General features: G+C 45.6%; 4 protein-coding genes across 6 annotated transcripts in view; 2 read left to right on the forward strand and 2 right to left on the reverse strand.

Annotated features, from left to right (window-relative positions):
- The first annotated feature begins 22,004 nt into the window (after nt 1-22,004).
- On the forward strand, nt 22,005-84,664 carry PRRX2 (paired related homeobox 2). Its single transcript, XM_035113054.2, has 4 exons — nt 22,005-22,353; nt 79,198-79,382; nt 79,950-80,128; nt 81,465-84,664. The coding sequence occupies exons 1-4, from the start codon at nt 22,101-22,103 to the stop codon at nt 81,601-81,603; spliced, it is 756 nt and encodes a 251-aa protein (XP_034968945.1). The 5' UTR covers nt 22,005-22,100; the 3' UTR covers nt 81,604-84,664.
- Nucleotides 84,665-86,686: 2,022 nt separating this feature from the next.
- PTGES (prostaglandin E synthase) lies at nt 86,687-115,890 on the reverse strand. Of its 3 annotated transcripts, none has more exons than XM_060270583.1 (4): nt 115,872-115,890; nt 109,837-109,979; nt 97,874-97,956; nt 86,687-87,226 (listed from the first exon to the last, which is right to left on the reverse strand). In XM_060270583.1, the coding sequence occupies exons 2-4, from the start codon at nt 109,951-109,953 to the stop codon at nt 86,977-86,979; spliced, it is 450 nt and encodes a 149-aa protein (XP_060126566.1). In that variant the 5' UTR covers nt 109,954-109,979; nt 115,872-115,890; the 3' UTR covers nt 86,687-86,976. The 3 variants fall into 3 exon arrangements, with proteins under 3 accessions (XP_060126566.1, XP_034968947.2, XP_034968948.1); XM_035113056.2 differs by lacking the exon at nt 115,872-115,890 and adding an exon at nt 114,606-115,852; XM_035113057.2 differs by lacking the exon at nt 115,872-115,890 and adding an exon at nt 110,326-110,393.
- A 10,075-nt stretch (nt 115,891-125,965) lies between these two features.
- Nucleotides 125,966-133,858, forward strand: LOC118083946 (torsin-1B). The gene is made up of 5 exons (XM_035113058.2): nt 125,966-126,344; nt 127,451-127,716; nt 130,002-130,177; nt 131,757-131,884; nt 132,878-133,858. The coding sequence occupies exons 1-5, from the start codon at nt 126,116-126,118 to the stop codon at nt 133,123-133,125; spliced, it is 1,047 nt and encodes a 348-aa protein (XP_034968949.1). The 5' UTR covers nt 125,966-126,115; the 3' UTR covers nt 133,126-133,858.
- A 3,106-nt stretch (nt 133,859-136,964) lies between these two features.
- The window catches only part of LOC118083947 (torsin-1A), a 6,919-nt gene continuing 775 nt past the window's right edge, over nt 136,965-143,108 (reverse strand). The window contains exons 2-5 of the mRNA XM_035113059.2: nt 142,009-142,274; nt 141,353-141,528; nt 140,066-140,187; nt 136,965-139,225 (exon numbers count right to left, since the gene is read on the reverse strand). Coding sequence (XP_034968950.1) covers nt 138,981-139,225; nt 140,066-140,187; nt 141,353-141,528; nt 142,009-142,274 — 809 coding nt within the window. The 3' untranslated portion in view covers nt 136,965-138,980. The remainder of the gene's footprint in view (nt 139,226-140,065; nt 140,188-141,352; nt 141,529-142,008; nt 142,275-143,108) is intronic.

The raw sequence follows: 143,108 nt of genomic DNA on the forward strand, positions 1-143,108 counted from the left end.
TGCTGAGCTAGATGGAGCGATTTAATTCAGTCCTTAGTGGAGACTAGACATTTGCTTAATTTATTGGCAGAATGTAGCTTAGTGGGCAGAGCATCTACTTTGCTTGCAGAAGGTTCCAGTTTCAATTTCCAACCCTATAGGCTGAGAGAGACCCCTTGTCTGCAACTCTGGAGAGCAGCTGTCAGTCTGTGTAGGCAGTATTGAGCTAGATGGGCCAGCAGACTGCCTTGGTACAAGACAGTTTTTTTGCTTCCCATTTATTCAAAACCATGAGAACTAGAATCGTGTATGCGTTATTGGCAGCCAGGGTATCTCCAGGGTAGTCTGCTGGCTTCCAGGGAGTATGTCCTAAATCTTTCCCTCTTCCCATGGAAGTGAACCTGTTGGTTTAGATCTGACCCTCTGGAAAAAAAAACAGAAATCCAGTCTGTTTCATTATCTATGTGACACTCTTTATAATACAGTGCTGCCTCTGGTTATGAACTTAATTTGCTCTGAAACCGTTCGTAACCTGAGGCACCACTTTAGCTAATGGGGCCTCCCGCTGCTGCCGCTGCACAATTTCTGTTCTCATCCTGAAGCAAAGTTCTTAACCCGAGGTACTACTTCCGGGTTAGCAGAGTCTGTAACCCGAAGTGTTTGTAACCCAAGGTGTTTGTAACCACAGGTACCACTGTATTTGTAGATGGGTACATAATTGTCTTGGGTTGCTCTACTTTGAGCAGGGCCAGGATTGGTGTTGTATGCTCAAAGCGTCTTGTCCTGGTGAGCAACCGAGCCACTGAGTTCTGCACCAGTGAAAACTCCAAACCATCTTCAGAGTTTCAGTAATCTAACCTCGAGGTCACCAGAGCATAGGCAGCAGATGTTAGGCTATCCCTGTCCAGTAAGGGGCACAGCTGGGCCAAGTGACAGCAATGGATCCTGGAGTATCCCCAAGCTGCATGCCGGCCAAGGGCGTACCCACCGCGGGGCAGGGAGGGGCCGCTGCCCTACTCTAGAGGCAGGGCCGGTCGGGCAGCTGCGGGCAAGAGTGGCGCTGCCGGCGGGGCTGGTGGGCAGAGGCGGAGGACAGCCCAGCGGAGCGCGAGTTCGGCGCCCGCAGCAGTCTCTTGCGCCCGAGCCGTGCGGAGTCCACACAGCCGCGCTGTGTGGGAGGGGGCAAGGGCTGACGCTCCCGACGTTCGGGAGACCTTTGCGCATGCGCAAAGCGGGGCGCATGCGCACAGCGCGGCTGTGGACTCCGGCGGCCGCCGTGCAGGGCGCATGCGCACAGCGCGGCTGTGCTCAAAGGTCTCCCGAACGTCGGGAGTCGTTCAGCGCCTGAGACCGCTGCAGCAACGGAGCCTCGGATAGCTTCGCGGAGGCCGGGGCTTTGCTCCAGACCTCCGCGGAGGCCCCGATCCAAGCCTGGTTCCCTTCTCTCCCCCCCCCGCCCACCCCCAGACTTCCCTCTTCTCCTCTAGGCGGCCGCTGGTTTTCTCCCCTTCGCCGCCGTCGCTTCAGGTTTATTTTGATTTCACCTGGGCTCTGTAGCCCCGCCCACATTCCCACTTTGTGGCCCCTCCCCTCCCGTGCCTTGGCCCCGCCCCTTGCCCCCCCCTAGTTTTGATCCTGGGTACGCCCCTGATGCCGGCTCCTTCAATGTAATCCCATCAAGAGCAGGCAGCCTCCCAACCATCCGGTCTAGTGCCTCCGTCTTATCAGGATTGAGCTCCAGCTTGTTGGCTCTCATCCAATCCATTATCGAGACAAGACAACTATGCAAACATTTAGTATTGCAATTCTGTTTTTCAGTTGCATTATTGTGTATTTTTATTAATGTTATTAATTGCCAACAGTTATAAAATTCTTATCAAATATTTGAAGGGCCTGTTGTCTGCAATGAAGCCATGATAATACTCAGCATTGCTGCTGCCTTCTGCCTTGGGGTTAGTTTTCAGGGCCTGGAGGAAATAGGTCGAGGGGCTTTTGAGTAATTTGAACCCATACCCCTAAGGCTGCCCAGAGAGGCAAACAGAACTTCAGGAAGGCATCAATCACACCCCAACTGCGTTTCCCAGCCTCTCCCCCCCCCAACCCCATATTTATCTTTCTACTACATTCCTGACAACCGGATAGCTTTTCAGAGAAGTTTACTTAAGTCCTGGTCAGAAAAGTGCTGAGGGCACCATGGCAGGGCCTTTGCGCTCTCTCTCTCTCTCTCTCTCTGCTGAATGCAAAGAAAGTGAACTGCGAGGCAGCCACAGTTTAGAGAATGGCCATAGCTCAGTGGCAGAGCATCTGCTTTGTGTGCAGAAGTTTGTAGGTTTAGTCCCAAATGGCATCTCCAGGTAGGGTTAGGAATATCCCCTGCCTGAAACCCTGGAGAGCCGCTGCCAGTTGGTGTGGACAATGCTGAACTAGATGGACCAATAGTCTGGCTCAGTATATGGAACTTTCCAGTGCTCCTGTTTTATTCAGCCCTTTATTCAGAATGATGAAGACTGTAATCTTGCTTTCTGTTTAGCGGAAGGGCCATAGGTCCGTGGCCGAGCATCTGCTTTGCGTGCAGAAGGTCCCAGGCTCAACCTCCAATGGCATCTCCAGGTAGGGCTTAGGAAAGATTTCTGTATGAAACAGTGGAGAGCCACTGCCAGTCAGTGTAGACAGCACTGAGCTAGATGGGCCAAGGGCCCGACCTGGTGTAAGGCAGGTTCCTATGCTTTTATTTAATTCATTCTCTTCTTCAGACCTATGAGGGCTAGTATCTTACTTTTTAGAAGAGAAATCTCAATGGCAGTACACATGCTTTGCATACAGAAGGTCTTAGATTCAATCCCTGGCATCTCCAGGTGGGGTTTAAGAGCTTGTTGGATCAGGCCAATGGCCTATCTAGTCCACCATCCTGTTCTCACAGTGGCCAACCAGATGCCCCAAAGGGAAGCCCACAAGCAGAACCTGAGCACAAGAGCCCTCTTCCCTCCTGTAGATTCCAGCAACTGGTATCCAGAAACATTACTGCCACTGACCATGGAGGCGGAACGTGACCACTGTGTCTAGTAGCCTTTTCCTCCGTGGATTTCTTAAATCCTCTTCTAAAGCTGCTTAAGCTGATGCCCATCACTGCATCCCAACATCCCTTGCCTGAAACCCCAGAGAGTTTCTGCCAGTCAGTGCAGGCAGCACTGAGCTAGATAGACCTAATGCTCTGACTATGTTCTCTCAAGCCTCTTCCCCTTGATGTGTGGACAGATTCAGAATCCCAGAAGAGGTGGGCTTGCTTGATCCTCCACAGCCTGGCCACTTGAGCTGATTCACCAACAGTGGGCTAGTTGCTGGGGGGGGGGGCGATGCATTTGGCCCTCAGACCAGACGTTCCTCCCTCCTGGTAAAGGACCGATAATTTAAGTGCTCCTCCATGGCACCAAATGGGGATTCAGACACTGCATTTAACTGCAGGGTGAGTGAAACAGCCAGAAAATAAATGGGGCCATGTAGAAGAATTTGAGCCTATTTCATTCACAGGTATATTTTTGAAAAGCCATTTCTGCACAGCTGTTAGAAAGATACAAGAGGGAGGCCTGTCATCCCTCTGGCTTTTCCACGGGCCCATTGAAGCGTTCGGAGGGGGGGGGGAATTGTTGGACCTATTCTCTACTGCTCAGAGGCTGTTAAGAGCACAGGAGCCCTGCCAGGAGGAAAGCTGGCAACAACACTGACTAATGGAGTTGGAGTCTCACTGGCTTCGTCTTTTTCTTTCCATCACAGACTTGGAATTTCCAGGCACTCCTATGTTTTGGACAGTGAAGCCAAGGGAGGGAACTTGATTGCCTCTTATTTCATTTGCTTCTTTTCTGCAATCAAACGGGTTGGCTTTATTCTTTAGACTCAGGCAAATTCCCAGTGGGCAAGAGGGCAGAAATGGAAGAGTTCTGAGTGATTCAGCATTATTCTGAAAATGCTGTTGTGAAATCTTTCCTTCCGTGTCCAAGGCAGGCGGAAAAGAGAAGGACCAATAGCTCAGTGGCTAGAGCATTTGCTTCCTTCCTTTGGGTTTAATCCCCAATGGCACCCCCAGTTAGCAGAGCCGTTCCTAGGGGTTGGTGAAACTGGACCCTGCAGGGGGCACAGGCCCACCACCACCACCTGCAAAAATCACCTGTCCTATCAGTCTATACGAATGGCAATGTGCCACTGCTATTGCAGCTTCTCAGTGTTCCAGCACACACTAGCACAAAGGTGTGCCCCCTTTTTTTGGTCTTTCCTCCTCACCTTGCCCTCACACTGGATGCTTCAAGTACTTAAGTCACGTAAAATGTAGTAATTTCTAATGTGGCTATTGCAGTAAAGCAGTTTTTGGTGTGTTTGTGTGTGTGTGTGTGTGTGTGTGTGTGTGTGTGTGATACAGTTCCTTGCCAAGGGCAAAAGGAACCCTGGATACACCTCTGCCAGGTAGAGCCAGGAAAGATTCCTTATCTGAAATCCTGAAGAGCAGCTGCCAGTCAGTGTTGATAATGTTGAACTGGAGGGACCAAGTGCTCTCGCTCAGTATAAGGCAACTTCTTGTTTAGGCCATCTCTTTATTTAGAGCCATGAGGACTGGAACCTTATTTTATTTGGGAGGAAGGGCCATAGCCAGTTGCTGGGAATCACAAATGGGGAGAGTATTGCTGTAGCAGCATTTAGGTCGTGCTTGGGGGCTTCCCATAGGGCATTGTGAGAAAGTTCAATTGACTAATAGATTGACACCCGAGTGCATGGATTCTTTTCTAGAAGGGATGAGAATTGGGGGGTTATGCCAAAGAAGTGATGTGTATGTTTTTTTAAGGGAGAGGGATTCAGCTAGATAGGGTTGGCTCTATATAGATGTTCCAGAATGGACAGGAAAAGTTTGCGGCTTTTTTCCGGTATAACATTCTCGCGAACAAGTAGCGCGGGAGAGGATCAGAATTTTTTCTTCTTCCTTTTTTTCCACAACGAACAGGATGACCTCACAAACTTAAGTAACAGCAATGGAATGAAATTCAACAGTCCAATGTGAAAGGTCAGGCGTTTAAGGGCCAGCAATGAAAGCATTTTTATTAACGGCTGGGGACTCAGCGTATGGGAAAGGGGGGAGGGGCCCCCCCTGATCATCAGGAAGATTGCAGCTGATCCCAGGAAGACATGTGAACTTCCTGCCAAGAAGGCAAATGCAATTGTTGGATGCAGTCAGTGGTGGGGGTACTTCTCAGAGAGACAGGTTGGTGTTGAGAGAATCTGAACATGCCATGGTGGCCTAATCTCTGTCCCAGAGAGTGTTCTAGTATGAATTTGTGTAAGCGAGCTCATCATACTCGCCAACATTTCTTCAATGAAAATAGGCACATCCAACTCCCAAGAGACTGTGATCTACTCCCATTATAAAAATACTGGCTATGATCTACCCATTGTTAGTGGCAGGCAAAATTGTTGAGCTTTTTTTGCGGGGGAGCCAAAGCTTTTTCTGGGGGCAGGGGAGAGAGATATACCATGATCTACCACAGATGTCCAGTGATCTACCGGTAGTTCATGATCTACCTGTTGGACATGCCTGTATTCAATAGTAGTAGAAGTAGTAGTAGTTATTTTATTTATACCCTGTCCATTTGACTGGGTTGCCCAAGCCACTCTGAGCTTCTGTAAATCTGGGACTGTCCCTGGAAAATAGGGATAATTGGCAGCTGTGGGGCCTCCCCTGTCTCTGGTGTCATGGTGGAGCCATTTGGGTGCTAAGATGCAGAATGAGAGCTAAGATGAAAGAAAATTAGGGGAAGCAATGGCTTAATAGGCTTTCTTCACGATAATACCTAGGGTGGTAGCTGGGGTACAACTGCCCTGTGTTAGTATTAATAATGAAACAAGTCTTGGTAGACTTGGTAGGGTGAAAGTCAACAATCCCAACAGCCGGTGGTGCAACCCCCCCCCCCCCAAGTGCTCCTATTTTCCAGGGATGTCCCTGATTTAGAGAAGCCGTCTCGGTTTCTGATTTGATCCCGAAAAGTCCCAGTTTTCCTTAGGATGTCCCTTATTTTCACTGGAGAAATGTTGGATGGTATGGAGTTATCTGATCTCTGAGCCGTCTGAAGGCAATCCTGTATAGCAGGCACGTCCAACAGGTAGATCGTGATCTACCGGTAGATCACTGGATGTCTGTGGTAGATCACTGGTAGATCACTGGCTTCCCCCCCAAAGAAGCTCAACAACTTTGGCTCCCCTAAAAAATGCTCAACATTTTAGCCATTCACCCCCCCCCCAAAGACAGGGCTTTCCTCTCGCCTCAGAAAAGCTCAACAACTCTGAAACCCCTAAAAATGGTCCTTCCTCCTTCCTAAAAAAACTCAACAACTTTGACCTGAACCCCCGAAGAGGGGGTAGATCACTGCCAGTTTTTAACTCTGTGAGTAGATCACAGTCTCTTCAGAGTTGGCCACCCCTGCTGTATAGGGAAGGTTTTTTTTTATAATGTTTAATGTTTTATTGTGCTTTTATATATGTTAGAAGCAGCCCAGAGTGGCTGGGGCAACCCAGTAAGATGTGTGGAGTATAAATAGTAGAATTATCATTCTGGAATGGGGCATCCCTATTTTCATCGGAGAAATGTTGGAGGGTATGGTGGCGCAAGAGCCAATGACAGGGAGAGCTGACTCATTCTAGCTTTGTCATTGTTGACATCCCTGAAGGAATAAAAAAATTAATTTTGGAAACATGCTGATTTGTCACCTCGATTGTGATTACAGTATCAGGACCATACCATAAGAAATGGGGTTTGGGGAGGAGAGGGAGTCAGGTTGGCATCTTTTGTTATCGAAAGCATTGGTTTAAAGTGTAGAGATCTTTTCTATTCTATGATTTCAAGAAGGTTCTGGAAGCTTCTCTGTGTGAAAAAAGCTGCTGCAAGCTGGTAGTTTCAGGCTAACCAGCAAGCTTGTATTCCGCCTGGAAACAGGCAGAAGGTTCCTGATGTTTGGGTTATAACTTCAAAGAAGCTGAACAGCTGGTTCAAACGGGTTCTGTTATCTTTTTCTGTCCAGGTCATGCTGACTATAATAATAGGCCAGAAGGAGCCTGGGTTTCACTTTCTGTCTCTCTTCTGGTGTGGTGTTTTGTACATAATATGCTTAAGTGTTAAGGTTTTAGTCTTAGTGCAAGTTTAAGTATGCTGCAACTGGATTTCTTATGGACTGTGCCAATCCTGAAGAATATGGATTTGTGACCAATATGCTTGTTTGCCTACTGGATGAGGTGGATTGCCTCCCAAGTTATTTTTCAGGAACCCTGCATTGTGTTTAAGTTTTTACTCTGCTAACTATACTTTGGGGTTTGCTCTGGATCAATATGGGTTAACCCTTTCCTCCCAGGCTGGGAAGGGCTTCCTTACAAAGCCGTTTTTAACTTTCCAGGAGGGAAATCTTCCGTTGGTTATCAGTGCAAAAGTCAATTTAGGTTTCCCTCCATTTTTCAGTTTTCCAATCTTAAATTCAGCTCTCCACATTCCCACAGTGCTTGCTCTTTTTGTTGTTGCCAGCATTTCAGCACAAATTTCTCCTCACATGCACATACTTGCATCTAATTTTTCGCCTGACAGACACTATTTTTGCAAATAATTCCCCCATAGCTGCCAAGTTATCCCTTTTTTAAAGGGATTTTCCCTTATGCTGAATAGGCTTCCTCGCAAGAAAAGGGAAAACTTGGCAGCTATGAATTCCCCCCCTAATGTAATGCATTTTGGGTGTGTTGTTTTCACTCATATATATGCATGTTTAGGCATACCTTTCTCCTAACATATACATTTTTATAGAGTTGGCTGGTGAACTGCCTTGAAAAATGTGAGCATTCAAAGGAGGTGGGTTCAGGAAGCACAAATCAGTTTAGTTCCTTTAAATGTGAGCAGAATTGAACTTCTCCCCCACCCCACCCCTAGTCATCAGATATATCATTTGATTAGTGGGGAGAGGTGGCAACACCTCCCCCACCCTCTACATGGAGGAGTTGATGAGCAAAGGATTTGTGCACCTGTGTCTGTGTGAAAATTGGCCTGAGTGAAGTGTAGGCCACACCCACACCCATTTAGGCCAAAACTGCTTCTGAACGCCACTGTTGGGAACCACAGAAGGGGAGAGGGGTAATGTGCTCAATTCCTGCTTGTAGGTTTCCCATAATTCACATCTTTTTGGCCACTGAGAGAGCAGGATGCTGCACTTATGTGGGCACCTGTTGCCCTGATTCTGCAGGGTCTCCTGATGTTCTTTTCTATGTGATATGTATGTACATTGTATTTCTGAAACAAGCATCATTTTCATGCAATGCCCCCCCTTTTTTTAAAAAGGAAATGAAAACGATGCATGTCTGTCTTTAGGGACCCGTGTCCTTCCATGCCATGCCCCCCCCCCCAGGAAATATACTCTGAATTCCAGAGTGAAACAAGAAGAGCATTATCATGCAAAATAACCCAGCTCACCTTACAAATGCAGAAAAAGGAGGCAGAAAGGGCTGGGCAGGAGGTTACTATCCTCATCCTATCAGCTTTCTATGGCCCCAGGCAGGAATTGCAGACCTGAAGAAGTATGGGCCTGAGTAAAAAGCATTTTGGCGATCCATCAGGGAGGCAGAGAGAGAGAGAAAAAACGAAAAGAGAGGGCATTTTAGGAAGAGAGCCAGGGAAATTTGATCATTAAGAAACCCCTCCTGGCTGTCTGGGGAAATTTAATTAAATCACTAGAAGGCTCGCACACAAGAGCACACATCTGGATCCAATATGTCCTGCTTTGATACACTCACTCTCTCCCCCCCCTATCTCGTTGTTGAAGGGGGAATCGAGGAGGGACAGAGGACGTGGTGGGGTGAGGAAAACAGCAGAACCACAGAACCATGGCAAAGGAAGAGAAAAAAGAATTGCGAGTGGGGAGGGGAGGCTACAAGGAATGTGTGTGCAGAGAAGGCAGTGGAGCCATTTTTTTTTTTTTTGCAAAGAACACACAGTATGGGAGACGAGGAGCTCATCCAAGGTAGAAACCATAGGAATCTGTCCTGCCCTGAGTCCAACTATTGAGCCATCTAGCTCAGTATTGTCTACACTGGTTGGCAGCAATGTCTCGCCAGGGTTTGAGGCAGGGGTTATTCCCAGCTGTACCTGGAATGCAATGTGGGTCCTTCTGTGCTCTGCAACTAAGCTATGACTCTCCCCCTAGCAGTAAAGCAAGATTCTAGACCTAATGGTTCTTAATAATAAAAATAAAAGTAATTTATTTAATTTATATACCACTCTTTATCAGAAGTTCCCAGGGCAGTGTACAACAATAGAAACACATTACGAAACATCAATGATAAAAACGTAAGAAAAACATAGTAAGACGTGTACTGACAGGCAGCCTCTCCCCCACACTTTCACAGGCCATAGATTATTTAATAGCCATAGGCCTGGCTAAGGAGGAATTATTTTTGCCTGGCATCTAAAGACATGTAATGATGGAGCCAGGTGAGCCTCTCTGGGGAGAGCATTGCACAATCAGGGAGCCACCACAGAAAAGGCATTGTTCTCTTGTTGCCACCCTCAGAACCTCTTGGGGAGGTGGGACACAGAGAAGGGCCCCAGGTGACATCACCAGGCACAGCCCCAGGGTCTCACTCAGGTTGCTTCTGACCTGGCAACCTGAAATCCTGGCCCTGAAATCTCAGGGTCTGGGGTGCTTCTGGCCTGACAACCTTAGCCTGGATATATAAATATTGTGATGCAAAAACAAGCCCCAAGTACTGTGATGCAAAAATATTATGGTTTGTGTTCACTGCTTCCTCCTGCCCTCTTTTGGACAGAAATGCAATTCGTCTGACATTCAGAATCACAAGCGAACCTTCCTTCCAAATATAGGATTCCGTGACCAGATTTTTCCTTTCATCATTGGCTCCACGGGCACTCCACCCATCAGGAAGCCCTCCTCTCATTCCCTGGAAGAAAACATCCAGAGATGGGTGAGGCTAGCCTAAGCCTCTCTTGCAGCAACACACACACACACACACACACACACACACACACACCCTCCAAAACAGAACTGTCTTAGAACACCTTGAAAGGCAATCAGATTGAGATCCTGCCACATGAAGTCTGATGTATGTCACATGTAGACTTGCTCTTATTTTCAGAAGAAAACAGAGCATTCTTCTGTCCTCTGCCTTCCCATCAATCTTGCGGCTTCCACATTTCCTGCAAATATCTGTGTTTTCTCACTTAAGTTGCCCCATTTCAAAAAAAAAAAAACAACCACAATTCTCTCCCTCCCTGGCAGATATAGTGCTAGGGAAAGATAAGGCATGAGCAAATGTGTCCATTTTAGTTCCAAAGAAGGTGTCAGATAGGAATGGGCAATTCTGACAATTTTGGCTTCACTCAGCTTCTCATTTTCCCCATCTTAAGATCAGGTCTCCACCTGAACTCCAAATCAATTTGTGCATTATCTTCATGGAAATTGATCAGCATTTTAATGCTAATGTTTCTCACTATTCACATTTTTATATGCAATTTTGCAAGTGGTTCTCTCTAATATAATGTACTTTTGTATGTTATTCTACCCTAATCATATGCATTTTATGTTCACTTTGCCTAGAGTGGATTGCAGTTCAGCAGCATATGAATTGTTTCTTTTTTAAAATAAATAAATAAATAAATACTTTTTGGGGGGGATAAATATTACATGGTTGCAGAACTGCATTGTAAAATTCAGAAAAACACAAATTCTGAAGGATCATCCGTGTTTTGGTTTGCAGTAGATCCATTTGGTTTGCAGTAGACCCATTGAAATTATTGGCCTAAATGAGTCGTGCCCATTGATTTCAATGGGTGTGACCAGAGTAGCATTGGCTACAATCCATGTTTTCTTAGGAAGCACATATTATTTAAATCAAACCCCTGAAAGGTGCAATTAAAAACAGCCCCAATCAGACAAGGTGATGGGGGGGGGCTTTTAGGGTTGTTGTTTTTTAAGTGGGGGACTGGAAAAGAAGGGAGGGAGGGAGGAGTGTCTGGTGCCTATGCCACATTTTGCAAGCAGGATTCAAGAGCATGCTAGGAACTTAGTTTGCTTTTGACATCTATTGCAACAGATCTACTTGGAAAAGCAGAGCTAAGGAAGGTGATGGGCAGAGATGAGCAGAAAAGTGAGGGGTGATTAACAGGAAGACATACTACTATATATACACAATGCATAAGCAAATCAAGATGCATGATACTTTTCATATAACCTCAGGACAAACAAATAAGGATGCTCCACAGGCACATACCTCCACATGTGGTGGGAATGTACCCAAATCCAACTCTTCTGGATATCAATCATACAAGAAATATGCAAAATAACTAAGCAAGTACTGTATTAGAAGTCAACCCCAGAACTGGCCCTACTGAACACCTTCCAAGATAATAATGCCCATTCACATCATAAAGAGCTCATCACCCACCTACTCTCAGCAGCCAGAAGCCTCATAGCCAGACACTCATAGCCAGACCTGTCAAGAGTAAACATGGACCAATGGTATCAAATCGTATGGGAAACAGCCTTATTAGGGGGGGGGAAACTAACCAATAAACGGAAACCGACATGGGGACAAACAGAAAAAGACACCTTCACCCTGGTGTGGTTCCCCTTTATCACATACACAGCCAAACAAGACAACAACAAGAATCCGCTGACAGCATACAAATCAATCTGGCTAAATCAGCCCTGAGTGCTACCTGGAAGGACAGATTGTGAAGCTGAGGCTCCAATACTTTGGCCACCTCATGAGAAGAGAAGAATCCTTGGAAAAGACCCTGATGTTGAGGGCACTAGGAGAAGGGGACGTCAGAGGACAAGATGGTTGGACAGTGTTCTCGAAGCTACGAACATGAGTTTGACCAAACTGCGGGAGGCAGTGCAAGACAGGAGTGCCTGGCGTGCTATGGTCCATGGGGTCACGAAGAGTCGGACACGACTAAACGACTAAACAACAACAACCTGATCCAAACACACACAGACCCACACACCACTCTCACACAAAAACAAATCTCACTACAGCCAGCCATAGACAACCAACAACACCCTAGACCACCCCCAACCTCTTTCACCACCAAGGAAACACAACAAGTGAATAGTAAGAGAACCCACACAAGTGGCGCTGACACAAAACACCACACATGCACTAAGTAGAAGAACAGAAGCATTGCCACCCCACCCCACCCCACTCACCATTTTTCTTTCCCCCTCTTTTCTTCCTAACACAACACTGTATGCAACACTGATAACTCACAACAAATGGAACGGATCTGTAGAAAGCACAACTTGAAAAAAGAGACAGTGCACGTATTTTGGTAAACTAAGAAATCTTTAATAAAAACATATATTTTTTTAAAAAAGAAGGATGCTCAATAAAGACCAGGTGGGAATCTAACCACCACTTATCAATGGCTAATAGCCATGATAGCTATGTTCCTGCCTCCATGGTCAAAGGCAGTAAATGTTTCTGAATACCAGTTGCTGGAAACCACTGGAGGGGAGACGGCTGTTGTGCTCAAATCCTGTTTGTGGGATTCCCATCTGGTTGGCCCCTGTGAGGATAGCAGGCTGGGCTGGATGGGCCCCCTTTGGCTGATCCAGCAGCCAGGCTCTTCTGGTGTATTTAATGACTAAATGGATATTTTGGTTTGGTCCAGCAGAAGAATAAGAGCCTGGACCAATGCCCTCCATATAATCAGTGCGTTCCTTGGGATTTGAGATGTGAATCCCTGTTTGAAAGGGCTGACCCACCTCCTCTGGTTCCAGTGCTCCAAAGCAACAGGATAAAGTAATTCAGCCAGAGCAGGAGATCAAAACGAGGCATGAGGCAAAAACTATGCCCTGCTGAGAAAATGTAACATTTCCCTTTTTGATGTTTGGGCTACTGTAGTGCTCTGGGGTGCCGTCAGCAGAAATGGGGTTCAAGGAGGTTTGCCGCTTTTGATTTCTTTAAAAGCGGAAGGAAGGAACAATTATCTACTTCTGTTGGAAGAAGAGAGAGAGGGAAATATGTTAATAAATCAAAACAAAGCCTCAACTAGTGATAGATTAATGCTAGCAGAATATTATGGGTCTTTGACCTGTTGGGCTGTACCCAACTAGATTGCACTCAGAGCAGACCCAGTTCAATTAACACACCTAAATGAGTCATGCCCATGAATTTCACTGGATCTATTCTGGGTAGGAGGGACGCGGGTGGCGCTGTGGGTTAAACCACTGAACCTAGAGCTTGCCGATCAGAAGGTCAGCAGTTCGAATCCCCGCGACGGGGTGAGCTCCCATTGCTCAGTCGCAGCTGCTGCCAACCCAGCAGTTCGAAAGCATGTCAAAGTGCAAGTAGATAAATAGGTACCGCTACAGCGGGAAGGTAAACGGTGTTTCCATATGTTGCTCTGGTTCGCCAGAAGCAGCTTTGTCATGCTGGCCACATGACCTGGAAGCTGTGTGCAGGCTCCCTCGGCCAATAACGCAAGATGAGCGCTGCAACGCCAGAGTCGGTCATGACTGGACCTAATGGTCAGGGGTCCCTTTACCTTTATTCTGGGTAGGACTAACATTGGAGGCAGCTCATTGAAAGCAGTGGAGATAACTCACTTACTCTCAGTAGAACTAACTTTCAATGCATCCTGTTGTTGTTGTCGCTGCTGCTGCTGTTGTTTTATTTCTTTTTCTCTCCATTTAATCAAGGATTTAGTAAAATCCATGCAAGGTCACAGTGTGGCCCCAAGTTCTGGATTTCAAAGAAGTCAGCCCAGGACAGGAACAAAATCTATTTTATTTTTTCCTCTCCAGAAGTGTATGATATTATGGTTTCACACGAGGGCAGTGATCTCTAGCCTTCTTCACATCCTCATTGTTCTCAAAACAGTTGGAAAAGGAAAAGGAGCCACCCGTTTTATAAATGGCTTCACTTTACTCCTAGTGTAAATAAAGCAAATTTATTGGTTTGACCTCCTGGATCATTGCCCGTAAAGGGAGAACCTCCAGAAAATGAAACAGAAAAGGTCAAAAGTTCAACTGGCTCAAGACTGATGGAGTGGGAGGGGGGAGACACCAAGTGGGAGAGACAAAGTCAAAGAAAGGAAACCAAGGTTACACTTCTTGAGAGAAGAAAAAGGCAGTGGCCCCACCAGGAGAACAGAACGGAAGTGTTCATGAAAATGCAGAGAAGATAATAAAAATCATAGAATCATTGAACTGTAGAGTTGGAAGGGACACCAAGAATCATCCACCCCAACTGCAGGTCTCTCAACTGCACCACCTGTGACAGATATCTATCCAACCTCTGCTTAAGAACCTCCAAGGAAGGAGAGTCCATCACCTCCCGTGGGAGTCTGTTCCACTGTTGAACAGCTCTTACTCTCTGAAGGTTCTTAATGCTGTAGAAGACAGAATTGGGATTCAATATGACCTTTCCAGATTGGAGAACTGGGCCCAAACTAACAAAAGGAATAACCAATAGGGATAAATGTAAGGTTATGCACTTAGGCAGGAAGAACTAGCTGCACAAATATGAGATGGGGGATACGTGGCTTGCCAGTAATATATGTGAAAAGGATCAAGGGGTCTTAGTAGACCAAAAGCTTAACATGTGATGCAGCAGCAATTTAGGCTGCATTTTTTTAAGGCTGCATTAAGAAAAGTATAGTGTCCAGATTAAGGGAAGTAGTAGTACCACTCTTTTCCGACTTCATCAAACTGCAGCTAGAGTCCTGTGTCCAGTTCTAGGTACCACAATTTAAGTAGGATATTGACAAGCTGGAACGTGTGTAGAAGAGGGTAACCAAGATGATCAGGGGCCTGGAAAACAAGCCTCCTGAGGAATGGTTGAAGGAGCTGAGTATGTTAGCCTGGATAAGAGGAGACAGAGAAGAGATAGGATAGCCAAATATCCAAAAGGCTGTCACATGAAAGATGGAGCAAGCTTGTTTTCTCCTGCACCGGAGGGTAGGAAGTAAACCAATGGCTTCAATTTACAAGAAAGGCATTTCCAACTAAACATCAAGACGAACTTTCTGACAGTGAGAGCTGTTTAACAGGGGGTGGACTCTTCTTGCTTGGAGGTTGTTAAGCAGAGGTTGGATGGCCATCTGCCATGGATGCTTTAGTTGAGTTTCCTGCATTGTAGGGGGTTGGACTAGATTACGTTTGGAGTCCCTTCCAATGCCACAATTCTATGATTCTATGAAGCTGAATCCATTGGTCTGGGTCCTACCCTCCAGAGCAGGAGAAAACAAGCTTGCTCCATCTTCCATGGGACAGCCCTTTAGATATTTGAAGATGACTATCATATCTACTCTTAGTCTCCTCTTCTCCAGGCTAAGCATACCCAGCTCCTTCAACCATTCCTCATCAGGCTTGGCTTCCAGACCCTGTGTTATCTTGGTTGCCTTCCCCTGCACACATTCTGCCTTGTCAATATCCTTCTTAAATTGTGGTTCCCCAGAATGGCAAAGGCTACCTTGTCTTAGGGTTCTGCCAAACTAGAACAAAAACTCAAGAATAGACCTGTTGAAATTGATGGACATTGACGGACTGACTTCTCTTGAGTGGGCAAATGCTACGCCCCCTCCAAGACTAGTGTTTCTTTGCAGGCATATTCTGCAAGAGGTCATAGATGCAATCAAAGCGCACTATTTATTATATGGAGAGAATAGTCAGTGCTGAATCCGCCACAGGATCTCGCTTCCTCTGCTCTGGTGATTGCTGGTATTTATGGATTGCTCACACATCATTTTGCTTGGGCCTCATCTGTACTATACATTTAAAGCAGTATCATGCCACTTTAAACAGTCCTGGCTCCCCCCAAAGAATTGTGGGAATTGTAGTTTGTTTGAAGTGCTGAGCGATGTTAGGAGACCCCCTTTTCCTACTCTCAGAACTATGATTCCCAGAGTTCCCTGGGAAGAGGGATTGATTGTTGAACCACTCTGGGTATTGTAGCTCTGAGAGGGGAAAGGGTGGGGGTGTCTTCTGGGTTAGAGTCTTGGGCCAGGACTATGGTGACCTAGTGCAGATCATTGAACTCCTTTGGAAGGAAGGACAGGATACCATTTTAATAAATAAAATGTAATAAATAAACTCCTCCCTCTGCCATGAACCTTACCGGGTGAGCTCGGGCCAGTTACTCTCTCAGCCTACCCAACTTTTCAGGATCATTTTGTGAGAATAAAATGGCAGGGAATTGCATGTGCAACCTTGAGGGAAGGTGGAATATGATCCAAGAAAAATTAAGAAATATCACATTTAGGCTTGTCGTTAACCCCACATTCATTCTCTTTCTCTGTGTGTGATAAATCTGTACATTCTACTTTTAATCAATTAATCATCCTGATGATTGATTAAATCTAAGCATTCTAGTTTAAAAAAGGAGGATATCACTTTCCGTAATTGAAAACAAACAGCTGCTAAAATCAACAGGCCTGGCAACTGGGATCTCTTAAAATGGCAATATGTGTGTCCTTTAAAATAAATGTTTTTAATCCTATATAAATTGTGTAATCCTCTAGGTCTCTCTTAAGTACTAGAATGAATATATATATATATATATATATATATATATATATATATATATATATATGGGAGAGAGCACGCAACATGGGACGTTATTGAAAAGCCTGTTAATTTCTCAGTGACTAACTGTTCTGATTCCCCTTTCTGAAATGTGCAAAGCGTTGCAGGGTAATTTGAAGGACCCCTGCTGAACTCACTATAAATCTTGGCGTGTCTAAAGAAACTTTATCAGACCGCTAGGACTGTGGAGAAAGAAAACTCCCCCCCCCAGCAACCTTCATTCTCTCACCCCCCCCTTTTCCTTCACATCCTTTCGAACGCTGATTCTCTTTGATCATAAAAAGGTCATATTTCACCTTAGAAATACCAGCAATCACCAGAGTGGAGGGGATCCTGAGGGGGTTAAGGGGGTTTCACCATTGATTATTCTCTCTGTATAATTATTTCACACCCTGAGAGGCAAGCCCCACACTCCCTCCCCAACTTTCCTGGAAGAGAAACAGATTGAAGTGGGTTCAAGAATGGGTTATAATAAAGGATAACTGTAGGGTCGTCCCAACCCCAGTTAAATGAGCAGGAAGACAGCCTTGAATCATTAAAGGCACCCCCCTTTCCCCCCAGATCCCTTCTCCACCCCTCTAACCCTGTCTGATGCAGCTTGACGATGCCCCCAGGCTCTCAAAAGCAGTAATCATAGCAAGATGTTACCCCCAGTTAAGAGGCGGCCTCTAGGGCCAGACTCAGCCAATTAAAAAGATGACGGGGAGGTAAAAGGTCAGCCATGGAGTCTTTGGTACCCGTGTCCTGTGGCCATATGTCCTTACCCCATCAGTAGGGATGGGATGAAGGAGGAATTTGGGACTGTCATATTTAAAGGTGAACCTACCTTGTTTACAACTCCCAAGCATGGATCGAAACTCAGCCACATTCAAAAATCCACACTTTTCCGAAATATGCAGCACTCTTCTCTAGTTGAGTAAGGGTGTGTGTGTGTGTGTGAGAGAGAGAGAGAGATTCATATACTCAGGTAAAGTGTGTATAAAACTGCACGTGTTCATTTAAATAACATGCAAAAATGCATGCAAAATTGTGCATATTGGAATAAATGTACATGAAAATGCAGGCGGGTTTTCATTAGGGTTTTTCTTTAAAATCAATCCATCAATCAATCAATCAATCAATCACAAAGTGATACAGTATGGAGATTGTGGAGACCCAAATTTAAGCTTGAAAACCCTCTGCAAAAATCCAAAATGGGATATTCACTCATCCCTTACCCTCCAGGTAGATGTTCAGAATCCACACACTTTCAGAACTGTTTAGTACAGGGATAGAGGAATCTCAGGCCTGGGGTACATATGTGGCCCGCAGGTCCTCTCTCTATGGCCCTCAGATTCTCCCTAGGGTATTCTACCTCCCCAAGCCCCATCCCTCAGTGGTTCCCTTCAGGATGAAGACATGTGTATATAGAGAAATTCTGGAATGAACCCTGCTGTTGCTCCCTTCACTTTTGATGGCCCAATCTACCACAGGCATGGGTCCCTCCTCCAGAAGGGAATGTGGCTATCAGGTTGGAAAATGTTCCTTCTCCAGCTTTTAATTACAGGAATCAACAATCAGGACAGAGCTCTATATTATTATTATTATTATTATTATTATTATTATTATTATTATTATGTATTGCTATTATTACTTACTCTTCATCAGCAGCTCCCAGAGCAGGTTACAACGATTTCAAGTTCAGAATTAAAAGCAGTTAAAGCAGATTACAGTCACAGGAATATTTTATTATTATTATTTATTATTTATCTACTGCATTTAAATCCCGCCTTTTTCTCCTAGGAGGTCAAGGTGGCGTCCATAGTTCTCCTCCCTCATTTAATTCCCAGAAACACCCTGTAAGTTAGATCAGGCTGAGAGGCAGTGACTGGGCCCCAAGGTGAGATTCATGGCCAAGTGTGTGTGTGTGGAGACTTGAACATGGGATATCTCTCCCATGTTCTAGTCCAACGCATAGCTGCCAAGTTATCCCTTTTTTAAAGGGATTTTCCCTTATGCTGAATAGGCTTCCTCGCGAGAAAAGGGAAAACTTGGCAGCTATGGTCCAACGGTTCAACCACTACACCACACTGTGGGGGCCCTAAACACATACACCTCCATTTTCAAAAGCCGGGATAAAGAGCATTCAGTGGAAGTTGTGTAATGAAGGGGCCAGGCACACCTCTGTGGGAAGGGAGTTCCACAGTTCAGGGGCGGCCACAGAGAAGACCCTCTCCTGGGCTACCCCACCCATAGCTGCCAAGTTATCCCTTTTTTACAGGGATTTTCCCTTATGCTGAATAGGCTTCCTCGCGAGAAAAGGGAAAACTTGGCAGCTATGACCCCACCCGCCAGGCTTCTGAGAGTGGGGGAACTACCAGAGTACTGAGTACAGTTAAACAGTGCAGTCGCAGGAATATTTATTATTATTTATTACTTTAAAACAAACATTTAAAATAAGTAAACAAGTGTATGACTAGTGAGAAGACTTCCATCTTGCCTCAGCCTACTTCCTTGAAAATAATGCTCAACATGGCAAAATTTCAGGCTGTGATCCTTAAGCTCTCTTATTTACTGTGTTTATATCCCACCCCCCACCCCCCGGGAAGCTAATGGTGACAGGCATGATTCTCCCTCGCCTCATTTAATCCCCACAACAACAACCCTTAGAGGTAGGTTAGGCTGAGAGTGAGTAACTAGCTGAAGGACACCTAGTGAGGTTCATGGCTGAGTGAAAATTTGAACCCTGGACTCCCAGGTCCTGGTCCAATGCTCTAACTAGCATGCGATGCTGACTCTCAAATAGGGTGGGGCATGGTTAATCAGGAAAGGGATTATCACTTCTCTGACATCACAAACATAGGACTCAGCTATACAGCTGCAAATATAACCTTTTAAGCGCTTTATAAGTGCATTATACAATTGTGACACTAGATGGCGATGGCGGGCTTATGGCAAATTCAATATTTTTTTCAAAACGCTTTTTCAAAAAGCATTTTCACAGCGTTTTTTTAAATATATGTGTCTGTATTCCACCATAGACAGTAGGGAGTTGGGCTACGCCCATGCACTGAAAATGCAACAGTTGCCATGAATATCCAGAGCTTTGATGCAGAGCAAACCTTTTGGTTTCAGCCCTTCCAAATCCACTCACGGTAGCCGGATAAGAGGAGTGTTTCACCCAGGAAGCAAATTGGGAGCCAGGCCAGCCATCACTAATTGATCAACTTCCCCTACAGTTTCTGATGTCGGCTGGTTCCATAGATTCCTGTCAAAACAGATTGTTTGTGAAGCCTGTCACTGAAATAAGCAAACATGATCAAAGCAGATCTTAGCTTTTTTCAACAGTTCTGGGTTCTTCGAGTCTTTTCAAGGGGTAACCGGGAAAAAGGAGAAGAGGGTGCAATTCTCGTAAGTTTTTAAAATATAGCATTGTAGGAAAATTGACATCACGGGGCAAATCCGTTGTCATTTTTGTTATGGACAGGAGCCTTTTATTTAACATTTTGGATCCAATTCATGTGTTCCAGAAACTGCCAATGAAAATATAATATGTTGGTTCTGTAGTTGGAAAGAATCCCAGCCAGTAAGTCTGGAAGTCAGAGGCTGAACAAATCCCTCTCGTCACTGCAATCCTGGGCTGTGGGTTTGGTTACTTGCTTCCTTTAAAAAACCCCAACCCACTGGGTTTAAAAAACAGCAACAAAGTCATGGGACAAAGTGAAATTCAAGGCTTGGACCAACCAATCAGGCCCTGATGGAAAACACTTCTTAGAGGAGCTTCCAAGGATCCACTATAATGTTTATGTTTGTGACTTAACCGCTTCTTTCCTTTCATCTGTTCTGCAGATCTGTTGCATGGAACTCTAGGTAGCAAGCAAGAGAAGTTCTGACCAGGAATGGGCAACCTCACTTCTGTTCAGAAGAACAGAAGAAGAGCCTGCCAATGGCCCATCTAGTCCAGCATCCTGTTCTCATGGCAGGCAGCCAGATGCTCCAAGGGGAAGCTTCCGAGCAGGATAAGAGGGGACACAAACCCACAGAAGCAGGGAGAATGCAGTGGGTTTCTTTGTTCAGCACAAAAACATGCTTCGGACAGAAAACCCTGCCGTGATCCCCGAAAGTTATAAGCCAGGCTGCCCAGCAACTGGATGGAAGACCTTCCCCACAAAAGCAATAATTAATTTCTTTCCATAGGGGTGAATGGTGACAGTTTAGATGGGGAATGGTGACAGTTTAGATGGGGAATAAATAAATAAAGCGCTCCCCACCTGTCACTGATAACTGAACCTAGTCATAGGAACCCAGGAAGCTGCCTTCTTCTGACTCAGACCATTGGTCCACCAAGCCCAGTATTGTCTACAGTGACTGGCAAGAGTTCTCCAGGGTTTCAGGTATGGAATGTATCCCAGTCCTACCTGAAGTTGCCATTGAGGATTGAACACGGAAACTTCTACAAGCGAATCAGATGCTCTCTACCATTGACCCACCGCTCTTCCCCCAATTAAGAGTTAAGAATCTTCCAGCCTGGATAGCTCGGTTGATTTGAGCATGGTGTTGATCAGGCATAGGCAACCTTGGCTCTCCAGATGTTTTGGAACTACAACTCCCATGATCCCTAGCTAACAGGGCCAGTGGTCAGGGATTATGGGAGTGGTAGTTCCAAAACATCTGGAGAGCCAAGGTTGCCTATGCCTGGTGTTGATAATGCCAGTCTCTGTAAGGGACAGCTGCCTATTCCTGCACTGCAGGACATTGGATTACAGTACATGATCTTCAGGGCTCCTTCCAACTTTATGATTCTATTTGGGGTGGAGGTGGGGACTTCAGGTAGGCAAATTATTTTCCCGTTTAAAGCTGTCCTTTTCCCAAACACGTCCCCCAAACAGAACTTGTAGGGGAAAAGGGGAGCGGGGGGGGGAATGACTAACCGATAAACAGAAAATTAAGGAGCAGGAGGGGTGTGTGGCTGTCTGTCTGTTAAAAAGCAAACTTTTTTGTCGATTTCAGAAGAGGGAGGGGAGGGGGCAGCTCCTCTTGAGTCAGTTTCAGGAGAAGGGAGGGGAGGAAGGCTTCGTCAGTTTCAGCAAAGGAGGGCCAACCTCTTGTCAATTTCAGAGCCAGGGGAGTCGTGCGAAAGAAAGAAAGAAAGAAAGAAAGAAAAAGAAACCAACAACTTTGGTCTCTGAGCGGCTCGAGAAGAAGCCAGAGAGAGTTTTGTGGGCTAAGCTGAGCAAGGGGAAATTTGGGGCGCGCTCCCTCGCCCAGTTTCCCCTCTCCCAGACGTCGACACGAGGCAGACCGAGATCTTCCCATCTCTTTTCCCTGGGAAACCACAGCCAGGAAGAGCAATTCGGGGAGTGTAGCGGGGGTCATCAGAACTTTTTTTGTGGGGGGTTGGGTAAGGGAGGGAAAGGCAAGAGAGAGCCGGATCGCTCGCAGTCTTCTGGGTTTGTGGGTGCTGGGTGCTGGTGAGCCAGGGTGGGTGGGGGGTCAGCAGGCGCTCTGGAGCCCCCCACCTCCGCGATGGACGCTGTGGCAGCCTTCGGCATGGATAAACAATTTGCCCCGAACCCGGTGCGGATTTTGGACCCTCCGGACAACCCCCAGGCTCGGAAAAACTTCAGCGTCAGCCACCTCCTGGATTTGGAGGAAGTTGCCGCCGGCATGAATGGGGCAGCCAAGGAATCCGGCGCAGAGGCGAGGGAGAGCGGCAAGGGCGGGCCGGACCCCTCTGGGGGCAGCAGCGGGAGCGAAGGAGGAGGCGCCCTTCGGGAAGGTGAGCGCTTTTTAGATGAAGGGGGGCGAGGAAAGAAGAGGAGATGTCCTCAGACTTTCTTTTTGAGGGGGTGTCCTAAAGAATCTGTGACGATAGGATGTCCGGACTCATCCAACATCTGTGAAATGGGTAGGAAATGCAATGCCAGCCGGGCCTGGAGGAATCCACAAGCTTTCACACCCTGGCAGCTTTGCTCGCAGCTCCTCATAAAGTCCACCTACCTGGGAGTCAGCCCCACTGAATTCAAGAGGACTTGATTTATGAGTAGATATGGTCCAAATGGTGCCGTTTATGGCAGATTTGGGGCCTGATCCTGCCCGCTGTAAAGCATTTCACAGTGATCACACGAAGCCATTCGCATCAAAACACCATCCTTTATATCCCCCCTTTCTTATTTCATCTAAATTTCCCATAGTTTAATTGTTTATAATTTATTGGGTTTTCCACAAAAATGGCAAATCTAGATTGAATGGTGAAATGATAACAGGTGGTGTTTTGATTAGAACAGCATCGTGCAACAGCCACCCCAAATCCACTACAGTAAAAAGTGAGGTGTGTGAAGGTTCCTTCCGCATCTTCCTTAGTGGAAGCAAAAGCGCTATTGAAATGGGTATCCAATTGGGCCCTGTTCCTTCCATTGGGCCTTGCACTTTGTTTTTTCCCCTGCAGGATTGTGCTCCTCTCTCTCTCTCTCTCTCTCTGTCTTTCTTCTATCTTTTCATAATCACACACTCTGAGTTTGGATTGATAGGACCAGCATCCTTTCCTGCACAGTGCCTAGCATGTAGTCCCTTTGCATTAATCTGGCCACTGTGAGAGCAGGATGCTGGACTAGATGGCCCCCTTTGGCCTGATCCAGCAGGACCATTTTTAGGTGCTTAGGTTCTATATGTTAGCTCCAGGGTCAGAGGCAGCAATGCTTCTGAATACCAGTTGCAGGAAACTGTAGAAGGGGAGAGTTGTTGTTTCCAAGGGCACCTGGTTGGCCATTGTGAGAACAGGGTGCTGGACTAGATGGGACATTGGCCTGATCTTAAATCTCTGCTATTTCAATGACCAGCAGTTCCAGTGGTTAGCAATAGATTCCCCTCCTCCCCCCAGGCCTTGGAAACTGGGGAAAGAGGTGGGGTTTTTGTTTGGCAAACAGACATCTTAAAGCCACGGAGAGGAGTTTTTGCAGTTCATCTTTTGCAGTTCATCTATTGCAGTTCATCTATGCGTTTCCATGTGCTGCTCTGGTTTGCCAGAAGCAGCTTTGTCATGCTGGCCACATGACCTGGAAGCTATACGCCGGCTCCCTCGGCCAATAATGCGAGATGAGCGCGCAACCCCAGAGTCGGTCACGACTGGACCTAATGGTCAGGGGTCCCTTTACCTTTACACCTTTACCTATGCTCTGAAATATGTTTGTGCATGAGCAAATGCCATGGAGACTATTATAAGCATCGTGAAATGTGACATCACAACAACAGCCACACATCCAAGAAGATTCCCAGGCATTAAAGGTGACTCCTTCTCCCTTCTTTCAGGATACAAATTCTTCAAAAGGAGCCCTTCAAAAAAATAAAATTTATATGCTGCTTTTTAGCCAAAAAGACTCCCAAGGCAAGAATAAACAGATGTACACAAATACAACATAGGGCAAATACAACATAATGCAGAAACAAATGATGTAAATTCAACACATTTCAACAGTATTAGAAACCAAACACATCTCTGCTCCTACCAAAAAAAGGCAAATGACATTCCCTACAAAAATGTTAAGGGTGAGAATACTTAAGCATATATAAAATGTCATCAGAAAGCTTCCCACAAGGCAGACGGGGTAGATTAGCACAGGAGTGGTGGTGGTGGTGGTGGTAGAAAAGCTGCTTAGTTTTGCCATGAATACCAATGGGAGGTTGAGTTGGCTTGCTTGACCATAGTTTATTGATGAGTTCTCAAGGGCCTTGGGGCTGAAATCATCACCATCTACATAGGCACAACCTTGGTCCTGAACGCAACACTCTGCCGCTAATGGTTCACGGGTGAGGGTCCAAGTCCCAACAACTTGAGTCTAAAGGTCTTTGTTCTAATACTGGTGGTTCCCGAGGCCTCCCAGAAAGTGAAGCTTCCTCCTGGAGAACATGCTCACAGTCACCTTTGCAAGTATACCCAGGCATAGGAAGGATGAGTCTGAACTGTCCTTAATTTTAGCTGCCTAAAATATTATTGTTGCCATTCGTAATAAAGGTAAGAATTTTAAGGGCCTTAGCTGGAAGAGCTAGACGTGGGTTATGACTAGTTATAAGATACTATCATCATTATTGTGAGCCTGCTGGATCAGGCCAAAGGCAATACAGCATCCTGTTCTCACAGGTGCCAGTCATGGGAAACCTGCAAGCAGGATTCTACAACAAGAGCAACTCTCCACTCCTGCGGTTCTCGGCAACTGGAATTCAGAAGCATCACTGCCTCCGACCATGGAGACAGAACATAGCCATCCATTGATTGCCCTCTACATCCTATAGAACATAAGCATGCAAGCAGAGCCCTGTTGGATCAGGCTAAAGTGGGCCCATCCAGTGTAACATCTTGTTCTGACAGTGGCCAACCAGATGCTTCTATTATTATTATTATTATTATTATTATTATTATTATTATTATTATTTGAATTTATATACCACCCTATACCTGGAGGTCTCAGGGTGGTTCACAGAATAAGAAATTTGCAAGCAGGACATGAGCACAAAAGCATTTGTCTGCTACCAGGGTAATTTCAGAGGCACCTTAGCATGCTTGCACACACTTGTGTGCTCCCCCCACTACACCATAAACTGCATGTGTTGCAAGGACGCACTGGTTAGACTGGCCGTTTTTACGGCAATCTGGTTCTGCTTCTTCCTGACTTGTGCTTAGCAATACTCATGCATGTGCATCGACAACACCCAGAAGGCTAAAAGTTCTCTCTTTGTTTTCCATTTTCAATGTCATATATGAAAAAAATAATGCAACAGCCATCCCTGGGAATCAATCTGCATATAAAAATATTCTGTGGAGAGCCCCATAAAAATGAAAAGGATATGGAACAACCCCCATTCATTTCAATGGGGTTTGAACCGGAAAACATCCCATTAGATTTGGGATACATAAGACTTAAGCGCCCAGCTATGTGCTTCAGATCTCAAGAAGTTTTCTCTGGGATACATTGTGCTCTCAAGGACCTCCTGAAAGCTCTGACAGAAGTATAAATTTGTTGTGCATAATCTATCTTAAGTATACACATTTGAATGAATAGGAACTGCCACAACTGCTAGTATGGGGTCAAAATGACTCTTGTGGGTGTCCCCATCCACTTGAATGATGACCCTGTGAAGTAATGAGAAGGTTGCAGCTTTGTGTTAGTGAATGTGCTTTGCATGCAGAACGTCCCAAGCTCAATCCTCAATGGCATCTCCTAGTGGGGCTGTGAAAGACCCCTTGCTTAAAAATCTGCAGAGCTGCTGCCTGTCAGTGTTGACAGTTCTGAGCTGCATGGACTCTTGGTCTAACGGTATAATGTGTTCTCATTAAACCAAACTTTAATTCAGAACTGTGAGGACTGGAATCTTCATTTTTAGGGAAAGGGTCAGAACTCAGAAGTAGAGCATCTGTTTAGCATGCAAGAGGTTTGAGATTCAATTCCCAACATCTCCAGATTCGGCTGGGAAAGACTCCCTGGCCGAAGCTCTGGAGAGCTGCTGCCAGTCAGTGTTGACAATTCTGAGCTAGATGGAATGAAGGCTCCACCCAGAATAAGGCAGCTTCCTATGTAGGTCACTCTTCTAACCATTTCATAAAGGAGACAACTGAGACTGAGCTAGTGGCCTTCATTGGGAGAGATGTGATCCGAATGTCCAACTCTTACTCATTTATTATAATTTATTACGGTTACACACAGCCCTAAAATCCTAAAATAGGCTGGAGAGTGTTGCATAGATGCTTTTTAAGACCGATTATTTTATTGATTAATTGTATTTATTTTTGGTGGGTTTTATACCGTGTTTCCCCTTTTTTAAGACACCGTCTTACAACTTTTTTTCCTCAAAAAAACACACGGTGGCTTATTTTCAGGGGGTGTCTTTTTTTTTTTTAGTGCTGGCACAACTGGGTCCCACTGGCTCAGGACGCTCGGAGCTCTCTTCCATGCACATTTTCTGCCTCTTCTATTCTCTCCCTTTCCCCTCCTCCCCATCCTGAGTCAAGGGTTCTCCTTCCTTGGAGGCTTCTAAGCAGAGGAGACAGACGTGCACAGGGGGGGGGGACTTCACTCTGTGAGGTGGATTTAAACCTCGTAGGATGCCGGAGCAGGAGGTATACACAAAGCTGCCCATCGTCATGTCGGTGTAGGTGGGACTGCTTCTCCTCCTGCTTCGGCTTGGCGCTCGCCGCCATGGCTTCAGAGGAGGCGGCCGGGTGTGTGCGTACGCGGAGGTATAGAGGCTGCTCCCTGGGCTCTCTCACACCGGCCGGGGAATGAGGAGGGAGGCCGGGACCCATCCCGCTCCGAGAAACTCGTGAGGGAAGCGCGAGGGGGACGAGGCTTGGGTCTGCGCCTCTGGCGCGCGCAACCCCAACTGACGGACCGACGGAAGGAAGGGAAGGGAGGGGGGAAAGGGAAGGAGGGTGAGGGGAGCGGCGTCAGCTCTCGGCAAGGAGGCCGGGGTGGCTGAATGACGAGCCGAAGAGGAACCTGTGTGGCACCTTTTTTCTGTCCTGGGGGGGGGGGGAGAGACGCGATCGCAAACATACAGAGAGAGACAGACGCGCACACAGGGGGAGAGAGAGAGAGACACGCACACACACAGAGAAAGAGAAACGGACACGCACACACAGAGAGTGTGCGGCGCTGCTTCGCGCTTTGTCCGAGCGCCAACCCGAGAGAGAGAGAGAGAGAGAGAGAGAGACGCGCGCGCACACAGAAAGAGAAACGGACACGCACACACAGAGAGAGCGCCAACCCGAGAGAGAGAGACGCGCACGCACACACAGAAAGAGAAACGGACACGCACACACAGAGTGCGGCGCTGCTTCGCGCTTTGTCAGCGCTGCAGCCGCTGCCGCTTCCGAGCGCCAACCCGACCTGGCAGGCTTCCTCCTCCTGCCAGGGCCGGCATTGCAGGAGCTGGGTCCTGCTGGCTTGTGCCCTCCGTGCTCCGTGCGGCACTGCTGCACGCTTTATCGGCGCTGCAGCAGGAGCCGCCGCTTCCGGGCACTGACCCAACCCGGCAGGCTTCCTTCTCCTGTTGCAGCCGGCATGCTGGGTCCCGCTAGCTGGCTGGGGCGCTTGTTGGTCTTGCTCTGCATGTCACGGAAGTATGTCTTATTTTCGGGGTATGTCTTACATTTCTCAAATGATTAAAAACCCTGCCATGGCTTACTTTTTGACTACGTATTAAAAAGGGGGAAACACGGTAGTCTGCCCTTCAGTCAAATGCTCTGTTGCTCCTGTGCCTTTAAGAGATTGACTTGCAAATGACAGCAGGTCTCCTGGTTGTGAACAACAGATGCTCTCTTGATGGAACTCCTCTTTCATAGGCAAAGGAAGCCAACTTGACCTCCCCACGCGCCTCGTCTTTTGGAAATTTTTAATTTCTAACCTAGTTTCAGTTCAAATAGCATTGGGATGAAAACAGAAGTGACCTGCCAAGCATGGCAACTCATAATGATCATGAGAGCATGGTGCATTTTCACTTGATGACATATTTAGTGATCTAGACCCGAATCCCAGCTTTTCCTACACAAATGTGGGCACCCTATTGCAACTCAGTTTGGCTTCCCTCTTCCCAGTCTGTGAAACCAGAATAATACGGTAATGTTGATCTGCTAAATGGTGTCATGGTGAGGATTGGTGAATTTGTAGCCTATAGACTTAAATATAAAGGAAAAGAACAAATGTTAAGTGAAATTTGCAGTGCTTGGGTGACCTCAGAATTAGGAACAGAAATCCAGAAAGACTCCTTCAGATATTTATTTCATATTTATTTATCATGTATCATAATAAATAAATGGGCACTAAATGGTTGGGCCACCCCTGAGCCTTTAGGCATCATTAGCTCCTTTTACCAGGCTCCCCCCTTTTTTTGCAATGGATGCTTTGTATGAGAATGATTTCATTTCATTTCACAAAATGTATATACCGCTTGATTGTAAGCAAGCAAGCAAGCAAATCCTCAAAGCAGTTTAAAACAAAAAACAAAGAAACCAAACAACCCCACACAAATTATCGGTAAGAACTGTTAAAAAACAAAACAACTATTTAAAACATTTGAAAATAATTAAAATAAAAACCTGATTAAAATAATTGCCAACAATAGTTGGGTAGGTTTTGCCTAAAACAAAAATGTTTTTTTAGTAGGCACCAAGAACAGAACAGTGAAGGTACATGCCTGATGTCAACGGGCAGGGAGTTCCAAAGTGTGTGTGCTCCCACACCAAAATACAGTGGAACCTCGGTTTATGCCTACCTCTGTTTACGAAAACCTCCGTTTACGAAAGCTGCAGACCTTGAAGTGTTTATATCTGGGTTCCGTGGCGTCAGATGCACAGATGTGATCTGCGCAGTGTGTGTGTGTGCAGAAGCGCTCTATCGGCGCTTCACGCACGTGCAGAAGCGTGCCTTCGGCGAGCGAATGCCTCGGTGAGCGAACGCCTCCGTGGAACAGATTGCGTTTGCAAACCGAGGTACCACTGTATCAGTTTCATTCATATGCAGAATTGGTATTGTGTGGCACCTGCAACAGTGCCAATTCCAGTGACTGAAGCAGTCGAGTGGGCACTTGTCAGGTAAACTGGTCCCATGTTGCTGAGGGCTTTATATACTAATAGGGACACCTTGAACTTGATCCCCAACCTCGACCCTCCAGATGTTTGGGATTACAACTTCCATCTTCCCTAGTTAGCAGCACCAGTGGTCAGGGATGATGGGAACTGTAGTCCCAAAACATCTGGAGGGCTGAGTTTGGGGGTGCCTGGTCTAGGGTGATGTCCACTATTTCCAGGAACTCTTCTCATTGTGAAATGTTTGTAGGTGATCTCAGAGTTTGTTTGGACCCTGGGTGAGAACCTGGAGCCTGAGAGGGAGGGTGTGTCAGAAGAAAAATGAATTGGTATTGATTTATATATTAGTAACTTTTGTATTAATGTAATATTTTCATATGTCAGTGTGTATTTTTGTAATACTTTGTTTAAGTTGCTTGTTGTTGCTTCAGTTTTCTGCAAATTGAGAAGACCTGAGCAAAGTGTTACAGGGCCTCTCTGTCAGCTGATGGTAACATCAAGTGACTGAGATTCCATATAGGGAACAGGCAGAAGCAGAGATAACGGCAACACTATATCCAAACAGATAGGCTATTCTCCCCATTAACCTCCAATTGGAAACCATTTTCTGGGGTAGGGGGGGCAGTTTTGATGTTCAGGTGTATGTTCAGGCACTGTGTGAGAAGGCCTTTAGCCAGACCATGGTCTTGATGGCAGGCACATGCAACCGTGAGTGGGATCAGGGATGGGGTTATGGAAATATACCCTATTTTTGGCACGGGGTCGTGGTGGCCACCATTGTTCTTTCCTGCTTGCATGGAAGCTTATCCCTTATGTGCCCACTTAACAGCTTTGATCAGTGGAACTGGCCCTATAAGAACTTTATATTTTAGTGTAGCAGCATCTTTACTTTGGAACTCCCTGCCTCTTGATACTAGGCAGTTGCCTTCACTGTAGTCTTTTTGGTGCCCACTAAAAACATTTTTTGTTTAGACAAGCCTACCTAGATGTTTAGAAAGCTGATGTGTGTTTTAATTTGCTTTCAGTCTATAGTTAACATTAACAACTTGATTCAGGTAGGTAGCCGTGTTGGTCTGAGTCGAAGCAAAATAAAAAAATTCCTTCAGTAGCACCTTAAAGACCAACTAAGTTTATATTTTGGTATGAGCTTTCGTGTGCATGCACACTTCTTCAGATACACTAGAAACAGAAGTGTCAGATACACTAGAAACAGAAGTGTCAGTGTATATATATAGGGTCTGACACTTCTGTTTCTAGTGTATCTGAAGAAGTGTGCATGCACACGAAAGCTCATACCAAAATATAAACTTAGTTGGTCTTTAAGGTGCTACTGAAGGAATTAACAACTTGAGACTTTCAAAAAAGATTATAATTAACGTTCATTTTCCTTATTGATAATTTCATTGTTTAATCTTTTTCATATTAATTTTTAGGAAATAATTAAATAAATAAAATTTATTCTCGAGCCAGAACGGTGTTCATGTAGTATTATATACTTGCACTGTGCCCTGTTTTGCTTCAGGGGATAAAGGACAAGCTTAACAATCCTCTTCCTTCTGTTAGTAATGGGAGAAAAACATGTATGGATTCCTTTCTCATACAGAAGAAAAGGCACAGTTCTTTTAATGGCGCAGTTCTGTGTCAATTACGTGGGAGTACGTTAGCATTGAATTTAGGAAGCTGTACTTCCCAGCAGAAATAAGCCTTTCACATTTCAAAGAATGCAGCAGAATAATGATAAGGGCTCTGGCAAAGGTGGACTAGCAAAAAGGCCAGGCCGGCATTCAATACAGTATATGGAAACTTATCTTCTATTACTAAGTAGAATTGTCTTACTGTTGATTATACAACCAATCTTGCTTGGTTTGGTCTGGGGTATGTTTCAACCAGGTAATAGGAAGAATTCATGTGTTGGATAATAATTGGTTGTTTTTTTTAATAAAAAGAAGTTTGTTGCAAAATCCAAACTAAAATAATCAAAGTGGGTGAATTAGTGTCTTCCTTAATTTCTTACCCCAACTGTGCCCTAAATCAGCTCCCCCCCTTCACACCAGCCCCACCCAAGGTAGTTTGTGAAAAGTGTGTCAGTTACGGTAACTCAGAACTGGTTTATGAGAAAGGAGCTAGCCTGGGGAGCTTAACAGATGCATATCTGAATTCTGATCAGAAGAAGCTAGTTGTGTCTTTGGAAATTTAACACGACCAGTGCCTCCTGTTCCCCAATGTTCAAAACTGTGTGATGAGGACCATTGTTTTTTCTTTCCTAATGGAACGGTATAATAATAATATATTATTATTATTATTATTATTATTATTATTATTATTATTATTATTATTTATACCCCGCTCACCTGGCTGAGTTTCCCAAGCCACTCCGGGCGGCTTCCAACAGAAAAATAAAACACAGTGATCTATTAAACATTGAAAGCCTCCCTTCTATGATGACTTCCAAGGCCAGCAACTGTCTTTTCATTTGGGAATGAGGGTCCGGGGATTCCTATAATGTGAGAGGACAAGGTTCAGAAGCACCAAAATATATTGATTGCATATGTCCCGTAAACTTCATGCCTACCTACTGCCATCAGCATCAGTTGACGTACATTATAAGGATGTCTTTTTTCATCTTCGCTTTTAAAATCAGTTGGCCTGAATCTACTAATGCGTATTTGCAATCAATTTGCCAGAACCTACCGTAGCATCGGTCTAAGTTTCAAAGTGAAGTAGAATGGAAATTGGTGGCTTGGAGCACCTTTTGTTTTGGGAGAATTCGACAACTGCATTTATTCTCAGAAGGATCTGTATTCTTCTAACAAATGCAGCAATGGTTGGAAAAGAATTTTTGATTTTGTTGTTTTGTTTTATTAAAAATGAAACACATGAATATAGCTCACCTGGCATAAAGCACTATTATCAGTGGGAGTATTAAGCATTTTGCCTCCATCAAAGTGCTTGGCTCCTGCTCAGGAGTGTCCCCAGATTTATTTGTGATGATTCAGAGCAAGTGCATCAGAAGTCTGGAAAGAGGTCGTAATGGAACCTGTGGAGTGAGAGAGTCAATTTCGGTATAATAAAATGTATGATGTGATCGAGGAGAAATTTCTGGACTGTTTTCATGGTAATTAGATTGTGGGGTAATTAGAGAATGTCTTCTTCTTATTAAAGCCCCCTTTCTTTTCTTTTTGGGAAGAGTGCTTTAAAGAGTGGCACACGTTGTGGGTCTACCACAATTGACTCTGAATCCTCTTGAGTCTAATGAAATGCAGCTTTTGTCTTTCTGTTGTTAGACTGAAGGATGGAGGAGAAAGGAAAAGCCGTTGACTCTAGGAATCAGTCACTGAAAGACTAAAAATGCATTCTTTAGAAAACTTTTTAATGCATGTATGTCTCTCTGTGTTTGTTATGGATGTAGTATTATATATATTTTAAAATAAAATAATTAATCTCCACTCAAAGCAATTGTTGGATCAGTGTTCTGATTTTAAGGACATTTATTCAGAAGGAAAGTTCCACTGATGGCAACAACATGGTTCTGGAACACTAATCAAGAGAGGGCCGCTGTATTAAGGACATTAGTGGCATGGCAGAGTACGTACAAATTTGGATAGGACTTTTAACGTGAACCTACCGATTAACACTTTCTGAAATGGTACACCAGAAAGCTACCTTACAAAAGCCATACTTCTTCAAATTTCCAACCAAATAAGGTGTACCCCCCACAAATTGTATATATTAAGGAAAGTGTGTGCAAAAATGCGTATATTAGGTGTGTTTTTTTCAAATGCAAGATGCATTTTGTCATGGGAAAGTGGTTTGCAAAATTGTGAACATTAGGCAAAAGCGCATACAAAATTGTGTACGTCAGGAGAAAGTCAAGCAAAAATGTTGACGTATTCTCATAAGGATTTTTTAAAATCATAGACTGATGTAAGGCAACGTGTAAAACTGAACTGAAGGCCAAGGAAAATGAAAAACGGGAATGAACCAACACTCTCAGATTTCCCATAAGCTTCCAATTCATTTTATTAGATGGCAACACAATGAGGGTGACTATCTGGAATATATTGGTCATAATCCTGCACATTTGCCACAATGAACCCCCCTATGGGGTTGCATTAGTCATATTCAGGGTAAACCTGTTGAAGCAAGTATGCATAAGACTAACTATGGCTTCAGTGGGTCTCCTCTAAGTAGGACATGGTTGGAGCCAGCTGACAGAAATCAATAGGATGATGTTTCCTATGGCAAAACTCTATTCTGTTGGTTGAAGAAGGATTTGCGATGCAATTCCATGCATGTTTACTCAGAAGGAAGACCCACGGTATAAACTGAGATTTACAATCTGATACATGTATTGAATGTTTTAATGTTTTATTATGTTTCTGTATATGCTGGAAGCCGCCAAGAGTGGCTGGGGCAAACCCTGTCAGATGGGTTAAAATTTAATTAAAATTAATGCGGGGTTAGAAACTAATCCTAATATATACCCACTGAGAAACAGGCCCCATTAAATTCGATGGGACTTGCTCCCAGATAAGTGCATATACTGTATAGGATTACTGCCTGTATTATGACTAACTTTAGCTAGATTGTTCTCTTATTTTTGTGTGGGGTGTGTGCGAAAAGAATTACAGGGGACGGCAACTTATCTACCATGTCCCCACTGTAGCCTTGGGAGCTGAATGTCTAGTCCAGTGGTTCCCAAACCTATTCAGGCCACTGCTCCCTTGATTCCATACACCCCTCCCTGAGCTCCCTGCCCTTTAAAGATCATTATTCAGAATAGCAGTTTGCACAAGCCACTAAAGAAGACAAACACACAAGAAAATGCAAAACAGGAACAATCACACCCACACATCCAGTTGAAACTATTAGTTTAATCAATTCAACAAAATTGATGAACTTGATTCAGTGATACCAGCTGTTGCATGCAAAAATATTTTTGCACACTCTTACTAATGAAAACTTAAGGGTGAGGGAAATTTATAGCATAAAACATTTATATATAACTTACCAAACATGCACAAACCTTCACCTATCACAGATGTTCTGCAATCAATAGGAAAATCAATATCTGTTGCCAATAGTCAGCTATCTTGTGACAACTCAGAATCACAAATACAAACATGACCAAAGGAAATCACTTTGAAAGTGATTAAGAGCAGTAAAGCTTTAAACATGAAGCGAATAATGTGTTTTGCTCAAGGCTCTAGCCTGGTTAATCATAAATACAGTGGTGCCTTGCAAGACAAATTTGATTCGTTCTGTGAGTCAATTCATTTTGCGAAAAATTCGTCTAGTGAATCCCATAGGAATGCATTGAAATCTCTCTTTTTTTGCCCATAGAAACGCATTAATTGAATTTCAATGCATTCCTATAGGATACTGCGATTCGCTAGATGAATTTTTCACAAAATGAATTCGTCTTGCGAGGCAACCCATTCATCTAGTGAAAAATTCGTCTAGCAGGGCATTCGTCTAGCGAGGTACCACTGTACAGTACGCATTCAACAAATTTGGAGGGACCCACCTCCAGTGCCCGCGGTCACCCCCTAGCCTCTTAGTTGCCCCACGTAATCTCCACAGGGGGGCAGCACCACCCACTTTGAAAACCACTGGTCTAGATTCTGCATCTGTGTTTACTCACCAAGATTGCAGCACAGTCAAGAACCTGTGTATATGTGTGTGTGCATGGGTGTGGAGACAAGACCTCAGCAAACAGCTGGTGGCTCATTTAGGTTCATTGATGTTCATGTTAATTGTGGAAAAGTCCTCTGGATTAATCAGTACAAAAATTCATATGCTTATTTTGTTGGTTTTTGAACCATTTTTAATGTAAATACTTATATATATATATAAGCAACAGCTCATAGATGGGAAATGTCATCTCAAAAGAGTGTATGGAATGTGCGGGGTGGTGGTGGTTTGAATCAAGTTTGGGAACCACTGATTTAATTAAATGGCAATCTGATCATCATTTTGTGTGTGTTTCTGTATGCATAAACAGGAGGTGTCCATGCCAATTTGCTCCGAATTACTGGATCTTTCCATTTGTCAACCCTGCTCTCCTCTGCACCATCACACTGACATTCCCCCCCAAAGCAGAGGGGACTCCCCAGCATTTTTGCAGAACCACATATGGCATCTGCCTTGATTTAAATCTAAGCGGGTTTCAGACATGGCTCCATTAGAAATCAGAAGGTGGAGACTCCGCCTACCCACAATCTTTTAATAGATCTTGCAATTCCAGTGAAAATAAAACCCCAGTGCTTAATTCTTATAGGAAGAACGCTTTGGATTTGTAATCCCAAGACGAGTTGTTGAAGTTTTGTTGTTGTTTTTTTAAAAAAACCATTATTATTTATAAAATGCTATTTTCCATTGTCACTTTGCTGGAAAAACCACAATAACATTCCAGACCAGGAGTAGCCAACTTCAAAGGATGTGGTATGGAGGCACAGAAGTGGTTTCAATACCATAACACAGAGCTTGGATTTTTGTGTGTGCGTGTGTGGTGAGAGAGAGCGAGAGAGAGGAGGGAATGTCTGTATGTAATTATGCATTGTGCTTTTTCAAGCCATCCTTATCCTTGCATTAAGTCTAGAGATGCCCACTGGATCAGTTGCACAAATGCTTCTCTCACCAGAAGATAAAGGACAGAGCTGATGCTCACTCCTGGAGTTTGCTTATGGTGGCAATAGTGATGGTGAGGGAAGGGAGCACTCATTCAACTTGCGGGTTTTTTGCTCATGAAATCAATGACCACTTTTCATCTCTGTTGGGAGCGAAGGAAGCTGGAACTCGTAAAGAAATTGAAAAGGAGCCCTTCTGGAAAAGAGAGGGAACAGAGACCTTGTAAACACCCAGGAAAGTGGACTTTTACAGGGTCTTTATGTTCACGGAGCAGGGAACGGAAAGGTCCTTTCCACTACCCTCCCAGTTTGATCAAGGCACCTTGAAAGATGTCTCTAGAGGAGCATATCCAAGTCTCCTGCAATAGGATCTTCTTCTATGCTCTGTTCTTTCCACGAGGCAGGCCTCAGCAGGAAATTAAAGTCTCAACTCTGTCTTCAGAAGGGGCGGGTGCGGGTGGAGAATAGCATTGGCAAATCGACACAAGCGTCTCTCTGCTCCTTCTTGGTTTGTTTGGCTAGAGTTTCCCCTTGAGATGTTTAAATTACTGATGATTATTCCTGATTCATTTCCCTACTGAGTTCTAGGAAGGGTCTTCAAAGAAGATCCAAAGGATCTGGAATGCTACTGAAGTAGTTTTACAAGGAAGTTGGACTGGGGGAGAAACTGGATTTAGTTTGTGTTTAATGGCAAATCTACTTGTATCCCACACATATGCAAACCGAAATACCACCATCTTTTGAAATTTGTACTTCTCCCAATTTTGCAATGCAGTTCCCCAGCCAAGCAATGTGTCCAAAAATGCATTCACTGGTGTCTACATTGGCATGTATTCATTTGAATCCCTTCTTGGCTGTGAAGCTCCCTGGGTGACATTGGGCTAGTAAATTAATCACAGCCTAACCTACCTCACAGGTTGTTGTGGGGATTAAATGTGCACTTGGACCCGAGAGACCAGGGTTAAGATCTCTCCACTCAGCCATGATGCTTACTGGATGGTGTTGGGCCAGTCACTGACCCAACAGAATGATGGACGGCAGAGTAACTTTAGGTGTTGAATCGCTTTAATAGCCATTTATTTATCTCTTTAAGGCATTTAGGGTAAAGGGACCCCTGACCATTAGGTCCAGTTGTGACCGACTCTGGAGTTGCAGCGCTCATTTCGCGTTATTGGCCGAGGGAGCCGGTGTACAGCTTCCAGGTCATGTGGCCATGACAAAGCCACTTCTAGTGAACCAGAGCAGCACACAGAAACTCTGTTTACCTTCCTGCTGTAGTGGTACCTATTTATCTACTTGTACTTTGACGTGCTTTCGAACTCCTAGGTTGGCAGGAGCTGGGACTGAGCAACGGGAGCTCAACCCGCTGCGGGGATTCGAACCGCTGACCTTCTGATCGGCAAGCCCTAGGCTCTGTGGTTCAACCCACAGCGCCACCCGTGTCCCATTTAAGACATTTATATACCACTAAATTAGGTTCTGTCATTGTATTTGGGATGGGAGCATCAAAATACTGGTGTTGAAAAGTGAAGGGGTTAGGTTTAGTTTTAGGATTAAGGTTGCTTGGGGATTTCCTATTAATGCATCTGATTGGCTGCTGTGAGAATAGGATGCTGGTTTTAACTCAGTTGACAGAGCCTGATACTGCTAGTCTCAGGGTTTGGGTTCAAGCCTCCCATTGGGGAAAAGATTCCTGCATGGCAGAGGGTTGGACTAGATGACACTTGTGATCCCCTCCAACTCTACAAGTCTGTGATTCTTTGACTAGATGGACCATCGACTAGATGGACCCAGCAGGGCTCTTCTGATGTTCTAAGAGGCAGCAACTTTACCAACAGGTTATTTGTGGGTGGGAGGGTATTTGTTTAGGGGTTAAATGTGGGACTGCTTTCATATTTCTGGAGCTGGTTTTTATGTGTACTATTTATTTTTATGCCAGAGAGGATGCTCTGTTTAGCCATTAATTGTGTTTTCTAGATTGTGAAAAATTCTCTGTGTTTTTTTTTAGACCTACCTTTTATTTAAGGTGTTTTGATCTGTGTTGCGAAAAAGAAGCAGTCCAAACAATATTCTGGTGATTGGCTTACAAGGAGGTCAAAGAGAGGCATGTCCAGTGCTGGATTTACATGTACACTAAAGAAGATATAGCTTAGGGCCCCGCTCTCTTGGGGCCCCTCCAAAAATTAAAAAGAACAACTGGATGTTCATTTCCAAAATATAAGATAACTTCAACAATTACTTTGACAAAATACATATTTTGTATTTTGCAAATGGCTTTAGATACCTATTAGGTCCATAAATTAACATACAGCATATATTCAACATAAAAAACTGTGACAATTTGTTGTTGACAAAGGACAGCAGGACATATAAAGGGCCCCATTACCTTCGGTAGTTCAGGGCCACCTCAAACCTAAATCTGGCCCTGGGCACATCCTTTGGTTTCGTCCTTTGACCTCCTCTTTGGCTCTTATTATTGGAAAGCAATGGGCAGGGGGACATGATTTGACTGAAACTGAAGGGGGTCCCATTGACTGGGGCTTGTGGATTGCATTACTGTAAACCTCCATATTGTTTCACCTCAACATTTGAGACCTGGTAAATGATAATCCCTGCTTTCATTTGCAGAATGTTAGAGTATCCAGGTGTGATATTTCAGGCTCTGGTGGGGATGGAGGACAGGGCCATGGGGTCCTCATGGTCACCATGTAACACATGCTGGGTGTTTATCCTCCCACTCTCGAAATGTAAGTCTCCAGGGCTCACAAAGACCATATTGGCTGTCTCTTAGTGCACACCCAGGTCATTGAGCCTGAGCTTCTACAGCCACTGCCTGCCATGAACCACCAGCTGGAGGAGGAGGTGAGGATAGAGGGTGAGGAAAGAGCTGTGAGTGGACCTCCTGGGAAACTCAGCAAACCTGCTGTACCTGGAACTGGCTGTGGAGAGTGCAGCTGAATGGGACACAGCTGTGGGCAGCCTGAGAAAGCACCATCTACCCAGGGCTGCCCCCAAAAGCAAGTCTAGAGTGAGAGTTTAGGGCAGGCATCCCCAACCTCGGCCCTCCAGATGTTTGGGACTACAACTCCTATGTTCCCTAGTTAACAGCACCAGTGGTCAGGGATGATGGGAACTGTAGTCCCAAAACATATGGAGGGCTGAGTTTGGGGGTGCCTGGTCTAAGGTGATGTCCACTATTTCCAGGAACTCTTCTCATTGTGAGATGTTTGTAGATGATCTCAGAGTTTGTTTGGACCCTGGGTGAGAACCTGGAGCCTGAGAGGGAGGGTGTGTCAGAAGAAAAATGAATTGGTATTGATTTATATATTAGTAACTTTTGTATTAATGTAATATTTTCATATGTCAGTGTGTATTTTTGTAATACTTTGTTTAAGTTGCTTGTTGTTGCTTCAGTTTTCTGCATACTCCTTAGATATATTTTAAATATATTAAGCAGTATAGAAATTAAATAAGCAATCAGTCCTGTTATCCTGCCATTGATCTCCATACTACAGGGATGTAGTTTAGAAGCTCGTGAGCACCTGCCAAAATCAAGGATTTCACCAATACAATGAAAGAGGTACTGCTCTAACATTTGTTTTCCTCTTTCCTCCCCGTTCGTATTTCCTTTTGTGTTGTGCCTGTTAGAATTTTAGCCTGAAGGCAGGAACTGTTTCATCTTTCAACATACAGTACAGGGCAGTATTTATAAAATGCTAGAGCTTTATAAAGTGTTGAATGATTCTAATGACCTCCTTTCCTCCTCAGTTTGCATTGCAACCAGCTTGGGCTTTATCCATTTATTATTTCCCCCTTAGTATCTAAACACAACATGCCAGCACACCACATCCCTTTCACTCCACCCAGAGCCACCTTCTCCAGATTGCATGTGCTGCTAAAAACACTATTTCAGCTGCAGCCATTCTGCAATAATTGCAACCAGATCCACTGTGAGATGAAAACATCCTATTAAACATTAGAACACCTAAGAGAAGGCTTAATTTCCCAGTGGGCCTGGTTGTAATTATTAGAGAATAGCTACAACTTGCACACATTTCGAAAAAAGAAAAGGAAACCCCAACACCACCAATCTTTCTTCTTCTTCTTCTTCTTCTTCTTCTTCTTCTTCTTCTTCTTCTTCTTCTTCTTCTTCTTCTTCTTCTTCCTCCTCCTCCTCCTCCTCCTCCTCCTCCTCCTCCTCCTCCTCCTCCTCCTCCTCCTCCTCCTTTCCTCTTCCAAACAGTAATTGAGTAAATTAATTCATCGCCCACTAGGCACAGAGTACCCTCTGAGAAGGTGGGACTCTAAAGTTTCACAGATAAAATAATTCATATACACTTACAGCACCCCTGTTTTTAGAAGCAAGCTGTTTTCAGGGCTTTCCCAGAAAACAAACTACTAGTCACAATTGCCATGCTCTGCCTCCACGGTTGGAGGCTGTAATCAGGGGCAACCCACCATTAGGCAGTGTGTCTTGGCAGATGAGGCTATTTACAGTGGATAAGCAATAGTGCTTCTGAATCCTACTTCATGGAAACCTCAGGAGCGGAGAGGGCTTTGAGGCTTGGGTACTGCTTGGGGGCTCCTGCTTGTGGCATCTGGGTGGCCACTGTGAGAACAGGATGCTGGACTAGATAGCCCCCTTTTGCCTGATCCAGCAGCCAGGCTTTTCTTATGTCCTTAACCCGTGGCTTTCATCTTGGGTTTGCTTAGACACAGCTTTTCAGAAGTTAGACTATGTCCAGTCTTTCTTGAGCATCTGCTCGATGATTTATCTAGTTTGGTATAAGGCAACTTACTATGTTCCTCTATGGAACTGTGGGGCCTAAATCTTACTTTATTTTTAGAGGAATGGTCACGGCAGAGTGGCAGAGCACATGTTTGAACACAGAAGGCTCCAGGCTGAGAAAGATTCCCTGTCTGTAACCCAAGTGAGCTGCTGCTGGTCAGTGCAGACTATACTGAGCTAGATGGACCAATGGTCTATATCAGGGGTGGCCAACTCCCAAGAGACTGTGATCTACTCACAGAGTTAAAAACTGGCAGTGATCTATCCCCCTTTGGGGGATTCAGGTCAAAGTTGTTAAGCTTTTTTTCAAGGGAGGAAAGCCCTGTTTTTTTTGGGGGGGGGGTTCAGGTCAAAGTTTTTGAGCTTCTTTTAGGAAGGAGGAAGGCCCATTTTTAGGGGTTCAGGTCAAAGATGTTGAGCTTGTTTGACAGAGGAGGAAATCCCTGCTTTTTGGGGGTACAAGGCAAAAATGTTGAGCTTTTTTTAGGGAAGCCAAAGTTGTTGAGCTTCTTTGGGGGGAACTGTGATCTACCAGTGATTTACCACAGATGTCCAGTGATCTACCTGTGGGATGTGCCTGGTCTATATCATCAGAAGGCAGCTTCCTATGATATGGTGAACCAGGTCACTAAATGCCACTTTGTGGAAACTGGAAGGAACTACCCATATTTTAAAATCTGTTTTCAGCTGAAATCACCATTGCACAGTTATGACATCTGATGGTGTTTCCCTACTCCTCCCAATGGCATAACCAAATTGTGCAAGGAGAGACAGCAGTTTTGTAGTTCCTCGGCTATCCAAAGCTTTATGGAACTTTAAAGTTTTTTTAAAATTAGTTTTTATTGGGGTTTTTTGTGTTACAAAGGATAAACAGATAAACAGGGAACAGTACATCTATTACCTCCACTTTCAATTCATAGTCTTTTTCCACAGTTTGGCGAGAGATTTTTTTTGTCACGGAATTTCTAAGTTTTAAAACAGTGGTTGTCAGTGCTTTTTTAAAAGAAAAAATGTGGAGCTACCTTTGAAAGTGACTTGGAAACTACAACTAATCCAGAATGTGGCAGCTAGATTGGTGACTCAGAGCAGCCGCTGGGACCAAATAACATGTAGGTCCTGAAAGACCGACATTGGCTCCCAGTAAGTTTCCGAGCACAATTCGAAGTGTTGGTGCTGACCTTTAAAGCCCTAACCAGGGGTTCCCAAACTAAGGCCCGGCAGCCAGATGCAGCCCAATCGCCTTCTAAATCTGGCCCACGGACGGTCCAGGAATCAGCATGTTTTTACATGAGTAGAATGTGTCCTTTTATTTAAAATGCCTCTCTGGGTTATTTGTAGGGCCTGCCTGATGTATTTAAATGAGTAGAATGTGTCCTTTTATTTAAAATGCATCTCTGGGTTATTTGTGGGGCATAGGAATTCGTTCATATTTTTTTCCAAAATATAGTCCGGCCCCCCACAAGGTCTGAGGGACAGTGGACCGGCCCCCTGCTGAAAACGTTTGCTGACCCCCATGGCCCCGGTCCAGTATACCTGAAGGAGCCTTCTGGAGGTTCCTTCACTGCGAGAAGCAAAGCTACAGGGAACCAGGCAGAGGGCCTTCTTGGTAGTAGTGCCCGCCCTGTGGAACGCCCTTCCATTGGAGGTCAAGGAGATAAACAACTACCTGACTTTTAGAAGACATCTGAAGGCAGCCATGTTTAGGGAAGCTTTTTAAGGTTTAAGGCAGGCATCCCCAAACTGCGGCCCTCCAGATGTTTTGGCCTACAGCTCCCATGATCCCTAGCTAACAGGACCAGTGGTCGGGGAAGATGGGAATTGTAGTCCAAAACATCTGGAGGGCTGAAGTTTGGGGATGCCTGGTTTAAGGTTTTGATTTGTTTTTATATATGCTGAAAGCTGCCCAGATTGGCTGGGGCAACCTAGTCAGATCGGCAGGGTACAAATAATAAATGCTGATGCTGATGAATATCCCCAGAAAAAAGCAAGTGGTAGTTGTGCCATTAACAATGCCTACGGCTGTGTATGGTTTTAGCTCAGTGGTAGAATACCAGTTTCGCATGCAGAAGGTCCCAGGTTCAGTCCCTGTTATGTTCAGGTGGGGCAGGGAGAGGCCCCCTACTGAAATCTGGAGAGCTACTGCCAGCCAGTGTAGACAATACTGAGCTAGATGCACCAACTGTCTGACTGCCTGTGTTCCTAAGGTCATGTTTGAGGACAGGCTGTAGCTCAGTGGTAGAGCATTTATACCCCGCTCCTCTGCGCGGCTTACAGTACATATAAAAACATAGTAAAACGTCAAACACTAAAAAAATTCCTGCCTTCAGCTGTCTTCTAAAAGTTGTATAGTTCTCTATTTCCTTGACCTCTGATATAACATTGGCAGTGGGGGGGGGGTAATTGGGCAGGCAAGAGAATAAGCAATGGGTCCCCTCCTGCCAAGTAACAACATATTCCATCCATCATTTCCCTTTTTCCTTTTTGGTGTTTGCTATTTGAGGAGTGAAAAAGACTGAGTTCCAGGCCTTTTACCCCTCCCAAGTTTCCATCTCTTAACAAGTGAAGGGGCCATTAAAATAAGATATTTCTTTGAGGTAAAAACAGGAAATAATTTTTCTCCCTGAAGGTAAAACATGTAATTCTTCTTTGATATGATTAAAAGTAAAAGTAAAGGAGGAATTGATTTCAGCGCTAGAAATCAGTCTCTGCTGTTGTGGGGATCGAATGCCTAGCTGAAGGGTTGATCTGGGGTGCTGTTAGAAGCCAGTGATTAGTGGCCCTCAGTTCTCCTGCTTCCCCCAAATGCCTGTCCTGAAAAAGGATGGTGCAGGTGGGGGGGAAGAGAGAGAGTGTGCAGTTGCGTAGCTTGGGGGTGGGGGTGCGGAAGACGGGGTGCACTGGGCGGCAATTACCTTGGGGGTGGCATGCCAGCGCCCAGGGTAACGCCCAAGTCCAGGCACCCCAGAGCATGATGCACCACTCCCCAAAGCAGTCATAGAATCATAGAATCGTAGAGTTGGAAGAGACCACAAGGGCCATCCAGTCCAACCCCCTGCCGAGCAGGAAACACCATCAAAGCATTATTGACATATGCCTGTCAAGCCTCTGCTTAAAGACCTCCAAATAAGGAGACTACACCACACCCCTTGGTAGCAAATTCCACTGCCCCAGGGCTGTGCTTGCAGGGCGCTGAGCTGCTGCAGCCCTACCCCCTGCTGCCAGAGGGCAGCTGAGAAGGATGCAACAGGCATGTGCTGTCCCTGTGATCAGCGCTGGGCCCGCAGCGCACCTGAGCCACAGTGTCTCTCCTGGGCATGATGTGATGGATCGGGCCCCTGCCCCAAAAACAGTGTGGGGAGGTCTCTGCCCGCCTCCTCCCCCTCAGCTGCCCTCCAGTTGAGGGGGAGGCGGTTGGCAGGCTCCCTGCAGGCTACAGCTGCTCGAAAAAGCAACATGGGCCTACAGGGCTCCTGAGCAGAATGCGGTGGCTTGGGTGGTGGGATTCCGGCAGTGCGCCCTGCCCTGCCCGCATGCGCAGTATGTGCCACAGGGTACCTGTGTCACCCTGGGCCCCCAAGCAGCTAGCTGAGAGAGAGAGGCAGAGAGAGGCTGATCACAAAAATGTGGAAATAAATCAAGGTTGATTGGAGGGGGGATGGAAAGAGACACTGATCAACAGCGATAAAGAAGCAGAAATAACATTTTTTCTTTCCAAGGCAAAGCAGGGATATCTGTGCCTATATATAAATCCACCACACCAGTATCTGAGGGGCATCTGTGACCAATTAGAGCCGGGGAGGGGGGAAGTGGGGCTTCATTTACCTCCCCAGTTTTAATTTAGCCCTAGCTTGGAAATGTTGATAGAGCAGCCGTATAATGTTACATCGACTCCGCACTCAGATCTGACAGCAAATTAAACGTTATCTTGAATTTCTTAAACATGAAATCAAGGAGGCTTGTTGCTTAAGCTGGGGTGTGTGTGGTCCTTCATTGCTTGATTGGGATGCCCTGCTGGATCAGGCCAATGCCCCCCAGGGGTGCCAAATCCTAGTGACTGAGCCCTTTTGCCCCCCCCAATATTTTTTGGGAGGGAGCCAGCTGCCTGCAATGTCTAAAAAGATTGGGGGGCGGAGGAAGCATGGTGTGGCTTCAATGACTGGCTCCTCCTCTTACTGCCACAGAGGGGAAGGAGGTGAGAAGCAGCGCCCAGCCAAGTGTCGAGCTGAGCATGCCACAGCACCTTTGGCCGGTGGTGGCAGCAGTGGCAGGAAGAGGAGGAACCAGTGGCTATTGAAGCCATGCTGCCACCATGTTCGGCTCCACCCCCTGGCTCCTCCTGATATCCTGACGTTGCACAACATTGCAACATCATGTGTGACGTTGGCCGGCCCCCCCAAACTCCCTTGCAAGTTGATGCCTCTGCTCCACTGTTATGTACTGAGCTGAATCCTAGAACAATAGGATTCAGAATCAGCAGTCTGATTGGTCCGCAGGAGCTACCCAATCCAACTCCAGGTGGAAGTGAATCCGCAACCTGATTGGCCTGCAGGAGCAGCCAATCAGGCTGCAGGCAGAAGTCAATCCACAACCTGATTGGCCCACAGGTGTAGCCCTGAAGTAGCCAATCACGCAAGGCCCATTGTGTAAATAATGTATATAAGCAGATGGTTTTGGGAAAAGAGCCATTTTCTCTTCTTCTCCTTGATGACTATGAGCTGAATAAAGAGCATGAAATTCACTCTCGATTCCGAGTATATTTCATCCACCATCTAGCATCCTCACCGTGGCCAACCGGATGCCCAGTTATGGGAAACCTTCAAGTAGGAGCTGAGCACAAGAGCCCTCTCCCCTCCTGTGGCTTCCAGCAATTGGTATTCAGAAGTCTCTGATTGTGGAGGCACAGCATAGCCAATTGTGGGTAGTAGCCGTCAATAGCCCTGTCCTCTATGAATTTGTCTTTTAAAGCCATCTAGGCTGGTGGCCATCACTCCTATGAAGAAGTCCTGTAGGTAGGGCTTTACAAGTCATAACCAGGACTTTGATGACATGGCTCTTGATTGTAAGCTGCACTTTAGCACATTTAAAGCAATTCACACTTGATATTCAGCTGCAGCCCACAAGCAGCCTTGTGAGGCTCACCTGCATAGTGTGGCATAGAAACTAGAGAGTTGGACTAGAGCCCGGGATGCCCAGGTACAGATCCCCACCCCACCCCGGCTATGAAGCTGACAGAGTGACCCGGGGCTGGGCATCATCTTGTGGCATAAACCTACCTTGCAGGGATGTGGTGACAAAAAATTGTTGTGAATTTTTAGTCAGTTTAGTAGCCACCAGACATACCAGGAGCTTCAAAGCTGCAGCTGTGCAGAGAGGGAATGAGGTGAACTTATGTAAGTCACGCTTTCTGGAACATACCTTGGACCGAAACGCAGACATCTTCCAAAATTCATGTTTCTCCAAATTTTGGAATGTGGCGCATCGGCCAAGTTGTGTATGGAAACTCATTTGCTGCACCAAAATGTCCATACGAATGCATGCATTAGGGGGGAAAATATCACAATAAATGCATTATATCAGGCAAAATTGCTTTGCAAAAGATGCTTTTTATCTGTATAATTCTGTATGTGCATCTATGAGAGTAGTGAAAGGAAAGATCATAATAAAAGAAAAATCTCTTCCTCCCGACTTCTCCCTTGCAAAGCATGGCATCAATCTTCTAAAACGAGACTTCTTATGAATGCCTGAGTCACCAAAAACACAAACATGCTCTCTCTCTCTTTCTCTTTGCATCACAGTGATTGTTTTTGTTCCATTGTGATTGAAGTCAACTAACAGAACCCCAATAATTGTTAAGGGAGAGGATAATCACTCAGTGGTTGGGCACTACATCCAGAAGGTCCCAGTTTCAATACCCAACATCTCTGAGTGGGTCTTGGAAAAGACCCTGCACACCTGAATCCCTGCAGAGCTGCTGCCAGTCAGTGTAGATAATACTGAGCTTGATGGTTCAATGTTCTGAAATGGTATGGGACAGATTCCTGTGTTCCTGTTTGGGGAAGGGTTATAACTCAGTGGTAGAGCACCTGCTTTGCGTATAGAAGGTCCCAGGTTCAATCCCCAATAGCATCTCTAGGTACAGCTGAAGCCCTGGGGAGCTGTTGTCAGTCAGTGTGGACAATATTGAGCTAGGTGGGCTAATGTTTAATTCATCCTTTCCCCGGAATCTCAAGGACTAGAATCTTACTGTGTTTTAAGGAGAAGGGATGTAGTTTAATGGTAGGGTGCCTGCTTTACATGCAGAGGGGCTCTGGTTCAATCTCCAATGGCCTCTTCATTAGTCTGACTTTGTATAGGGAAAATTCCCATGTCCTTAAAATGCATTAAATGAATTGACTTTGGTTTATTTAATTGGAGTCCATCCTAGGGAGAAATGCCATTTAAATTCCCTGCTTCCAATACTCCATTCCCAACCACCAAATCCCATCTCCTTCTCACTCCTGCATGGCCAGCCCTTAACGTCCACCTCACCCCTCACCCCCGGCTTCCCACATCTGGAAAGCTTCCTATTTCCAGGAGACAGCGTGATGATAGGCAAGGGGAGTACGAAAGGAACTTTTTACTAGGAAAGTTATCTTTTTATGGTGATCCTAAAACAAAACAGGCATGGACATCCCAGTTTCATTTCATTTTATGGCCTTCCTTTGTTTCCTGCAGATGCAATTCTGCTGGAGACAAGAAGCGAAGGGTGTGATGATTGATCAACTTGGGAAGATGAGGAAGTATTAAGGGTGTGTGTGTGTGTGTGTGTGTGTGTGTGTGTGTGTGTGTATATATATGGGATCACCTTATACAGCCGTACCTTGGAAGTCAAATTTGGACGTTCGAAAACCAAATCACAGCTTCTGATTGGCTGCAGGAAGCTCCTGCAGCCAAGCAGAACCCGCAAAAGCCCCGCTGGACATTCGAGTTCTGAAAGAACGTTCGCAAACCGGAACAATCACTTCTGGGTTTGTGGCATTCGGGAGCCAAAACATCCGAGTTCCAGAGCGTTTGGGATCCAAGGTACGACTATATTTGGAAGATACTTTTATTCAGTGCTCCCCCCCCCAAAAAAAAATGTTTAGGGGCACTCTCATTTTGACTCAATATAACCACCATTTTATAGTTCAAATGGGAAAAATACAGTAAATGGACAAAAGTACAAAGATTCACAAAAATTTTAGGGGTATGTGTACCCCTGCAAACCCCCAGAAAAAAAGCATGGCCTTTATTTTGTCACATGGAAAATGGAGCAAGCTTGTTTTCTCCTGCTCCAGGGGCTAGGACCCGAACCAATGGAGATTCCAACTTAACATCAGGTAGAACTTTCAGAGTGTAAGGGCTGTTCAATAGTGGAACAGACCCCCTTGGGGAAGCTGTGGACTCCTTCCTTAGAGGTTTTTAAGCAGAGGTTGGGTGGTCATCTGAGATTCCTGCCTTGCAGGGAGTTAGGTTAGATGATGCCTGGGGTCCTTTCCAATGTGACAATTCTATGATTCTATTGCTCCTTCACCCACCTCGGGCCCCCACCCAGTGAGCCACCAGCTTGAATTGCAGGGACTAGATGACCCTTGGGTCCCCTTCTAACCCTATGATCCTATAAATCCAGGGCCCAAGCCCCTGTTGGCATTATTTGATACTTGCCAACAATGTGGCTGTTTCTCCATGTTAGCAGAAGCCACTGTCACAAGCTCAGGCTCATTAGGGAGCAGTATGAAGGACAGCTGGCTTGTCTGTGGCAAAAGGTGTTCTTCAAGGCGCCATCTAAACTATGCATTTGAATCAGTATCATATCATTTCAAGGGATCATGGTTCCCCCCAAAGAATCTTAGAAACTGGTTTTTCAGAGTGCTGAAAACTGAGTTGAGAGACCCTCCCTGAGCTACAATTCCCAGAGCTCCCTGTGAAGAGGGATTGATTGTTAAACCACTCTGGGAATTATAGCGCTTTGAGTGGAATGCAGGGGGTCTCCCAAAAACTCTCAGCACTGTGAACAAACTACAGCTGTACATAACCCCTCAGATACAGATCATTTGTGTTTACAAAAAGAAGAAAATCAAGTAGAATTCACAGAGCAGTCCGTGCAGATGGAAGAACAACCAGTTTATTTACAAAATGCAGCCTCCCAGGAATTTCAAGGAAAACTGTTCAAGTACAGAAATGTCTGGAGAAAGTGACAATGAAGTGACAGGACCTACAGTCAAAGAACTAACACAAGGCACTGAAGGAATATGCCATGAGATAGTTACGCCCCTAAAAAAGCAGTTCAAGTTCATTACCGTCTTAAAGAATGGGAAAACAAAGCAAATGATCTCAGCACCGCAGACACAAAATTACTAACAGTTCATGCTACTAGTGATTTCAGAGACAATAATGACAGATGTTTATGGACCATAATGAATAACAAGGAAATATCATTCTGGATTGAGAAAGGTCCATCAGAATGTCAGCACCGGTACAGGTGGATCTTTTACCCCTTCAAAGCGAATACAGTATACAAAAACCAAGCCTGGTTCTGCTCTGTTCTCTTCCACCAAAGTAAATGGAGAAAATAAGTTTGAGAATGGCTAATGTATTCTCCCACAAAAGGAAAAGTCTACTGTTTTGTGAGAGAGCCAGTGTAGTGTAGTGGTTAAGAGTGGTAGACTCGTAATCTGGGGAACTGGGTTCGTGTCTCCGCTCCTCCACATGCATCTGCTGGGTGACCTTGGGCTAGTCACACTTCTTTGACGTCTCTCAGCCCCACTCACCTCACAGGGTGTTTGTTGCGGGGGAGGAGGGGAAAGGAGATTGTTAGCCGCTTTGAGACTCCTTCGGGTAGTGATAAAGCGGGATATCAAATCCAAACTACTCCTCCTCCTCCTCCTCCTCTTCTTCTTCTTCTTCTTCTTCTTCTTCTTCTTCTTCTTCTTCTTCTTCTTCTTCTTCTTCTTCTTCTTCTTCTTCTTCTTCTTCTTCTTCTTCTTCTTCTTCTTCTGTGTGCGAACTTTTCTCTAACCAAACTACCTCAACCACAGCTTTGGTTTCTAGTGGATTCAGTGATTGGCATCATGCTTGTCTTCTTCAGACCCATGGAAACTCTAAAAATCGTATGGATTCTATGCTAACATACTTAACAAAAAATTGTGGCCAAACACTCACATCAAAACTTGAAGAGCAAATCAAAGTGGAGCAGGATTACTGGAGGAATGTACTTCAGTGAATTGTTGCAGTGATTTCCCTTTTGGCAGAATGCAGTTTGACATTTTGGGGAGATGATGAAACATTTGGTTCCCCAAACAATGGTAATTTTCTTGGATTGCTTGAGCTAATTGGCAAATTTGATCCCTTCCTGCATGCTCACATAAATCAGTATGGAGGTAAAGGCTCTGCTCAGGCATTGTACTTATCCAAAGCTGGACTAGATGGGCCATTGACCTGATCCAGCAGGCTCTTCTTATGTTCTTAAGTAGGCATTTTGTGGGTGTGGGAGAAATAGCCCTCATGAATAATGACCATGAATTTTGTTGTTGTTGTTGAAATAGAGTGCCTTTGCTAAATCCCACATGTATGATGACTGTCCTGTTTCACTTGTTGTTGTTTAGTCATTTAGTCGTGTCCGACTCTTCGTGACCCCATGGACCATAGCACGCCAGGCACTCCTGTCTTGCACTGCCTCCCGCAGTTTGGTCAAACTCATGTTCGTAGCTTCGAGAACACTGTCCAACCATCTTGTCCTCTGTCGTCCCCTTCTCCTAGTGCCCTCAATCTTTCCCAACATCAGGGTCTTTTCCAAGGATTCTTCTCTTCTCATGAGGTGGCCAAAGTATTGGAGCCTCAGCTTCACGATCTGTCCTTCCAGGGAGCACTCAGGGCTAATTTCCTTAAGAATGGATAGGTTTGATCTTCTTGCAGTCCATGGGACTCTCAAGAGTCTCCTCCAGCACCATAATTCAAAAGCATCAATTCTTCGGCGATCAGCCTTCTTTATGGTCCAGCTCTCACTTCCATACATCACTACTGGGAAAACCATAGCTTTAACTATACGGACCTTTGTCGGCAAGGTGATGTCTCTGCTTTTTAAGATGCTGTCTAGGTTTGTCATTGCTTTTCTCCCAAGAAGCAGGCGTCTTTTAATTTCGTGACTGCTGTCACCATCTGCAGTGATCAAGGAGCCCAAGAAAGTAAAATCTCTCACTGCCTCCATTTCTTCCCCTTCTATTTGCCAGGAGGTGATGGGACCAGTGGCCATGATCTTGGTTTTTTTGATGTTGAGCTTCAGACCATATTTTGCGCTCTCCTCTTTCACCCTCATTAAAAGGTTCTTTAATTCCTCCTCGCTTTCTGCCATCAAGGTTGTGTCATCTGCATATCTGAGGTTGTTGATATTTCTGTTTCACTTGCATGAACAGAATTCCTGTTTCACTTGCATGAACTCAAATCTCTCCCCCTTTACCTCCCTCTCCAACGATGTGCAGCACATTAAACAGAGGCTCACTCGCTGCTGCAATTCACTTGATTGAAAAATTATAGTGCAGGGATTGCTGGGTGGAGGGGAGGAAATCAAAAGCAGAAACACCATTCATTGCTGGCCAGGATTTTGTTCAGTCCCAGAACAATGCAATAACCCTCATGTATATATATAAAAAAACCTTAAAGGCGGGTGGGAGGAGGAGAAGGGTTGAGGTCTTGAAAGCTTATTCACCTCCTTTCATTAGACTAACAAATAACACTTAACACAAACCATCTGTTAGCAACAGACCTTACTGCTTGAGAAGATAAAACAGAAAGGTAATTTTAGCCACTGGAGGGGGGACTCAGCTTTTCATGAGAGCTCTTTTTCAACCAGTGCTGTTACTCAAGCGTCTCTGGGGAGGTGGGATGAGGTTGGGGGGGGGGAACCAGGAGGGAGGGAGGTCAAAACTCTGGCCTGGTTTTAAGGGGGCATCTTGACAGCATTATGGGCATCTGGTGGCTTCGTGCTTTGTCAAATTTGGGGATCATCTACACTTTCACTATACTTGTATTTTGATTGTTCTGTGCCTGTGCCTTGCAAGAATCTGATCTTACCAGCTGAATTGAAGCTTGGTTGAGCAAAATTTCCTTGGATTTTAAATGCCTCTGATAAGGTCCGATTCAGTGGGCAAGATTGGATTTCTACAAAGCACACAGCCGTGGACACAGAGGAATTAATTGGGACACAATACTCAAAATACAAGTAAAGTGAAGCAAGAGTGTGTGTAGAGTCAGTAGTCTAATAGCCTAGTCCTAAATAGTTCCTTTGCATTGAATTGGACCATTTGTTGGATCCAGTTTATTAGAAGGAAAAGTCATTCTAATAGGGATGCAATGAATATCAGTGGCTGGTTGTTTTATTATTTGCTTGTTTGTTTGTTTAGTACCCAAGCCTAGAGTGGTGTGCTCCACCCTAGATGCTGGGGATCGGGGGGAGAACCCAAGGGCCACATATTCTGTGCAACTTTCCAAGGACCATATGGAAACGAAAAGTGAGCTAATTTATCTACTGTAACAGGTGTATCAGATTGGAGAGTCCATTAATTTCAGTGTGTCTACTGGGGAAAGGATTCACATTGGATACAGCTCCATCGTGTGGAACAACAAGGGGATGGTTGTAATTCAATTGCTAATGCCTGGTTCTTCTTGTTTCATTTGGGGAGATATTGGGAACATTTCTTCTCATGTGCACTTTCCCCTAATATGCATTTTTTGGGGGAGGGTCTTATCTCATATATGCCCTCTTCCCCACTTTTGATTGGCAGAACTGGTACTACTGCAGGTGGCACACGGTGCCCATTCTGCATTAGTAAGAACTCAGTCTTTTAGAATGGCAGTGCTGTGGGTTAAACCACTGAGCCTAGGGCTTGCCGATCAGAAGGCTCCTGTTGCTCGGTCCCTGCTCCTGACAACCTAGCAGTTCGAAAGCACGTCAAAGTGCAAGTAGGTAAATAGGTACCACTCCGGCGGGAAGGTAAACGGCTTAGTCATGCTGGCCACATGACATGGAAGTTGTACGCTGGCTCCCTCAGCCAGTAAAGCAAGATGAGCACCACAACCCCAGAGTTGTCCATGACTGGACCTAATGGTCAGGGATCCCTTTACCTTTACCTTTTACACTAGGGAACTCCCTGCCACCTGACAGCAGTCAAATATATTAAAGGATGCCATATAGAGGAGGGAGAAAGGTGGTTTTCTGCTGCTCCAGAGAAGCGGACATGGAGCAATGGATTCAAACTACAAGAAATAAGATTCTACCTAAACATTAGGAAGAACTTCCTGACAGTAAGAGCTGTTCTACAGTGGAATTTGCTGCCAAGAGTGTGGTGAAGTCTCCTCCTTTGGAAGTCTTTAAGCAGAGGCTTGACAGGCATATGTCAGGAATGCTTTGATGGTGTTTCCTGCTTGGCAGGGGATTGGACTGGATGGCCCTTGTGGTCTCTTTCAACTCTATGATTCTATGATTCTAAGTGCCTTCACTGTATTCTTCTCAGCACCTACTAAAAACATTTTTTTCAAAGCAAAGCTTACCCAGGTATTTAGAAATTTGATGTGAGTTTTAATGTGTTCTTAGTTTATTGTAATTCTAAGTTTCCATAAACCTTAACTTATTGTTATTAATTGTTTATTATTAATTTTTATTGTTTTACCATATGTCTTAAATTATTTTTATTTATTTTTTTCTTATTGGTAATTTATTTTATTTCATTTTTTGGAAAACAACTTTGAGGTTTGTTTGTTTTTAAAGCAAAGAAACAAATAATTCTCCAGAATGCAATGCAATTTTATATGCTTTCCCCCACCCATATATGCATTTTTTTAAAAAGCATATTACGTAGCCAGAGAACTGCACTGCAAAATTTAGAGGATTGCAAATTTTCAGTTTGTGTAAACTGGGTACCGTACTTTCTTTTAAAGCAAACAGGATTCAATTTCTCCACAGAAACTAGTACTGTGTCAAGAAGTTCTTCCTTTTGTCTGCCCTTAATCTTCCAATGCTCAACCACATTAGAACACCTCTCGTTCTGGACATACGCAAGAGAGCCAAGAAATCTCTAACTTGTCTATCTTTTCTTTGCAACCTTCCTATCTACCACCCTAGAAAAATAACACATACCTCAACTATGCGTGCCTTGCAAGGGGTAGGGGGAAATCCCCCAATGCTTTAATGGGCAGAAATTTTTTGTGTTTATTTTAAACCACTATGGAAATAGATTCTTGAGAAATCAGCTTAGCAAAACAAGCTGAAAATGCTTTCTTCTGAGCACATGAGTTCTGGAGGGTTAGCTTTTCAACCACAACCACCCCAAATTTATTTGTACAAGTTAGAGGCGTGGCCTTCCTAACATGAAAGGTGGCACAAGGCTGACACACACTTAACCAACAGACTCCAGAATAAACGTAGAAGATCTCCCATAAAGGCAAGAAGAGTCTTCCCTAACAGAAACCTGAATTTTCCTTCTTGGGTGATGTCAACAACTTCATCCCCCAAATTGCAAAATCGGAGATTTCCTCCAGGTAAACTTTGGGGTGTCTGGTTTGTGTCCAGAGCAGCTGGAGCAGGCCAGTAGTTCATCTAGGCCAGTGTCCTGTTCTCTTTTTTAATATATTTTTTATAATTACAAAGTAACTGTAACCATTCTAAAACACAAAAATAAAAGAGGTTCGTTCGAACCTTCAGACCTCCTTCCCTCCCTCTATGGGTTCCAATTCTAAAGATTTTATCTTTTTCTTATCCCCCCTGCATCTTTTACCGTTATCCATCAATTATATTATCATATTAACCAAAGTTCATTTCACTTTACAAGTTTCATTATATCCCTGCCAATGATTTTAACTGTCCAGAGTGGTCTTTTAAGTACTGGTATATTATAAAGTTATTCCAGTCTTTAAAAAAATACGTACTTGGTCTTCCTGGTTTCTGATTTTTCCCATCAGCCTTGCCATTTCTGCCTATTCCATCAGCTTGGTCTGCCACCCTTCTCTGGTCGGTATTTCTCCTTCTTTCCATATCTGGGCTTGAAGAATTCTTGCTGCCGTCATTGCGTACATAAAGAGTCTTTTGTTTTCTTTTGGTAGTTCCCCTCCTATTATACCTACGGTAACATAAAAGCCTCTGGTTTTTTAACAAAGGTTTTCTAAAACATTTTCTTTAACTCATTATATATCATTTCCCAGAAAGCTTTTACCACTCCACAGGACCACCACATATGATAAAAAGTACCCTTTTTATTTTACATTTCCCGCACAAATTGGAGCTGGTTCTATACATTTTCACAATCTTACTCAGTCTTAAATACCAACGGTACATCATTGTCATATAATTTTCTTTCAATGAGTGGCAAGCCGTAAACTTCAAATCCTCTTTCCATAACTTTTCCCATGATGAAAGTTGTATATTATAACCAAAATCTCTTTCCCAGTGTATCATCACTGATTTAACTTCTTTGTCTTTAGTAAACTATTAGCGTCCTGTTCTCATGGTGGCTGACTAGATGCCCCCTGTGGAAATCACCCAAGCGGGACCTGAATGCAACAGCAACTCTTCCCTACTTGTGGTTCCCAGCAACTGGTATTCAGAGGCTTTCTGTCTCCATCAGTAAAGGTAGAACATAAGAAGAATCTAGCTGCTAGATCAGGCCAATATGGCTCTTCTTGTCCGGCATCCTAGTTCTCACAATGGCCAACCAGATGCCCCAGTGGGAAACCCACAAGCAGGACCTGAGCACAGCTGCAACTCACTCCTCACTTGCAGTTCCCAGCATCTGGCATTCAGAAGCATTTACTGCCCCCAGCAGTGGAGGGAGAAAGTAGCTTCTGGGGTTGATAGCCATTGAAAACCTTGCCCTCCATTAATTTGCCTCAGCTTATAGGGCAATAAAAGGTGGTGGCCATCACTGCACCTTGTGGTTCCTAATGATATTGTCAAAGATATGTTTGCAGCCCTGGGCTCCTTTGGGATGAAATAAAATAAATAAAATAATAATACCAGAACTTTCCACTTGGGCGGCACCATTGCAAAAGCAACAAGGGACACTGTGGGAAATTAAAGTGGCAGCCCCCCCCCCACCTTCAGCCCCAGGGGCCCCTGGTGATCTAAGCCAGTATTCAGAAAAGCTGTTGCCTTCTGCAGATGAAGAGAGATGTGATCCCTGCTCACCTGTCAACCCATCCATACCAAGACAGCTGATAAAGACCTGCTCATGGCCCTAAGCCCCACAGCCCTCAAACAGAGAGCACCTCTCCACTCTCCACATTTGACATCTGCCTCAATTTATTATTCCCTGGGGATATTTAAATTAGCATCAGATATCAGGATCAACCTTTCCCTGACCCGCTCTTAGTATTTGTTATGGGCTGTTCCCTTTCATAGTCAGGATGAGGGAAAGGTAAACAACCAGCCAAAAACCGCCCTTTGACATGGAGGCATTGGAAGGTAATCCTCCTCCTCCATCCATCCACTGGAGAAAACACAGTTCCATTGTTTTATTGGCTGGGTTTCCTCCAATCCTTGTAAAGTTGCTTTGGTGACTATGGCACTCATTGTAAAGGCTCCATGGGGGCTGCTTGTCATCCTTTAATGGGAATGGAAAGATGCTCAAGGAAGTCAAGGACCCACAGCCAAATGGACTTTATATCATAAGTATGGAAAATGTTGGCAGAGAAGTGGGAGATGGGGACAAGAATCAGTGGCGAGCGAAATCAATGGATACGCTTATAAAAGCAGGTCCATTGATTAAACTTAGGTCCATTCATTTCAGTAGGTCTACTCTGAGCAGGAATTAGTTGAATGTGACCCAAAGAGATGAATGCACCAAAGTTAGTCAAGTTCCTTAATTTTGATGGGCCTACTGAGTAGGACTAGTACTGGATGCTCAACGCAAAGGAAGTTGCCTTCTACTGAGTCAGACCACTGGGGTCCATCTTTCTGAGTACTGTGTACACTGGATGGCAGTTGTGGCTCCCCAGGTTTCTAGACAGGGAGGTCTCTCAGCCCTATCTGGAGATGCTGCTGGAGATTGAAGCTTGGACCTTCTGCTCTGCCACTGAGCTAAGATTCCAGTCCTCGTGGTTCTGACTTAAAGGCCGAATTAAATAGGAAGCTGCCTTAGACCAAGTCTGACCACTGGCCTAACTAGCTCAGCATTGTCTTCTATGACTGGTAGTGGACTCTGACATTCCACAGTTTCTGGCAGGTGACTTCCTTGGCCCTACCTGGGGGATTGGGGATTGAACACAGGTCCTCCTTTCGTATGCAAAGCAGGTGCTTTCCAACTTAGCCAAGGTCCTAAGTCCTTCTCAAGGGTTTAATTCAGCTTGCATGTTTAAGCAAAGGGAAATCCCAACCCCAGACTGGACGTGAATTGGAGCACGATCCCCCCACAACCACATTCAACCTCTCTTGTCCACCAGTTCATGGGTGACACAAGGAGACCCCTACAAGCTTCTCAAGGGTAACATGGCACAGTATGATGCCTCACTCTGCTGCCTCATCCCCAACCAGACCTTTTGAGTGTCCTCAAAGTCACCATCCTTAGCAAATACCAGTACATTTGCAGAAGGTTGTATTGGGCCTGTGACCCCTGTAACCTGTCTGAGTGAAAGTCAAACATTTGACAAAGGAACAAAAATATTTTGTGATTTTTCATACAAGTCTCTCTCTGTGTGTGTTTGAAAAACAGCAACCAAAATGATCAAAAGGTGGGGGGGGGGCGGTTAGACTAGCCTATGAGGAAAGTTTGTAGCGTTTGAGGCTTTTTAGCTTAAGAGAAAAGGCAAGTAATTGGTGACATGATATAAGTTTATAAAATGAAGCATGACATGGGGAAAGTGGATAGAGAAATGATTCCTCCTCTCTCTCGTAACTCTAGAATGTGTGGACGTCCAATGGGGCTGAATGTTGGAAGATTCAGGACAGAAAAGAGAAAGGTGCTTTTTCATACAGCACATTGTTAAACTTGAAACTCACTGCTGCAGAAGGGTACCGATGGCCACCAACGTGCATGGCTTTTTAAAAAGGATTATACCAATTCATGGAGGAGAGGGCTTTCCATGGCCACTAGCCACAATGGCTATGTTCTGCCTCCAAAGTTGGGAGGCAATAATGCTTCTAAACACCAGCTGCTACTGGGGCCTAGGTCCGGAAAGCACAGACCTGTGCCTGAAAAGCATGGCACAAAAGGAAGTCTGGATGAACCCTCTCACACACACAAATGAGCTATAGTTAGCATTTTATGCAAACATGCCAACATTTTAAAAATGGATAGGAGAAAAGTGGAGACTTTGATGGTTACAAATAAACATACCCTGAAACTTTCCTCTTTTAGCATTTGTTTATTTTAACCATCAAAGGTTTGCATTTGTGGGTCTGTTTTCCCAGCACAAAATAAAACCTTCCCATTATGAGTGTATATGGACAGGATAAGTAGATGAAGAGATGTGGCTCTGCAGATGAAGAGGAAGGACCATAACTCAGTGACTCAGAGCATCTGCCTTGCATGCTTTCTCATAACACTGAAACTAGGGGACACCCAAGTAAGCTGAATGTTGGAGGATAAAGTCCCTTCTTCATGAAGCGTATCATTAAGCTATGGAACTCTCTTCCCCAGGAGGCAGTGATGGCCGCCAGCTTGGATGACTCTAACAGTGAATCAGACAGATTCATGGAGGATAAGGCTATCAATGGCTGGTAGCCACAATGTCTAGGCTCCACCTCCATGGTTAGAGGCAGCAATGCTTCTGAATACCAGTTACTGTAAACTACAGGAGAGGAAAAGGCTGCCACCTGCCATCTGAAATGTACCCAGATACCACACCCTAGCATCACTCTGAGGCACTCTGGGAAATTTAAAGGGGCAGCCCTCTGGACCCTGAGTGCTCCGCAGCATCATGGGAAAATGTAACATTATCCCTCAGTAGAGGGGCATCATTAGCTGCAGCTGCACCAGGTTCTTATGGAAGATTAAAAATGGTAGACAAGGGTCCACCAGTGTGTGAGGGGTCTATTTTGCTGATGGACATATTTTTGAACCTGTGGAGAGGCTGGTCCACTGATTTGCGATTGGTTCAGGACAGATAAACAGGAACAATGGAGACTGGTCTATTAGAGGAAAAGGAGCACTGCTCCATTAACCTCAGTCTGCCCTCAGCCAGCCCTCACCTGCCTGTTTTCTTACATACAACCAATCAGTGTGTGGCTCTGCCTGTCACTTGTTCTGGTGCTACTGTTAATCTGCTCTACCAGTGGAGGTTGGTCCATTAGGAAAAGTGGGGCAGTGTCTCACCAACCTCGGTCTGCCCTCAGCCAGCCCTCACTGCCTTCTTCCTTACGAACAACCAGTCCAGGGGGTGGCCCTTCCTGTTGGGCTTCCTCTACCTTAAGTCTCAGTCCTGCTCAGCAGGACTTCCTTTTGGTTTGGAACATATTTAATTTTATCGAAAAGCATGTGCGCACACACAAGGGATTGAAGAGATTTTGATTTCTGCTTTTAATTGTGTGTGTGTGTGTGTGTGTGTGTGTGTGTGTAGTGTGTGTATATATATATATATATATATATATATATATATATATATATATATAACTAATGAAACCAGCAACCGCTAAAAGTATAGCTTGCTGGGGTTTGCCTCATTGCCTAATGGTTATGAAAAAAAAATACTGTAAATTCCAGAAGGAAAATCTGGAGCATGTAAAATAGAAAGAAAGAGAGAGTCTTGTTAGTCATCACACTTGCCTTCACCACCCCCTCAACACAAATCCTTTATTAGATTATTTTACAGCTCATGTTATACAGTGATGGTTAAGCAATGTGTTCTCCTGACCACTTACCACCACCCAATACACTTATCCCATTATGCATCTCAGACAGCTTTTCCTAACTGGGACCACAGCAATGCCCCATGAGCCACAGACAAACTTTCTATGTCTTCAAACAGGGACAAAGAAGCTTGGCCAGCTTGAGGGCCACATTTCTTTTTGGACTAACCTTCCAGGGGCCTCAGGCCAATAGTGTGTAGGGCTGGAAGCAAAAGCTTGGCCAGCTGAGTAAATTTTACCCATGTATTATAGCCTAGTTTCTACACATGCTCTCTCTTGTAACATTAGAGCTCATGGACATTCAGCGAAGCTGAAAGTTGGAAGATTCAAAAACAGAGAAAAGAAGGGATTTCTTCTTGAGGCATAGTTAAACTGTGGAACTCACTCCCACAGGAGGAAGTGATGGTCAGCAACCAGGATGTCTTTAAAAGAGGATTAGACAAATTTACGGAGGAGGAGAGGGCTAATGAGGACTACTGGCCATAATGTCTGTGCTCTGTTGGAGGAAGCAATGCTTCCGAATACCAGTTCCTGGAAACCACAGGAGGGTAGAGCATTCCTGTGCTCGAATCCTGCTTGCAGGTTTCCCATAATAGACATCTGGCTGGTCACTGTGAGGACAGGATGCCATTGGCCTGTTCCAGCAGGCTCTTATCCAGCAGGGTGGAATTTGGTAATAACAGATGGAGAATCTGTCTCCAGTCCATTCTACTTTCACATCTATTCACTGTAATCTGTGCAGAAACATAGCAAAGGGAGGAACTGAATTTGACTGGTTTGTCCTTCCCCAACAGAGGAAAACAAACTGCTTTTGGGCTCAGCAGGTGGTTGAGCTTGGCAGGGATGTCCCCTTTGTCTGGCCCTTCCAGAGGTTTGCCTGCATAGTGAGGTCGGTGGTGCTCCACTGGCATGGAACTCTTCTTTTAACCAGCCAAATAAACTCACCGGCGGCATCCAGCTGAAAACCCTGAAATGGGCAGGCAGGGACCAATCCATTGGACCAGGAGCTGGTCCTAACATCATGGCAGGAAGGCACTGGGCCTGATCCAGACCCAACAGTTGCACAGAATCTTCTCACCTCCATTTGCCCCCTGCATGCATGCTCAACAGGGCTGTAGTGCAGGTGCCACAGCCCCCAGGGAGTACAGCAAAGCAGGTCATAGGTCGCAGGACCATGGATAGTTCCAAGTGAGCTGCTTGCTCCAGCAGAGATGAGCACACGAGCCTGTTGGATCAAGCCAAAGGGGACCCACCTAGGCCAGCATCCTATTCTCACAGTGGCCATCCAAATGCCCCAACTGGAAACTAGCAAGCAGTAGTTTCCAGCAACTGGCATTCAGAAACATGACTGACTCCAACCATGGAGGCAGAGCATAGCCTCCATAATGGCTACTAGCTATCAATAGCCTCTTCCTCCATGGATTTCTCCAATCCTCTTTTAAAGCCACCCAACTTGGTGGCCATTGAGGCTTCCTGTGGGAGTGAGCTTGAACCCAGGATCTGAACCCATCACCCGCCATACATGAGCAGAGGAAACTGGATGCAATGAAGCCATTGCATTATATTGGGGGAGAAGGGAGGGAAGGTCTGAGCTCCTGGCGGCCTCTGGCACACAGGAGGTTGAGACCCAATCTGTTTCCAATTCCTAAAGAACAAGAAAGACTCCAGCAGATAAGGAGAGCTGTAAACATTAATTCAATATTAACATGGCTTTTTACACATCATCTACTCTCTTTAACCTTGCATTAGGGCCTCCCTATATCTGGCCTTTTCTCAGGATAGCATCTGGCCAATAAAATTGGGGAGGATTTTTTTATGGGTTTAATAAGTTATAAGGTATTAAGAGGGATAAATATTGAGCACTTGATTAAATTGCAGATTGACCTGTAACTCCTGGAAAGCTTTTGATGGCTCAGCCTTCCAGCTGAAGATGTCAACAAGGAGACATAAATATATTGAAAAGCAATGTGGTCTGGGGCACCCAAAAGGCAAAGTGGGCAGTTCTCCCACAGGTCTTTAGGCAGACAATAGGTAGACAGGAGCTGGGTTGGGGAAACTTTACCATGCAAACCAGGCTTTTGTACTTTGAAATGGTTTGGGGGGGAAACAAGCATTGATTGTCAAAAGTTGGCAACAGCTGAGCCGCAATCACTGCACAATCACCCCAAGGCAATATTTTAAATAGGGCCATAGCACCTGCCTTGCATGCAGAGATATGTTTCTAGTCGGTGCAGACAACACTAAGCTAGATGGATCCAATGATCTGTTCATGCTCCTGTTTACATCATCCCTTTATTCAGAACCATGAGGACTGGAGTCTTGCTTTGTTTTTATGGAAGAAGGCGCTCAGAGGTAGCGTTCCCGCTTTGCACATAGGACGCCCCAGGTTCCACCCGCAAGCAGGACTAGGAATGTCCCCTGCATTCAGAGAGTCAGTCATTGCCAGTCAGTGCAGACAGTTCCAACCTATATGGACCAATGTTTCGACTCAGTAGACATCCTATGTCTCCTGGCATTGTCCTTAAAATTCTGCAGTAGTAGCCAATTCATGACTCTTGAATGAGATGTAACCACCCCAGTTGAATTTTGAAGTCAAAGTGTGCTTAGTTCATTTCCTGCGGTTAAGATGCCAGACTGGTTGACATAAACAACTTTCGGATTTCCAAGGGGGCTTGCAAATCTTCACACCACCCCCTTTGCCCCCCACCACCCATTTCCTCCCCCCACCCTGAGCCCCTCCAATCCCCACAGTGGAACAGCAGCAGCAGCAAAGCCCCACAGATGGATCTAGTTAATCACAAAGGAGAAAAAGGAGGAGGCCCACAAGCCTGCCTTTTAGACAGAGAGAGAGAGGTGAATAGTGAGACCCTTGCGTTCAAAGGAGAGTCAAACCGAACCAAGCAAGGTCTTTTGCAAGGAAGAGAGAGGAAGCAGAAATCAAGTGTTGCATGCCTAGGATGGGCAAGAATCAATAGGCTGTGCAAGAGTTGAAAGTAGTGTGTGTGTGTGTGTGTATGTGCATTTGTGAGCAATGGCTGGGGGTGGGGAGGAGAAATCCCACAAAGGTCTAAAAAAAGCAAAACCCTGCCCCACATTTATTTTGAATCTGTTTTCAGCAAGTTGGTCCATTTCAGTTACCGTACTCTTGGTTTCTTTTTCCCCCTGTTCTAAATTAAGTTATTCATATTCCCACATCAGTTTGTGAGTTTTTTTGTTTTGTTATTAAGAACATAAGAAGGGCCCTGCTGGATCAGGCTAATGTCCCATCTAGTTCTGCATCCTATTCTCAAAGTAGGACTCGAGCACAAGAGCAACACTCGACCTTTTGCGGCATCCAGCAACAAGTATTCAGCAGCATTCACTGCCTCTGACCACGAAGGCTAGCAGCCATTGATAGCCTTATCTCCTCTATGCATTTCTCCAGTCATCTTTTAAAGCCATCCAAGTTGGTGACCATCATTGCCTCCTTCAGGAGCAAGTTCCAAATTCACACTAAAACGCTGAGGAATCGTTCTAAGGACTCTTTAACTATATTCAGCATTTTAGTGTGAATTTCTCCTACTGTACACATTTTGCATATGAAAATTTGTCTGATAGATGCATCTCTGCAATCAATTTTCCCTCATGTAATGTATGTTTTGATGTTACCTTCACTAATATGTGCATTTTAACAAACACTTTCCTCTGATTGACACAAACTGTTTTTTTGTGCATATTATTTGGGTGAGGAGCTATGTTGCAGAATTTGGAGTGCGACTTTCAAAAGATGGTTGTGTTTCAGTTCACATACTGTTTTTGTGTAGTGGGAATTGTGAAGGTTTACATTAGAATGTGGACCAAACCAAATTTCTTCTTGCCCTTGCCACTGCCTAAGAGCAGGCAGCAGAAAGAGGCAGAGGTCAAATGAGTGAGTAGCAGTAGCATCTGGCCCAGATCCTTGAGCAGATGGGCTGGTGAATGAGTGACTGGCAAGAGTGGCTGGCAGCTGGTCTGCCTGGGCACCAATGAACCACACGTGTTCATTGATGGCTGCGTGAGCTTTTATAGGTGAGAGCCTATTTTGCCAGATCTTTGGAGTGAAAAGTTTGAACATGTGTATGTATTTGATCTTCCAGTAGAACTCTGAGGGGAGCGTCCATTGTATTTAGGTTTTAAGACAAGAGAACCACTGAGTTGTTCTTGTAGCTGCAACCTTTCATTGAGCTGGCAATTTCAAAACACAATATTAACATACAGTGGTGCCTCGCTAGACGAATTTAATTCGTTCCACAGGTCTTTTCTTATAATGAAAAATTCGTCTAGCGAATCCCATAGGAATGCATTGAATTTCTTTTTGAATTTTTTTTTTGCCCATAGGAACGCATTAATTGAATTTCAATGCAATCCTATGGGAAACCGCGATTTGCTAGACGAATTTTTCGTAAAACGCATTCGTCTAGCGAGGCAACCTCCGCTAGAAAAAACCTTTTGTTAAGCGGAAATTTCGTTAAGCAGGGCATTCGTTAAGCGAGGCACCACTGTATATATCTTGATGATCATCTGGAACACCAAAAGCCTAAAACTCATATAGGTTATTTGCCCAGGATAAATGAAATGAAAAGGTCTTCACCATGCACTGAAACTCTAGTAGTCTTGGTACATGGCTTGTTTATGGAATGTCCCCGAACAGGACCATCCCTGCACACTTTTCATTCAGTCACATTTAGGTGAATGTCAGCATTCATGTATGTATCTCTGAGTTTTTGGATGTTCACAGAATTTGTCTGGAATTGCCATATAGTTGTATTCATAGAGTCAGAAATGTTGACATTGGCTGTGTGTGGTTTTTTTTAATAAATATTATAATAGAACCTGTGAAAAAAGTAAAAAATGGCTGTGCCACAAAGCTTATTTTGGACATTTATGTCCTTGGCATAAAAGGGATCCAAATAAAGCTCTCTTTGACCTTCATTGAAGTCCTGATTTCTCTTTCGGGATCCCTCAACATCTCAAAAATAACCAGTAAATGTCAACATTTACCACATGCTTGATATTTAGTGTAATCATACTCATATGGAGGGTCCAGTGTGGAACATAGGGCGTTTACTTGTGCTAGATCAGCCTATTTGTTCATTGAACCAGTGCTGTCTACTTTGACTGGCAGTAGCTCTACCGGGTATCAATCAGAGAGAGGTCTTCCTCTCTATTTCCCTAGTGATTATAAGATTTTATACAGTATTTTATACTAACAGCTTCACACCTAACACCGCCCAGGAATTACTGTATAAGAAACCAAAAGGTCTGTGCTGTTTCAAAATCAGTGGTCAAAAGCAATGCAGTTTGAAAGGACCAATCAACTGGCTTGTACCTAAACACAGGCAGAAACCAGTTCATTGACCTAAGGAACTATCATGCCATATTTGGTTATGATAAGAGGCATCCAAATGCATAGTCAGGTCCCCTCTTCTCAGACCACACTACTCACTGGCCTGCTTTGAGTGGTTTCTTTCCTGGCTGAAATGCGTCCTTGAGACCAATCACCACTGGCATGTAGAGCATGAGGCTCTTAATCTCAGGGTCATGGGTTTGAGCCCCATGTTGGGCAAAGGATTCCTGTATTTCAGGGGGTTGGACTAGATGACCCTCGTGGTCCCTTCCAACTCTACGATTCCATGAGGTCCCTGGAAGGTTGTTTGGAAAGGAATGTGGCCCTTGGGGCTGAGAAAGGCTCTCCACATCTGGTTCAGATAGAAGGGGAGGGTGGGGACAAAGAGTTGTCTTTTTGCACAATGAGAATCTAGGAGATGGTTGGATGAAGACAGAATCGCTAATTGTTAGCTATGAACTATAGCCATAATAAACTTATTTGAAAGAAAAGGGGCTTCTGAAAAAACAAAATATGGACAAAGGGAACAATTCACCCCACCCTACAATGAAGAAAAAAATATTTAAAAGGGGCAAATCAAAGGAGGCAGAAAGATTAGGTTGTTTCTGGAGGAAACGTCCAAGTTGAGTTCCAGCAGAGTGGGACTCTTTTGTTTGAACATCTGTTCATTTGGGCGGGACAATTTACTGCCATGATATTATTGGCAGGAGAAAGGAAGGAGTGTGAAGTTAAAAATACAGAAACCCAGATTATCCGAAGATTCCAGACAGCTTCATTGACGAACCTCATATTTGGAAAAATAAAGACGAGGGTCTAAAACCATGTGGAAAAAGTTCCCTCAAAAAAACCCATCGTCCCAGTCCAAAATGAGAGTTGGGCAGTTAGTTGGTGAAAGGAAAGCTTGCAGAACTGAGAACAGGGAATAATAAAATCCTGCCATTGTTTTCCTGGAAGCTCACATGTATACTTTTTAACCCTCTCAGCACCCCTAGCACTGGCCCAGGGTGGTCACATGGTAAGGCAGCCTAGGCCTTTGAAGTTGAAGCCCAACTACGGTACCGTTGCATCATGCGGAGGTTAGCGCTGCCCCAAAATATCAAACTAGAGTAACTGTAGCTCCCCAAGGAACCATGGGAGTTGTAGTTTCTGTGAGGGAGTAAGCTTAGGCATCCTGAGCAGCAGATTTTCATCTCAGTTTAATTATCAAATTTTACACGTGGTTCGCAAAAAGAATAACACAAGCAGAATCTGAACGCAAGAGCAGGGCCGGCTCTAAGGCAAGGCTGGGTGGCGCAAGGCGCCAGGGCGCTGGGCCACCAGGGGGGCACTGCGCAGCTGTGCCTGCGGCAGCCGTGCTACACACTGCGCCCGCCAGACAGCCGCGGCGTGAAATGGGGGGGGCGCCACCGGGATCTTCGCACCACGGTGCCAGGGCGCCAGATTACGCTTAAGACGGCCCTGCGCAAGAGCAACATCTCCCTTCTTATGGTTTCCAGCAACTGGTATTCAGAAGCATTTATTGCCTCTTGACTGTGAAGGAAGAGCATGGCTATCTTATATGGTTGCCAAACCTCCAGGCCTCACCTGAAGTCTCCATGTTCGCCTGCCCCCCCTCCAGATGGTGGGGGGAGGCCTTAACCTCTAGATGGGCAAGTGTGTGTTTAGTAATAGTAATAAAAGGTAAAGGGAGCCCTGACCATTAGGTCCAGTCGTGACCGACTCTGGGGTTGCGGCGCTCATCTCACGTTATTGGCCAAGGGAGCCGGCGTACAGCTTCCAGGTCATGTGGCCAGCATGACAAAGCCGCTTCTGGCGAACCAGAGTAGCACACGGAAACACCATTTACCTTCCCGCTGTAGTGGTACCTATTTATCTACTTGCACTTTGACGTGCTTTCGAACTGCTATGTTGGCAGGAGCGGGGACCGAGCAACAGGAGCTCACCCTGTCACGGGGATTCAAACCGCCGACCTTCTGATCGGCAAGCCCTAGGCTCTGTGGTTTAACCCACAGTGCCACCCACGTCCCTTAGTAATAGTAATAGTAATAATTAATTGTTGTAATAATAATTATTAGTAATAGTAATAATAAATAATAAATTATTGAGACTGTGCATGCAGCTTGCAAGCTTCACCCCAGCAGGAGTGAGCTGCAAATTATAGCATAGACATTTAGGGGGTAGGGCTGCGTTCCTCTGCTCCCCCCCCCACCAATTAACCACCGTCTCCAAGGTCCACCTCCATGCCATCATCTTCTAGGGTATCACTAGGTCTCATGTTTGGACCCTGAAATTTCAGGGCCTAGGACGCTCCTGGCCTGACAACCCTAACATAATGGTTAGGAGTCACTGATGCCTCACAGAATCTGCTTTCTGCTCCCTTCTCCACTTCCCAGGAACAGCCAGAACACTGCTGTGTCTATTCAAGTGGATTGAAGCCTTCTTTGATGTCTCTGTTCATAGGGAAACAATATTCAGCACTCCATATATAGAAGACAGGAGTGCCTGGCATGTTCTGGTCCATGGGGTCACGAAGAGTTGGACACGACTAAACGACATAGTGGTAAAATGGTTAGACCCTGGGAGGCCAGGGTTTCAATTCTCGCTTGGCCATGAAGCTCCCACGGTGATCTTGGAAGCCAGTCACTGCCTCTCAGCCTTGCCTACTTCACAGGCTTGTTGTGGGGATTCAATGAGGAAGGGGAGAACCATGTTCACCACTCTGAGCTTCATGGAAGAGAAAGGTGAGGTATAAAAGCAATACAGTACATAAATAAATTTCTCCTATGGATTGTCCAGATATCAGTGTGGGCACAGCGGATGAAGCAAACCGTATTTTTGCTAGTTGGTATCTTTAAAGCGGCCTTTGGCTCCTGGCAGGGTATGGGTTTCAGGGAATCTTCTTCATCTGCAGAATATTCAGAGGCTTTTGTGCCTGTCCCCTCATCTGCCCCCCCGCCAACACCCCCCCCTCAATCTCCCATCTCCTTGGGGAGAGCTAAGATGATAATGCTTTTTATCCCTTTCAAAGCAGGAACTTGTATCCATCCTGCAGAAATGCCATCACAGTTTCCCTCCCTCCAACCCCTCTTGGAATATATATATTATACATGGAGGGCTGTGTGTGTGTGTGTGTGTGTGTGTGTAGAATTGAAATATAACAAAGCAGCTTTTCAGTCACAGCGATAGCTGAGGAAGCGAATTGTACGAGCCTATTAAAGTCTGTGTCTCTCTCCCCAACTGAAGTCTGTGGCTACGGCCGGCGCCAGCCTCTCGCGCTGAACCAGATGTGGAGAGGCGCCGTCCTTCCCGGCCACTGAATCTGAATTGCTCCAGGCCTCACACGAGGGAAACTGGAACGCACATGGGAAGCCACGGGGTTGTGGAGGGCGGGCTGCAGGCAGGGTGGGGGGAAGCTTCCTCCTCCTCCAATGAAGCACAGAACAGCAAAGTCAGGAGGAAGCATGAAGCACGGGACGGAGGAAAGCCAGGGCTCTCCTGATAGGCAGAATGGGCACAACATTAAGGCAGCAATGTAAGGATATAGGAAGAGCCTGGCTGTTTGATCAGGCCAAAGTGGGGCCCATGTAGTCTTACTCTGACCGTGGCCAACCAGATGTCTGTTATGGGAAGCTCCAAAGCAAGACCCAAGTGCAGCAGAAAATATCCAGTTGTTGTTTTCCCCAGTGACCAGACACTGGGGAACTACCACAATTGGATATTTTCTGCTGCACTTGGGTCTTGCTTAGGAGCTTCCCATAACAGACATCTGGTTGGCCCCATTCACCCTCATTCAGCAGCTAGGCTCTTCCCATGGAGGTCTATTGTGACAGCAGAACCTCCATGCCTGGAGGTAGCCCAGAGGTAGGCTACCTCCGGGCATGGAGGTTCTGCTGTCACAATAGACCTCCATGGGAAGAGCCTAGCTGCTGAATGAGGGCGAATGAGGCCCCATCTAGCCCAGCAGTCTGTTCTGACAGTACCCAACCAGATGCCCCAATTGGGAAGCCTGGAAATAAGACTTCAGCACAACAGCAAAATCTGTGAATTCCAGCAACTGGCATTTTGCTTCTGGGCATGGAGGTTCTGCTTTCATAATAGACATCCAGAGGAATAGGCCTGCCCATGGGTTCAGGCCAAAAGGAGCTCATCTAGGCCAGCACTTCAGTCTCACAGGGGCCAACCAGACGCTTCTTCAGAGAAGTCCACAAGCAGGGTGTTAGTTTAAAGTCAGTCTTTCCAGGTGATTCCTAGTAATGGGCTGTTAAGAGACCCACTGCCTTCAATGGTAGAGGCAGAGCATAAGAAGAGCTCTGTTGGAGTCCTGCTCGTTGTCCTACATCCTGTTCTTACAGTGGCCAACCAGATGCCTATTAAAGGAAGCCCAAAAACAGGACCTGAGCATAACAGCAACTCTCCACACTCACAATCCCAGTGACTTGCATATTGCCTCTGACAGTGGAGGGAGAATATAGCCATTATGACTAGTAGCCATTTAGGGTCTCTCTCTCTCCCCCCCCCCCATAAAGGAGACCAGCAGAAGTTATAAAAACTTCTGTCTTCCCTGACTCAAGGAATCCTCCACTTCTCAGGCTGCAGAGTTGCCTCTGCTGCACTAGTGGGTTTAGCAGGTTTTCAACACAGTAGCACGAACTTTTTGGACTATTTAGCAGGCAGGAGAAAGGTCATTATAATTATCCCTTTCATGAAAGCATTTAGAGAAACTTCTTAGATTCCGGGGATGAGTAGAAACATGGAATCACAGAATTGTAGAGTTGGAAGGGACAATGGGGGCCATCCAGCCTAACCTCTGTAATGCAGGAATAATTGCATTGTGGGTGAAGCATAAAAAACCCCCAACAGCAATCCAAAGTCAACAAGCAGCAAATAAAATGTGAAAGGCCAAAAGTTAGAGACGATCAGCTAAAATCCCTGGGTAAATTGAAAAGTTTTTTGTTTTGGCTGGGCTCCTAAATCAGTGTTGAGGGATTGTTTAATTCAGACTGGGGGCCACATTCCCTTGTGGGAAACGTTCTGAGGGCTGCATGATAGCAGTGGGTGGAGCCAGCCAGAAGCAAAAAAGTTGTAGGTAGAGCAACAAACATTTCACCTTTACCATTGTGAAATAGGCTACTGTTCAAATCATGGAGAATTCAGACATTACTATGAACACAACTCCCCATCCTGACAAGCAAGAGGCATAATCCCATTGAGGGATGTTTTCTGGCTAGCCAAAGCACTCAAGGAGGTTTGCAGAGCAAGGCCAGCAAGGGGGAGAGGGGGCTGGGCTGGGGAAGGGATGGAGCGAGTCCCAAGGACCATATAGACAGGGGTTGGAGGGCCACACCTGGCCTCCAGGCCTGAGGTTCCACATTTCCAGCCTCAGTGACAGCTGCACTCTTAAACCCATTTGCCTAGATGTAGGCCCTGTTGAATTCAGAAGGACATGGGACTAATCTACACTGAGGAGACATGGGACTAATCTACACTGGTCAGTTAAAACGTTAAAAATGTGTTATAAAAATGTGACACCTGAGGGCGCTGTAGAGCAGTGATCTGTTGCCAATGGGAAAGTACATTGAGAGCTAAATTACTGTGATTTTTAAAACGCTCTCTCTCTCCCCCCCCCCAAGATCAGTGTATATCTAGCCATGGAGAGAGAAGTAGGAAGATTGCCTACACCAGAATCAGTTAGGGATGGACTGAGCAGTTAATTCCATCCTGTTTAGGCCTCAGTGGCACACAGACATAGGTCTGTTGCATCTTGTAGTAGGGCAGTATGTCCTGACCCATTCTGTTTTCTTGCTGTCCCATTCTATTTTGTTGCATCTCATTCTGTCCTGTTCTGTTGCGTTTCATTGCATGCCATTCTGTCATGTGCATTTTGTGTACCGTTTATATGTGAAACATACTTTGCAGTGATTTCTGGTGCACTCGCCAGTAAAACAAAAACACACACCATGCACTTCCTGTGCATCTTTTATGCAATAATACATATTTTCGTGCAGCCTTTTTTGCATGCTCAAAGTAAACCACAAAATCAGGAGCGAAGTGTCATCTGACTAGGAGGCATGTTCAGATCCACAAACAAGTGCAGGAATGTTGGATGAAGTCAGTCCGCCATGAAAAACAGACCAAGTGAATCCCACCCCTACAAGCAGCTATTCTTTACAACTATAAAGTGAAGAAAAAGAAAACCTGAGAGTCTGTCTCTCCTCCAGCCTGAATGTGATTTCAGGCAAAACAACGTCGCCTTGCCAGATAGCTGACCTAGAAAGAATGAGAATTAATTTGCTTTCCCTCCCACCCCACCCCCCATATCCAGAAGTAGTACTATGATGATTTTACTCGGAATATAATACTATACCCCAGGACCACCCTGGGTTAGATTGAGCATTTTCATACAAGGCTCAAAATAGTTTGTGCCTAAATCCTGGGTCACCTCCAGCACTTGTAGCATCTTTCCATCTGGCAGAGCACTCACCTTGCTTGGAGTCATGTTTTCCTCTCCACTAAGGCCTCTCTGCCACTTTGCCAGCTGCTGCTCTATTTTATAAAACTGCTGGGTTGTTGTTGTTTTTTTCCTGCATCTTGTTGCTGGACCTGCTGCTAGAGCAGCATTCCTGCTCTAGGAATGCTGCTGTTTCTCCCTCCATTTCGGCTCAGGCACATCTAGCCCTCAGCCCTTTTCCTCTAGAAAACACAGATCCCACTTCTGACACCAGTGTGGCACACCACCTCCGAACAGTGTGAGATTCCAGGGGTACCAAGAGCGCTTGCCAGGATCTGGGTTACTTTTTGGAACAAAGGCAAAGCAGAGACTGCAGTGTCCTTATGATATATGGATTACAGTACTTACACATAGGTACAGCACATCCTGTAGAGGGAAGTGAGAGGCAGATGAGGCTTGTCTACCTGGGAAGGGAGCCCTTCTAGGAGAAGGAAAACTGATCCTAAACCTGTGCTGCCTTGTGGGACATCTTTGCAAGAAAAGGCTAAGGAAACCCTACTTAAATCCAGAGTGGAATCCCTAAGGTGGTTGGGTGGCACCTTGTACGCCTCCTTTTGAAACTCCTGTAGCCAAGATGCCAAGTGTTTTGCTCTGCTTCCAGTGTGGTGTAGTGGTTAAGAGCGGTAGACTCGTAATCTGGGGAACCAGGTTCGCTTCCCTGCTCCTCCACATGCAGCTGCTGGGTGACCTTGGGCTAGTCACACTTCTCTGAAGTCTCTCAGCCCCACTCACCTCACAGAGTGTTTGTTGTGGGGGAGGAAGGGAAAGGAGATTGTTAGCCGCTTTGAGACTCCTTAGGGTAGTGATAAAGCGGGATATCAAATCCAAACTATTCTTCTTCTTCTTCTTCTTCTTCTTCTTCTTCTTCTTCTTCTTCTTCTTCTTCTTCTTCTTCTTCTTCTTCTTCTTCTTCTTCTTCTTCTTCTTCTTCTTCTTCTTCTTCTTCTTCCCTTTGGACCACATCAGTGCGGCTGAGAATGGGGTCTTGTTGTCTGGTCAGCCTAGGACCTCCGTATACACTGGTCATGCTTGTGCTGCAGAGAGGTCATTTTGGTGCTGCTAATGCAGCAGTTTGAATTCAACCCCCCCAGGCCCACTCCGTTGTCTCTCAAGACAGATGGATGCCAACAACATACAATCTGCATCTCTAGATGGAGAGAGTGCAGAGAATTCACATCCCAAGAGGGTTGTGCTCCTCCTCCCATTGCTGCAGCCTCAGACTCCAAGAGACCCCCAAACATCATATCTGACCCTTTCTGCAGCATAAAACAGGCCACTCACCCCTGCTCTGGTTCCCCCATCCCCCAGCTTGCAAAGATGACACTTCTTCCTGTTCACATATGTCAATGCCCACTGCCATTTCCCCTCTTCCTCCTGAAAAGCTGGCCTTTGGCTCTGCTGACTAAGGACACCTCAATTCACAGAGGGACTTCCACCATTTCCACCAATATCTGTTAATAGCCTTCTTAATGGGTTAACAGTTCAACCATCATCAGCATTCGTTCTTCCAAGACCCCCATCCAGCTATCTCTGCCAAACTAGCCTGGCTTAATAGCATAAATTGAGTTGGGCACAATTTAGCCAAACCTCATTAATTCTAACTTTTACTGAACCCTAGAATTGTGAGTGACTTACACTCACAAACTCTGGCACCCAGAACCTGTAATAACATATTACCCATTCCAATTCACCAATTAAAAACAGAAACAAAAAACACTCCACGAACATCAGGATTTAGGTGGTAGAGAGGAAGATAAAAGACCTATGACATTTCTTGCAGATGTTTCGGTAGAGACTTGGTGTGCTCATTAAGGGCCAAGCTAGATAAGAGGAGTCAGGCCGGGGATTAGATCCCATGACACTGGGAGGGAAGTTGGATTAGGGCCAGAGAAGGGAATTTAACCTATCCTGAGTGTGAGAGAGAAGGGGGAGGCAGAAAGGGAGTGTGAGAAAAAAGGAGGCGGTGAAGAAAGTGAGCAAGATAGATGGGAGGTGGCAGCAAGGATGTGTGAGAGAGAAAAGGAGTGGAAGTAACAGAAAAAAGAGGGAGAGAAGGGAAGTGGCAGAAAAATGGAGGAAAGGGGCATGTCTCCATCCCCTTCCGGCTCTGATCTTGCCTACTATTGGGTATGGAGCGAGGGGAGGGGGGGGAAGACTGTCCACCTTTGCCCTACAGTAAGGTTACCAGAGACGTCCCCATTTCCCGGTGACAGTCCCCGGATTTACAAATCCGTCCCCTGACAAAATCCTAGCATTCCTACTGAAGTTGAAAAGTGTCCCCGGATTCATTGAAAAAAAATCTGTTAACCTTACCCTAAAGGAAAGTAGCCATATGGGTCAAAACTTTTGTTACAGAGTTTTGGGGTGAAAGGATACCTGTAACTGCTAGAGTATGGGAATGTTAGAAACTAAGAAATGGTAACATTTAGATAATACAGTGGTACCTTGGTTTAAGTAGACAATTGGTTCCAGAAGTCTGTACTTAACCTGAAGCATGCTTAACCGGAAGCAAACTTTCCCACTGAAAGTAATGGAAAGTAGTTTAATCCGTTCCAGACAGGTCCGTGGAGTACTTAAACTGAAGCGTACTTAACCTGAAGCAAACTTTCCCATTGAAAGTAATGGAAAGTGGATCAATCCATTCCAGACGGGTCCGCGGAGTACTTAAACTGAAAGTACTCAAACCGAGGCGTACTTAAACCGAGGTAAGGCATACTTAAACCGAGGTATGACTGTATTTAGAGTATTGAAGAGAAGATGCCAGATGCTAGGTTTAAAATGCAGGCTAAACCAGGAAATCTCCTGGGGAGAAGGACTATCAAGGGCTGGATCTAGGCACATCAAAGAAGCGTTTCAGTTAAACGCTGTTGTAAGCTTTGTATGAGAAATTGGGTTGGCAAAAACGGAACTCCACAGCGCCATTTGGTGTCACACTGTTACCATGCCTAAACAACACATATAAAGCTCTTTTTCTTTGCCATTGCAGCTGAGTCCAAGGTGTAATTACCTGGCAGTGGCCAGTCATTAACCCTCTTTCACCTGAACTTCCAGTAAATAGTAGAGATGAGAGGGAGAAGTTACAGGAAAAATGTGTCCTATTGAAATTTAGAGGTTGGGGAAGAAGGGGGTGAAACTGGTGAGCTGCTGTGAAAGGCAGAACCATCTTGGCAGGCTGGGACAGAGGCACAGAGATGGTTTGAAGGATGCCTTGGACAGCTGTGGGGAACAAGCCCCTCTTGACACGTAATACTCCAAAGTAGACCCAGGTGTAAATATGTGTACAACAAACCATATTTCTTAAAGACACCAGTCTCCACCGTGCCTTGATTTCCCAATGAAACACAACCCTGGAACCCCCTGAAATCTTTCTGCCGCTCGGCAGAGATTGGGGATGGTGCACAACCATTGTAACACTTTGAAGAAGACCAGGATTTGTGAGTTTATTTTCTTTTAACTGTGCAAAGATATCTGATTCCTGTCCAAGTTGTTATGCACTTCCAATTTCTTTCCCCCAAAAGCCAGCTTTAGCACTTAGAGCCGCTTGAGGTTAGCTGTGGCACATCACACGTATTTTCCCCTTTCCACAAGCGTAAGCAGAAAAAAAAAGCCATATCCTGTGAGACAGTCTTGGCACCTTTTCCATGGGAAATTGCTGGAGCAGGCGTGTAGAATCTCAGGCCTGGAGGGGCCTCCAGCTACCTCTGTTTGGACCTTGGGGTGCCTCTTCAGCTCACACCCTTCACTGGCCTGGCTTCATTTGTGAAAATGGCTTGCAAAAATGCATTATATCAGGAGAAATCGCTTTGCAAAGAAGTGCCCATTAGGCAAAATCACACACACACACACACACACACACACACACACACACACACATTAGGGTAAATTCACACTCCCATCAGATGTCATGGAAATAAACAACTATCAGGCTTTTAGAAGACACCTGAAGGCAGCCCTGTATAGGGAAGTTTTTTTATGTTTAATGTGTGACTGTGTTCGATGTTTTAAATTTGTTGGAAGCTGCTCAGAGTAGCTGGCCAGATGGGCAGCAAGCAAGCAAGCAAGCAAATACCGTGTTTCTCCAAAAATAAGACACTGTCTTATATTTATTTTTCCTAAAAAAAAAAAACACTATGGCTTAGTTTCAGGGGGTGTCTTATTTTTTCCCTCCTCCTCCTCCTCCTGCCGCAGCCGGCATTGATGCTGCACCTATCACTATGTCTTATTTTCGGGGTAGGGCTTATATTCCTTGAATGCTTAAAAATCCTGCTATGGCTTATTTTATGGGTATGTCTTAAAATATGAGAAACAGGGTACATACATACATACATACATACATACATACATACATACATACATACATACAAAAATGCTGGTGAATAAGGACTTTTTAAAAATTGCATGAAGTGGAAATGTGGAGAACTTGAACTTTAGAATGGCCTGAGAGAGAGAAATGAAATCGAAAGTTTCACCTAGATACATATCCCACTGTCCTTGTTGCTGCTGTCTGGGACTGATGGGAATTAAGAGTCGAGCAATGTCTCAAGAGCCACCGGTGTCTCATCCCAGCTGTGAAGGAGACCACTTCATTTCCAAAAACTGACCTGTGAGAATGGGTGGGTGACAGGTCCTGCCTTTCCAAACAATTTCTGGGCAAAGGACATCCCTCCAAATCCGGCCGAGTCAGTGTGAATTTGTTAAATCCATGTTAAGCACCTTGTTTGCTTTTGCTAATTCAGACCACCTGAGATCGAACTGCGGTTCCGTTTTGCTAAGAAAGTGTGTTAATTAATAAAGCCTATTTATTTGCTTAGAGATGTCTGCAGCCTCTGGGTCACATTTTACCATAATTGTTATTTCGAGGGGGTGGGGAAGGGATTCTGGGAGAGAGAGGTTAGAGCTAACTAGAAAGGAGCTGCAGTTATTTTTCTTTGGCGGTATGTACAGTTAATGCACTCCAGGCTATTTCCACCCCTTCAGCTAAGCCGAATAAGAGGAGAAGGAAGGGTTAAAGCAGAGGTGCCAGAGGAATAATAGAACTGTAGAATTGGGAAAGATGCAAAGGGGTTGCCTAGTCTCACCCCCAGGAAGGCAGGCGGGCAAGCTTACAACTGGCTATTTGCTTTGGAAGGCAGGAAAATTATTATCAACAAGTTATTTTAGAGCAGGAGTGGGAAACCCTTTTTAGTCCAAAGGCCACATTTTCCTTCTGGGGTGGTGGTGGTGGGAGGGGGCGGGTAGAGGGATGCACATGCCAGTGGTGCGAGGAGCCAGAGGCAAAAGTTGACAGAACAACCAATACGAATTTTCCCCCTTTGCACAGTGGGTTAGTTTCTGCACGTATCCCCCTTTCCTTATCCCATACTCTCCAAGTGTCCCAATTTCCCAGGGACAGCCCCGGAATTACAAAAGCTTCTGATTTGATCCCAGAATGTCCCTATTTCCTATCAGTACCAGTACTGCTGAGCTTAGGGGTGAGCATGAGCCAGCCCTTGCCCTGAGCGACAGTTGCAGCTGCGAGGGAGCACCCTACTGCCTCTCCATGGCCACCTTAAATGCCAGCCTCCTCTCTTGGGCAACTCAATCTCTTTGGCGATCACTCGTAGCCAAGTAAGATTGTATTCCATAAACACGGATTTAACAATGACTCAGTAAGTGTCTGTGGAGGCCAATTCTGGATCCACACGTCCTTCCACAGTGGGGACATTGGTTTCCGGGTGGGAGTTGATCACAGTGTGGATTTGCCAAGCGTGCCTTCCTCTTAGCACGTTTCTCCCTTGCGTCCTGAGATCGAGTGTCGTCAAAGCCCATGACACCTTTGGTAAAGGCTGTTCTCCAACTGGAGCGCTCGCAGGCCAGTGTTTCCCAGTTGTCAGCGTTTATACTGCATTTTTAAAAGAGTTGCCTTGAGACAGTCTTTAAACCTCTTTTGTTGACCACCAGCATTACTCTTTCCATTTTTAAAGTTCGGAATAGAGTACAGTAGTTGCTTTGGAAGATGATCATCAGGCATCCGCACAATAGTGGCTGCTGGAGAGCGGATGAGGAGGAAGAGATCTGCCACCAACACCGAGGCATAGCCTTGTGTGATGCATGGCTCTGAGGTGCAGGCAGGGAGCAGGGTGGTGGAAATGCTCTGCAGGTAGAGGGTCGAGTAGGTTCAGTTGGGGTGGGGAAGAATGAGAAATGTCCCTGTTTTCCACTGAGGAATGTCTGAGGGGTGTGCCATCTTCCATCCAGGCAGGCAAGAAGCATGGCCAGCTCAAAGACAGTACAAAATCACCCAGAGGGGGTGCAAAGCAGTGAGAGGTGTGGCCTGGGAAGGGTTCTGAGGGCCAGGTGGAGAGGTCTGAGGAGCCAAGGGCTGAGCCCCCCCCCTGTTTTAGAGTGAGTCTCTTGTGCCCTCAATCCCAACCCATCTCTTAGTGAGCAATCCAAAACATTTCGCCACATCACAGTCACTTAGATTTGACACACAGCAGAAGAATCTGGGCAACCCTGCTGAAAATCAAAGGGGCTGTCATAAAATTATTCCTTTTTAAAAAAAAGTGAATTCCAAAATAACTTTCTTTCCCGCCATTAGGGAACAAATGGAAGCCAGATGTTTGCATAAGAGAGTGGGAGGCAAAATTGCTGTATAGGATTTCAGGACAGAATTTAAACTGAAACACACGCCCAGGGACCATTCTCTGGCAGACTGCACCTTCCTAGGCTGCATTTTATAGAATCACGTGATAGTAGAGTTGGAAGGGAACCAAAGACTCATCTAGTCCACCCCCCCCTCTGCAATGCAGGAATCTCAGCTAAAGCATCCATGACAGATGGCCACCCAACCTCTGCTTTAAAACCTCCAAGGAAGGAGGGTCCACCACCTCCTGAGGGAGTTATTTCCACTGTATAACAGCTTTTACTATCAGAAAGTTCTTTCTAATGTTTAGTCAGACTCTCATTTCTTGTAATTTGAATCCATTGGTTCAGGTCCTTGGGTGGGTGGGGGAATAGATACATACAGATCACCCATGTGGGGTAATTAATAAATGAACACACCCAATGCCTACATCCAGAAATGCTGGGCAAGCAAACTCTGGTAATAGAGAAAGCCCCAACAACAGAGTTTTAGAGTCACAAAAGCAAGTGGCAAAATATTGTGGGGATTTAGGTTGTTGAACCTTTTAAATATCCTATCCTGAGTCACTACCAGATCTTACCCATTTCTACCCCTCTTAGCAGCGAGCACACGTTAGCAAGTTTAAAACATGCTTTACTTACAAAGTTCCAAAGGTCAGGTTCATTCCTTTCTCCCATGAAGCAACAATTAAACACAGGGAGAAATCTTGGGATACAAAATATAGTGAAATAGTGCTAAGCACCTGGTCTGAGCTGGTAGCGAGCAAGCTCAGGCACTTCCTATCTCAGTGAGTTCATTCATATGGTGAAAAAGGAGGGTGAATAAAGGAGTTAATTTCCTTCCAGGTGAGAGGCATGACTGCAATTTCCCACAGTCCTCCTCTCTGGAGCAGCAGGAAACAAGTCTATTCTTTCTTTCATGTGATACACTTCCAGCTGGCTATCGTATCTCTCAGCTTTTTCTTCTCCAGGTACATTAAGAGTAGTTCCTGCCCACCCAGGTGTGATGTGTATGTATAGATTATCAATGGCTACTAGCCATGCTCCGCCTCCACATTCAGAGACAGCAATGCTTCTGAATACCAGTCCCGGAAACCACAGGAGGGGAGAGGGCTCTTGAGCTCAGATCCTGCTTGCTGGTTTTCCATAGGAAACTGTTCAGCCACAGTGAGAAAAGGATGCTGGATGAAATGGACCATTGGCCTGATCCACCAGGCTCTTCTTATGTTCTTGTGGCTTCATTGTGGTGTCATCATTGCCTCTCTTTTTCCCCCCCAACAGGTGAGAGCTTGAATGCATCCCGCACCTCCACCAAGCGGAAGAAGAAGCAGAGGAGAAACCGCACCACATTCAACAGCAGCCAGCTCCAGGCTCTGGAGAGGGTCTTTGAGAGGACGCACTACCCTGATGCCTTTGTCCGGGAGGAGTTGGCACGGAGGGTCAGCCTTAGCGAGGCCAGAGTGCAGGTGAGAGGGAGAAGGGAATAGCTGAAGGTAACCATCTCTCCAGAGATGTACACCTGCAGGGACCGGAATGAAGTTGTGGATGTTCAAGCTCCCTGTAATTCTGTGGTAGAGCATCTTCTGTGCATGCAGAAGGCCCCTGGAACTATTCCTGATAGCATCTCTAGGTAGGGCTGAGAAAATACTATGCCTGAAACTGAAGAGAGCAACTGCCAGCAACTGAGCTAGACTGTCCAAGGGTCTGACTCTGTATTAGACAGCTTCCCATGTTTAATTCTGCCCATGCATATTTATTCAGAGCCATGAGGACTGGAATATTTATTCTTCTTTTAGAGGAAAGGCTGCAGCTCAGTGTTGGAGCATCTGCTTTGGATGCAGGAGGTCCTAGCTTCAGCCCCCATTGGCATCTCCAGGTAGGGCTGGGAATGTCCCCTGCCTGAAACCCTGGAGAGCTGCTGCTGCCAGTCAGTGTTGACAATATTGAGCTGAATGGACTCTTGTTCTTACTCAGTATTATCTTCCTTAAATTGCATATTAAAATAACATCCTAGCACTCTTCCTCTCTGCCAGGTATGGTTTCAGAACCGGAGAGCCAAATTTCGCCGAAATGAGAGGGCCATGCTTGCCAACAGATCGGCATCACTCCTCAAATCCTACAGCCAAGATGCAGCCATTGAACAACCCATGGCCCCCCGTGCAACCAACCTGAGCCCAGACTATCTCTCCTGGTCAACAACATCCCAATACAGGTAAGTCCAGAGCAGTCTTCAGTTTTCCTTTCTGTGCAGAAAAGAACCCAGACCATTTTCCTACACAGACCTACAAAGCAGATTAGCAACAATAATTATATCCATTTTCAAACAGAAGTGCTAACAAGACCAGGGACAAGAAAAGAAGGGAAACTGAAGTGGCTTCAGTTGCATAGAGAATGTGTATTTTGCAAGGGAGCATGAGGAGAGAGATGGTCTAAAATCAGAGCATGCTGCTCCACTTCAAAGGGAAACAGAATTTAGAAGTGTAAAGGAATTCAGTTCAGAGAGCAGCATAGCTTTGTCAGTTACTGAAATTGCAAATGAAGGCAAGCACACAATCAGAGTCATGCAAGATGGATTGAGATAATAGAGCAGGCATCCCCAAACTGCGGCCCTCCAGATGTTTTGGCCCTACAACTCCCATGATCCCTAGCTAACAGGACCAGTGGTCAGGAAAGATGGGAATTGTAGTCCAAAACATCTGGAGGGCCGAAGATTGGGGGTGCCTGTGATAGAGTATGAGATGATCTGCAGAGGCTCCCACAACATATTCAGAAAAAGATGCTGATCTCAAGAAGCAAGTTTGGGGTTTATCTTTTTACTGGTACTGCTAAAAATACAGTCACACACCTCTCTCTGTCCTTCCCCTAGATAACGAATAGCCATGACCAGAGCTCCAGGACATATTACAGCCCAGCAAAAACATTCAAGAAAGTGTGAACCTGTAGTGTAGGGGGAAATTCAGAAGTGTGAGAAAGTCACAGTCACACCCCTTCTCAATACTGTTATAATTGTACAATAATGATAATTAGGGCTGCATTTCAATGATCACTGCAGATCTCCATGTGTTGCCTTTCAGCTAGGTCTGCAATTTTCTGTGCACACATGTGCTCAAATGGTTTGGAGTGCTCCAATATCTTCTTAAGTGGAGTTTTCCACGAAGTTCCATAACCTTTCCACACCTTCGTCTTGAAGCCCATTGTGTTTGTCAGTATTCCTAAACGCTTAGCTTTGGAGCAGACAGAATGACTCCTTGGTGAGCTTCCCACACCCCTTCTCCAGAGTAACCCTAGAGCCCATCTTCAGTGGCTAACTTGCCTCCTTTCGGCATTTTTGGTTCCAAACAGCACAAAGGGTGAGAAGAATCAGTGGCTACAGAGCTCCCATTTTTACCCACCTGCCCCAACCCTGGAACACCACACATCTGATGTGAAGTAGGACTGATGAGAGATGCGACGTGGGGAGAGGGTGGGTGGCCTTGAGCAAGCAACAGTTGCTGTTAAGACTTATAACTCTTTTTTGTTTCCCTCTCTCCCCACCTCGCATGGCTCAGCAACACAGTGCCTTCGTACACTTCTAGCAGCCCCACCACGCCCACCCAAGGGGTCAACATGGCCAACAGCATTGCCAGCTTACGCCTCAAAGCCAAAGAGTTCAGCCTTCATCAGAACCAGGTGCCCACTGTGAACTGACCACGGGATCGTGCCGAAGAGGCAAGCCTGCCTCATGTTCCCCTGCAGCCAGGATCTCCACCCCTGCCTGCTTCAAAGTCCAGCCCTGCTGGGCAGCCGAGACCTTGATGATTCTTGCTCCAGCAACACCAACACCTTCATACGTTGTCTGTCTCTCTTACGTCCTCTCCTTTGTCTCTTTCACGTCCTCTCTGGAAGACAGACGTTCACAATGTCTTTCTTTCCCCCCAAATTAAATAAAGGACAGACAGAGGGCCATGTTAACTCTTTGAGAAGAAAGAAGTCAAATTCATTGGCTTTGAGGAACGAAGGAATGGGACACTCTGGCAGGGTTTGATTTTAGCAGATTGGGTGGCCAAGAGCAACTATGAAACCCTCCAGAGGCGATGTGAGTAAAGCCAAATCACCCTGCAGTTACTTAACCCTTTGTTTTCTCAGCAGATCAAAAGTTCAGAGCTGTTCACCTGCAGTTTTGAAAGAGAAGAACTTTACCTCCTGAGAACTTGATGAAAGTTTCTGAACCCCGCTGTACCTGTATTCACTCATCCAGCCCCACATGGTACAAGTGTACATTTTTGGGGTATACAACAACTCAACGTTGCTGTAACAGAGAAGCTGCATTTTTCATTCTTGCTCAAATGCGCACACCCCATTCCTTTAAAAACACCCTCTGGGAAATAAGAGAGGAACTCACAATAACTTAGAGTGGTCCTGTAAGAGATTATCAGATACCCTGCTTACTCTGCTGGTTTCCAGAGAGGTTGTGCACCATTTGAGGGTCATGCCCTTTGGCTTTCAAAAACTGGTGTGTGTGTGTGTCTTTCTCTTTAGGATGAGCAGGGCATTGGGTTGATGGGATGTTGAGTCCCAGGGAGGGACAGGACTCAGAGGCAGGGAGTGCTGAATGGATTGGATGCCCCAAGACACAAGACTGTCATTCAACCTCTGGAGGCATAAGCACCCCCAAAGCTCTCATCACAAACAATGAAGCCCCTGGAGCCGTCTGTCAGCAGCCTACAGCCACTCTGCCCCAATCCAGGAAGAGAGAATTGAGCCAACACAAAGTAAACAATAGCAGAACCAGCCTAACCTAACAATGTGTGAGAAGGGGAAGATGTGTTACATCAGGCAATGGGAGGGAGAGGAAAACTGAATATAAACAAGCATGCAGATAGCCATTTTTTTAATTAAAAAAATTGTTCAGTGATGTGTATTTGAAATAAGGAAATCTAAAATATAAAGAAACATTCAAACACATTGTGGTGTATGGTACTCCCTGCCCCACCCCCCTTTAACTGTTAAACTCAGTTGGTAGACCTTGATAGTGCCTGGCGTGCTCTGGTCCATGGGGTCACGAAGAGTCGGACACGACTAAACGACTAAACAACAACAACAACAACAGACCTTGATAATTTCAAATTACTTAAGGATGCTCAGGTGGAATTATCATCCAAACTATTATTATGTATGTAGGGGAGAAGCCACCTGATAAACCCAGGAAATTTTTGAATGTCAGAATCTATTTGGGATACAGATGTAAATTGAGAAGCCCCTATTTTCACCTGAGGAATGTTGGAGGGTATGCCATTCCTTTTGTGATTTCCAGAAAAACCTCTTTAGGACTGGTCTATACAATCAACCAGTGGTTTAACAGTCAATCCATCTTTGACACTTTAAAGTGGTATAATACTGCTTCAAATGCATAGAGAATGTGGGGCCTTAGACTAGAGTGTACCTGTTTGCCACAGAAAAGCTGTCTGTCCTCTATGCTGCTTGCTGGTGGCAGTGGTTTGTGGCTACAAGCTATAGCTCCCAGTTTGCTTTGCTGGGGGCTGGTGAAAGCTGTGGCTGCTTAGAGTGGTCTCATAGTGCTTTCAATGTATGGTGTGGATTTGGCCTCGGTCATCCTTAATAAACAAAGACACTTGTGGCTGACATGGTATGTATGCCGTGTGGTTGTAAGAGTGGCTACAGGATGTGCAGAACAGGGGAGTTGGTGAGAGGTGATAGGAACCTCTGAAATGTAGAAGGGTCATAGCAGTGCGCTGCCAATGACCTGTATTATAAACTATTCCAGGATGAACACAGCTCCACCTCTCTCTCACTTAGCTTATCTCCCCAATCCACCTTTTCCCGGAGGCCTCTGGCACATCTTTTTACAGTCATCCTTTCTGATGACCAGCCTCTCTCCCTCACCTCATTCCTGCAAATCACAGGTGGAGTCCCCATTGCACATGCCACCCTGCTTTCCAATCAGCCTCTACCCTTGTCACCTCACAGCCAATCACCTCTGGCTTGGGTGGTGAGTGAGAAACAGTGTGACCCTCAACAGGAGATACAGAAAAGCAGAGGAGGGATGGATCAAATCAACTCTCCTTTGTACCATTTCGTACCCCATCCATATGCCGATTTGCTGGCTTGGGGAATTTGGGACTCTGCGTGTCAGAGAGAAGCTGTGATGACTTGAGGGTTTTTGTGAAGGTTCCAGCTTTTTCGTAGCAATTGGAGACTATGGAATTGTGTATAAGGAGGAGATGCAGGTTGTTCCTCCAAAGAATTTGAACAGAATCTCCTGCCAGTGAAGGGAGAGGAGAAATTTCACTGCCTACAGAAGCCTAAGTAAGGGGCAAGAGATATTGAGGAGTTTGAGCTTTGCAAATTCTGGTTGGTAATGAGCTGATTCTTCCAGACTTCTAGACTCAAGAAAATGTTCACAAATGAAATAATGAAAAGTCAAATTTTCATTTGGATTTTTTTTTAAAGAAAAAAACCAGGTGGGGGAAAAAGGGGGAATGGAAGAGATTTGCAAAGCAGCACAGACCAGGAAGAGCTAGAGGAAAGAAACCCAGTTCTGCAATTTCTCTGCAACTCAAAATGTGGGTGGTTATGATTCCAAATTATTCCAAACTCTACAAGTTTCAAGGAACTCTCTTTGTTTCAAAATAGCTGCCAGAGATGGCATGACCATAATAGTGGATGGTGAAATCTGACTGTTTTGTTTTGTTTTTAATTCAATGCTTACAAAATAAATATCAGACGGTTTCTACATGCCACATTCAAACCACCTCTGTGATTTGGTGTTTGTACTGTGTTGTGACTCGTATCGCTAACTTGGAGGAGAGCATTTACCGTACAGTATGTGGAGAAGGGCCGAGCCAATATCCGATGCCACAGGGGAGTCCACTCAAAGTCAAGCTGAGCAAAATATTTTTTAAAAAAATCAAATGGAAATTATAACTGGTATAACAATTGTGTTTTCAACAGCAGACACAAAACTCAGCGCACATTTTACAAAACATTCAGATGTTGGGTTTTTTTGGGGGGGGGATTTGACACCTGCCTAGATGGGCGGGGGCAGATTCCACCCCCCAAAAACAACAACCCAGAGATGTCTGCCTACTGGTCTACACCATCACTGCACCATACTGCCTCTCTATTATTATTATTATTATTATTATTATTACTGCTGCTACTACTACTACTGTTGCTACTACTGCTGCTACTCTACCTTCACCAGCAGGTCCCAGGTCAGGTTGGAACAATTTTTTTAAAAAAACACCAATTAATAGTTCCTTGGAAAGATGAGCTCTAGGACAGGTATTTTAAAAGATGAGGAGGCACTGAGACCCATCAACCCCATGAGTCTCAAACCCCCAGTGTGTTAGGGACTTCCCCTGCATGCAAAGACAGGCTCCAGCAGATTTAGTGCACCAGACCAATAGTGTGTCCCATGGTCAAGAAGGCAGTTTCTGCATGTGCTGACGGTAGAGGCAGGTGAGGGTCGCTGTTAACCTGGGAAAGGAGCCCATCCTGGAGAAGGAAAATGCTGATCCCAAACCTCCGCTAACTTGCAGGATATGTTTGGGAGAAAAAAAGGCTAAGGATTAAACCCTACACAAATCCGGAGTGGAGTCCCTATTGAATGGCACCTTGTATGCCTCCTTCTGGAAACTCCTGGTGCCCAACATATTGCTCTGCTTTCCTTTGGACCACACTGCCCAGGCTTTGAACTCCAGCGGAGTCACTTCTGTGCTGCTAAAGCTGTGGTTTGTTTCACCCCTGGAAGCGTAGTCCATTGATTTCTAATACAGATGGATGCGAACAGCAAAAATGAGGAGGCATTTGCCTGACATAACCACAAAGTATCACTAGAGGGCAGCCTCTGACAACTTGCTGCCTTCCAACTTTTTTTTTGACTACAGCTTCCATCAGCGCTCAGTTTGTACAGCTGTGCATGCATCTGCCCCAGCATCACATGGCTGTGCTGACTGAGACTGATGGGAGTTGGAGCCCAAAACATTTGAAGAGCACCAGACCCTGGCTGAAAGGTTGATTCACTGAGGGCAATATGCCTCTGAATGCCAGTTGCTCAGAATCACAAGTATTGAGTATTCCTATTGCACTCCGGTCCTGTTTGCAGGATTCCCATTCCTTTCACCTGAACCAGCAGAGCTCTTTTCAAGACCTTGCAATGAGGCTTCAGAACTGATTGGTCAAATCTACCCATATAGTGTTGCTCTTGTTGCAGGTCCCCACTCTGAAGGTTGGTTTTTCTATTTGCAGAGAGCATTTGGGACAGAGAAAAGGAAAGTCTTCACACTTTTCACTTTATAAAAAATGTACTGGTTTGTGCTTAGTGCAATAACTTTTTGCATTATTATTTTTATTATGACGACTACTAATACTATTAGCCTGTGTGTGCCAGAGGCTACACCCACAGCTGAATCCGAAAGCATTTAGTTCACATTGCATTCCATCTGCTCGGTCTTGCAGTATCTCCTTGGTGGAGCTGTTTCCTTATCCTTTAATCTCCCCTTCAACACAGAACAACTTCCTTACCAGCAAGGTTCTGCTGTGTCTAATTCCCCAAACAATGTGCCAAGAATGAACTAGAGACACAGCCCAAGATGCAAAACTAGAGCAGGGTTCTCCCTCCTTCCCACAGTACTGCACACAACAAGCTGGAGGGCCAGATAAAGAGCTCTGGAGTGCCACCTCTCACCCCTGGAAGTCATGTATCCCAAGTTCTGTTCTAAGTGAAATCCCCCAGAGTTGAAATAGACAGCTTGGGACTGGCGAGATATTCTTTACTGCAATAAGTGTTTTTATTTATGGCATCATTTTGTGGACCTGAACCTCTGCGCCACATGCCCATCAGCAACAGAAAGGTGCCTCCCCCTCCTAGGAGAAATCGCCAAGCAAACTGTCCAGTCTGAAGATGACATGACAGAGTCCATCCAGGCAAAGAGATGCAGTGGTTGAGGTTGAAATGCACATCACCAGACCACATTAAGGAAAAGGAAGAGCTTTATCCACCTCTTACAAACACAGCCATCTCGTTTCCCACCCCTTTCAGGTCTCAGATCAAAACAATCACCAGGACTTGATGGCTGCAAAGAGGATCTGTAGGGCCATAGAGATGCAGGGAAGTTGGGCCACACAGTAGGCCGCTGAACGTGTGGGAGCCCTTAGTTTCAAAAGGTAGGCCAGGGTGTGGACAATCCGGCCAAAGAAGAAGATCAAGAAATGGATCCGGGCCACAGTAGGGTTGGGGTCCAGAAGGGAGTAGATCGCACCGAGGAAGAGAAAGGGATAAATGTTCTCCATGTCGTTGAGATGAGCCCTGCAAAAAAAAAAAAAAAGTGGGTTGGGGTGGGGTGAGAGAACCCAGGTAATCATTTAGGTATTTTAAAGAAGGAAAGGTTCAGAAAACAGCAACCAAAATTATCCAAGGTGGAGGATAGAGATATTCCCCTATGAGGGAAGATCACAGCATTTGGGGCTTTTTAGTTTAGAGGAAAAGTGCAAAAGAGGAGAAATAAGTTTATATAATTAGGCATGGCATGGAGAAAGTTCTTGTAACACCAGAACTTGTGCAGATGAAGCTGAATGTTGTAAGATCCAGGACAGATAAAAAAGGGACATTCATGCAGTGCATAGTTGAACTATGGAACTTGTTCCTGCAGTAGGCTATGATAGTCACCAACTTGAATGACTTTAAAAGAGGAAATCGGACAAATTCATGAAGGCTGTCAGTGGCTCCTAGCCACAGTTGCTATGCTCTGCCTCCATAGTAGGAGGCAGTCATGCTTCTGAATCCCAGTTGCTGAAAAACATATGAGGGCAAAGTTGCTTTTGTGCTTGAATCCTGTTGATGGGCTGCCCACTAACTGGGGCACCTGGTTGGCCAATGTGGGAACAGGATGCTGGGTTAGGTGGTGGTCTATTGGCCTGATTCAGCAGGATTTTCTTGTGTTCTTAAGGGTGGGAGGAGAAATTGACACTTTTCAAAGCAAATAGACCTGATTGATGGATTTCATTGGAGTCTGGAATGCAGATATCAGTTGGGTTATGTGTCTATGTATACAAACATGGGCACAATTTGGGGGAGAGACACTGAAAATTATACAGAATCCTTATTTTAGTGGAAGTAGGTATACAATGTGTACAACTGAAGTGCAAAGTTATAAAGCATCTCATTGTGTCAACATAGGGAGCTGCCTTAAATTAAATCAGAGCATTGGTACATCTAGATCAGTATTATGTACATTGACTGGCAGTAGCTCTCAGGGGTTCCAGGTAAGGAGTCTTTCCTAGCCCTACCTGGAGTTGCTGGGAACTGAACAAAGGACCTCTTGGGTACAATGAAGATATTATGTCACTGAGCTATGGCCACATAAGAAGCAGGAAAACTTCTTTTAAAAATGTTTGGAAAATTCCCAAGCCTTGGTCAGGAACGGGGAATAGTGGTTAGTAATATCACTATTCCCAGCCAATTGCTGCTGTGCGCCACCAGTTTTTGCTGGAGAGTAAAGTGGCCCCTCTCCTTTCCCACCTCGATCTTGAAGAGATGTTTGCCTATCTAGGCTTCATAACAATTGTGTTTTCAACAGCAGACACAAAACTCAGCACACATTTTACAAAACATTCAGATGTTGGGTTTTTTGGGGGGGGGGATTTGACACCTGCCTAGATGGGCGGGGGCGGATTCCACCCCCCCCCCCGAAACAACCCAGAGATGTCTGCCTACTGGTGGGTACAGGTTAAACAAGCTCTATGAACAAGGGGGAAATTCCAGCACAATCTACCTTAGGTAGGTACAGTTGAACAACATGAGGCTGGTTTTAACAGGGTCATATAACAATAAAAAAGACACACCCAAGTGAGTGTTCGGGAATAAAGCCTCTACTGGCACCACTCCCAAACCGCAACTTTCAGACATGAATGGCTTTCCTTTTCAACCCCAGAAGAAGGTCACCAGCTCAGACCTTGTCTCAACTGAGTCTGCTTTCAAATCTCCTCCAATCACTCATCATCAGATTCCAAAAGCGTTGTAGACTACCTTGCAACTTGTAACGTAGTCTACAAAGCTTTTGGAATCTGATAATGAATGCTCTGGGGCTTGGCATGATCTTCAATCGCCTAGAAGGCAGAAGTGGGGGAGCATGGCCAGAAGAAGCAATGCATCTGAACCCCACTTGCTGGTAATTGAAAGTGGGGAGAGTGATGCTCTTGCACTTGGGTCCTGTTTGTGGGCTTTACTTAGGCGCACCTGGCTGGCTTTTCTTGTTTTCCTACATTCATACTAAGTCCCAACAATGAAAACATGAAATCACAGGGGACAAGACTTTCAGGGCTATTAGCCGCAATGGCTACGTTCTCCCTCCACGGTCAGAGGCAGCATGCATCTGATTCTGAACCCCAGTTAGCCAGGAATCACAAGTAGGAAGAGTTTCTGATGCACTCAGGTCCTGTTTGTGGGCTTCTCATAATGTGAATCTGGTTGGCCACTGTGGGAAAAGATGCTGGGCTGGATGGACCAATGGCCTGATCCAGCAGGGCTCACCTTACGATGATACATGGGATGTCTTCTGATTGGCAGATGGACATGGATTGAGGCAAAGGGCCTTGTAGGCCACTATTGGTCCACAGGCAGGAGGTTTGCATTGAGGGAAATGCATTCAGAACGCACCCAGCAGGGTTCCGTTTATGTCTTTACGGTCTCCCTCCACTGTTGGAGGCAATATGACTCTGAATGCCAGTTCCTGGGAATCATAAGTGGGGAGAGTTGCTGTCTCACTTAGGTCCTGCTTATGGGCTTCCCATTAGCTCTGCCCAGAAGCAAGTGTAAAGGTAAACAGTAAAGGGACCCGGCAGTTACCGTATATTCCGGCATATAAGACAACTGGGCATATAAGACGGCCCCCAACTTTACCAGTTTAAATACAGAGTTTGGGATATACTCGCCGTATAAGAAATACAACCCAACGTATAAGATGACCCCCGACTTTTGATAATAATTTCCTGGGTTAAAAAGTAGTCTTATACGCAGGAATATACAGTAAGTCCAGTTGCAAATGACTCTGGGGTTGCGGAGCTCATATCACTTTACAGGCCAAGGGAGCTGGCATTTGTCCTCTCCGCAGACAGTTTTTTTGGGTCATGTGGCCAGCATGACTAAACCGCTTCTGGCGAAACCAGAGCAGTGCATGGGAATGCTGTTCACCTTCCTGCCACAGCACTTGCACTTTGATGTGCTTTCGAACTGCTAGGTTGGCAGGAGCAGGGACCGAGCAATGGGAGCTCATCCCGTCGCGGGGATTTGATCCGCCGACCTTCTGTTGATCGGCAAGCCCTAGGCTCAGTGGTTTGGACCACAGCACCACCCGCATCCCGTAGAAGCAAGTGAGGATTTAAAAACAAATAAATTGATTCAGTGCTGCAAACAGATGAGAGCCAATTCCCCAAACTTTTTTGGGGTGGTGGTGGTGAGGAGCATAGCAAAATCTGCCGCACATATAATTATGCTGCATCCCATTTCAGCACTGCCTCAGTAGTTCTTTCCCCTCAAACCCACCCACCCAAACCTCCTGCCTCCATTGAGGCCATGGAGTGGGGTTTAAGGACGTGGCTGCTGGATCAGCATCCTGTTCTCACAGTGGCTGACCAGAGGTTCCAGTGGGAAACCAGGAAGCAGAATCTGAGCACAACAGCACTCTCCCCTCCTGTGGCTTCCAGCAACTGGGATTCAGATGCATTGCTTTCAGTTGCATTCCACAGGAGCCATTGACAGCCAGCAACGTGGCTGACTTTAAAACAGTTACCTAGGAGGGACATTCTTTTATCTGCCCCGAATCTCCCAACATTCCGCTTCCTTGGATGTCCATGGGTTCTCATGTGATGAGAGAAGGAGAATTTTTTCCCTCTCTCTGCCCACTTCCTCCAGGCCAGGCATCATTTCATAAACTTATATCGTGTCACCTCTTACTCACATTTTATGTAAGATGAAAACCCCTGAATGCTGCAAGCTTTCCTCACAGAGGAGTTGCTCAACCCCTTGATCATTTTGGTGGCCCCTTTCTGAACCTTTTCCAACCCTGCAATATCCTTGTTTGGGGGGGGGGTGAGAGTGAACAGAACTGCACACAGCACACAGCTTGTGGTCATTTGCTGCAGCAAAAAATCTCAGGGAAAGCAGGAAACAAGCCTCGCAGCTGTCTCCAATCACCATGTCCTCATTAAGGCAAGATGTACGCACATGGATGGGATCATTGCCATGGCAATGGCGTGGTTGCACCATTTCCTGGCTCTTCGGCCCCCACCTTTCTTTTTCTCCCCCCCCCCCCGCCTTTCTGCATTTATGTATGCACACACCTTGGCCACAACCCAGGGCTGCTAATGGGATTATGCATAAACAAGTCAAGCCACAAGCCATAACACCTCAATGGAACCATTTCCTGCCTTCAAGGGTCAGCGCAGATTAAGGGCCAAGTCTGGGGCTGCAGTGAGGGCGGAAGATGGTGGGGTCTAGAACGTTTATTTTAAAAGTCAACAACAGCAAAAAAACTTTTGATGTCTTGGCTTGGGTTGTAGGGTACAACTTTCAGGAAGCACACAGCCCCCTGGGGATGAAATCCATAATGAAATGGACCAACAGAATTAAAGGAAAACAGTCACTTAAAACTCTCCCTGGGTCACCAAGGAGGTCGTTTCCCTCTTGGCTGACAAGGAAGGAATGCAAGACACATTATGAATGTCCAGGAACCATAAGAAACTGCCTTATATGGAGTCAGGCTTTGGTCCATCAAGCTCAGTACTGTCTACACTGGCTGGCAGGGGCTCTCCAGGGTTTCGGCAGGGAGTCTTTCCCCCCAGCCCTTTCTGAAGATGCTACTGCGGTTTGAACCTGGGAGTTCCTGGGTGCAAAGCAAGTGCTCCATCCCAGAGTCCTTAAAAAATGAAGTAAGAGTGAGTCCAATTTTCATGGTTCTGAAAAGGGAGCTAGATTAAACAAGAACATATGACACTGCCTTCTACAGAGTCAGACCATTGGCCCCTCTAGTTCAGTACAGTCTATCCAGACTAGCAGTGGCTCTCCAAAAGACGTCGTCTTCCCCCGCTCAAGGAAAGAGAACTCAGTCAATTTCACCTCCTCTTTTGGTTTCTCTTTTTCCCAGTCCTAAGTGCTGCCCTCCACATTCCCACCTCATTTTGCACTTTCTTTTCCTTCTTTTTAAGTCCTCAGCAATGGAGTGTGAACTTCTCCTAATATGAACATTATTACATGCAATTTTTGGCCTATACTTGCTGCCTATAAATCATACTTCTGCCATATTTATATTTCCCCTTGATTCAACTCAATTTAGCACAATTTACCTTTGTATGTACATTGTTTAAATGCACACTATTTGGCTGGAGAACTGGCATTGCAAAAACTTGAGAAGTGTACATTTTAAAGGATAGACAATCCTGCAATTGTAATAGGTTTTAAATGGTCTTAATTCTGAATCTTAAAGTGTTTTAACCCTCCCTGGGACCTGTTGGTGAATGGCAGGTAATGAATTAATAATAATAATAATAATAATACCATCACTGAAGAGTTTTAGAAGTTAGATGGCCAATGTCAAGGATTCTTTAGCTGTGATTACTGCATCACAAAGGGTTAGACTAGATGGCCCTCTGGGTCCCTTCCAGGTCTTCAGTTCTATGATTCTATAGTGTTTAAGAAGACTGTCAAGCTTGAAGGTGTGCAGAGGAGGACAGCCAAGATGCTCAAGGGTCTGGAAGCCTCATGAGGAACACTTGTTCAGCCGTGGAACAGATTCCCTGAAGGTGCTGGGCTCTCCTTCACTGGAGGTTTTGAAGCAGAGTTTGAATGGCTATCTGTCAGGGGTTATTTAGGCATGATTCCTGCATTGCACACACATTGGACTAGATCAGTGGTGGCCAGCTCCCTAGAGGTTGCAATCTACTTTCTGAATTAAAATCTGGCAGTGATCTACCCCCACTTTTTTTGGGGGGGGGGTTAAGCTCAAAGTTATTGAGCTTTCTTTTAGGGGAGCCAAAGTTGTTGAGCTTCTGTGGGGGGAGCCAGTGATCTACCACAGGCATCCAGTGATCTACCAGTAGATCACGTTCTACCTGTTGGAGGTGCCTGGATTAGATGATCTATTCTATGGGGTCCTTTCCAATTCTACAATTCTTTAATTCTGTGGTGTTTCAGACATAATAATAATAATTTATAATAATAATTTATTATTTATACCCCGCCCATCTGGCCGGCTTCCAACAGAAGAATAAAACTCAATAATCTATTAAACATTAAAAGCCTCCCTGAACAGGGCTGCCTTCAGATGTCTTCTAAAAGTCTGGTAGTTGTTTTCCTTTTTGACATCTCTTGGGAGGGCGTTCCACAGGGTAGGCGCCACCACCGAGAAGGCCCTGTGCCTAGTTCCCTGCAACTTGGCTTCCCGCAATGAGGGAACCGCCAGAAGGCCCTCGGTGCTGGACCTCAGTGTCTGGGCAGAACGATGGAGGTGGAGACGCTCCTTCAGGTATACTGGACCGAGGGCATTTAGGGCTTTAAAGGTCAGCAAAAACACTTTGAATTGTGCTTGGAAACGTACTGGGAGCCAATGTAGATCTTTCAAGACCGGTGTTATGTGGTCTCTGCGGCTGCTCCCAGTCACCAGTCTAGCTGCCGCATTCTGGATTAGTTGTAGTTTCCGAGTCACCTTCAAAGGTAGCCCCACGTAGAGCGCATTGCAGTAGTCCAAGCGGGAGATAACTAGAGCATGCACCACTCTGGCTAGACAGTCTGCAGGCAGGTAGGGTCTCAGCCTGCGTACCAGATGGAGCTGATAGACAGCTGCCCTGGACACAGAATTGACCTGCACCCCCATGGACAGCTTTGAGTCCAAAATGACTCCCAGGCTGCGCACCTGGTCCTTCAGGGGCACAGTTACCCCACTCAGGACCAGAGAGTCCTCCACACCTGCCCGCCTCCTGTCCCCCATGAACAGTACTTCTGTCTTGTCAGGATTCAATCTCAATCTGTTAGCCGCCAGACAGTGAAAATTTGGTAGAGCTACTGTTACATGCAAACTGAATCTAATTTCTTTCCCCATCCCTAAAGGGGATGAAGGGTCTTTTTTTTGGGGGGGGGGGTAGGAGGTTATTTGCAATTACATGCTACCCTCCTGAAAAACTGAAGCCCTGCCCACTCCTTAGAAGCGTGCTTGCCTAGAGCATGTCGTATCCTGCCGATTATGGAAGTGAAAGGCCCCATCAAATCCTTTGCTTACATTCCAAAGCCAGCTCTCATACTCAAAGCAAACAGTGAGAGCTGTAAATCTCACCAGACCCGAAACACTTTTCCTGCACTTCCTATGCCACAAAACACCCTCTCCTCTTCATGACTATAGGTTCAAGAGCTCCGGAGAGGCACTTTTACCAGCTTTTAAAAATAAATAAATCAGCCACTCCTCACTTGGTCAGAGCTTTCCCTTCCATTCTCCATGACAGATGAAGATCACCACTCAATGAAACAGAAAGGCAGTACTCCACAGTATCCATAGCAGAAGGATCTCCATTGATGTCAGCCAGCTGACACAACTCTTGACAGCCTGTGCCTTGCAGCAGGGAGTATTTAAGGTACACTTAATCCTCCTCAACACAGAGGGAAATAAATTAACAGTGCTAGGCAGCTGCTACAGTTGTCAAAAGTGCCCACAGGTGATATACCTAGGTGACTCAAAGCTTATTCTTCTTTTTGGTGCCTGGGTTGACAGCTGCCTAGGCTGGCCAGCAAATTTTCAGTGTGGCTAGGAGCGCATTGGAACATGGGTGAAGAGACCCAGTGCTTCCCAGCTCCACGATCCAGTGATTTGCATAGCTGCCAAGTTATCCTTTTTTTTAAAAGGGATTTTCTTTTATGCTGAATAGGCTTCCTCGCGAGAAAAGGGAAAACTTGGCAGCTATGAGTGATTTGGCTAGTTCCAGCACCCTGTTCTCCCGGTGGCCAACCAGATGCCCCAAATGAGAAGCCCAGAAGCAAGTCTTGAGCAACACTCTTCCCAGTTTTGTTCCCCAGCAACCTGACATTCAGAGGCAGGTGGCATATGGCCATCACGGCTAGTAGCCACCAATAGCTGTGTCCTCCACGAGGGGTCCACCACCCTTAAAAAAAACTGTGTTGATGGGCATCATCACTGTCTTGTGGCTGCAAATGCCATAGTTTGATTAAGGGGGAAGAATTTATATGGAGCCATCGAGCCTTCCTGTTCTTTGTTGGGCTTCTTAGGGTGGGGAGCTTGCAAGCATATAAGGCTGTAGGATTAGAAACCCACAATTTTATTAGCCTTTGCATCTTTGGCCAGCTGCTCCTCCCTCTCCCAAATCTTCTTTTGCACCATTTCCCTCTCTTAGCTATGCCCTCCCTACCCAGTCAACTCTGTTTCACCTTTTCCTTTACAAAAGAAACAAAACAAAACAGGAGTTCACACTTTTCCGCAGGTGCTTGAAACAAGCCAGTCACATGTTCTCAAGGGGATTTCAGGGCCAGCTGAACACCACTGGCAATTAAGATTCCTGTTCAAACTAGTCCTGCAGCAGTGCATTTTGATTCAGAGGTCTGGATACTGACTGAACCATCACACTACGAGGGCTGCAAGCATCAAGTGCTTTGAGTCTGTTGTGGGGGGTAGGTGGGCAAAGTGGGTTCTTCAGGCCACTTTAATCTGTGTGTCAAAAACATAAGAAGAGTCTCCTGCATCTGGCCATTGGCCCATGTAGTCCAGCATCCTGTTCTCACAGTGGCCAACCGGATGCCTGTAGGAAGGCAGCAGGCAGGATCCGAGCACAAGAGTCCTCTCCCCTTCCCCCGTGGTTTCCAGCAACTGGTATTCAAAAGCATTAGAGCATACCCCTTTTGGCTAGTAGCCCTCGAAAGCACTTTCCTCCATGCATTTGTCCAATCCTTTTTCAAAAACATCCAAGTTGATGGTCATCATTGCCTCCTGCAGAAGGGAGTTCCATAATTTAACTCTGTGCTGTAATTTTCATGTCTTCCAACATTCAGCTTCACTGTATGCCCACAGAGTTGTGGTGTTATGAGAGAGGGGAGGGGGGATTTTCTCTCTCAACATTCTCCAAGCTGTACAAAATTTCATAAACTTCTATCATGTTGCCTCTAACTTGCCTTTTCTCCAAACATAAGAAGTCCCAGGCACGGTCTATGGACCAAGACACTTGAGACCCACCTTATTTATATCTGTGATTTTATATTGTTTTAAATTCCTTTTTATTATCGTGTTTAAATTATTATAGCCTGCTGTGGGACCACCTTAGGGTGATGGGTGAGATAAAAATAAAATAATTCACTGTTTAAGTTTGAGAGGTTAAGCCCAAGTGGAAGTGAACCTCTGTTTACTACCAGGTGTTATTGTATTATAACCTATAAAACCAATCTGGAGACAGGAGTCAAACGGCAAAACAGTTCAAACCAAAGCCACCGTGGTGCAGTGGTTACAGTGTCAGACTAAGATCTGGGAGACCAGGGTTCGAATCCCCACTGGGTGTTACCTTGAACCATTCACTGCCTCTCTTAACCTAACCTACCATACGAGGTTGTTGTGGGGATTAAATGAGGAGGGAAAGAACCATGTATGCCACTTTGAGATCCTTGGAGAAAAAAGGTAGGATATAAATGGAAATAAAGTAAAGTAAAGTAAATAAATCTGGCCAAAAAAAGGTTTGAAAATAGTCTAAATAGTCTAAAATATTATCTCAGTTTGCTTTCTTCTCTTTTCTTCTTTCTGTCTGTCTTTCTTTGGCTCAAAAAGCGCCAGATAACCTCTGTATAAATATACCAGTAGGTAGTTGTATCCAATGCTTGTCTTACTCAGAGTAAACCCACTTAAGTTAATGGGCACAACTAACTTAGGTCCACAAGTTTCAGCAGGTCTACTCTGAACAGAACCAACCCAAGTTCTGTATGTTGAAACAATGCATAGTTTTAGCCTTACCATTATATATTTTATCCTCCCTTCAACCTAAGACTGTGTCACTGTGCTGGCACAGTTGTGTTTTTCATGGTAATTGGGTTTTTTATTTTTTTTTAAAGAACAAAAAGTTTTGTTTTTGTTTTGTTTTGTTTTTTTAAAAAAACTGCTACCAAATTGGATGGGAACCCTGCTGATCAACCTCACGTAGATTAGTAGAGGAATTAACCATACCCTCCTCAAGGCAACAACTAATGAAGCCTTTCTGGGAGGAATGAGAAATCCAATTTCTGAGAAGCGCAAGCGTTTTTTTATTCGGCATTAATTACTAAAGATTTGCTCCTGCCTTTGGCCAATTTAATTTACTGGTTTCCCCACTGAAAAAGAACACTAGTTCTGTTCCACTTGCGTCTTTCCCTGGTCAAGCCAAGCAGCAAATTGTTTCTTTGGCATTCTTTGTATGTTTGTAAATAGATAGATGCTGTAGATATAGCTACAGATATATAAAATTTCTGTGCTTAATGGAAATTGAGATGTGATCTGTTGCCTCTAGGGCAGAATTCTAAACTTTAAATGTGACTAAATGTTTAGTTGGAACTTCCTGCATTGCAGGAGGTTGGACCAGAGGACCAGTTGGGCCCCTTCCAACTCCAACAATTCTATGATTCTATTATACAGTACTATGATTCTGTGACTTTCACCTCCATCTCCACTCGGGATGCACGGATCTGTCCATCCACACACTCCCATTTCCCCAAACTTATCCACATCTCTGGAGTGGCCTATGAAGTTACCAATGATATGTCCTCAGTGATGCTAGGGGGCCCAATCACATGGGAAGAGGGAAGGAACAATGCAAAACAGCTTCAAAATCTACACCACTGGTTAGCCACGCAAAGCAGAGCCAGCAATTGATTGGTTGAAGTACAAGGGAAAGATGGTCTCCTAATTGTGCAAAGAGGAGTTTTATTTTTATTTTTAAGACTCACCTGCGGCATCGCTCCACATCAGGGTCTTCCCTGTGGTATTGCAACCCTCCGCGCCTCAGAGCATCCTCTGGATTGGCAAATGCCTGGAGGAAGACAAAGATTAATTATCATATATACTTGAGTATAGTATAAGCCGACTTTTCTAGCACATTTTTTGTGCTGGAAATGCCCCCCTCAGCTTATACTCAAGTGAGGCGGGCGGCAGCGGCAGGACAAGCGGCGAGAAAGGAGCCCTTTCTCACCGCTGGTCCCGCTGCCGCTGCCCGCCTCTCGCAAGGACAGGCACAGGACCCGGGGTTTGGAGAAGCGCTGCACTGCTCCTCTCCGAACCCCGGGTCCTGTCCTTGCTGTCAGTGGCAGAGGTGGCTGGAGAGGGACGAGTGGGGAGAAAGGAGCCCTTTCTCGCCACTGGTACCCCCGCCGCCCACCTCTCACAAAACCACCGTCTGTTTTCTCAAAGGCAAACCGCAGGCAGGAGAGGGGGGCGGTGGTGGTGGAGGAAAGTTTTCATGGGCGAACAGAGAATTTTCTCTTTTGCAAACTTCTCCCCACATCTCTCCCCCCCCACACACACAAAGCAACAAACCACTGGCAGTTTTCGACTCTGCAAATTTAGGTTTCTAACCTAATTTCAAGTGCTTGTAAAATGACAGTTTTGAAGGAAGGGGGTGGATTTGTTTCGAGCAAAGCCGGGGTAACGCGTGCTATTGGGGGGGGGGGGTTGCGAGTTCCTGGTTTTTTTGGAACAAAGAGAACTCTGTCTAGGCATCTGTCACTCAGTGAAATAGACACAAGAGAAACTTTTTTTGCAAGAGCATTCCTCATTTTCCAATTGCTTTCAGCCCTTGGGTGCTGGGGACCTCTCTTTTTTTCAGGGGGTGGAGGTCTCTGCTTGTTTCGACCTTGCCTCTTGATCACCCCCATGGAAGGGATTCGGAGGAGGCAGTTTGGGGGTGAGAGTGGTGATGCAACTGGCAGAAAACATGGAGTCCAGGCTTGTTTTGTGTGTGAAGTGGGATGGAAGGGATTTAAAGAAAGAGGTTGGCAGGGTGGAGTGGGGGGGTTGAAGCGAGGTTAGCTTCGCTCCCCCACGTTACTTTTCCCTTTGAAACTCCAGGCCTGAGTTCATTATTAAACCAGCACTGGTGGAAGAACAAAGTAATCTGAGAGGTATTATAAGAATGAGTGGGTTTTAAGGAAGATGTGTCTGACAAAAGCCTTGAATTCAAATCAGCCACAGGTGATTATTGTAGTCTGCTTTGACTTTAAAATAATTTTGCAGCTCCTTAAATGCTAAATAATGGTTATGACACAAGCATTCATTGACTAGAATCCACCACTTTAATCAGATGCATCTTCAATGTCATTATTTGAACGGCGTCACATTTTTGTGGTACAGTAACAATGAATGAACTGATTTGTTTTACACTCTTCTTGCAACTTCTGAGAAATAATTGTGTTACATGCTACAGTGCCACACACTTCTCTGATACAGTATATAGCAGGTTCCAGGACTATTCTTATATTACAAGTTTCATTATAAGACAACACTACTGAAAGTTGGTTGTGTATAAATTTGGAGGTTGAGCAGACAGGAAGCAAGCATGTACCCAGATACATACTAGCTTTAAAACAGCAACAGTCCACCATGTAGTATCCTATGCAGAAGTTTCTGCTCAGCAGCAACTTAGCAAACTTTTCCAACAAGTTCAAAACTAGCACCAATTTTTTTTCTCTCTCTCTCCTTTCCACATTCAATCTGACTGCAAAATTGTTTCTCTCAGCCACCTCAATGACAGATGTGGCACATTCTAGTGCCTTGGCTTGCTGTTGGTCATCAAACACAAATACTGTAATCAGGACCACCTTGGCCAGCGTGGCATTCTAGCCTAGGCAAAAGCCCAGAGAGTGAGAAAGCTCCATAATCATGGAATGCATTTACAACAATACGGGAAATTGTGTAAATTGATTCATAAAACAAACCTTAAAACATAAGATGATACTCCATGTTGTCTAGGAGTATCACCTGCTTCTCTTAGTAAGAACCAAAACATTTAATTCTAGTGAGTCTTCTCACGATCTTAGTAGCACCTGTGGTGTATTGCCATTTTCCTGTCCTGTTGATGACAAAGATATTGTGCAGCAGTCGGGCTGCATTTCTCACCCTAGGCTTATACTCGAGTCAATAAGCCTTCCCAGTTTTTTGTGGTAAAATTAGGTGCCTCGGCTTATATTTGGGTCGGCTTATCCTAGAGTATATACGGGTAGTTCACGACAGGCTCATAAAAGGAACTTTCTCCCTGCATCTCCCCGCATTGTAAGCAGTTTTGCTAAAAGCACAATTGCTGAAAGAAGCGAGGCACTGTTGGCATATCACGCTTGTGCCAAGGTCAAGGTGTTACTATCAGTAAATAAAGCCCTTAACAACTTGGGGCCAGTTCACCTGCAATATTACCTTACCCCAAATCCATCCACTCAGCCGCTTTGATCTAAGGAACAGGTACCATGGCATACCTGTCTTTAAACTTTGGAACTCCCTGCCTATTGATGTCAGACAGCAACTTGTTTTTGTTTCTGTACTTAGAGTTGGTTACTAAGGTACTACTGGACAATTTTTAAATTAATTTAATTATTATTTGTATTTATTTTGATTGCATCAGGCCAACATGGCTACCTATCTGAATCTGTACTTGCTTTGTTTAGACAAACCATCGAAAGCTGATGCAAATTTCAACCTGATTTTGGTTTGTTGTTATTTTAAGTTTTCAAAAGTCTTAAATTAGTTTTTCTTATGGCTTGGTCTATTTTGTAAAAAGCTTTAAGGTTACTGTGTTTTGCTTTACAATCAAGCAGGGTATACATTTTAGGAAATAAATAAATACATTTTCCGATGGAGGAGCCATTAAGAGTGAAGCCCACCTGTTAGAATAATCTCTGGCTACACTGAGCCTTTCCCCAAGGTGAGCAAGGTTCTGTTTTACTTTGCTATTTCCTCCATGCACACTGGCCACAGACCACATGCTTCCTGGAGCAACAAAAACCCTTTGGGCGGATCCTGTCTTTGGGCTGGAACTGGGGTGGCCTGGGTAGCCTTTGGCACAAAGGAGGGTTGCTGGATCTGCAAAACTCTTAAGGTTCACACAGGAGAAAAGGGGCCCTGCACAAGCCAACCAGGAGCTCATGTCACAAATTGTGGGGAGGAGGCACAGCTCAGTGGTAGAGCATCTGCATTGCATGCAGAAGGTCCTAGGTTCAATCCCAAGTGGCATCACCATGTAGGGCTGGGAGAGACACCTGATACCCCAGCCAGTTGCTGCCAGCCAATGTGGACAATACTGAGCTAGATGGAACATGTTTGCCTTGGCATAAGGCAGCTCCCTAGGCTCTTGTTTAATCTAGCCCTTTTTTCACAGCCACATGAACTAGAATCTTGCTTCACTGCCTAAGGAATCCTGGGAACTGTTAAGGGTGTTGAGAGGAAATATGATAGCCATCTTCAAGTGTCTGAATGGCTGTTCCACAAAAGATGGAGCAAGCTTGTATTCTCCTGTTCTGGCGGGTAGGATCCAAACCAATGGCTTGGTTTCAGAAAGGAGATTCTGACTAAACATCAGGAAGAACTTTCTGGCAGTAAGAGCTGCTCGACAGTGGAACAGACTCTCACAAGACGTGAGGACTCCCCTTCCCTGGAGATTTTAAAGCAGAGGTTGGATGGCTATCTGTCATGGCAGAGGGCCTTTTCGGTAGTGGCACCCGCCCTGTGGAACGCCCTCCCATTGGAGGTCAAGGAGATAAACAACTACCTGGCATTTAGAAAACACCTAAAGGCAGCCCTGTTTAGGGAAGTTTTTAATCTGTGATATTTTAATGTACTTTGGTATTTGCTGGAAGCCACCCAGAGTGGTGGGGGAAACCCAGCCAGATGGGCGGGGTATAAATAATAAATAATAATAATAATAATGGATGCTCTAGTTGAGTTTTCTGCATTAGATGACCTTTAGTGTCTCTTCCGACACTACAATTCCATGAGTTGTCAGGAGACCCCTATTCCCCTACAATTATCAAAGTTCCCTGGGAAGAGAGATTGATGCAGAAATCCTGGGAGGGGAAATAGAGGTCTCCTAACAATTTTTAAGACCATTAAAAAACTGCAGTTCCCAGGTTTCTTTTGGGGGACACCATGGCTGTTTAACATAATATCAGGGGCATCTTAACCATAGAGGCTAGTGGCATGGGGAACCATGGCGCCAAGTTCTGGAGGGGGCCGGAGGGCGCCACGGAAGAGGCGGAGGCCGGATGCAGCGCCTCCCCGCATCAGCTCGCCACCCTCGCTCACCTCCGCCATGCCGAGCGGCGCCCGGAGCCTCCGTTCCGTTGGAGCGCTGCCCTCCCGGAGGGCTGCCTCTTGCCTTTCCCACCTCCCCCTCAGTGAAGGGGCCCTCAGGGCATGGCAGCGGGAGCTGCCGAAGCGCCAAGGCCCACCACGACGCACGCACGCTTTGCCAAACCCTTGCAGCCCCGGAGCCTCTGCCTCTTCCCCGCTGTAGAAAGGTGAAATGGGGGTGGAGGGATCTTTGAACCATGGCGCTGGATATCCTTGAGACGGCCCTGCATAATATGATACTGCTTTAAATGAATGGTGTAGATGAGGCTCCAACAAACCCATACATTTAAAGCATGACTTCTCTGCTTCCAAAGAACCCTAGGAGCTGCTGTTTGTTCAGGGTGCCAAGGCATAATCTTTACCTAGCATTTGGTAGCTTCCTGTGTTTACTAAGGAAGACCTACAAGACCATGAGGACTAGTTTCTTGCATGCCAAACCACAATTTGGCAATCTGCCTTGTAACCTATTCGCAGGATTTTATGCGAATGAACTCAGCTCCAGAACATCTGACAAAGATGCCTACAGCTTCACACTTCAGGCATGAAAGTGCCAAGGTCCGGCCCCTCCCAGGAGCAGCCCCGGGTCATAAGTGTCATCTCAGCTCTAAAACATTCAAATTAATTACCAGCTTCCTTGAGGAAGTGGTGGAGACTGTGGAATGCTTACACTTGAAGCAAACTAGTCCCAGCAGAACCCCTTTAGGGAGTGCAGCAGAAGCACTGATTGGCATTGTTCCCTGCAGATAGCACAACTTCTGATTGCAGGGATGGGGGAGAGAAGAGAAGGCAGGCTGGTTTCCTGCATGGAAAGGGAATCTCCATGCAACAGGGAGAGGCTGAGGCGGAACCTCCCCACCCCCCAATATGCAAGTTTGCCAAGTGTGCAGAATTCTTTTTATATGGGAAGTATTGATTCAATCTTTGAATTTATGCTAGTTTGAATTTATACACGTGTTTCTTGCTTCAAATATTGTAAGATTCTTTGAGTCGCCATGGTAAAAAAGCAACTAATAAATTTAATTAATAATTATAATTGTAACAACAAGGGATGGGTGAATATGCCATAGTTGGTTTCTCCAATTTTCTCTTTTTCCCAGTCTTAAACTCACTTCTTCATATCAGCTTGCAATTTATTTACTTTTAAAAGCCCTCATTTTAAAAACCTGGCATTTTAATATGAATTCCTCCAACACACACACACACACACCCCTTCATGAAACTGTGTCAATCTCACTATTCTTTTCTGCAAAGCTTATTTCACCATATATTTATATTTTTCCCCAATATGATACATTTCGGCACATTATTTTTGTGAACATATGCATTTTTCTGCATGTTTTCCCCAGATGTGGGCATTTTCAGACAGATTACCTGGCTGGGAAACTGCAAAAATGCAGAGATGTGCAGATTTCAAAGGATTGATGCATTTTGGTTCCCATACTGTTTGTAAAACACACATTAGGTAGATTTGCCATTTAAATGCGAACAGAGTTGAAATTCCCCCCCATCGCTACTCTGAAGCTGCTACCGCCCCTTGTATGTTGAAGTAGCGTACTTCCGAAAAACACCTCTGGCTGGTTTTACAATTCGGCTAAATCCAGTTTATGCATTCAGGTCCAGTGCAGCAAGAGATGGTGCCTCTGACTTATTTTCTAGCATTCTACATGTGGGGAAAGGCTGGGTTGGCTTGCAAGCTTTCTACAACTCTGGGGCTGTGTGTGTGTGGGAGGGGGAAGCAACTAAATATGCAACCCCAACCAGCTCAAAACTTTAGTCCTCAATTCTGTTCATTTTGTAACTCAGCCTCAGAGACAGAAGATGTGAGATGTCTTCAGACTGTGTTCAAAGACGGATGTTTTGGAGTATTTTCCCCACTCCAGGAGATTATGAGCTTTACAGAGAGTATATAATAAAAAGAGAAGACTGCTTCTTCCCATCCCAACAGGCTTTTATCAGCATTTTGGGAGATTTAGTCGAACATTCCACCCAACGTCACTGGCTGCATGGCTGTGTCTGCGCCTGGTAATTTCCCACAACTGTCTCAGGTTTGTTGCACCACTTATTGCAAAGTGACTGTCTCTTATGAATAAAATCCAGGTTGTGAAAGGAGTTCCATAAGTCATGCTCTTTAAAACATTCCAAAAGAATATTAAAACAACCACCACCTCCAATAAGTCCACAGCATGAAACTGCAGTAAAATCCTGTTTTGGTATTCCAGGTACAGTCACCATTTGGGGTTTCTCAATTTGAAATCTAATTTGATTAGATAATTATTTCTGGTTGCCTTTTCATTTAAAGTCCCAGCCATTGCTAGCATCACAACTGCAGAGGTTTTGGCATCGGATCACTTCCAATTTCTGAAAAGATCCAGCACCTAGCCCTTGATGTTGCAACCATCTGTTTTGGAAAACGGTGAATGTACAGACCCTGTTTGGAAACAACAAGTGTCCATTTGAAGCCAGCTCACTATTTTGAATACAAGCATCTCAATTCCTTTCCCAGACAAAGTTATTTTAAAAGAATGATGACTATGATGATTTTTGAAAGCCTGAAGGCCATTGGCTAACCCTGGTTGACAATTGTCCAGATCCCCCTTCAAATCCCTGAAGGAGTTGTTTTGCAACTCTTTGGAATTTTTTTCTTCTAAAAATGAATTATACTGAGAACTATTGATGGGTAATTTGCATCACTTTTAACATTTCAGGAAAGCGCTTGAAACCTGGAGGGAGTGTACAGATATCAAACTAAGAGTCTACTGAGAACGGACTCACTGAAATTAAGAGATCTAAGTTAGTCATGGCCATTAACTTCAATGGGTCTACTGTAAGTAGAACTAGCATTGACCACAATCCCTGAAGGTTAAACTTCCCTTTCTCTCCGGTGGGTGACGTTTTGCAGCCTGAAGGTCACATTCCCTCCTGGGCAATCTTCAGTGGGCTGTATACCTTTGGTGGGCCTGGACAGAGGGGAAAGTGGGTGCAGAGACAGACTTTCTACAGTAGCCTAGGTTCAACTCACCAACTCACACACAATTTTCAGAGACTTGTACAGTATATGCAAACACACACCACTCTCTTCAGCACCCATCCAAAAGGAATACAGATTTATGGTTCCCCCACAATGAATACTGTATTGTCTTGGAGCGGATGCAATAGGAATACAGTAATAGGAGATGGGAAAGATTGTCAGGAAAGACTGGGGAATGTCACCTGCTCCTCAGATACGTCCCTGTTACCCCAAGGATTGTTGGTAGGGTGGGCTTCTGCCCACCCTCCACAGTGGATTTTTTGTGGGAACTCTGCCTCCTCTCCCTGGAAAACAGATCTCTCCATTTACTTGCATAGGGAAAGGGGTGTTGGGGTGAACCTTGCCCCCCCAGCATAATCCACATGGGGGAAGGAATAGTTTTTAATCCTTCCACCAAATCATTAGCCCAGTATACCTGAAGGAGCGTCTCCACCCCCATCATTCCGCCCGGACACTGTGGTCCAGCACCGAGGGCCTTCTGGTGGTTTCCTCACTGCGAGAAGCAAAGCTACAGGGAACCTGGCAGAGGGCGTTCTCGGTAGTGGCACCCGCCCTGTGGAACGCCCTCCCATCAGGTGTCAAAGAGATAAATAACTACCTAACATTTAGAAGACATCTGAAGGCAGCCCTGTTCAGGGAAGATTTTAATGTGAGACATTTTAATGTATTTGAAATCTTTGTTGGAAGCCGCCCAGAGTGGCTGGGGTACAAATAATAAAGTATTATTATTATTCCCTGGAAAATAGTTTATTGTGATTAAAATCTAGAGCCATTCATTAAGCAGCTTTCTGCTTCACTACTCCTACCCTGGTTGAGCTCAGTTAGCTTTCCCTAGTTAGCTTGGTTTTGTTATACTGAAAACTAAAAACTAAAATTCAGACATCACATAAAAATGGAACATTTGTTTTATCCCCCAGCTCTACAAAACAACTTGGGAACTTAGGGTGCCACCATGCCTAGTTAATGGCTCGATCCAACTTCGACACGCAGAAACCTCCACAAAATCCCCCTATTTGCTTTGTAATTTGGGAAGTGGGCAGGGGCCATGCACCCCTCCCCCAACACATAGTGCAGGTTTGTGCACCATCTGGAGTGGGTACAAAAAGTGACCAGCTGTGTTCTGGTTTGTTTGATTGCATCCCAGACAACCACCTATAACTACATAACACAGCAGTCAAGCTCCCGCTCCCCCCCAAAAAACAAGAAGTGAAAGCTAGATTTCCAAGAAGTACTTAACAAGGCATTCCTTCCCTTTAGGGAACAGGAAAGAAACTACAGCTTTTTTTCTTTTTCTTTTAAAAACAACTCATTTTTTAAAACATCACACAAACTTCCGCTAAGCAGAAGTCCCTCTAAGAACATAAAAACAAAAGGCTGGATCAGGCTAGTAGCCCATCTAGTCCAGCCATCTGCTCTCTCAGTGGCCAAAAAGATGTGCATTATGGGAAACCTAGCATGACGTGGGTGGCACTGTGGGTTAAACCACAGAGCCTAGGGCTTGCTGATCAGAAGGTCAGCGGTTCAAATCCCTGCGACGGGGTGAGCTCCTGCTGCTCGCTCCCAGCTCCTGCCAACCTAGCAGTTCGAAAGCATGTCAAAGTGCAAGTGGATAAATAGGTACCACTACAGCGGGAAGGTAAATGGTGTTTCTGTGTGCTGCTCTGGTTTGCCAGAAGCGGCTTTGTCCTGCTGGCCACATGACCTGGAGGCTGTACGCCGGCTCCCTCGGCCAATAATGCGAGATGAGCGCCGCAACCCCAGAGTCGGTCACGACTGGAGCTAATGTTCAGGGGTCCCTTTACCTTTTTATGGGAAACCTATAAGCAGGACCTGAGCACGAGGTTCACTCTCCCCTACTGTGGTTTCCAGCAACTGATATAGAGGGAGACATACTGCAGTGTGAAGGAGCAGCAACAATTCTAGGTTGCATCAACAGAAGTCTAGTACCCAGATCAAGGAAAGTAATAGTACTGCTCTATTCTGCTTTGGTCAGCTCCCCTGCTCCCACTGGAATCCTGTGCCCAGTTCTGGGCAGCACAATTTCAGAATGATATTGACAAGCTGGGAGATGAGGCAGAGGAGGGCGACCAAGATGATAAAATGTCTGGAAACTAAGCCTTTCAAGGAACATTGAGGAAGTTGGGTATGTTTAACCTGGAGAAGAGAAGACTGAGAGGTGACCCAATAGCTATCTTCAAATACAGTGGTACCTCATGTTATGTACTTAATCCATTCTGGAGGTCCATTCATAACAGGAAACCGCTCGTATTACATGAGGTGCGCTTTCTCTAATGGCGCCTCCCGCTGCCGCCGCGCTGCCAGAGCATGACTTCCGCTCGCATCCCGGGGCAAAGGTCACAACAAGGGGCATCTACTTCCAGGTTAGCAGAGCATGTAACCCGCAGCATTCGTAAGGGGGATGGTACGTAACACGAGGTACCACTGTATCTGAAAGGCTGCCACATGGAAAATGGTTGAAGCTTTTTTTCTGGTGCAGAGGGCAGGACCTGAACCAATAGATTCAAATGATGAGAAAGGCAATTCCAACTACAGTCATACCTTGGTTTAAGTATGCCTCAGTTTGAGTATTTTCAGTTTAAGTACTCAACGGACGCGTCTGGAACGGATTAATCCACTTTCCATTACTTTCAATGGGAAAGTTCGCTTCAGGTTAAGTACGCTTCAGGTTAAGTACGGACTTCCGGAACCAATTACAGTCATACCTCGGGTTAAGTACGCTTCAGGTTGTGGTGTAGAGAGCCAGTGTGGTGTAATGGTTAAGAGCGGTGGACTCATAATCTGGGGAACCGGGTTCAGATCTCCGCTCCTCCACATGCAGCTGCTGGGTGACCTTGGGCTAGTCACACTTCTCTGAAGTCTCTCAGCCCCACCCACCTCACAGGGTGTCTGTTGTGGGGGAGGAAGGGAAAGGAGATTGTTAGCCACTTTGAGACTCCTTAGGGTAGTGATAAAGCGGGATATCAAATCCAAACTCTTCTTCTTCAGGTTGAGTACTCCGCGGACCCATCTGGAACAGATTAATCCACTTTCCATTACCTTCAATGGGAAAGTTCGCTTCAGTTTATGAACGCTTCAGGTTAAGTACTCCATGGACCATCTGGAACAGATTAATCCACTTTCCATTGCTTTCAATGGGAAAGTTCACTTCAGGTTAAGTACGCTTCAGGTTAAGTACAGACTTCCGGAACCAATTGTGTTTGTAAACCGAGGTACCACTGTAAACAGTAGGAAGAACTTTCTGATGGCAAGAGCTGTTTGAGGGTGGAACAGACTCCCTGGGGAGGTGGTGGACAATCCTTCATTGGATGTTTTTAAACAGAGGTTGGATGGCTATCGGTCAAGGGTTTCTTTGGCTGCGATTCCTGCATTGCTGGGGATTGGACTAGATGACACTTGGGGAGTCCCCACGGTTTTATAATTCTATGATCTGTGCACAGGATAGTATATAGGTGGTTATTCACAATCCTGTTTTCAACACTGCAAAAGTTTCAGCGTGGCCATATTGCTTCATCCCCAGTCAATGCTATATAACTCAAGAGTGCCCTTCCAAACATCAATAATAATGCTGGGCAAGCATAGCAAAACAACTAATAAGGTGGAATGATGGTGTAGACAGTCATTATTTCCCCTGCAAATTTCCTTTGTTGATGTTATCATTACTACAACTGTAAAGGCAATTGAAATCCTCCTTCTTGGGGGGGGGGAGAATGCACACCACAGATGCTGTCTACCGAACTGGCTGAAGGAGTTAACTTTGCACAGCAATCAGAAGAAAGATCATCCATTTAAGATGTTGAAGAGCTTTCAGCAATGCTTTTATTCAGGCTGCTCGCCACTATTCCACCTTGGTCATCATTCCAAGGGGGCTGATTTATCTCTGTGTAAAGTCATGTGAACACAAAAACACATTCGGATTGTGTGGCTTCTACATTATTGGCAATCCTCTTCCAATGGAACAAAAATCAGATTAAAAACAAGAGACCTGGTTCTAAATTAGTTACAGGAGTGTCAACCTCACCATATATTGGCAAATTAGTTACTTAAAATGCCTGCTACTAGATCCCTGGCTAATTTTGAATCTACTGAATTAAATCAAGGACACAGAAGCAAAGCACTGGCCTCTATTACTTATGAAGATCTCCAGGTGCTCACCTTTGGTCCCTTGGTGCACCTTAAAGGTTACTGGAACAAGGATTTAAATATTCAAATAGAGGAATCTGAAAGTTGGATCAGCTGTTTTTTTCATCTTAACACCTCAAAAAAACCCCATCAAATTCCTATTGGGAAGTCTCTCATAAAAATTCCACAACTTGTTTAACATTTCTGGTTTCCCTTTTTCTTTTTTGCAAAGTGTGTTCAAAGCCCAGTTTGGGGGGAAATGTAAACAGATGTACGAAATGAGATCACAACTTGCTGCAAAATACCAAAAAGTTAAAGAGAGCCATTTTCAAAAGCCACATGGAGGGTAAAAACTCCTTTTACAACCACACAAGTGCCTTTAAAAAAGAAGAAAAAGAATGACATGCCTACCTTTTTGCGTAGCCTCACTTGCCCTGTTATTACGGCTACAGCATACATCTTTATGACCAAAAGGGTGCCAAAGAATATGAAAGACACGAAGGCTTCATTCTCCATCATTTTCTGCATGGGAAGCGAAGGATCGATGCTGTTTCCTGAGAGAGTGAGGTGGGGTGGAGAGAGAGAGAAACAGTCAGAGACAGAGATCTGGAGCTCGTTTTCCTTCTGAGGTCTGAAAACTAGTGCCAGATTATATCATGTAAGAAAGGGGTTGGATCAACATTAATCACCAGATCTACTCCTTGGATGGAGCCTCTACCAGCCAGCATTGCAACATGCAACCCTTTGGATTTATACAAAGTTTCATTATTGGTTTATTTGTTGTTGTTGCTGCTGCTGCTGCTGTTCCCCACCCTTCACCATCAGGTGAATTTAAAATTCAGCATTACAAACCATTTAAAACAAGTTACAATCACAGAAAGAGTGTGGGTCCTGAAAAACCTGTATTCCAGATGCCATGGCTACAAGCCAGGATGGCTATGCTCTGCTTCCACGATCAGAGGCAGGAATGCTTATGAATAGCAGTTGCTATTCATAACACAGGAGCCGAGATAGGGCTATTGTGCTCTGATCCTGCCTGCAGGTTTCTCATTGGGGCATCTCACTAGCCGCTGTGAGAACTGGATGCTGGACTAGATGGGCCATTGGCCTGATCTAGCAAGGCTGCTCATATGGAAGTCTATTGTGATAGCAGAACTTCCATGCTCAAAGACAGTCTACCTCTGTATACTAGACAATGGGGAACAACAGCTGCACTCAGGTCTTGCTTGGGGACGTCCCATAATGGGCATTTGGTTGGTCACTATGAGGACAGGATGCTGGACTAGATGGGCCATTGGCTTCATCCAGCAGAGCTCTTCTCATGTTCTTAGGTGTCCAAGGTTAGAGCAAAGATGGGTGTCTTTGACATATGATGAACATTGTCCAGTGAAGGTGCCAGATGTACCTCTGTGGGAACGAAGTTCCACAACTTAGGTGCTGCCACAAACAGGTTCCTCTCTGGGGCTGCCACCATCCTGAATGCAGGGCCGGTGGGTCCATTTAGGCAAACTAAGCAGTTGCCTAGAGCGCGTAAATGGAGGGAGCGCAAAACCCCGCAAAACCCCCCACGCCACCGCCGCCCTCCCACGGCGTGCGCTCGCGCTCCTCCCGCCTATGGAGGTCCTATGGAGCGCGAGCCAAAAGGAGAGCTCAGTGCCCTCCCGCCTATGGAGGGGATGCTGTGAGCTCCTCAGCAGCTGCAATGAGTGAGCAGTGGCGGCGGCAGCGGCAGCGCCTGTAGCTGAAGCCTTCAGCTATGGGCGCTGCCGCCGCCGCCACTGAGGAGCTCACAGCATGCCCTCCATAGGGGGGAGGGCGCTGAGCCCTCCTTTTGGTTTGCGCTCCTCTCACCTATGGAGGGGACGCAGGGGCGCCAGGAGGTGATTTTGCCTAGGGTGCAAAAAGCCCTAGGACCAGCCCTGCCTGAATGCCTGAGGGCAGTGGAACTACCAAGAGGACCCCCTCTGCTGATCTTAACACCCAAGAGGGTGGTGGTGGAGGAGAACTCTCAGATCTTTGCAGCCCAAGTTGTTTAGGGCTTTAAACACAAATGGGAACACCTTGAATCGGGCCCAGAAATAGACTGGCAATTGGCAATCAGGAAAAGAGACCAGTGAATCACTGCTTAGGGGAAACAAACCACACAGGTTAAAGATTAACCACCACCTCCTTTAAGTGTCAGGGGATTGGGCAAGATTTAGAAGCATGGCAGTTCTATACCATACAGACCTTCCAAGTGTCCTTTTCCCAGGGATACCCCAGATTTACAGAAGCTGTCCCAGTTTCTGATTTGATCCTAGAATGTCCCGCTTTTCCTTAGGATGTCCCTATTTTCATCGAAGAAATGTTGGAGGGTATGGAGTTATCTGACCCTCCCAGTCATTGTATAGGGAAGGTTTTTTTTAAAAAAAAAAAGTTTAATGTTTTATTATGTTTTTATATATGTTGAAAGCCGCCCCGACTGGGAACACAGTCAGATGCGTGGAGTATAAATAGTAAAATTATTTTTTTTTAAAATGAAATAGGACGTCCCTATTTTCATCAGAGAAATGTTGGAGGGTATGAACATGTTGCTTGCAAACAGTGATGTTCTTAGGAACATTGTTTTTTTTGAGGAACTCCAGGTTAATCACAGAGATGCGTGAAATTCTGGCTAGACCGTGGTTGCAGGCATGCCTAACACCAGTCTCCTTTCTCTGAAATCTGTAACTGCCATGGGCATGGAGGGCATTGGACAATGACATCATGCCCACACAGAGGGAGCAACATCAGGTTAGCATCCCCAAGATGTGCCTTCTAACAGAGCTAAGAAACATTCAGACCTTAAGAAGTGGATGGGACTCCATGCTCCCCGTCCCTTTTCTAAGAAGGAGCACCCCCACTCCCCTTCATGCAAGAGATACTGCTGATTTAAAAGAGGGGGTGGGGAATGCCTCTCCCGGGGTCAGGGGTGGCCCACCACATATTCATTGGACCCCAACTCCCAAGCGCCCCAGCCAGCATGGCAAGCAGCCCAGGAATGATGGGAGTTTGAGTCCAAAGACACCTGGAGGGTCACAACTTGTCCTGTCCTGCCTGAAAATCCTCTGCAATGCATTGGGGTTTCGTGGCTGTGGTTAGGGGGCTCTTTAACTGACAGGGCTTATCATGGAACAGCTTGCAAAGGATTCCCAGAAAGTCAGCCAACACGGAAGTTCCTTAAATAAATCTGCATATAAGGTATGGAGAACCTCTGGCCCAAAATACGTTGCTAGACCACGATTCCCATCAGCCCCAGCAGGCATGGGTCCCCACACCAGTGGCACACCTTGGGGTCTCAAATTTCAGCGCCCAATACACTGGTTTCACTCTCCTAGATCTGTTGCTTCCCACACCTGGCCTATAGTTACAGCCAGCTGCTCACCGGGATATAAGGCAATAGTACTGTATCTTCTAAGCCTGGGTCCTTCTGCATGCAAAACACATTATCTGCCACTGAGCTATGGCCCTTCCCATGAAAATAAGATTCAAGTCCTCATTACAGTGGCACCCCCAGAGTCTCTTACTGTTCAGAGATCTGGAACAGGCAACAATATGATTTTATGGGAAAGCACCATAGCTCTGTGGTATATAGTATCTGCCTCACAAGCAGAAAGTCCATGATTCAATCCCCGGCATTGCCAGATAGTTCCAGAAATCTGCCTAAAACCCCAGACAGCCGCTGCCAGTCAGTGTAGACAATACTGAGCTAGATGAACCCAACCATCTGACTCAGCTTCCTGTGCTGATTCAGCTTTTTATTCAGAACCACGGGGACTAGAATTTCACTTTATGTTTTTAAGGGGAAGTGCACAGCTCTGCACTAGAGCACCTGCCTTGCTTGCAGAATGCCCCTGCTTCAGTCTCCAGTGGTATCTCCAGGTAGGGCTGGGAAACATTTTGCCCCATCAACTTCTGTCAGCCAGCACTGGCCAGCCTCCTTAATTACAACCAATCAGGGAGCCACTCTGCTTCTCAATGGCTCTGACTGGCCTGCTTTCCAGTCTACCGGTCCTGACCCGTAGGGCCCAAGTACCACTTAGTGCAAGAACCCAACAGGCAATACAATCCTTACATGTTCTGCCATATAGTCAGCCAATCCCAAAAGGAAATAACACATAAAGAAAGGGGGAATATGGATTGAGGGAAAGAAAAAGACAAGCTTAGACCTCGGTTCTTAAAAGTTACAGTTCTGCTGGTGGTAGGTTAGCAGCCAACAGCTGAGAGAGCTCCTGCCCCTTTAACAGGTATGCAGAGGAAAACCTTACAGCAAGTGTGGTTTTCCACCTACTGAAAAAAAAGTCCTCTTCTGCCCAGGTGTTAAAGGGGCAGGAGTGCTCTCTGCTTTTCACACCTAGCCAGCTTCCTTGATTGCATGCATGGACATCCCACCTGTTCCTCCAAGGAGCTCAAGGTAACATCCATGGTCCTCCCCCTCCTCATTTAAAGCCCACACCAACCCATTGGGGAAAAAAGCCATTGGAAGGCCAAGTTCCAAGTTTGGGGCAGGTGCTCTTTGGTGAGAGAACCCCAGCAGAGGTTTAACATGGCCAAGCATGCAGCAAAGGAAAGTGTGGAAATATAAGCTGTAAAACCTTTAACACGTGCATTTAACGTATCCCACTTGCCTAAGCACAGATAGACAACATGTTTAGTCCTTTCCCTTCACTCAGACCAAGAGATGGAAGAGGCAAGCAACAGCAGCAGGTGGTTCCAGAGGTAAACAGGGCAACATCTAACTAGCCCAGGGAACTTGGCAGTTGTTCAACAATGGAAAGCTCCACTGCCAGCCCCAGATTGAACTTCCAGAGGCCCCAAGGTGTAAACTAGAACACTGAAGCTTTACAATTCACACACGCATAAAGAAAAAATTCTCTCTCTAAAAGAGAGAGGAGTCAGAAAATAGGGGGTGGCCCCTGGTAAACAAAAGGCAGTTATAAAACTGAGGGTGGGGTGTTTGCAAGATTGCAGCATTTTGGAAAACACTGCCTTGCTTCCGGCTTGGAATGGAATGCTAATTTGTTTTGCAAATGAATTCCTGATGTGACATTGTGGAGCAGAGAAAGCATCCCTCGTGCTTGGCTCCCAGACAAAAGTTGCATTCCAAGACTGAGGGGTGGGGGGTGGGGAAGCAAGTGGATCACAGCCAATAACAGACTTACCACGAGAATGGATTGAGAGTAGGGACGACAGCAACTTTCCTATCAGAAGAACCACATCCCTGATTACTTCAGGATAAACGCAGCTCAGCCATTCAGCGAAGGACTCCTCCAGCTGCTCTGATAGCAGGCTCTGATATAGGGGTGGGAAGCTATCACGTGTACCTCTTCTCCAGCCCAACAAAAGAAGAGGGAGGGGCACAGCTGAGAGGCTTGTCATGCAAAGTTCACATTTGCTTCTTCACAGGGGTGCCCCCCAAACCCTGGTCAGTTTGGGTTATCACCCATTTGCATAGCTCACGCAGGAGCCCCAGGTTCTGCGCCCAAAGCATTTCCAGGTGGGGCTGGGAATGAACCCTCTCTGAAAGCCTGGAGAGCCGCTGCCATTCAGTGTAGGTAATATTAAGCTAGATAGGGAAATGGTCCAACTTTGTGTAAGGCAGCTTTCTGTGCTCCTGTTTAAAGCAGCCTTTAAATCTGAACCATAAGGACTTTCTGTTTGGTGTACATAAAGTCTCAGGTTCAATCCCTGACAACATCTCCAAATAAGACTGGGAATGATTGATCCCTGCCTGAAACTGCAGAGAGTCGCTGCCAGTCAGTGTCAACAGTGCTGAACTAGTTGTCATAACAGCAGCAAGTGGACATTTTCACACCTGCTCTTTAAAAGCAGGAAGAAGATTGAACCTCGTACCTTCTGCATCCAGTCCAGATGCTCTGCCACTGAACATATAAAACAAATTAGGTAGATTTCCACTAAAATTAATCCACCACCACCCTGTCCCCACCTAATACATTTAAGTGAAGATTGAACCTGGAACCTTTTGTATGCAAAAGCTAAGCTGCAGCACTGAGCTACAGTACAGTGGTGCCTCTGGTTAAGAACTTAATTCATTCTGGAGGTCCGTTCTTAACCTGAAACTGTTCTTAACCTGAGATACCACTTTAGCTAACGGAGCCTCCTGCCACCGCCGCACGATTTCTGTTCTCATCCTGAAGCAAAGTTCTTAACCCGAGGTACTATTTCTGGGTTAGCAGAGTCTGTAACCTGAAGCGTCTGTAACCCGAGGTACCACTGTACTTAGAAAATAAAATAAGATTTTAGTCCTCATGTTTCTGAACCAAAGGCTGAATTGAATAGGAACATAGAAAGCCATCTGATACCGATTCAGAATATTAGTCCATCTAACTCAGTATTGTCTGCACTGAATGGCAATGGCTTTTTTTGGGGGGGGGGTGTTAAACCAGGGAGGGTTCTTCCAGACCTACCTGGGAGAGCTCTAAGAGTTGAACCTGGGACTTCTGCATGCACAGCTCAACAGCTGAACAGACTGGAGGTTATCTGCTCATCTCTCAATAGATCACAATCTAACTTCTGCCCCTCCCCTTCTGGATGGTGCTTGCCGCTTCACACACAGCAGCTGCTGGTGACTGTTTTGAATCCTGGCTAAACCTGTCCTGGGACCATGTTTTTCTAGCTTATCTTTAACAAAATGAACAATCACCCTCTTGGTGTTTATATCAAGGGAAGGCAGGCTATTGTAAGGTGAATGAATAGAGGGATCGTTAATTTGCTTTCAGCAAAAAGCCCTACTATTCTGTATATATACACACCAACTCCTCTCTTGAATGCCTTGTTATTACCGCATTATGATGGGTATCGATTTCAACGCTGCAAAAAAAGAATTAAACTACAGGAGGGGCCGTTCGTAAAACTGCATTCCTTAATGCTGCCACCTGCTGGAGAAAGCCCTGCTTTTCAAATTGCATCCACTTCGGCTCCTACCCTGTTAGGAAAAGGAAAGAGTAGGCAGCCCAGAACCTCAGGGTTCAGGAGAGCCTTGCCTGGGTTTATCCCCTCGCCACAGCTTCATAAGGATGGGAGAGCAGGGCCCAAAATCATCCAGCCGTGTTGATATAGCTTTGCAACGAATAGAGCGAGTTCCACGCCAATAAGTCCCTGGTTCGAATCTTGCTGCTTCTGTTTGCCTCGTCTTTAAAAGGATATTGCAGAGCTAGAAAATGTTCAGAGAAGGGCAAACAAAATGATCAAGGGGGTGGAGGGACTCCCCTATGAGGAAAGGAAGTAGAATTTGGGACTTTTTAGTTTAGAGCAAAGGCGAGTAAAAGGCAACATGACAGAATAATAATAATACCTTTATTGTCAATGTATAACCTGTGTACAATAAAATTAACCGAGCCTCCCTCCCCTCCCCACCCAAATACTCAATCTCATTGCACTCTGTGTGTTTATCACACACCACCTGGCAAGTCAGTTGCGCTATGTTATTTTCCGTTCAACAGCCTAACAGCCCACGGATAGAAGCTATTTTTTAGCCTGTTGGTACGACTGATTACTTCTATATCTCCTGCCCAAGGGTAGAAGATTAAAGAGGTGCTGGCCGGGGTGTGAGTCATCCCTGAGAATTTTTCTCACTCTCCTAAGGCACCGATCCCTTGCGATATCATCTAGCAGACTCAAGGGACAGCCCATGATATCATGTGCTGTATTCACCACCCTCTGTAGAGACTTTTTGTCCGTGGCTGTCAAGCCAGCATACCACATTGTGATACATTATGAAAGGACACTTTCCGTGTTTCTCCTAAAATAAGACACGTCTTATATTTATTTTTCCTCCAAAAAAACACACCACGGCTTATTTTCGGGGGATGTCTTATTTTTTTGAGCGGGAGCTGGCAACAGCATGCTGCGCCGAGCCCCAACCTGTTGAGAGCCGGCAGCAGCGCACCGCGCGGGACCCGTTGAGAGCCGGGGAGCAGAAAATAAAAATGGCAAGGCTGCCCTTGTAACAAAGCACAATAATACCATAATACTGCGGAGCTGCGGAGCTCAGCGGGGTTCCGGCCCTCCCATTTGCGTGCTGCTGGGGAGCAGAAGAAACGCCGTGATCCAAGGATCCAAACGCGTCGGCGGAGCAGGAAGCAGCCGCAGAGGCGGCTGTGAGAGAAGCGGCAGCGGAGGAACCGGCAAGAGGCGGCTGCACGGGAGCCGCTTCGGGGAGCGCAGCACAGCGCGAAGAGCCTGGTGAGAGGCAGCTGCGGATGCAGATGAAGCCCGGGATCTGCGTGGGCGACTGGGGGCGAGCGCCCTGAGCGCTGCAGCGGTGGCGAAGAGGCGCCCGATCAGCTGAGAAGCGGGCTGATCGGGCGCCTCTTCGCTACCGCCGCAGCGCTCAGGGCGCTTGTCCCCAGTCGCCCACGCAGATCCCGGTCTTCACCTGCAGCAGCAGCTGCCTCTCACCAGGCTCTTCGCGCTGCGCTGTGCTCCCCGAAGTGGCTCCCACCCCCGCAAAACACAGTGAGGCGGCCGTGGGGGAAGTGCCGAGAGCGCCCAGGAGCACGGCTGCAGCGACGGTAATCCCAGGGGCTGCGGAGGTGGGTGTGGGCGTGCGCCAAGCCCCAAAGCACGGCGGTGGCACTGGAGACAGCCACTGCAAGTGGCATGAAAAGAAGAAGATCGCCAGCAAGCGCGCTGTTGCCTCTTGCCGGCTCTTCCGAAGGCGCTTAAATGCCTTCCTTTCCTTGCCAGACCTGCTCCCCCCGGCTTATTTTGGGGGGGTGTCTTATATTTATTCTACTAATGAAAAGCCTGACATGGCTTATTTTTGAGGACCGTCTTATTTTAGGAGAAACACTGTATTGTGGACCTGTAAAAGGAGTTCATCAATTGTTCTTTAACATTATTCTTTCGCAAGACCCTGAGGAAATGGAGTCTCTGTTGGGCCTTTCTGACCACCTGTTGTGTTGGTTTTCCAAGTGAGGTCCTCACTAAGGTAAACTCCCAGGGATTTAAAGGAGGAGACTCTCTCCACACAGCTCCCCCTGATAGACAATGGGGCAGGTTCCCCTTTGTATAAAATTCTGCGTGGTGTGGGGAAAGTAAATAGAGAAAAAGTTTTCCCCGCTCTCTGATAACACTAGAACTGTCTGGTGGAGATCCAATGCAGAGGAATGCTGGAAGATTCAGGACAGGTTTTTTTTAAAAGCCCTCCACACAGCGTAAACCTGGGGTTTCCAAACTAAGGCCCTGGGGCCGGATGCGGCCCAATCACCTTCTAAATCCGGCCCGCGGACGGTCCTGGAATCAGCATGTTTTTACATGAGTAGAATGTGTTCTTTTATTTAAAATGCATCTCTGGGTTATTTGTGGGGCCTGCCTGGTGTTTTTATATGAGTAGAATGTGTTCTTTTATTTAAAATGCATCTCTGGGTTATTTGTGGGGCATATGAATTCATTCAATTTTTTTTCAAAATATAGTCCAGCCCCCCCACAAGGTCTGAGGGACAGTGGACCGGCCCCTTGCTGAAAAAGTTTGCTGACCCCTGGCGTAAACTATGGCACTCACTCCCCCAGGAGGCATAATGGCCACCAACCTGGATGGCCACCAAGCTAGATGCCTTTTGCTGGCTACTAGCCACAGAGTCTTTGCTCTGCCTCCCCAGCCAGGGGCAGCAGTGCTTCTGAATACCACCTGCTGGAAACTGCAGGAAAGGTGAGGGCTTTTGTGCTTGTGGGCTTCCTGTTGGGGCATCTGGCTGATAACTGAGAAGAGGATGCTGGATGAGATCGGTGCCCTTTTGATTCAGTCAAGCTGCAGGGCTCTTTGTTACTCCCTTGCGACTTAGGCGGTCATGTTGATCTTCGCAACTGTTGTAGTGGATGCAGCATCCAGAGGAGATGCAGCCTCAGGGACCTCTTCTTCTTCTTCTTTGCAGCCATCTGAGAATGAAGAAATGGGCAACCCCTCAGAGGTGGGGTGGCGACAGCGAGGTTGGGCCTTGGAGAAACTGGAGAGTTCCAAGGAATCAGAGGCCACCGTCTGCTTGCTGGTCACATCCCAGACTTCTACCAAGGGGGAGCAGATGGCACTGCCCATCACGAGGTCCTAGGGGGCTATAAAGTGAGTGAGCAGCTTATTCTAGTTGGGACTAAGTCCCCAGTGCTCCTTTTGCAGTTATATGGGTCGAGGCAATAGAAGCTCGTGCAATTTTATGCTGCATCAACAGAGGTATAGAGTCCTAAGCAAGGGAAGTGATAGTACCACCCTAGTCTGCCTTGGTCACACTCTGCTTGGAGTACTGTGTCCAGTTCTGGGTGCCTCAGTTTATGAAGGAGATTGACAAGCTGGAATGTGTGCAGAGGAGGGTGACCAAGATGTGAAAGGGTCTGGAAACCAAGCCTTATGAGGAACAGTTGATGGAGTTTGGGATGTTTATCCTGGAAAAGAGGAGACAGAGAGGAGATAGGATAGCCACCTTCAAATATATAAAGGGCTGTTGCATGGAAGATGGAGCAAGCTTGTTTTCTCATCCTCTGGAGGGTGGGACCTGAACCAATAGCTTCAAGTTAGAAGAAAGTAGATTCCGACCAAACATCAGGAAGAACTTTCTGGTAGTAAGAGCCGTTTGATGATGGAACAGTCTCCCTCGGGAGATGGTGAGCTCTTCTTCACTGGAGGTTTTGAAACAGAGATTGGGTGGCCATCTGTCAGGGGTTCTTTAGCTGTGATTCTTGCCTTGCACAAAGTTGAACTAGAGGAGCCTTTGGGGTCCCTTCGAACTCTACAATTCTATGATTCTATGACTCCAAGGTCTCCTTCCAGGCCTGGAAAGGTCGTGCGAATGCACACCAACCTACACGACTGTGCGGAGATTATTCCAGACCAGGCATGTGGCGTCAAAGGCATGGGGGCACTTCTTCAAAGCCCCCCCTTCCTTCTCACCTGTCTCTTTTGCTCAAGACCCTCAGGTCAGCTTGCAGCACAAATCTGCTTTGACACCACAGCCTGGATCCTGTCCTGAGTGGGACACTCTGGCACACTCTGCCAAAACAGAGCAAGGTAGCAATTAGGAGCCGGGGTGCACAGATCAGAAACTGATTACTTTCTCCTGCTGTCCCTTTTCCTGAAACCCAAGTAGGCAGGTCGATTAAACCCACAAGACAGAATTCCTCCCTCTGCTGAGGAGGTTAGCTGCGATGCTAGCAGAAAAGGGCTGTCCTGTCAAACTGGCACAAGTCAAGCTGGAATCCTGCCCCAGTGGTGAGCAGCCTCCACTCAGTTTGGAGACCTGCAGAAACAGAGAGGGGTGGTGGTTTGTGAGAACAGAAGAAGTAGGAAGCTGCCTTATATCAAGTTGGACTGCCAATCCACCTACCTCAGTGTTGTCTACCCTGACTGGCAGAAGAAGCTTTTCAGGCAGGGGACATTCCCAGCTTTGCCTGGAGATGCTGGGGAGGACTGAAGCTAGGCTCTTCTGCATCCAAAGCTGATGCTCCAATACCGAGCTGCAGCCTTTCCTCTAAAAGAAGAAGAAAGACCCCAGTCACCGTGGTTCTTAATAAATGCGCATGGGCAGAATTAAACAGGGACAGCTGTTTTATGCTGAGTCCCTTGGTCTGCCTAGCTCAGTATGCTCTACCAACTGGCAGTGGCTCTATAGGGTCTCAGGCATTGTGGGGCTTGGCTTTGAGATTATTCCACCCTCTGCCAAGAAGTCTTAAGCATTTAAGGTGCCCCTCCACAGGTTGCTTCCACAGCATCTTCTCCCTCCCTCTTACCTGGCTCTTTAGCACAGCATCCATTCAACACGCAGAAAAATCAGCGGTGGTGGCTGCTTCGTATACCTGCATCCCAGTTTGCATGGCCGAGAGGTAAGCTGATCGCTGATTTGCATGCCTGGCCTGGGTGGTGCTATCTGATTTCCAAGCTATCACCTTTCTCTGCAAGATGAAATGCAGAGCCTACTCAAATTAGTTTTCCAGAACCAAGGAAACCCAAAAAAGTGTGCTGAGGACTGAAGAAACAGTGGTAAAGTTAGGTAATTTTACCTGACTCTGGAGTTCATCATCAATACAATAATAATAATTATTATTACTCACTTGTTACTCAACGACCCTAAGCAAATTACTAAACATAAAACCATTGATAAAAATTCATTGATACATTACTGTGCATGGTTCAGGTTGACTTATCTCAAAAAGGCTATTGCAAAGTTGATAAAAATTCAGAAATGGGCAACTGAAATTATCAAGGAGATGGAATGACTCCCCTGTGAGGAAAGGTTGCGGGATTTGGGACTGTTGAGAAAAGATGAGTAATAGGTGACATGATAGAAGTTTTTTTTAAATTAGGCATGCAATGGAGAAAGTGGAGAGAGGGAGGTTTTTCTGCTCCTCTCGTAACACTAGAACTTGTGGATATCTTATGAAGCAGAATGTTGGGAGATTCAGGGCAGATAAGAGAAAGCACTTCTTTACGCAGTGCAGAGTCCAACTATGAAACTTGCTTCCACAGGAGGCAGTGATGACCACCAACTTGATTCATGGCTGTGAAAAAGAACTGGACATGTTCACGTAGGAGGAGAAGGCTATCAACAGCTAGTAGTCATGGTGGAGATTGAACCTGGGACCTTCTGAATGCTACACAATTTTTCTCCACTGAGCTATGGCCATTCCCCAGCAGTTTTACAGGGGTCCCCCCCTATATTATCACACATGCTTTAAATTGTGGTGTGTTGGCCCTTGTTGCCTTTGGGCCCACCCCCACCCTTCCTGTTTATTCTGTTGGGTGCCCCCCAGTCCAGTTCTGATGGCATCAAAGCAGCTTTTCCGCAGTACTGACCCAGGACATGCACTAAAGATTGTGAGAGATGGGGAGCTGTCCAGAGTGCTGGAAGATAGCACAGCCCCCCTCCCCATCCATATCCACCCATATCCATCCCAGACCCTTCACGGCACTGAGGGCATTGCTCTTTGCTCAAAGGCATTTGGGTCAGGACTGGAAGATAAGATTTTGGGGGGTGGGGGAGGAGACAATGCGGGGCAGAATGGACTTTCGCCTTGGTGCTCTTCTTGCACAATACCTGTCCTGCTGGCAAATGCCAGGATATTCCTATCCTTGTTTAGTTGAGGGCCTGCAATTTCCTTGTGTGGGAGACAGGTGGAGAAAGCGAAGTCCTTTTTCATGTGGTGCTGTCAGGTGGCAGTCAGCAACTCCCACGGCCAGTTGCCAGGAACCTACGAGACAAGGAAAAGTTATTACCATCTGCTTTTGATTAAATATTTACAGAGAAAGGCTTGGAACATAGCCTCTTGGGATAATGGCGTTGCCCCAAATGACTCTCCACTCTCCTTTTCTCCCACTTCCTCATTCGTCATTGTCATCATCTCCCCTACAGGTGGCTCTGAGGGCCCTCTGCTTCTGAGTTCTTTGCTCTCCTACTTTCAAGGCTCGACAGGTTCTGGGTGGGTGGGTGGATGGATCTGGAATGCTTTCTAATGACACTGTGCCCATCAGCTGTCACCCTCCTGGTGCTTCCTCTTCCTTCTCCTCTCTCATTACAGTGGTACCTCGGTTTAAGTACACAATTGGTTCCGGAGGTCTGTACTTAACCTGAAGCGTACTTAACCTGAAGCGAACTTTCCCATTGACAGTAATGGAAAGTGGATTAATCTGTTCCAGACAGGCCCACAGAGTACTCAACCTGAAGCGTACTTAACCCGAAGTATGAGTGTAATTGGTTCTGGAAGTCTGTACTTAACCTGAAGCATACCTAACCTGAAGTGGACTTTCCCATTGATAGTAATGGAAAGTGGATTAATCCATTCCAGACAGGCCCGTGGAGTACTTAAACTGAAAGTACTCAAACCGAAATGTACTTAAACCGAGGTATGACTGTATTTCCCAGCTTTCCCCCTCTTCTGTCTCTGAGCTGTGACCTCACTCAAACGTAATTCCGAACTGTCGTCTTCTTCTCTAGAAGGCTCAGGCTGGGGAGGCGGTCTCCACCATTCCTCCTCTGCCCAGTCCCTGACAGATGCGGAGTTAAAACTATGGATTTCCCATCCTCAGGAGGTGGTGATGGCCACCAATCAGATGGCTTTGAAAGAGGATTGGACAAATCCATGGAGGAGGAGAGGGCTATCAATGGATATTTATGGGAACAAGTTTCCATAGTTTGTGCGACATGAAGACGTCTTTCCTTTTATCTGACCTGGATTCCCCAACATTCAACTTTATTGGATGTCCATGACTTCTGGTAATGATGAGAGTGGGAAAAGAACCTGATAGCAGTTGATAACACTTTCCTCCATGTGAGATTGATGATGGGGATGCCATTTTTCACTGTTAGCCATGGTGGCTGAAAGCTCAAAATGGCGATGGAGCTAGAGCCTGTCCAAGGCCATTAATTCTTGTTTTGCCCCCATCCTCCTCCTCCCTGCTGAGTGAAGAAAGGTGGTTTTATTTCAGGTTAGGTTTTACATTCGGAGTGTAGTATTTCTTTGGGAGGTTGTCCCTGCTGTTTTGGGTAGCTTCCTCAGTAGAGTTTACTTAGGGCTTTCTCAATATTTGCTTTTGGATGACAGAATTTGCACACAGCTTAAAGGTGAAACGTGCTTGGGGGGGGGGGGACAGGATCTTTGCTCCAGCTGGTTTGATAGCAGGTCCAGTGAGATGAAAGAAGAAACACTAAAAACATGATCAGTAATAATGTTACACTAATATTTTCATTCATTTCAGTGGGACTGATTTGGGGAGGGCTTGGATACATGGCCTGCATCCTGTGTATACATGGCCTGCATGCTAATAATGTTTAAATTAGCAAATTATATATATATGTTTAATTAGCAAATTATATATATGTTTAATATATACACACATAAATACTACATATATTATACACAGACATATATATTCAAATAGAATACATTAGATTTCTCTCTCTCTGTTTCACCAGTGCTTTTCGTCTAGGAAAAAGGCACTACTACTGTGTACCGTTGAGTACCCCCACATTATTTCTCATGTGTTTCATTTATTTATTTATTGATTTTATATCCCTTCCTCTCCAAGGAGCCCAACAATGGCGAACAGATAGGAAATTTAAACCCAAAGTAAAAACCTTCTAAAACTATTGCAATTAAAAGCATCTGAAAGCGATTACACTTTTCTCTGTCTCTCACTCACACACACACAGAGTATGCAGAGAGGCGCACACATGTGCATGTTGTTAACAGAATATCTGAGGGCTCCCTTGGACAAAACAAGACTCCAGCCAAGAATATCAGAGCAAAACAGCAGCCAGTAGGCTTGGTCTTTATTAAAGAAAAATACTGTCGCGACAGGGCCCCACCTGCAACAAGGTGAAGCAAGATGGAGACCCCGAACAAAGGGGGGGCCTTCCCTTTTTATTAGCATCCCACCACCAAGGTACACCCCTAAAGATACACCACTAATATATCACTAATATGTCATTGATACATCACAAAAAGGAGGGGCCCAGAGGTAGAAATTTGAGTACCTGGCCAGCTGCTCCTGGTCTCTTCTCACCCCCTCCCTGTTACATTCCACAGGACAAAGAGAAGTTTCACAGTCATTATGAAGGTGATACCTGTTCTTTGATTAGATCCCGAGTCAATCCAGTTTGGGAGGAAAATCCATTGTGTAGAAGATAGTCGGCTGTCTGGCACAGTTGGAGGTGGAAATTCCCTTGCCAGAGGAGGCTGTGTATGTGTTGTCTTGCTTGCCTGGTTATGGCCATTGGGTGAATACTCCAAGATCCCCCCTTTGATAGTGAACCTATGTATTATAAGAAGAATGAAAGGGGGGGCGCGTATTTTTCTGCAACAATGTTAATAATGCCTTAAATATCACTCATATTTACTTAAAATGTCTCTCCAACACATGGTTTTATTTATTCCTTTGTTACACTTACACCCCATTTTTCCTCGAGCGCTCAAGGTGCCGTATGCGGACCTCCTCCTCTCCACTGCCCACCCCAGGACCACCCTGTGAAGTAGGTCAGGCTGAGAGGCAGCTAATGAGTTTCATGGGCCAAATGGGTGTAGACGTCGTTGTAACACTTCTAAGCAATCGAAACTTGAATGGATACATGTTATCCTTCCATTGTCTGCCCAGCAGGAGGGCGTTCAACCCATCCTGCAAATAAAATAATGGTATTTCATTGGAGCATGCATTTAATAGTTGATTTCTCAGAAGAGAGAGACTTGGGGTTTGGGGGGGGGGTTATGTCGTGGTTGTGCGTAGTGTCATCGTCCTGACTTCAGCTCGAGGTTGTGCTGGGGACTTGGCACTACTTCCGGGGTGTCACACCCCCGCCCCGACTTTAACAAGCACTGTAGTACTGTACACTATTTATATATATATATTAACCTTATACACACACACACACTTTATTATATTATATATTGTGTTTACATATGCACACGAAAGCAATCCACGTGCTTGTTCGGTAACTCCCTAAGCAGCTGCCAATGAAACTGGCTTAAAACGTGTCCTTAGCAGTTGCTAGGATGGAAACTCCGCCCCAAACAAAAATGGCGCCGGGGCTTACGGGAAAGGGAAGGGGTCCGTGCGGGGGCTGCTGGGAGTTGTAGTCCCCGCCGTCGTGCTTGCGAAGGTGGGCGGTCGGACTTGCATCAGTAGCTGCCAGCGCGGGGCATTGCCGGCCGTTTCGCCGGCGCGGCGTCCACTATGCAGCGGCTGCTGAGCCTCCGACTCCGCCTGCTTTTGCAGCCGCCGGTGCTGCTCCTGGTGCTGGGGGCCGCCTTGGGGCCGCATGGATCGGCGGGCCTGGAGCCCATCAGCACCACCATCGCCATCGGGGCGGCCTCGGCTCTGACCGGTTACCTCACCTCGCCCCGCTTCTACTGCGCCTTCGTGGAGTGCTGCCCCGGCGAGGAGGAGCGGCCCAACGGCACCGGTACCCGCAGGCAGGGAGGGAGGGTGGCTGGCTGGCCCCATAGAGGGGCAAAAGCGGGATGTAGCAGCCCTAGCCCCACCATAGAGAGGCAAGGAAAGAGGACGAAAAATAAGGCAGGCCTTCCCCCTTAGAGGGGACCCACCCCCATACGCCCATAGGGAAGTTGGAGGGTTTTTTTGTTGGGGGAGGGCAGAGAGAGAGAGAGAGAGAGTAGTAGTTTTGGCCCCATAAAGGTAAAGGTCCAGTCGCAGACGACTCTGGGGTTGCGGCGCTCATCTCGTTTTACTGGCTGAGGGAGCCAGCGTTTGTTTAGGGAGGCTTTTAATGTTGAACAGGTAAATAGGTTATTGTATTTTAATCTGTTGGAAGCCGCCCAGAGTGGCTGGGGAGGCCCAGCCTACGGGTCATGTGGCCAGCATGACTAAGCCGCTTCTGGCGAACCAGAGCAGCGCACGGAAACGCTGTTTACCTTCCTGCCAGAGTGGTAACTATTTATCTACTTGCACTTTGACGTGCTTTTGAACTGCTAGGTGGGCAGGAGCAGGGACCGAGGAACAGGAGCTCACCCCGTTGTGGGGATTCGAACCCGCCAACCTTCCGATCGGCAAGCCCTAGGCTCAGTGGTTTAGACCACAGCGCCACCCGTGTTCCTTTTGGCCCCATAGAGTTGTTCAATTTGGTTGTGCTGTGTGTTCAAGGAAAGAAGTTGCCTTTGAGTCAGACTCTTGGTCCATCTAGCACAGTATTATCTACACTGACTGGCAGCAGCACTCCTGGATTTCTGAAGGACATTCCCAACTGTAGCTGGATAATGCCCAAGGTTTATTTATTTATTGCATTTATATCCCACCTTTTTCTCCAAAGAACTCAAGGTGGCCTACACAGTTCTCCCTTCCTCATTCAATCCTCACAACAACCCTGTGAGGTAGGTCACACTGAGAAGCTGTGACCGGCCCAAGGTCACCCAGTGAGCTTCAAGGCCAAGTGGGAATTTGAACCCTGGTCTCCCAGGTCCAAAGTCTGGCACTCTAATCGCTGGACCCACAACTGAGGGTTGCAGAAGTGCCTCTCTGAAAACAACACTCTCCATCTTTGCCTCTCTGCAGCGCTCCGGCTGAATCTGGACAATAAGCTTTTCGGACAGCACCTGGCGAAGGACGTGATCCTGAAGGCGGTGACTGGCTTCGTCAACAACCCAAACCCTAAGAAACCCCTGGCGCTCTCCCTGCATGGTTGGGCGGGGACGGGCAAAAATTTTGTCAGCCAGATTGTTGCCGAAAACATCCACAAGGCCGGGCTGAAGAGCAAACATGTCCACCTTTTCCTTTCCACACTGCATTTCCCCCACGACCACCACATTGCACTGTATAAGGTGAGGGTGTAATTGGCTGAGTGTTTTTGCAAGGCTTTATGTTACTGATTCTAGGCTTATTTTGTACCCATTTTACAGAGTGGGCAAAGTGAGGCAGCTCTCAATCTCAGCTGGATGGGAACTGTAGTTGAAAGCATTTGGCTATCATTGGGTTAGTGAAGGCTGTAGTACAGCATAGCCAAGAGTACTGAGATATCTGAATAATAAAACTCAGTGGTGAAGCAGATGCTGCCTCCACTCCAAATACCACCTGCTGGGAATCTCAAGGACAGAAAGCTGCTGCTGTGCTCAGACCTTGCTGGTGCATCTCCCTCAGGCATCTGGTGGGAACAGGATGCTGGACTAGGTGGGCCACTGGCCTCATCTTGCAGACTGCACTTACATTCTTAAGTTTTTTGCATGCAGAAGGTCCCAGGTTCAGCCCCCCAGTATCTCCCTTGCCTGAAAGCCTAGATAACCACTACCAGTTAGTGTTGACAATACTGGGCAATATTGACAATATTGAATTCAGCTCTTCAATCAGAACTGTGAGGACTAGAATTTTACTTTATGTTAAGGGGGAGGGATGTAGCTCGCTGGTACAACACCTGCTTTGCATGCAGAGGATCCCGAGTTCAATCCCCAATGGCATCTCCAGGTCTAAGAATGTCCTTGCCTGAAACCCCGGAAAGCCCTTGCCAGTCAGTGTTGACAGTACTGAGCTGGATGGACCAAGGGTCTGCTTCCTGTCTTCCTTTTCCAGGGTCCCTGTTCCCTGGACTAATTGAAAGCTTTTTTCCTGACTTTTTCCTGATCATTCTTTAAAGCTTCTTTTTGCATCCATGAGCGCTAGAAACTTTAAAGTTACTCTAAATGACTGGGTTGTACATGGCATGCTAAATGGTAAGCTTGTGGGGAATCCTAGCTCGCAGAGGGAAACTGAGGTCTCTGGGACTTGCGCCAGGTAGAGACTTTGTTCTTCATTTGGAAATGCTTTCAATATTCTAGAAGGGCAGGAGAAGGACGACCCAGGAAAAGAAAATTTTGGATTTTTTGGATCCTATTGCTATGGCCTTTTGAGCACTCTTGAAAACCAGTAGTGGCCATTTGCCTTCCAGTAAAAGGAGTTAATATAGGAGAAGAATGGAAAGTGAAAGCTGAGAGTTTGTGGAGCGGCTTCCTTTTTTATGAATGGAAGGAGCTGCCTTATACTCCTGTGGTTAAGAAACCCCCGTAATTGAGAAGTTGGTTAGTTGCCTACCCTGGATGGGTTTGCACTCCCTCCCGAAGGAGAAAGTTCTCAGTTTGGGGGTGCTTCCATATCCGGTTCTGTCACTGGAGGCTCAGCCAACTTAAGTGGACAGTTCAACAGCTATGGCCATCCCTGGACCAGGAAAGCCTTGCCACAGTAGTTCATGGGTTGGTTGCTTCAAGACCGAATTACATCAGTTTGCCCTGTGTGGAGCTTCCCTCACGCCTGATGCAGAAGCTTCAGTTACTGCAGGATGCTGCAGCCCAATTGCTGACAGGAGTGAGGCCTCGTCAGCATTATAACACATGTGCTCAGAGATCTGCATTGGTCGCTCATTTGCTACCAGGCCATGTTCAAAGTGTTACAGTTTGGGACCACTTTATCTACATCATCACCTTACCCCACATTGTGCCTACTTGACTGCTTTGATCAGCCGGATTGATACTACTACCCATTCCACATTTGAAAAAACTTGATCATTTAGTGGGACAGCACCTGCACTTTGGAACTCCCTGCTTCTTGATATCAGGCAGGCACCTTCACTATACTCTTTTTTTCAGTGCCTCCTAAAAACATTCCTGTTCAGCCAATCCTGCTCACATGCTTAGAAAGTTGATGTGGATTTTAATTTTAGTTAACTTATTGTGTATCATAATGTATTGCATTTCCCCCTGTTTTTATGGTTTTATCTTTTTTTGCAAACCACTTTAAAGTTGTTACTCTACAGTACTGTGATCCTGTGAGAAAAGTGTGTTGCAAGTCAAAGTCTGCTTTAAAGGGTGGTTTTACCCTCTGCCAGGCTCGGGCCAGCAGTAGGCCTCCTCCTGAACGCAGTTTGGAATGAGGGTAATTTACACCAGTTTCCATTAAGCTGGCATAAATCCCACCACTCTCTTAGACTTAAGGATCACTCTGTCTGACTGTTGCTTTGTTTCATTGGTCAATTACTGTACAAGTAGGGTGTCAGGGTTTTTTAATGTTAAAATCAGAGCATCCTCCATAATTCGGTTGATCCTGAAGAACTGTAAGATCAACCTTTTATCCTTTCGTCCAGGAGCAACTGCAGAAGTGGATTCGGGGTAACGTCAGTGCCTGCGCCAAGTCGGTATTCATATTTGATGAAATGGACAAACTTCACCCAGGACTGATAGATGCCATCAAGCCTTTCCTTGACTACTACGAGCAGATTGACGGTGTCTCCTACAGGAGGGCCATCTTCATTTTTCTCAGGTTGGGAATCTCTTTGCCTTCAATCACAAGCCCTTCATTTGATGGTTTCCATTTGAAATTAGACAAGTCCCGCTAGATCAGGTCTTCAGAGGTCCATCTATCTAGTCTTTTATTTATTTATTTTAAATAAAGAAACTTTATTTGAATTATAAATTAAGAATTACAAATAAAACAAAACTGATCAAACAGCTCTGAACATATTTTCTGACAAAAACAAAACTCAAAACAGAAATCAAAAGCGAAGAAATGTAACAAATAGGATTTCCTCCAAATACAAAATAATCAACATTGAAAAACAAAAAACGAACAGAAAAAAAGGAAACACACATAACACCTCCACCCCACTCCCACCAGTGGGCTTTTATTGCTAAATTTTGGTATGTTATCAATTTGACTAGCCAATCCTCCTTACTGAGTACTTTGTTACTCTTCCAATTTTTCGCGATAAGGAGTCTACCAGCTACGGTACCATTGCATACATCATCAAGCATCTTATCTTTAGCCTTAATTTATTTGCTTAACATTCCTAATAGAAATATTTCTGGTTCTTTCTTGAAAGAATATTTAACTATTTTTTTAAATTCTTTATAAATTTCTTCCCAAAAGCTCTTAATTTTTTTTTACAATGCCACCATACATGCAGATAGGTACTGACTTCTTCCTGACACCTCCAACCATCTAGGCTTTTAAATTGATTAAGCCAGATGTCCGTTGTAAGCTCAGAAGCAACTGAGTACAACAGTAACTCTCCCCTCCTGTGGTTTCCAGCAGCTGGCATTCAGAGGCACTCTGCCTCTGACAGTAGAGGCAAAGCATAGCCAACAATAGCATTACCTTCTCCTAATCCTGTTTCAAAGCTGTCCAAGTTGGTGGCCATCACTACCGCCTGTGGGAGTGTGTTCCCTGGGTCTAATTAGGTGCTGCATGAGAATCCTGAACCTCCTGACATTCAGCTTCATGGGATGTCCACAAGATCGAATGCCAGGAGAAAGGGAGAAAAGCTGTTTTATATCCTCTTTCTCTGTGCCATGCACAATTTTATAAACTTCTGTCATGTTACCTCTTACTGACCTTTTCTCTAAACTAGAACATCCCAAATGCACCCGTCATATAGGGGAATCGCCCCATCTGCTTTTGACTGCCCCTTTCTGAATATTTTCCAGTATCCCTTTTGAAGCAAGGCAACCAGAACTCTTTGTGCTACTCTCCACGCAGGGTCGCACCATCAATTAATTTAGTGTCTTTACGATACTGGTGGTTTTATTTTCAAACCCTTTCCTAATGATTTCTAGCATTTTCCCTCTTCACTGCTTTTTCAAACATACCTCAAACGGGGGTGGGGGGCTCACCACTTACCAGCATTCTACATGTCTAGATAGGCTTTGCCTGAATTTTTTTTTTTTTAAAAAAATATTTTTAGCATGCACCAAAAGCATCTGACTGATGTCAATAGGCAGGAAGTTCCAAAGTTTCAGTAAGATTGGTTTCTTACAAAATCAGGATGCGTATTGCTGGTTCTATTATGAAGCATATGGATTCCTAACATGTCTCCCACCCACCCCTTTGGCTTTTCTGACAGTAACGCTGGGGGAGACCTCATCACCAGAGTGACCTTAGACTTCTGGCACAATGGGCGGGACAGGGAGGAGATCCAGCTAAAGGACCTGGAGCCTGTGTTATCTGTGGGCGTCTTCAACAACAAGAACAGTGAGTTCCATTGGCTGTTCTTTGCCCTCCTCCTTTCTTGTCAAGCAAGAGATTTTTTAATTCTTCCTAACTCAAAGTTCTGTCTCCCATCTGTGGCCCTTTGGATTGTTGTTGGACTCCAACTCCCATCAACCCCTGCAACCAACATGGGAAGTGGTCAGGCATGATTAGAGTTGAAGTCCAACAACATATGGAGGGCACCGCAGTGGCTGCCCCTGCCTAAAGAACCACTGCTGGTTTGTAGGCAATCCTGTAGGCAATCCTGAGCTAGATGTATTATTTAGAATTTATATACTTCTCAGTTTAAAAAACAAATAAGCAGTCAACCATTAGCCAACCAGAGTATATTGAGAAGCAAAGTGGCTAGTAAGCCTGATCTTTATTAAACTGTTGCAACAGGGTCCCCACTCAGCACATGAAGGAGGGAGGAGAACCCTGAACAATGGTGCGCAAGCCCTTATTTAGCCCACCCTGTAGCCCAAGACCACCATCCCCTCACAGAAGGAGGCCAGTCTGCCAGGATACCTGATAATGGTCCCTGATTGCATTACCTGGGCAGTCTGGCCATTCTTTTGTGATGGTTAATAGTTTAGTTCACAGGCTCACCCTGTTCCTACACAAATTTGCAAATTAAGACACAATTTGCAAGCAAAAGGCAATGGGAAGGCTTTCCCATTTCCTTCCTCCTTGCAGAGAAATACTTGAGGTCAATTTGGGAGAGTAAAAATGGCTTCAGGATTGCTCTTCTGTACTATTTCAAACACACGGTTTATATACTTATGTATGTGTTTGCCTTGTACATTTATGAACATTTAATTTATATTTGAGAATTCTTATAACAATATATAGAGTTGGAAGGGACTCAGAGGGTCCTCTAGTGCAACCCCCCTGCAAGGCAGGACTCACAGCTCAGTTACCACAATATGCAGTCAGGGGCATTGATATCTCCCAGTTCCCAAATCCACTCACCTCCTTAATTTTGCCCTTCCCCAGGCGGCCTCTGGCACAGCAGTCTTATCGACCGGAACCTCATTGATTACTTCGTGCCATTCCTTCCCCTGGAGTACAAGCATGTGAAAATGTGTATCCGAGCAGAGATAGTCTCCCGCGGCAACCCTGTCGACGAGTCAGTGGTCCAGAAGGTGGCCGATGAGATGACCTTCTTTCCAAAGGATGAACGGATCTACTCCAACAAGGGGTGCAAGACTGTACAGACCAAGTTGGACTTGGTGGATATTTGACTTTTTTAAAATGCCATTAAACCAGAAAGAGGAGGGTGGTGAAGGGTTTTTTAAATCTATTGTCCTCTTTTCTCCAAAGCACCTTTTAAAAAAGTTTTTTAATGAAAGAAAAATTCTGGGTATGCCCTTTTTAAAATATTGTGTGGGGCTCTTAGGAGCTGTTGGCTTTTTGTGGTCACACCTTAGGCATTTCCTCTCTCAATGTGCCAACAAGAAAACAGGTACCACTCTTGTCTTCATGTAGAAATCACAAGTGTAAGACCAGGATGGCAAACTTGTGGACCACCAGATATTGATGGAGTACATCAGGTGTAGGGAACCTTTGGCCCTCCAGGTGTTGCTGAACTAAAGGTAAAGGTAAAGGGGCCCCTGACCATCAGGTCCAGTCGTGTCCGACTCTGGGGTTGCGACGCTCATCTCGCTCTATAGGCCGAGGGAGCCGGCGTTTGTCCTCAGACAGCTTACGGGTCATGTGGCCAGCATGACAAAGCTGCTTCTGGCGAACCAGAGCAGCCCACAGAAACGCCGTTTACCTTCCCGCCGGAGCGATCCCTATTTATCTACTTGCACTTTGATGTGCTTTCGAACTGCTAGGTAGGCAGGAGCTGGGACCGAGCAATGGGAGCTCACCCCATTTCAGGGATTCTGATCAGCAGATTCTGATCAGCCGACCTTCTGATCAGCAAGCCCTAGGCTCTGTGGTTTAACCCACAGCTCCGCCTGGGTTGCTGAACTACAACACCCATAATCCCTGGCCACTGGCCCTGCTTGTTGGGCGCCGATGGGAGTTGTAGTTAAGCAACAACTGGAGGGCTGAAAGTTCCTCACACCTGGTTTGTAGCTCCCTGACTGTTCACCATGGTGGCTGCTTCAAGCCTCAGTAACAATTGGAGATCCACAGGTTGCCCACCCATGATGTAAGACAAGCCCACAATTATGGACCATAAGGCATTAGCTTTCAACAGCTGGGATTTGCTAGGAGTGACTTTGCCTCTCCTCTCCGCATTCCTAGACTATGACACTAGGTCTGAAATGAAGGATGGCTAATGCTGTTCTGGCATCCGTACCTGCTCCCAGGTGTCATTTTGGGAATTTCAGCTCATGGGGTCATTGGGAAGCAGAGTGCTTTTCTCCATCTGTTGGCCAAAGCATTGCAAATTGTGCAAGGGCATCTTCCTAGGGAAGCTTGAAGTTATTCACTGTGCAGGTAACCAATGGCATTACCAGGTCTCCCTACCGATGGAAGGTGGGGTCCTCTCTGTATATGGGACTCTAAAGCTGATCGACCTTCTGCCGTAACGATGCAGTTAGGTGTCAGGTTGAGCTCAGGGAAACTAGCTATAATAGGCCATGGATTTGTATGTCTTTGCCCCTTAAATCTCAACAGTCATCTTTCCAAGAACAAACCACTGTCCCTAAAGGGGGGGGGTCGTGTGTGTGTGTGTGTGTGTATAATTTGCCTGTTGATGGGCTGGAACACTACCCTAGAGTTTTTGACGAGGTTTGCAGCTTTGGTATAAGTCAGAAAGGGGATTCAACTTTGGGTTTACTGTTACACATAGCCTGGTTGGTTGGTTCTTCCCCAAACCAGTATGCCTTCCCGCCCGATGATGTTGGATTCCCAGTTCCAATCAGCACACCCACACCCCAACAAGTGTGGCCAGCAGTCAGGGATGATGGGAGTTGTAGTCCCCAGCTATAACTTCTGGAGGACACCAGGGTCGGGCAGTCTGGTTTAAATCAAGGAGGACTAGAACCCTTCCTCCAAATAATGCCTCTCCTACCTGTATATATTTCTAATGGAAATTAAGGAACATATTTTTTTAAGTATCTTTTATCCCTCTATCCTTCAAATGGTGATAAAAAATTTATTAAAGCTACAGAGGTTTGGGGATGGTGGGGAGAACTGGGTCAATTCACTACCCCCCACCACAGCAATAAATATGTTTAGCACTATTTGCCAGCCTGGGGCCCTCTAGATGCTTGGCTAGGGGTGATGGAAGTTGGGGTCCAAAACATTTGGAGGGCCGCAGGATGGTGAAGGCTTAATTAAGCAGCATTTATTTAAAGGAATGAGAACATGAATGTGTGAAATGCAATTGGGATGTGTGTGCAGCAAACTGATAATTAACTCCAGATGCATCTGAACAGACAGAATAGGTTACTCTGCAACTTCCTGTTTGATAGAGTTTTAGGCAAAGTAGACCCGTTGAAATTAACTATGATTCAAGTTGGTCCTTTTCATTTCAATGGGTCTGTTCTTGAGTGTGACTGATATCGGCTATAACCCTGTGTGTTGCTGTAGAGAGAATCTTGTTTAAGCAGGAGCTGCCAACTGAGCTCTTTCTGGGTGTAGCGGTACAAGAAAAGGCCACAGAGCATTAGGGCAAATCATTTAGGCTCCTGCTGCGGTAAAAAGTCTTTGCAAGGGACTAGGCATGAAAAAGGTTGGTTGCATAGTCCCTATTCTCCTGTAGCCTGGACACCATCTCATCAGATATTTTGCCAAGAGACAGAAGTGTGCTGGTTGAGTGTGTACTCACTTTATCTCGCCATGAGGTTATGCTGTTCCTTCTAAACACAATGACTTCTTCGCCACTTGGGAATGCAGTGGCCAAAAAAATCACCAAAGGCTAAATTGGCAGTCTCACAATACAAGTTCAGAGTGGGGGAAGGTTTGATCCTGTGTTTCCCCTTTTAAGAATCCAGAGGAACAGCTCATTTGTGGCCGAGAAAGGACATAAGAATCAGTGGTTATGAAAAATTTGAAACTTTTAATTTGTTTTAAAGATGGCCAGTGTGGGCTAAGTTTTGTAACTTCTATGGAGTGACTGTAGGTCAGTTGCTGCTATCTGTATTAAATCTTGGACAAAAGTTCCTTAAAACAGGTCTCTTGCCTTTTCTTATTTGCTCAAGTGTTCAAAACTGCAGCAGTTCTAATACTCTGGATACAAGAGTAAGCTTCAACTGCCACAAGCTGCTGTAGTAAAAGGTTTTCATCTGTGCTCGCTTGTTGTCTTTCTGCCTCCTTAATCCTCCCTGTGGTTTTGTTCATTGTCCAGGGAGCCCAATTTGTCAAAAAGCCAGTTTCTAGTAGATGAGAAACTTTATTGAAAGTTCATTGAAAGACCAGGATCCTCTAACCAACCAGATGACCCCAACAGCAGCACTCCCCCCCCCCCCGCATTTGTAATACCCACCAACTGGCATTCAGAGGTAAAATGTGCCTTCAACAATGAGATGATGCAGCCATATCTGGTCAAATTATGCTGGCAATGCCTTTTGCTCATTTGCATGGCAGGGAAGGGGGTGTTGACTGTTAAAATATCCTACTATACAATTAGTCTCATTTACATTAACTTGCTCACCCACCCCCAGCATTTTACAACACCTCTCCCCCCCCCAAAGGGAAAGTGGTCCATGGTCTGTGAAAAAGGTTACTTGCCCGTTTTAAACCAATAGATGCAGGACAAAGAGACATTTGACCAATTATTTTACAATTTTATTTTTAAAAAAATCAGTTGCAGGAGGGAATAATTGGGTAGTTCTAAATCAAAAAATAACAAAGCTGCAGTCTTCTCCCAACAGCACCTAGTTCAATTTGCTCCATGTCTTTCGGCTGCTTCTGGGTTTGAGGCAGGCCAGTAAGAGCACAATCCTGTGTGCACCTAGAAGCAAGTCCCCCTGAGTTCAACAGGGCCTCCTCCCACCACAGAATATACCTGCCTGATGTCTAGGTGATGTGTTGCACTTAAAATCGGTGTGAAGAAGCTGGTTGTGACACTCTTTCACATGTAGTTCACAGCAAGAAAGTTTCCCCATTTCTCCACCCTGCAAACTTACTTTGTTCAGTTCTTCAGTTCTACAGAGGCTTTTTTTTAAAAAAAATGGGAGTGGGAGTTGGGTAGAAGGAAGGGACAGGGGACTATCTTAACTAATCTAAGCTTGATTTCAAGAGGACCAAAGTGCAATTGACTTTATGTAGGCTTAATCCAATGCCCCGACACATCAAAACATGTGGTTTTTTTTTTTTACTTATGGTTGCTTAAACAATAATTTGAACTTCTCGGCAGGCGAAGTATGTTAGTGATACTGCCCTGTTACTCAATCTTGTTTCTACATTATAGCAGTAGCTGTGCAGCCATATGACGGCTGTTACCCCTGGGTTTGTCCTGACAAGCCATAGTGAAAACTGTCACTGTCCACGGTTTGGTGAGTTACATGCAAAAGTGAGCCATGGAGAAGCATTTCTTCACAAATGCCGAGACTTGACACAAAATTGCCCAGTTAAGGGCAGCTGTTAACTCTGTTATACCAAACAGATTCATCCAGGAGTATTTTCTTGGGGTGTGTGCCAACAGCGGGACATGACCAAACTCAAAAGAGTGTGTGGCAACTGCTATATTTTTCTCTCTTCCATGCTCCTTCCTGCCACCAATGTGAAATTAGGCCACAGGCTGGCTGACTGTGAGCTAGATGCTGCTAAGCGCTTAAATGAGGACCCCTTGACACAAAACTGCATAATCCAACAGCAGCACTTGTGCTCTTTGTAAGATGCACTCTCACCCTTTGACAAGGGCCTTTTTAACAGAAGCTAGGCTTTCAGAGGATAGTGCTGAGAACTTGGGAGTTGTGTTCAGTAAGATCGAGAAAAGCTGTTTTCCTTCTGCCCTACATGAGCTTTGATTTATCAACTGCTCTTCTCCAGCACAAGATGGCTTTATTGGAATGAGAATCCAACATGGCTTCCCCCACCACTCAAAATCAGCCCCTGGAAAGCTGTCACAACCCACAAAACAGCAGGAGTAGAGGTTGTCCCACATGTACTTTAAACCACCCTGGAAACCCCTGCCTGTTTTTGCCTCAGTGGTTCCAAGAGAAGTGGGAACTGAGGCAGGTAAAAAGAAAAAAAAACCCTCTCTTCCTGTTAGTGCCATCAGTGACATACTCCTTTTGATAGACTGTTTTCAAAAAGCCTTTCTGAATTTATTTATTTTTACATATAAATTAGTTTGAATATCAAAATCTCTCACAACCCCCTGCATTCTGAGATTTAAGGCAGTGGCTTTTAAGGTTTTGAGGGTCAGGGAATCTTTTGTGTCACACCTTGCATTGCAAAGGATTCTGGGAGTGGCCTAGAGGGCCACCTCTGCTGACACAGGGCAGTGGGTAAGTTCGTTACACTCCTCACATGCGAAAGGGCGCAAATATTCTGCTGCTGAATGGAGATGGGGGCCAAGGTGGAAGCCAGTCTGACCCCCACAAGTATTCCCTCATTGAGGTTTTTACACCCATACTGGCCAATTCGTTGATGAACTGCCCCCCACCCCAAACACTTGCAAAGAACAGAAAACCACCCCTGCAAACAGTTTGAAAATACCATGTTACATCGCTCTCTCTGCCGCTATTACTGAAACCATTCAAGAAAGAGTTGGCTGTCATGGAAAGCTACACATCTTTTCCTAAGCTTCCTCAAGAACATTCCTTCATTCCTTGGGAGGAGTCATAATTTTTAAGAAGATTGGGAGGCGGTTCCAACATCAGAGATCTCATTAGAACTCAGTCACAGACACAATCACTGGTCCATAAAGCAGATGTGGAAAGAATTCAGGTGGTTTTCACAGGACAGGCATCAGTAAAAGATGCTCTGGAGTGGACCAAACCACAACACAAGGCCGCAAGACTGAGTAATTTGTAGGATCAGGTTCGTCATTCCACTCTGATAAACTACTGAGCTGTCTCCAATCTTGACATAATTAAAAATCTTTTTTAAAAAGAAAAAAAAGATTCAGTTTCTCAAAGTTCTGTGATTGGGTTCATTTTCTTCGAAAACCAGGTAATCATAAATATATGCATTACAGGTAGAAATCCAGCTTTGTGCAAACAGTCTTGCATCCCTTATCAGAGTAGATCCGCTCTTCTTTTGGGAAGTAAGTCATCTCGTCAGCAACCTGGGTCACAATGTCCTCATCCACCTCGTAGTTGCGGGATTCAAGCTCGACCCGAATGCAGTTTTTCACGTGCTTGTACTCCAGAGGCAGGAAGGGTACAAAATAATCGATGAGGTGTTTGTCAATCAGGCTGCTGTGCCAAAAGCCACCTGCAAAGGAAGGTAGCGATCTTGTTTGGTATGGGGTGGGGAAATATTTTTCTTTCTTTCATATATTAATTTTCTTTCTGATTTTATCATTTTGTCCAGAATTGCTTACAATAAAATAAAGCCTAATACATTACACTCCATGCCCCAAATACAATAATTTAAGCTTGGTGAGGGGACTAAACACACAGTACAGGAAATTATGGCCAAAATCATAACATAATCATAATCAGGCCCATGGGTCACCTAGTCCAGCATCCTGTTCTCACAGTGGCCAACCAGATGCCCCAACATAACCAGATGCCCTAGGGGCCACGTGCCAGTGGAGGGTAAGACCAGAGATAAAAGCAGGCAGAGCCAGAGTGGAAGGAACAATGGATGGGACTCTTAACTTTCGTACATGCTAGTTTCACCAAATAAAAGCCAGGTTCGCACACCCCAAGGTGCTGGTACTGCATACTCTTGAGTACCCCCAGAAAAAAGCACTGCATCCCCCTGTCTTTCATCAAGGTAAGTAAGAGTCAATTTTCAAGGAAAGATTCCAGGCAGCCAAAAGTAGCTCAAGCTGGCCACAGGGTTAAACTGGGTGGGGGGAAGCGAGCTTGAGAAGACTTCTGAGGGCCAGAGAGATGGGGTCTGAGAGCCTCATTTGGTCCCAAGGCCTAGTTTTCCATCCCTGTGTTAGGCAGCACTGATTTATCTTATTTGCATGCTGCTAATTCATACAGGGTAACATGGCAGTGTACAGCAGCATATACAAAGCACCACCTTGTTTTATTTTTCACAAAAGTATGGTTTGCAAATATTTCAATAAAAAAGGACTGCAGGTTTAATATTACTCACTGTTTTTGTTATTGAAAACAGACATGGTCAGGTCCAGGTCCCGTAAGCTCAGGTCCTCCCTCCTCTTTCCCCTCCTCCAGAAGTCCAACGCCACCTCGGTGATCTTTTCAGCCCCTGCATTACTGAAGTGAAAAAGGAGGGCGTTTTTCAACAGGGGCTTTTAAAACCCTTGCAAAATTTGCACCAGTTGCAAGTTTGCTACGAGCCCAAGTTCAAGATACTAGTACTGATATGTAAATCCCTATACAGCTCATGACCATGTTAACTAACAGCAGCCTGCTGGATCAGGACAATGGTCATCAAGTCCAGCATCCTGCTCTCACAGTGGCCAACCAGATGCCTGCGGGAGTCCCACAAGTAGCATTATTGGCTCCAACTGTGGAGACAGAGCATAACCATCATGGCTGGTAGTCATTGATAGCCCTCTCCTTCATAAAGCTGTCTAATTCTCTTTTAAAGCTATATAGATTGGTGGCCACCACTCAAGGTTACTTGAGAGAACACCTTATCCCTTACATGCCCTGTAGATCCCTGTGGTGAAGTGTCTCCTGCAAGTTCCAGAGATCTCAGAAGTCCATTCTGTAGTAACTTGGAGCAGGGCCTTCTGTGTGGCTGCCCCAGTTTTGCAGATATGGCAGGTGCCCACCACCTGCACTTTCTGGAAACAACTGAAGACATCTTTGTTGTGACAAACTTTTCCAGCTGGATAAATGGATCTTTACTGTAAGTGCCCAGTGCTTAAAGTTTTTTTGTTTTGTTTTAAACGTACCGTGTTTCTCCGAAAATAAGACACCGTCTTATATTTATTTTTCCTCAAAAAAAAACCACACTATGGCTTATTTTCAGGGGATGTCTTATTTTTTTCCTCCTCCTCCTCCTCCTGTCATGGCCGGCATTGCTGCTGCACCCATCACTATGTCTTATTTTCGGGGTATGGCTTATATTCATTGAATGCTTAAAAATCCTGCCACGGCTTATTTTATGGCTACGGGTTATTTTCGGAGAAACAGGGTATTAGCTGCTTTTCTGTCTTTTAAATTACCTATTGTGTAAATTGCCTTGAAAGGGCCATTTAGAAAGCAATTAGTAAATTAATGGTAGGAGAGCAAGAAGCTAAGGTGGAAGAAGAAAATTCCCTGCCACCAGATGGTCAATAATTTAATGCCTTAGGTTAGGTAATGAAATCTTTCTTCAGGACATATCCCAAAGATGGAGACGAGAGCTTTAAGTGCCGGCTCCTAAATTTAGAAGTACTTTTGCAGCTTCACATCCAGGCTTGTTCCTTACCTAAGGAAGATGAAGATAGCTTTCCGATAAGAAACACCGTCCAGCTCCTCGTAGTAATCCAGGAAAGGCTTGATGGAGTCGATGAGGCCAGCGTGCATCTTGTCCATCTCGTCAAATATGAAGACGGATCTTGGGCAGCTGCTCACATTGCCCCGGATCCACATCTGCAACTGGTCCTTGTTATTTCAAAAGAACATGTTCTGTTTATTGACAGTATTGCTAACCCTGCCTTCTCAGCTTGTGGGGAGGGCTCTAAAGATAGCAGAGGGTTGCTTCAGGGGGTGTAGGCTTGAAACTGGGCAATGATGGTTCTGGCAAAGTCCTCACCCACCCCCCACCCTCCCTCCCTCCTCTCACTCAAAAGTAGGAACACTTCAGCTCAGTGGGAAACTTTTTTCAGACAAAGAGGCACATACCCTTCCAGGCAACTTCCTGGGGGCCTCATACTAGTGATAGGCAAGGGCCAGAAGCAAGAGTGAGCAACACTGTGCTTTTGTAGGGTAGGCTAGTTCCTAGTTCCTGCTCCCCTCTCTGTTCTCCATGTAGGCAAACAGGAGTCACTTTCAGAGTTCAAGGACATGTTGCAGCCCTTCCCCAGAACCACAGCTGTAAGGAAATAGTTACATCTAGTCTTAAGATGCAATCAGTCTTTTTACCTTGTACTGGGAAATGTTCTGCTGATGAGGAAAATGCAGAGTGGATACAAACTGATGTACAAATTTGCTGTTGAGGCCTCCTTCATAAAGGCTCTCCACGATTATCCTACTAGCAAAGTTTTTGCCAGTCCCAGTCCAGCCATGTAAGGAGAGTGTCAGAGGCTTCTTTGGGTTTGGATTATTCAAAAATCCAGTAAGCGATTTCACAATCACCTTCTTCGCTAGATGCTGCCCAAAGAGTTGGTCATCCAAACCCTCTTGAAGCACTGGGGGGAATAAAAGGAGTAACTGATTAAGAGAGCATTTTGGTAATCTGAAGTCCTTCTGTGCAAGCATATAATTTTTAGCCTGGCAAAGATTAGTGTGAGGAACCCAACCTGTATGAAAAATCACTACTCCAGTAAGCCACAAAGTAAGAATAATAATATAATTCTAGTGCTGGAAGAATTCTAGTGCTGGAAGAATAGAATTCTAGTGCTGATTGCTGAAGAATTGATGCTTTTGAATTATGATGCTGGAGGAGACTCTTGAGAGTCCCATGGACTGCAAGAAGATCAAACCTATCCATTCTGAAGGAAATTAGTCCCGAGTGCTCACTGGAAGGACAGATCCTGAAGCTGAGGCTCCAATACTTTGGCCACCTCATGAGAAGAGAAGACTCCCTGGAAAAGACGCTTATGTTGGGAAAGATTGAGGGCACTACAGAGAAGGGGACGACAGAGGACGAGATGGTTGGACAGTGTTCTCGAAGCCACCAACATGAGCCTGAGCAAACTGTGGGAGGCAGTGGAAGACAGGAGTGCCTGGCGTGCTCTGGTCCATGGGGTCACAAAGAGTCGGACACGACTAGACAACAAGTGCTGGAAGTGACCCTAAGGGTTATCTAGCCGAAACCCCTTAAAATTCCCTGAGAAAGGCTCAGTTTCTTGATTTATGAGCAGAGTCACAATTTCTTGGCTCTTTTAACCTTCAGTCGTTAGTGGGGGCAGGGGTTCCATGGTCAAAGTGCCTAACAGAGAGAGAGAAAAAAGAGAGAGAGAGAAAAAATAGGGGAGGGAAAAGGATACCCAGAGCTTAGTAATAAAGCAGGCAATGCTTAT

The sequence above is a fragment of the Zootoca vivipara genome, chromosome Z, assembly GCF_963506605.1.
Source record: "Zootoca vivipara chromosome Z, rZooViv1.1, whole genome shotgun sequence".
NCBI lineage: Eukaryota > Metazoa > Chordata > Lepidosauria > Squamata > Lacertidae > Zootoca > Zootoca vivipara.

Bases quoted from the DNA above. Each gene is read 5' to 3' on its own strand.
- PRRX2 (XM_035113054.2), top strand. From the start codon at position 22,101: ATGGACGCTGTGGCAGCCTTCGGCATGGATAAACAATTTGCCCCGAAC. The intron at 79,383-79,949 runs GTGAGAGGGAGA...CCTCTCTGCCAG, and splicing joins TTAGCGAGGCCAGAGTGCAG to GTATGGTTTCAGAACCGGAG. The intron at 80,129-81,464 runs GTAAGTCCAGAG...CGCATGGCTCAG, and splicing joins TCAACAACATCCCAATACAG to CAACACAGTGCCTTCGTACA.
- LOC118083946 (XM_035113058.2), top strand. From the start codon at position 126,116: ATGCAGCGGCTGCTGAGCCTCCGACTCCGCCTGCTTTTGCAGCCGCCG. The intron at 127,717-130,001 runs GTGAGGGTGTAA...CCTTTCGTCCAG, and splicing joins ACCACATTGCACTGTATAAG to GAGCAACTGCAGAAGTGGAT. The intron at 131,885-132,877 runs GTGAGTTCCATT...GCCCTTCCCCAG, and splicing joins CGTCTTCAACAACAAGAACA to GCGGCCTCTGGCACAGCAGT.
- PTGES (XM_035113056.2), bottom strand. From the start codon at position 114,822: ATGACAAGCCTCTCAGCTGTGCCCCTCCCTCTTCTTTTGTTGGGCTGG. The intron at 109,980-114,605 runs GTAAGTCTGTTA...TCACTCTCTCAG, and splicing joins ACTCTCAATCCATTCTCGTG to GAAACAGCATCGATCCTTCG. The intron at 87,227-97,873 runs GTGAGTCTTAAA...TTTTTTTTGCAG, and splicing joins GATGTGGAGCGATGCCGCAG to GGCTCATCTCAACGACATGG.